Genomic DNA, 144,179 nt, shown 5'->3' with positions numbered 1-144,179 from the left:
TTGAGAGGGAGCACCCTACTTGAAGGCATCAATAGAATCTTCGATGGGACCCTTCAAGCAACTAAATCTTCAAAATGGCCCAACAGTGGTAGAAAGCAAATCATAGCCCAAGAGGTAGTGGGGGACTGGCCATTCTGAGAGGAAGGGAAGAAAATAATCAGTCTTCGTCAAGCTCTAGTAAACAAGTTGCACCTCTTATCTCTTTGCCAACCCTACCACAACTGAAGAGGTTGTCTCCCCTTGATTCCAAGCTCTTCCTCTATCAATTCAATCCCCCATTCGTTCTGGACTCAGCCTCCAATCCCAAAATGTAGGCCATATATATATATATATATATAGAGAGAGAGAGAGAGGAGTGTGTGTGTGTGTGTGTTAGTAGCTGAGAAAGTACGTGTATAATAAGTGTTATGGGAGCACTAGATTGTGCTCAAGAGACTAGACTAGATGAAGATTTGCTACAAGAATTTTGATTATAAAATAATCCCACGTAGGGGCACAAGGTACAATGATAACTTAACGAGATATGGAAAATCTCACAACTCAGGACTGAAAGTATAGACAACATGACTCGATAGGATATGAAGGATCCCACAACTTGAGACTATAGGTATGGATACAAGATATCAAAATTACAAGATCTCCCATGATGGGGATGAACAAGATATAAGATAGTACTAGACAAGATCTCGTATTATGAGAGTACAAGGTGACAAGACAACAAGAGTATAATGGAAGACAAGACTAGACTAGATACTATGACTAGACAAGAACTAGAACCGGAACTTGAAATTACTTACTTGGAGGTCTAGACTCCTTGAGCTACCAAGACTAGCATTGGCAAGACAGAGAAGCTCTATAGCGAGCCCCTCCTTTCATAGTTGTTGGGGGGTGGCTAAAGATATTCTAGAATGTTCCATGATGACATGAATGATGATGTAGACGATGACATGGCATATTTTCGAAAAGGTTCGATGATGACATGGCAAGGGTGGGTTCACATGGTTGGCTCGAGGATGTCCTGTGAAGGGTACATTCGCATGGGGTGTGGATTCATATGGCATGAGTAGAAATTAATCCGTACACTTGATCATGGCATGTTTGTGATATCACCCTCTCCTCTAGCGACAAGTTCCATGAGGAGCGGCTTAGTGGTTTGGTCCAAGATTCCTCGGATTCCTTTTGTGAAATTATTTAACTTTGAGAGCTACTCTTTGGAGATATTTTTGCAGGTTTCCAAGTGTGACAATTGATGTCATATATTTTCTAGTAAACAAGGTATTCCAATCAACCACGAGAGATCCTCAAGTCTAAGATACACTCAACCTCAAATTGTTCACGATCTTCACTGTTGGATAGATAGTGGGGGACCTCAACTTGTTCATGATCTTCACTGTTGGATAGATGGTGGGGAATTAGATCTCTCTCCCCTTAGTGGTGAGCTTTGATATGACTCAAGCAAGGAAACATAATAGACTGGGTAGATCTTCATGGTGCTAGGGAGTTGGAATTGATAAGCAATTGGGTTGATCTGGGCTACAATATAGTGAAGGGCCTAAATCCGTGGTGGTCTAGCTTGGTGGAGGGCCTTGTTGTCTGGAGGTTATGCATGAGTAACCATACTTTATGACATCGACTTTGTATGTTGGATGTTGAAGACGATGTTGGTCCGCCTAGTGCTTGTACTAATTCCGAGCCTTTTAGATTTGTTGCTTGAGTTCTTGGTGTATATTTGCTAGTAGGCGTTGAGCTTTATCTTGGGTGGTAGGGTTCTTTACTTGATTGGAGAGATGTATATCCATCCTTGAATGCTGGCCATAGTTTGCAAAGAAAGGAGTTTGCTTTGGTAGATGCATTGATACTATTATTATAAGCAAATTGTGCGAAGGGCAAGAGCTCAAACCAATCATTCTAATGATAGTTGATGGTGCATCTAGTCTAGTCTCTCGAGCACAATCTAGTGCTCCCATAACAATTTGGCAAGACTCAGGAGCTCTATAGCGAGCCCCTCCTTTTATAGGTGTTGGAGGGCGGCTAAAGATTTTCTAGAATGTTCCACGATGACATCATTGATGATGATACAGACAATGACATGGCATATCTTTTAAAAGGTTCGATGATGACATGGCAAGGGTGGGTTCACATGGTTGGCTCGAGGATGTCTTGTTAATGGTGCAATTGCATGGGGGGTGTGGATTCATATGGCATGAGCAGAAATTAATCCATACACTTTATCATGGCATGTTTGTAACAATAAGAGCCATGACACTCCTAATTCTATGGACTTGCGCTTGTTGACCTATCAAGTATAGGTATTGCACACACGCGTAAGTCTACAAATTAAGCCCAGCGAGGAGAGACAAGCTAAATTGAGGAGCCAAAAGAGAGAGCTAGTAGTAAAAAATGAAGAGAGAAACCTGACTATTACCAACAGCAGGTGCCACATCTATCGACTACTACTGATAGCCGATGGAGTACCTCCATTTTTGGAGGTATTCCATCGACTCCGCATTAATCGCGTTGGCAATGGGCCCTGCCCTGTAAGTCCTCCAAGTGGAAATTATCACGAACACGCATATAAAACTACCTGCTCAGCGAACTTGCTTGAGTCGACAAACGTAGGTGTGTCACGCCTCTAATTCCGGAAAGGAGTTGGAGCTCAACAAAGTTGGAACTTGGAGCTGTTGAGCTGTTCGTTCTTAGCTATCGGTAGCTGGATATGCGGGGGTTGGTGGTAGGCCTACTGGGGCGGAGGTGAAAACGATGAAAAGGCCAGTTTTTCACCTTATCGCCATCAACGAGGCCCCCTCTTCCACGTCGTTGACAAAAGTAGAGTGCCCATACTAATATGTATCCCGAGGCACTCATGGCTACAACTGGCACATGACTGCCGCACTTGCCTAGTGTATGAGGGAGCAAGCGTCACACATGATGTGCAGGAGGAGATAGCTAGGGCATGAGGCAATGGTAGCACATGACTGCCGGCCTTTACAGTGGTGCACGATAGGGGGGGACATCTGGCACACAACTGCAGCAACACACGATAGCAATATCTCCCTGGTGTACAACGGCGGCAACAAGTGTGCTATCCTAGCGCATGACACGGCACCAGTGCAGGAGGCGCTAGTGATGAGGCTCAAGCGTGCCAAGCGCAATGGCACCATGTGCACCCTCCTCTTCTACATGACGGGTTGACAGCAAATAGCGCGACGGCCACAGCCGCCTAACAGGCGCACAAGGCAGCCAGCCTACACAGGGCGCCGACGGCGGGCTCTTGCAGTGCATGCACGAGTGCAATAACCAAGCTGCAGCACTGGCGGACTGCACACGTTGACGACGCCAGCACGAGGACGGGAGCTAGAATATGGGGCGGCGTGCAACAGTACACAACGGAATCCGAACGACTGGATTATTGCCTACTTTTGGATCTAAGCGAAGAGATGCGATTCAACGGCACACCACTCGATGGTTAAAACTTGAAAGGACCTCCGCATCTTGCACTCTTGCGTCCGACACACCACAAAATGAAGCATCACGCAACCAATCGTAGTACTGTTCCAGAAAGGCAGCTACACAGCCCATCAAAGACATGTAACCAGCTACTTAATTCACAAGAAGGGCTGCGGAAGGTTAACGCAGTGTACCATTCGCAACAAGCCGTTTGCACAGGTTGGAACGCCCTTGCGGCCCAAGAAATCACAATGAAGATCAACCTGCTCAGAGAGCCATTTGAGCAAGACAAGGAGTAGCCAATGAGAGCGTACACCCACCTAAAGGTTGTCATCTTCTTCCTTCACTCTCACTCTAATGCACCTCACCTTTACCTTCACTTATGCGTCACCAATTTCTTCTCTCCAACCCTTCGTCTTCTTCTCCTCACCTCTCCTAATGTCTGAACCCAGCTTCCCCACACTGTGTTTTCAAACTGCTATTATTGTGTTTTCCAATCCATTCTCACCTCACGTACGCACAAGCGAATTTGCACGATGAACTCCATGCAACATCAATCACACCAATCAGTAAAGCATAGAGGATTTGAGCGTAGCGTTTTTGCATTTTGTGATTCTTGTGTTTTTCAGTTTTTTTAAAAACTTGTGGGTTGTGTTTTTGAGTTTTTTTTCTTTATTATTGTGTTCCTTGTATTTTTCCTTCTAAGTTTCAATGTTTTCTCATAGTTATTCTTCACTTTTCCAAAACCTTCCTAACCTAACCGCATGCATTTTGGAGTACACGAGATGTGAGTGCAATTGATTAATCCCCCACACCGATCCAACTACGCTTGAAAGCAAGCATCTTAGTCCATCACATTGTAGGAGTGTGAGAACCTCAACGATTGCACCATCTGAGGTCTCGAAAATAGAATCAAAATGTGAAGCTAAATGTACATTGCACCATCTTAGATCCTGAAAATAGAACCAAAATGTTGGGTTAAATGCATATAAGCAATCCGAACATAGGATGGACTTCTATGTTTCAAAAGTTGCAACTCAGCTCAGTGACAATCTCTTACCTTATCTTCCCAACACTCTACTCTAACTAACCATGCATCCATCTTTCCAACTCAAGAAAGCAAGAACGCAATACTAATTTTGCAATGTAGCGAACTCACCTATCTTATATTACCACTTTGTAGTCCAAAAGCTTCAAGACTTGAAGATGGTTCTATAACTTAAGCAATACAATTCAATGCCATCACTTCTTTGTATCTACCACTAAGTACACCAATGAATAGATAAGCTAATATAGAAGAAGATGAAGAGCAAGAAGACGACATAAAGCTTCACCTTCCCTTAGTCTCTCACTCAAACATACCTCTCACTCACTCACTCACTCACTCAACAATGGAGGCAAGTTGATAGAATAGAAGAAGTGAATAGACACTTCAATGGTTGCATTAATAGAACTTATGCAAGATGGATACACCAAAAGGGTCAATATAATTGAGACCTCCCTTCCTTATACAAACCAAGATTAGGATTTAGCATTAGGTCCCGTCTCTAAGGTGGCACCCCATTTGCATTTACAATTTTCAAATCTATGAATTAGGATTTTCACTCTTTTTATAGCATCCTATCTACTTTCTATCGATCCTTGAAGCATGCTTGTACCTTAGCCCATTTAGGCCTAGCCTATGCTATTGCAATTACATTTCCATGTATATAACCCATGCAATCAAAAAGTAATATGTTGATCTCTTTCAATGCACCTCATCACCCAATCTAATAGCTTGATATAGATAGAATGTTGATCTTCCTCCTCTTTCCACCGAGCTTCTATGAAAGTAAGTGGGTCAACATATTCTCTAAATGGGTCGTTATTAAATTGCCTTCTTTGGCAAGCCACTTACAGTGCCAATCAGATTAATATTACTTTTGTATTAAAAAGAAACTCAAACTTATTTGTCATCTTTAGAATATTAGAGAAGATTTGAGGTCGTTTTTTGGTCATGTAAGAAATTGAGGAGAGAAAGTGTGGTGCAATTTTAAAAATATCTTGGGAAATCAAATTACAATTTGGGGGAATGTTCGCCCATTTCTACTTGGTACTTTCATTATCAATCATTGGCATAGCAAAAGAGTGTTACATGCATATGTCATCTTCAATGCTCGTTGCTCTGAATCTTCCCTTTAGTGACTCTCTTAAACTCTTCCCTCTTCATTTTCAACTTTTTATTTTGGTGGAATCTCCATATTGTAAGCATGGATTACTTCTTGTACCTCTATTGCAAGCATGGATGACTATAAACAATGTCTATACCATCTCCATATTGATTTGGAAGATGAGGATAAACCTATTTGTGAAGAAACAAGGGTACCGTGAATACACTAAGTACAATGGAAGTACTGAGGTTTGAGGGTTGCAAGAATATTGATTTATGGACTAATAACAAGTTATATCCTATTGATCATACAACAAGAAGTACCCCTTCATTCTGTAATTGTTCTTTGTTGTTGCTGCTAAGGTTTGTTGGAGATGGATGTCAAGAGCTTCCAGCTTAAACACAAAATCTAGTAGCCCATTCAAACATTTTAAAGCTAGAGAGCAAGTGGTTCCATCAAGAAAGATATATAATGAGGAAACGATTAGAGAAGAAGTACCAAAAGTTGTAGTGTGCCAAAGATAAGGAAAAATAAGGGGCCTCCAAATCCAAAACTCATACCTATATTGTTGTTGTAACTGTTAGGGCCCTTCTCCATCCAAACCTAGCAAAGAGGGACATAGAGAGAGCATCACAAGCCTATAGCATCATTGCAATTGTGAAAATATAACTACAAGAGATAATACAATGTGCACGGGAGTAGTGAGCCCATTTCTCATAAAATAGTACACTCATGATAATAATGTGTCCATGATATTAAAAAATAACACAAGTACCTAACAATAATATGCTGAAGCTCCAAAAAATAATATCCTTTCATCTCCGAAAATAATTCCTGATACTTGCAGTTTGATTATCAATGACTTCCCTTGACTCTGCCTTTGATTGTAGCCTTCCACATTTACTACTAAATAACATATGTATAGATGTATGTACACAATGTATATACATGCATGTGGGTATATAATCATGTACATACTATGTAATTTACGTATGTATATATACAAATATTACTACAAGGGAATGGGGCAATAGCAACAGCCATTTACGACGCAAAAAAGCGGTGTCACTAAAAGCGTCGCTAATTCTATTAGCAACGCTAATATAAACACTAATAGCGATGCATATAGCGATTCCGGTCTGAGGAAAAAGTTTCAAAAACCCAAGTGTAACATTTGCTGAGAAAACATTTGCGAGAAAGAATGAAAGAGAGAGTGAGAGAGCTTAAAGCTTTGAGAGAGAGAGAGAGAGAGAGAGAGGAAGCTCATCACCATCGTCACCGCTGTCGCTGCTATACACGAAAAAGAAAGTGAAATGCGCAAGGGAGAAGGGAGGAAAGGTGCAAAGAGAAGGTACAAAGGGTTTCATCTTCATGCCTTTGAGGTAGGTACATTGCCTCTTCTTGCTTTATTTTTGTGTTCTCTTGTTTTCTTTTTTTGTTTTTCTTTGCAAAGAGATACATGGAAAGAGAGGGAGGGAGGAAGGGATGGAGAAGAATGAAGGGAGAGGAAGAGAGAAAGAGGGAGAGAAAGGAAACAAAGAGAAAGAGGAAGAGAGAAATGAGAGATGAAGGGAGGAAGAGAGGAGGATGAGTGAGAGAAACAACGAGAGAGAGAGAGGGGGAAAAACAAAGAGAGAGGAAACAAAGAAAGGGAAATAGAGAGAGAAAGAGAGGGGGAGAGAAATAGAGAGAGGGAGAGGGAGGGAAGAGAGGAGGAGGAGGTAGAAAAGAAGGGTGAGGTAGAGAGAGGAAGGAGAGTGAAAAGAAGAGAGAGGGAGAAAGAGAGATAGAGAGAAAAAATAGAGAGTGAGAGAGAGGGAGGAAACAATGAGAGAATGAGAGAGAAGGTTAAGAAAGAAAAGTAAAGGGAGAGGGGGGAGAGAGAGATAAAGAGAGGTGGGGTGACATTTCTTTCAATATCTTTGTTTCTTAAGCTTTTTATTTTCTATCTTTGATTGTCTTTGCAATGAGATGAGTTGAGTGAGAGTGGGGAGGGAATGAGGGAGAGAAATAAAGAGAAGAAGGGAGGGGAAGGAAGAGAGAGATTGAGAGAAATAAAAAATGGGAGAGAGAGGGGCTTCATAAAAAAGTGTCAAAACCCGAGCATGGCATTTTACAGGTTTGTAAATAAGCAAGAGAGAGAGAGAGAGAGGCCGCCACCACTACCGCCATCCACGAAGAGGGAGGAGACAAGTGTAAAGGGGAAGGAAGGAACTCCCGAAGGAGAAAAAAAATGAGAGAAGTACGAAGGGATTCTTCTTCAAGCTTTGAGGTAAGTGCATTATCTCTTCTCTCTTTGTTTTTCTATTTTCTTTACTTCTCTCTTTCTTTTTGTTGATGAAGAGTGTATAGAGAGAAGAAGTGAGAGAGATCAACATGCGCAAGGGAGATTGAGAGAGAGAGAGAGAGAGAAAGAGAGGTCACTGCCACCGCCAATCCACCAAAAAAAGAGAGGGGACAACTGCAAAGAAGAAGGACGGGACCCTTGAAGGAGAAGAAGAAGAAGGAGAGAAGCTCAAAAGGATTCTTCTTCAAGCTTTGACGTAAGTGCATTATCTCTTTTCTCTTTATTTTTCTCTTTTCTTTACTTCTCTCTTTCTTTTTGTTGATAAAAAGTGTATAGAGAGAAGAAGTGAGAGAGATCAACGTGCGCAAGGGAGAGAGAGAGAGAGAGAGAGAGAGAGAGAGAGAGAGGTCGCTGCCACCGCTAATCCACCACAAAAAGAGAGGGAACAACTGCAAAGAATAAGGAGGGAATCCGTGAAGGAGAAGAAGAAGAAGGAGAGAAGCACGAAAGGATTCTTCTTCAAGCTTTGATAAAGTGCATTTTCTCTTCTCTCTTTGTTTTTCTCTTTTCTTTACTTCTCTCTTTCTTTTCGTTGATGAAGAGATGTATATAGAGAAGAAGGGAGACATATCGACACAAGGGAGATTGAGAGAGAGAGAGAGAGACTGCCACTGCCACTGCCACTACCATTGCCACCGCATCCACTAAAAGAGAGGGGACAATTACAAAGGAGGAGGGAACCCCCAACCTCTGTCTCTTCTCCATCTTACCCTCCTTGAGCTTGCATGGCAGGCACCAAGCAAGCATGTCCCCATTTCTTGGCCATGGGAAGGCCTCATGCCAAAGCTCGCCACCTGGAGCACAAGGTGGAGCCTCCTCTAGTGCAGCAACATGTGCTCCCCATAGAGCACAACGACCACCAGAGAAGAAGAGGAGATGGAAACCAAGCACTATCGTCCTTTAGGAGATAAGGAGAATGCAGTGCGGATACGAGCTTCTCATCTCGAAAAGATCTTTTCATAAGGACGTTGTTCGGGAAGTCGTGCAAGACTTGGAGCTGAAAGGGATGTAAAGATTTTGGGCATGAGTGTGGGATGGCCCACCAGTAGAAAGATAGACTGTTGCAGCTATGACGACAAAAAGAAGAGCCTACATGATGTACTACATGTACATTCTATTACCAAGAATCTATTATTGATTGGACAGATGGCAGACAGATGGCAGAACAAAATTTGCAAGAATCTACTATCGGTTGGATAGATGATTTTAACTTATACACATGGCTATACATTCGGAAGTATAAGGATGCGGTACTCGATGTCTTTAAGCAAATGGGTTTATAAAGAGAAATGCAAGTCAGATGGTTCGTTGGAAAGGTATAAAGCCCGGTTCGTTGCAAAGGGATATGCACAGCAATACGGCCTAGATTATGAGGAGACTTTTAGCTTAGCTGCCAAGATGGAAATGGTGAGAATAGTCATTGCATTAGCGGCTTCTAAGGGCTGAAAATTATGGCATATAGATGTTAAAAATGCATTCCTAAATGGTGACTTGCTTGAAGAGGTATATATGTACTAGCGTGAGGGTTATGTACACAACCTGAGATGTATATGGATGCTGGCTAGCAACCCCGTCTATCATGCTAAATCCAAACACATAGAGATTCACTACAATTTCATCAGAGAAATGAAACTTGCAGGACAGATTGATCTACTTCATGTGAAGACAGAAGACCAGGTAGCCGATATCTTTACCAAATCACTTGGTAAAGAGAAATTCATTCGTTTCAGGGATCTAATTGGAGTACAGCAACTAGTCTGAGCTCAAGAAATGGAGTTTGAGAATGGGGAGGATGAGCTTGATTCTTTTGATCTTAAAACACCTCCATCCATTGAGATTGAGGGTGAAGACAAGAAATAAGAGATAGAAGATGACTTAGACATAGGTAAAAACAAGAAGAAAGAAGTAGAGCTTAGAGACACTACCACTCCTTATATAAGTGTTTCTGGCTCCAACACCATGGTATAACTCTTACAAATGTCCAAATGCTCCCCCAAAAAGACTTGAACAAGTTTGGAATAAGTTGGAGTGAGCAAAAGATCAATGGGACTTATTCATACCTCAGGGTCCTGAGTACAATGAAAGCTTGAAGTGAAGCTCTTCTTCTTGGGCCTAACAAGTGATAAAAAAGCTCCTTGAGTAATACTTTTTTGAATTGATTATATCTAGCTTTTGCAATCACAAGCTCTTTTTCTTCTCGGACTTAAGCAAGTGATGAAAAAACTCCTTGCGAAATACCTTTTCGAATTAATTATATCTAGCTTTTGCAATCAAAGGATTCAGTTTTTTTTTGAAAATCTGATACACAATTTTTAGACATTAGATGTAGGTGACATTGGCAAATGAATTATGCAAGAATATTTAGTGCATATAGCTAGAAGGGTGGCAGGGCTACATGCCTTGCCACCTTTTTTTTTCCCTCTGTAACCGTCGCTATTTGCGTCGGAAATTTACTCTGCAACCGTCGCTATAAGCGTCACTATTTGCATCGCTAACCCAATTAGCGACACTAATAGAGACGCTAATAGCGACGAATCGATCGCGTCGCTAATAGCAACGCGAATAGCGATGTCGGGGGTAATTTTTTCCATGAATAATTCCGTCGCTTTAAACGTCGCTATTGGGTCTATATGTTGTATTGTATGGCATATTATTAGTTTGCCCATGATATTTGTACATATGTATATATCAAACCAACTCATCACACATGGTTTCAATAATAAATTTCTCAAAACCATTACTTTTCTTCTTCTTGAATATATTAGTGATGCCCTAGTAGTTGAAATATAGTGTTCTTATATATTAATGCATGAATTGAAGCTACAAAACTTGTATTTATATATCTGTGCATTCCTTCTATACAATGCTTTTATATATTAATGCATTCTTTCTATACAATGTTATTATATCTTGATACATGAATTAAAGGTACTTGATTTGTGTCTATATTGATGCATGGAATGACCCATGTTCTAGTCTTGTTTAAACACCTTTTAAGTTTAGCTACACCTTTTTGTACTCCCATTAAGCTCCAACAAAAACCTCCAACCATATCTATTCATCTAGTTCACGTTATGAAAAACACCCAAGTACCACTTCAAACCCAACCATCTTTCGATGTTAAATATTTTGGCTAAAATGAAAATTTGACTGCAACTCATTAACCATTGGGGGAAACTTAAGTGGCTATATCTTAGTTAGTTCACAAATACATTTTATCATTCTAAATCAATCATATAGTTTTCCAATAGACTTACAACCCATATCCCCACCATACATTCTAGGAATACGATTGAGACTCATATTCTTTTGATATAATTAGAAGTATTAGCCATCAAATATCTAAGCCTAAAATATAGAAGTGTTGCAATATACAAGATATATATTAGGTGTTGTGTAAGAAATTTTGGAATATCAGAATTAAACCTTGCATTACAAATGAAATTTATTCTAAGACTTCAAAGGAAAGGCTTCATATGCCAAAACCAAAATGGGTAAAGGGAGGCCAATTTTAAAACTAAAACTAAAGTTTCCTAACCAGTGTTGCTAGGTCTGAAGGAGAATGCATTTTAGAGTAGAAGTATGCTCATCTTTCATGCTCTTTCTCACTCAACCACTCTTGTGCTAATCAATGGGATTAAGATGCAAAGATAACAAATGCTATTTCACACACTTCTGCTTTCTCAAGCTCTATCTCACTCAATGATAATAACACATTCTTTCCCATCTCTCAAAATATTATCTAGCAATATTACCCAAGAGATATAAATGCACACAATTTTTCTTTGAGGCCAACTAACTAATGGCATGCTAGTTATATCTATAATAAAATTATGGTGTTGGACATCAAGGTTTCATTATGATGGAAACTCCTCTGTCAACAACTACTATAGGTTAGAGCTAGAGCTAGAGAGAGAGAGAGAGAGAGAGAGAGAGAGAGAGAGAGAGAGAGAGAGAGAGAGAGAGAGAGAGAGAGAGAGAGAGAGAGAGAGAGAGAGAGAGAGCCCACTCCACCCAACTTCCCCACAACATGCCCCCCTCCCCTTCACGTCCCCATCTCCCTCAAAAAACCCCACTCCACCCAATCTCCCCACAATATGGGGCCCTCCCCCCAGAAAAACCCCACTCCACCCAACTTCCCCACAATATGGTAAACCCCCCAAACCTAAAAACACCCCACTCCACCCAATGCCCCTAGGACATGGGACTCCCCTTCCCCAAAAAACCCCACTCCACCCAATTCTCCCACAACACGGCACACACTCCTTCCTCCTCCACCCCCTCCACATAATTCCGCTCCACCCAACTCCCCCATGATGTGGAACACTCCCCCCACCCTCTCTCTCCCCTTTCCTTAGAAAATCATGCTCCACTCAAACCCATGACGACATGGCACACTCTCCCCTCCCCCCTCCACCTAACTTCCCCATAACGTGGCACCCCTCCCCCCACCCTCTCCCCTCCCCTCAAAAAACCCCACCCCACCCAAGCCCCTCACGACATGGCACACCCCTTGCCCACAAAATCCCACTCCACCCAACTACCCCATGACATGGCACCTCCCCCCAAAAAGAACCCCACTCCACCCACGTCCCCCACATGTCACACAACCCCCATCCCCCCAGAAAGCCTGCTCCACCCAACTCCCCCATGACATGGCAAACTCCCCCTATCGTCTCTCTCCCCTCCCCTCAGAAAACCCCACTCCAACCAACCCCCTCATGACATGGCACACTCCCCCCTCGCCCCAAAAAATCCCACTCCACCCAAGTCCCTCATGACATGGCACACTCCCCCCACCCACCCTCTCCCCTCCCCTCAGAAAATCCTACTCCACCCTAAACCCCCTCATGCATGGTACTTCCCCTCCCCCCACCCCCAAAAAACCAGCTCCTCCACGACATGGCACACTCCACCTAACACCTCCACATGGCACTAACCCCCCTCAAAAACCCTACTTTTCCCAACCCCACGACATGGAACACTCCCCCTCCCCCCCAAAAAAACCTCACTCCACCCAACTCCCCCATGACATGGCACAGCCCCATCCCAACCCTTAGAAAACCCCACTCCACCCAACCCCCTCGCAACAGGACTAGTCCCTTTCCCCAAAAACCACGCTCCACCTAACTCTCCCATGATATGGCACACTCCCCTATCCCCTCTCCTCCCCCACAACATGGCACATTTCCCTCCCCTCAAAAAACCCTACTCCACCCAACTCACCCATGACATGGCACAACCCCCAGCTCTCTCTCTCTCTCCACCCAACTCCCCCATGACATGGCACAACCCCCAACTCACACACTCTCTCTCTCTCTCTCTCTCTCTCTCTCTCTCTCTCTCTCTCTCTCTCTCTCTCTCTCTCTCTCTCTCTCTCTCTCTCTCTCTCTCTCTCTCTCTCTCTCTCTCTCTCTCTCTCTCTCTCACACACACACACACATAGCACCCGTAATCTATTTCACACTTATGAAGCATGCCTCCACCCCTACTCCAATAACAACTTCCTCACCACTTTTGAACAATAGTTTTCCCAACCACCACTGTTCCTATCAACTTCTCTTTCTTCCATCAATAACTCTTCAAACTCCTCATTTGCAATACTAAGATGCTTACCATAAACAACATATGTCCACAATTCTCATAACCATCTATTATTCCTCCTTGCAATTTAATAAAGGAAGGATGAAGATGCCCCACCTCCAAGGGTAACAAAATGTGTGTGTGTGTGTGTGTGTGTGTGTGTGTGTGTGTGTGTGTGTGTGTGTGTGTGTGTTATAGGATCCTAGCCTTTACCATTTCATTGAGGAGGCAAGGATGAGGTGACATTAGTAATTCCTCCTAAAGCTATGAAAAGGTGCAATAAGGTCAAGAAACAATGTGTTGAAAAGTTCCTGCAAAGGTCTGAACAAAGAAAACATTCAAAGTACCCTAGAAAAAGTGGGAACCAATAAACAAAGCTACACAACTCTTCAAAGTCATGCAATATACATTGAAGAAGAAAAGGTTCAAGGGGTCTTTGCTTCAAAAGCCATCTTGAATTCAACAAACAAAACACAACATCAACCAAAGAGTCATGGAAGTCCTTGGTGAGCCCTTATCTACCATGCATTCCACTAGCTATCACTCCACGATGCTCAATGGATACAAGTTTATTAATATCAAAAGGTCTTATTAATTGCATGATGAATAAGAAACATGGATCTTCGTGCATAATAGAAAGTAGAAGAAACCAAAATGCACTAATAATTAGGCCTATGGAGAGGGAGATTAGAAGCATTGGGCTAGAGATGAGGCTCCTTATGTATGAAAACATGTTGCACACGCCCTTCTTTGGTTCTCTCCTTAGAGCCATTAAGCCTAAAATATGTTACTCTTCCCTTCTAGTATGATAAGAAAGGGTTGGTTGTTGAGAATCTCTTCTAATTTCTTTGATGCATGATTATCCAACTTCCCTTTGCTACGGTCAAGGGAATCCACCTATCTTGCTCACTAAGTGCATTGTAAGTGACTATGGACTCAATAGAAGCACTAGGTCTTCTAGATCAAGAAGACACCTTCAGGCATAGAAAGATGGTAAGTAAAAATGTGTGGTGGAGTGGAGGGAAAACAAAGAGAATATATGGAGTGGAGGGACGAGAGGAGGAAATAAACACTTAGAAGGTTTTTCCACCTTTTTTGCCTCAATAAGAGAAGGACATGAAAAGTAATGGGCAAACTTTACTATTGGAAAATGACAATCACCTCAACAACTCTAACAATTAATCCACTTAACTATTGAAAAATAACATTTACTCCAACCATTTCCATAGAACTAATAATTTCAAAATGTCAAGATTACTTTTTAAATATACCAAAATCATTTCTGAAAGGGATTTCATAATGGAAGCCTTCTCCTCAGCAATGGAGAGCACTATCACTCTAGATACTAAAAGCCAAAAATTGATCTTAAATTTTCTAGTATCACCCATTGAGTGACATGTAAACATGGCCTCAATTTGGAGCTTTGGTTGCTACGTACACTTCTTTTCACTTGCAACATATAAAAGATAGCAAAAATGAAAACTAGTGGGAGGGGAATGTGGGCAAACAAGGGATTCAACCTATGAATTAATTAATATTGCTAGTAACATGAGGATTTCCAAGGTGGTGCTATTCCCCCTCTCTTGTATATAACCACACATCTTGTAGGAAATGTAAATCACCTAACATTTATAAGTCAAATAGTTTGATTAATGAACAATATGACAAATTATTTGAAGATGGCATAGCACTAAATTCATTAGACTCTTGATTGGGGATGTCAATACCCTGTCGTGGTAGACTTGTTTGTATAATATGAGGCCTTTCATGTAACTTTCTTGAGTTAATGCAAATATCAATATGTTAAAAGGTAATATTCTGATTTTGAAACATGAGAGTAGATTGAAATTTACCAACTTCACATAAATCTAAAGCAAGTATTCAATATGGAGATTGAGAATAAATCTTATAAGTAACCTAAAATTTCTACATCAATATGGACTGAGAGAGATGTAAGGCCAACTTACTCAATATTGACTTGAAGAATCATAATTTCTTGTGCAAGGTGTTACTGACATTGATTATTCCTCAATATTGAGGAATAATCAATGTCAGTAACACCTTGCACAAGAAAGGAATTAAAAATGATAGATGTTGACGAAAACAATGTCAAAATGACAAGAAAATTGTATATATAGCAATGAAACTAGGCACAAGCACTTCACACACATGGAACATAGAACCATGCTAGCATGGTAGAGAGTTGGCACAATACTCTACAAGAATACGAAATTATGGGGGAGAGTGCCCTTCCCCCATTAGCAATAGTACCGTACTATAATTTTTTGTGATGTTCTTTGCTATGGCAAAAATCAAGACAAATAGCACCCAATTTACCTAGATTTTTAATGCTTGTTTGTCCATATATTGGTATCATTTGTACATTGATCTTTGTTCAAACATAAAGCTTGTTGATTTGCAACAACAATAGATTAACATCAACATGATAGTACAAAACCCATCAATATAACATTTGAAAAAAGGATAGCACAAAAAGTACAAAAAGGATAACATCGATCTTTGTTCAAACATAAAGCTTGTTGATTTGCAACAACAGTAGATTAACATCAACATGACACTTGAAAAAAGTGTAGTACAAAAGCAATCAACATAACATTTGAAAAAAGGATAGCACAAAAAGTACAAAAAGTAAGCGGCGACACTAGTAGAAGAATGATAGAGGTTAAATTAAGTTTTAAAGTATTTTCCCATTATTCTTTTCATTTTGTTATAACTACTTCACTTTCATGCAACTCAAGAATAGGGGCAAATATTACTCTCAATGCCCCAAGTAAGAGAGGAGAGAAACTAGGACATCTATTAAGCAACCAAAACTCTACTTCTTTATTATTTAAGCATATGCACATCTAGGCAACCTCCCTAAGAGGGGGCATGAAGAAATACAAGAAACTAGATAATAACCATCACCAACCATGATCAATCATACAAGCTAGAGACCAAACTAAGGGGAATATTGGTAAAACAAGAATTGGATTGAGTGGTATCATGGCATACCACCAAGCAAGGGAACAATCAACTTTGAAATTTGGCAATGTACAATATGTAATTGAACATTAACAATAACTAAAATGTGCATCACCCATGAACTTACACAAGTAGATTGTAACTAAAATCTTGATGTGTATCACAATTACTCACCTCAACAGCAACCAGTTGCCAAATGAGTTACGTTGGTGCAAGAAGAAAAAACGACAGCCAGTCGTTATACAGTCACGATATTAAAGACGGGAGTAAAGCTGTCATCTGTAGCTAGTTAGAAACATGGTCAATGAATTATTTTAAAAACCTTGCTACTCCCATCACTACAGTCACCAAATTTAACATTAAGATATGACAGCTTTTGTTTCCGGGGAGCCTTCTGGATATTGATGACAAGTCTCAACATTCAATCGTAGAGTTTACAGGCATCAAAATACATCTAAATCAAACCTGTTCACTAGACATGCTTCTATACAGTCACAAAATTTGCAGACAACTTACAGACTCATTTAAACAGATCGCCCAAAAGTGTAATGTGGATGGGGTTTAGTTGTCCTTGTATACAAATTCAGCTGTACAACACAGTTATGAAATTTTCAACTGTTTAGAAATATCCATTTAAACAGATCAAAGCTAGAACATATTCTAAAATGTGTGATGAGACTTCTGCATGAGATCCCCTATTTGCTACTACATTTGTCCCTCTGGAAGCAGTCCAATAAAAGACATTTATCTCACCTTTACAGAAGCTAAACCTTCACCTTTAACAGAAATCGTCTTCACAGTACCCATGAAAAAGTACAAGTTGCAGTGAGCTTTAAACGCCTCTGAGCTTAGTCAGTCAGTCATGCCAAACTATTGTCACAGTTGTGAAAGGCACAGTTTCAAATGCAACAGTACAATGAAATTGTATGTGCACAAGTACCATAGAAGTTGATCCTTGATCTCTGGAACAGATCAACACCAAACATCTGACTGCAATTGTCAGTTGAAAACATTTGTGAGCTTACAGGTTAACAATAAAGCAGACCTGGCATGCCAACCAGTCAATCTCCGCTAGCACAACCCCTACATCCACAATGCACACACTCAATGACCTTCTCCTCCCTCAAGTGCTTGGGTACGCGGCACACACACGTCGTCCCAAAGTTGTGATCACGTGGTTGAATGCAGCGTAAACAGCAGAGACGTTCATAGCCAGGCTGGACAAATGAGAAAAAAATAACTCATGAGAATTCATTTGCATCAGAAAACTTGCAAACTAGAAAAGAAAAAGGGGAATTTACTGAAAGGCAATACTTGTACAGAAGAGCATGCATCTCATACACAGAATGATAATATTTGGAAATTGTCAGTAGGAAACCCTTATTTTACAACCATAGGTATCATGTTATTTAGGAACAGGCAGCTCACTGTGTGCCCACTAAATAACATGCAGATCACCACGTAGCCACTCCAACCTCCACTTTTTATGATATGCTCAAGAATATCAAATTAAAGATTATTAAACTCATAACTATATGCATTACATCTGTGCCAAACATGAAGAATGTCCCAATAATGTCCTCTGTGTGTGTGTGTGTGTGTGTAATATATCATTTTACTAGGAAGAGCACGCGCTGAATACAAAGTACAAGGATATATAGTCATGTGTAGGCATGAAATAATGCATTACAAATACCCATACATCACCAACTTGACAAACAAAGAAAAGATCAGACCTTTTTCCACTTGGCAATAAGATTCCCATCCGCATAGCCTTGTTCCAAGCAAAATTCATAGAGTTCCTTCGAGATGGCCTTTCGACGGTAGTAAAGGTCATAAAGGTATCTGCTCTTTTGGTGACAAATCTTAAAAATAGGCCATAATGCCTCACATTTTCTCTTTCCTTCATGTGTCTCAGTTTCAGCTGCAAAACAAAGGACAAAAATTATTAACTCCTGCCGCATATCAACACCAAGTTTACTAGAGAGCTTTGAGTTAGGCATCCACTGACACAAGACATGTTTAGTTTGTATCCATCTGTATGTGTATCTTTACTATGACAACATCTGTGACTACCAAAGTTAAAGACAAGTTTCAAAGCACGGTTTTGTATTTTGAGTACAATGTGCTACTTGGACTACACCACCAACGTGCAAGCAAGTATTATGAGCTGCTAGGTAGGAAGTCCGCCTCATAAACCTCCTTATGAGGTAGCAAGTATTAAAAATGGCTGAGCTACCCTGATGGCTCAAAAGCTATTTTCGATGACTCAACCATTGTACTATTAGATCCTCATAGAGCGCACACATTCCAATTACTTGTCTTTGTCTTTCATATTTACAATTTGTGCATTGCCTCTTTCATGATTCCACTACGTTTTAGTGCTCTACTAACATGGTATCAGACATCTAGTTATTTTGCTATGCTGTTTTCATAACTGACCTCCTAACCTACTTGGTTCAGTTTTCTCCATTTGTTGTGCTTTGTGTTCCCATTCAACAACCCCATTGCCAATCTAGTACCGATGGTATTGGCCTATGATGGTGAGTCATTGACATACATAGTCTTTGGTGGTTATAACATGTGGACTACTTACTTGCTGTTATGGCACTCTCCTAAGATGCCAAGTGTCCTAGCCATGAAGGCTGTTCACATGCCTTGTGTCCACCTGCCTGTTTCTATTGACCAATTGTTTTAATTAGCATTTGTTGTTGTGTGATGACATGATTGCGTTATGGCTCTCTGTATCAGTTTTGCTAGTGTTACCCGTGCCAATTGAAGCTTGTTTGCTTGACTAGCTGATGGCTCTCTCTAACTGACTAGCCTATTTGCAATTTTAATCGGATTAGCCTAGAGCTTCGCACATTTTGAATGCTTTGAGCTTGCACATGTGAGTGGCAAAAGCAAATGTGCCATGGGTTCCACGCCTTTGGCCAAACTGCCAAAGTATCCCCTCCTATAAGCTTGAACTAGAAGCAAATCGCACTCTCTATCAAGAAACAACCCATCATGAACCTACATTGCAATCCCAACTCTAGGATTTCAATACTTGCTAGACTTCAATCGATGCGTAAGAGAGGCCCCTCTCCAGGTCCTTTGTACTTGTATATCTATATAGATGAGACCCGATTGCCCCACCTCACTATCCTCTCACTCCCCCTCTAGCACTCCATAGTCATGAGGGATGACTATATCACTAGCACTAGAAAATAGTAGAGGAAGGGGCAACTATGCCCTTCCCCTTCTCAATAAAAAGTGAACCCTTCCGCACCTTGGACGAAGGATTTGAATTGAAGTTGGAGGATAAGGATGGCAACTCATCAGAAGAGTCCATATCCTGCTTCTTCTTCATCTCTTTGTAATCCTTGGAGTTCCTTGCAATCCTTGCATAAGTGTCCCTTGTTCCCACAGTGATAACACTAGGCCTTCGTCGTTGTCTTCTTGTCACCCCTTCATGAAGTTGCAAAAGTCTCCTCACAGCCACCATACCAAGTGAGAGGCCTCCCTTGTAGCCTCAAAGATACCTCATGCTCAAGTAGCATGGAGAACATATGGTGAAGCTGATTGGTGTCAATGATGTCTAGGCCCGTAGAGCATTAGCTACTCCATCAAGATTCGGGAGCTTACAAAATATAGTCCCCACAAGATGAGCCTCTAAAAGGGTGAACTACATGCGCTAAAACTATGTTGGCCTACCTTATTTTGTCAGTCTGGTTGTGAGCCCTCGTCAAAGTCTAACAAGGACATTTGGAGCTTTGACTAAGTCTTTCTTCCTAGTTTTGGTGCATTTGTCAATTATGTTGTCCTAACAAATGGTTTTAAGCCCCCCAAGGTGATGACTACAATTTTTTCGAACTGCCCAAATGCCACATCCACATTTTTCTGCATTATTTTATGCTGCCAACTGACTGCATTAAATGCAGTCGGCCAGCATCAGGTCAGCCAGATTTGCTGATTCCAGCTATATCTAGCTGGTCACTTTGTTGGGGCAGTGATTCACTTTTTTTTGCCTCACAAGTGCTCCATCAAGTGGCTACAGCCTTCTCCTAAATCGTGGACAGCAGCCTGCATACTCTTTGTCTCTGCCCCCATCACCATCGAAGGTGCCATGTGTTGTCATCATTATTCAGCCTGATGCCTTGGCTGCAATTAGGGACTGATCGGTCCTCTCATTGTATTCAGCCTTCTTTGTTCAGTGCCAATCATTCTTCTCATTCTACTTTCTCTTCTTCTCTCCTTTTCTCTCTGTGTTCGTGACTCTCTTCCATTGAGCTCTCTCACATGGTATCATCACCAAAGTGAGGATATGGAGGTTCCTCCTTCGAGAGAAGACCCCCTAACTGACAATGCACATTTTCAGCAGTCTGTTCTTTGCTGAAAGGCAGATTTTCTGCAGGCAACTAGTCCGTACGAGTCAAGTGGGGCATCTACAACCTTTCCTTCACGGAGGTATAGCTGACTTCCACCATTCATGGCTGTCTACAACAAAATGCAGATTTTTGTGGGTGTTTGCAGGTGTTGAAGATGTCTTACCATAAGTTCAATGGCTTTGATGACTCAAACAAGAAGATTTCTCATCACTCCTTTGACACGCAACATGATCATCACAAAGACTGACAATCTCCAATCCCTTTTGTTCAGCCTCACCATTCAAAGCAACACTATTTAGTGTTAAGCTAAAAATGCATTAGCCTGACTTAAACAACCCCCAAACACGCTTAATTAATAAAGAAACCATCTTATTTTACGAAAAAACGTGATCCTAGAGAGCTATTGTTTCCCACATGCAAAACCCTAATTTGGGTGCCCTAAACTTTCTATAAATAGGTATGCAGCCCACAACTCTCCCTTAATCTCATTTTTGCACATTTCAAGGGCCGTGTCTTTGCTGCCCACACCCATTCACAGAGGACATCGCGGTTAGAATCTTCCATTGTTGTTTGCTACCATCTCGTGCCTGATTCCAACCTCCATCACCCACATCTAGCTATCACTTGCTGCTCCATTACTGCTAGACTTGCATTTGTGGCCACGCGTCCATTTCCAACTACTAATGTCATCATCAGGCTGCGTATACAATCATTAAGGGTCTCTGGAGCTATCGCCATGATCCAAGTGTTGTTGCCTTACCATCACTACCTGCATTTGATCCTCTCTCTCCTCCATAAGGTCATCTACATTGTAGCCTACCTCCAGACTCTTGCATTTGCCATCACTAGCTGTCGCCAATTTTCTCTCTCCTACGGGTACCTACGTTTTTAGTCTTTCTCTCTCCTATACTACTGTATGTTTCAAATCTAACCTTCCTTGGTTGCGTTTGCTAGTCTTCGACACACACGGGCCGCCGTACTACGTTTCAAGATCCGTTCGGAGTATGATACAGTCTCCAACTCATAACCTCTGCCTTAATCTAAGTGATACTAGAGTTCGAGGTTCGGTATTCACTGCATAGTGTGTTTGTTGTATGAGCATTGTATATTCAATATTCATTCACTTCATTGTTCACTATGTTCATTGTCTCTTAGTTACCCTAACCCTAACTCTGTTTTGTGTTTATCAATCTGTGTTTTGTCCTACGATTAGTTTTGTGTTTTTTGCATTTAGAGCATTTCTTCACATGGTATCAAAGCTAGGTACACTATGAGAGAACCTTGGCCTTTGATTAGAATGCTCATCCACAAAAACAAGAACAATAGAAGGATTAGATGACTTCGAACAAATTCATAACACCGCTCCAATCTCCACAACCAAACATGGACAAAAATGATCAAGAATAGGCCTCCCAGCTTGCTTCTACCCAATCTCGATGGGCGGAGAGCTTTCAGACTACCATGGAGTCCACAAACCATATCAAATTTCTGCCATTGAGCATGATCTCATCCTTATGCATAGGGCTTAACAACAAGTTGAAAGTAAACATGAGTTTTCTCCTTTAGATTCGGTGCATAGAACTAATGATCTTGCAAAACCTTTGCAATCTCCACTACGGACTGGCCATCCACAAGTGGAACCTGGCTCGGATTATACATCACTTCCTTGATACATCTTTTCTCTAATGCCACATACCAATCCTATCATTTCAAATTCTATGCCAATTGATTCTATATAGGAAGTTGAAAGAAGAACTCATAGGTATTCCATCCCTTCCTTTTTCTTCAAATGATTTTATTCCTCATGGTTAATTTGATATCTAATACATTTAATGGACAAACGGCTCAAACTCTTTGCCCCAACTACTTGAGGAACAAGTAGCATAGGCAATCCCATCCACTAGTTGCTTCTACACCACTTGAGTTGGTTCACATTGACCTTTGCGGACCTATGGGTACAGTCCCCCTTGGGAAGGCCAAGTTTCTTATGCTGATTATTGATGATTTCATCCATTATGTGCGGCCCTAATTCTTAAAGTACAAGAGCGAGGCATACTCCAACTTCTATGAGTAAAAGGTGTTTGCTTAAACACACAAGTCTTTCAAAGTTCAAGTTGCAGGAACAGACCACACCAGCAAGATTTATTTTAACGTGTTTTGTCAGTTTGGGATCACGATATTCAGATGAAACACTCCCATCCGAATACACCATCTCAAAATGGTATGGTGGAGTGTGCCAATCGAACCATGCTAGGAATGGCCCAATCAACGTTGGAGCATAGAAGTTTACATCATTCCCGTTGGGATGAGACAATAGCTAGAACAGTTCATATCCATAATAAGTCTCCTACTTCAACATTGAAGGATATGACTCTCTATAAGACTTTCTTTGGAAAGAAGTATTTTATATCCCATTGTTGCATCTTTGAGAAAAGAGGGATCAAACTTAACCTTGAGTCATAGAAGCTTATCTTCATGGGATACAACAAGACCACAAAGGGCTCTCAACTCTATGACCCAAAGAAAAGAAAGATCAAGGTGAGCAAGGATGTGATCATCAATAAGGCTGTGCGCGCCCCCCCCCTCCCCCCTCCCCGGCCTCCCAAAAACAATCAATCCCTCCCTTTCCTTCTAGGTTACCAATTTGCACCCCTTCTTCATCTGCGACTCCTCCCCCTCCTTCCTATACTACCCATCTCAACTCCTCCTCGTCCTTCCTTACCAACGAGTATTCCAACTAAAACCAGCCTTTCTTCTTGGAAAGGGCTATCAGATCTACGGCCCGAAGGAAAGAAAGATCAAGGTGAGAAAGGATGTGATCATCGATAAGGCTGTGGCTCTCCCTCCCTCCCCCCCCCTCCCCCAAACAATCAACCCCTCCCCTTCCTTCTAGGTTACCAATTTGCACCCCTTCTTTATTTGCAACTCCTCCCCCTCCTTCCTATACTACCCTATCTCAGCTCCTCCTCCTCCTTCCTTGTCATTGAGTATTCCAACTAAAACCAGCCTTCCTTCTTGGAAAGGGTGGTGATTCCCTAATTAAGCACTTAATTACAACAATCAACAAATAAACATAACTTAAAATGCACAAATTACCTTAATAATCTTGGACATTGGACACCCTATTGGCCCTTAAACTCCCGGTGCCCCTTTCGGTATTTCTTTAACTTGATTGTTAATGGAATGAGTACAAGCCAAGATTTACAATCTCTTTTGTTGTTCCCAAAGCCTCTTTCCTACAACAACAATCAGCAATCCAATTGCCCATTGATTTTTCACCTAAGACTTGCGCAAATGGAACCTCCAACAGGCTAAATGTTGCCCCAAATTACAATCAATGGACTCGCATCTAAATTCCCTGATAATTACACAAATTTCAGGTATTGAACTCAGTATACAATGCCTTCACGAGTCTTGAGGTGACTGTCAAACCCTAATTTCTGCATAAATTTAAGGTTCACAGCAGAGATCTCTTTGCTATCTATCAAATTTAGCTGAGATCTGCTTAAAAATGACTGAGAAATGCTGAGATCTCCTAAGAATGGTTTAAGAAGGTGAGAGAAAGCCAAGATGAGAGAAAAAACTGATTTTCTTTGTGAGAAAACCCTAAATTTTACCTAATGCCTGCGCTCCAACTTGCATTTAATGCAATCACCTATTGCCAGACACCTACAAAATGATGTCACCTAATCAGCAATGTTTTTGCCATCCCCTGGAAGGTCACTCCTTGCTGTCCCCTGCCCACTCAGGCCTCCAAATAGCTATCTTCTGAAGCAAACTACTGTTCTCTAGTCAGAAAATGAACCAACAGCTCTCTTTCTCTCTTCCCCAAGCTGTAAATTGATTGAACAACTGAGACCCGGTCCCCAAAAATGTTTTTTTAGTATGCATGGGAATTTTTGCAAGTGGTAGTCTCCTAAACCTATTTTTCAACATTATCCAACATTTAATTAATTTTCAAAATAAAATAATCCTAAAAACCAATTTCAACCCTTCTGACTCTACCCAAAATTAAATGTGCCCATCCATCATTAAATTGGCTAGGCCATTTGCAACCTGGAGTGGTCCCCAATCTCTATTGATCATTAGACTAGTATTAATTAATTAATTAATTAATGCTAGTCCTTAGTGTCACCACCAATACTTATTGGCCAAGTAACTGTCCTAGGGTCAAAGCTGACACCAATTGACCCCCAAAGCCCAGCTGGCATAACTTATCACAACTTTTGCCTTTGCCACCCCATTGTATCCTCGCGGTCCTTGGCCGATTACCATGAAATAACTACTCTATGCATCACATGTGCTAAATAACCTTGCGTATTGGATTAATATCTTTATTAAATATTATTAGCAAGATTAGTGCATCTCGAAATTTCACAACCTCATGATGACAGAGACCCTGTCCAAAATTAAATGTGCCCATCTATAATAAAATTGGCTAGGCCATTTGCAACCTAGAGTGGTCCCCAACCTATGTTGACCCTTAGACTAGCATTGATTAATTAATTAATGCTAGTCTCCAGTGTCACCACCAACATTTATTATCCAAATAATTATCCTGGGTCAAAACTGACATCAACTAACCCCCAAAGGCTAAGTGCCATAACTTATCACAACTTCTATCATTGACACCCACTGTATCCTCGGGGTCTTTGGCCTATAACCATGAAATAACTGCCATGTATGATGTGCATCACATGTGTTAAATAAGCTTTCACATTTAATTAGTATCTTAATCAAATGTTATCAGCAAGATTAGTTCATCTCAAAATTTCACGTCCCCGTGACAAACCTCTCCCTTGAAATACTTGCAATCGTCCTCGGTTACACTGCATTGTACCAAAAGAAAAGCATTTCGCACTAGAATTCTCCATAAGGCATCACAATCACAACAGTCACTATTGTCCAACCACACTATATGTCCCAAACCTGCTAAAAAATTTTGGCCCGCATATACATAACATAAAACTGAAAATCAGACTTAAACTATTGCTAGAAATCCATTAGATGCATCCATAACTCATGTTTCTCAATTGTTCTTACTATCAACTATAGAAAAGCATCAATTCAGTATAAACCATGGCTGAAACTAGCAATGACATTTACTAACTTGTTGTTGTCCATAGAACTAGATGTAAACCATTGAAAACTGAGCATAATCTGATCATAAACTGATCACTTGGTGATTTGAGAACTAATCACAAACTACTACAAATGTGACCCCAAACTGATCACAAACTTATTGCAAAAATTGACCAGCAATCAATGCAAAATTGATTTCAAAAGTGACCATAAACGGTTCTCAAGCTGATCAAAAACCGAGCTAAAAGGGATCAAAATTTTTGTCTCAAAATTGAGGCAAAATTTATACCAAACTGATCATAAGCTAATGCAAAAGTATAGTCCCAATGCCCGGGTGAAACTCATACTCATTTGCATATATCTTACAGCGACTAGTACACTAAGTAGTGACCTCATGGCAAATATACTGTCAACATAGTACCTTGGATGCATACTAAATACATCCAAGATCCACTACATACCAAAGCTATCCACAACTGGTGGAGTGGAAGTGCTACCTTTCCCTTGAGCATCAGGCAATACTCCGCACCCTTGCTCTGCTGAACTTTACTAAGCCTGAACCAAAGTTGGCTTTAACTGAAAGTCATCTAGCTAAAGCTGCAATAACTAAGATGGTCTGCCAAGTCATTCTCTTCCATCCATTTGGTATCCATTGGTGAATAATTATGAAATTTCACCAAGTATCTCCTGGAAACTTTATCTTTGATCTTTCTTTCTTTATGTGCCAAAATCTGCTAAGGTATCAAAATCTCATCTAGCTCCTCAACCTTCAGCTGAATTTCAACAAATATATCCTTTGGCACATCACATGAAATAGCTTTAACAAACTGACATGAAAGGCATTGTGTATCTGCCAATGTGCAGGTAATTTCAGCCAATATGCCACATCGTTGATCTTCTCCAACACCTTGAAGGGCCTATAGTATCTCATACTCAACTTATGATATAATATTTATTTTTTTTTCATCTTTTTCAACCTTTCCTTTTCAAAACGCAGTGATACATAATCGCTCTCCGTAAACTGCAAAACATGTGTATGACGATCAGCTGCCATCTTTTGCTTTTCCTGTGATCTCTGAAGTGCATACTTTATCTTTGTATAGGTTGCAGCCAAGTTTTCCACATAACGATCAACCTCAAAGATCTTACTCTTAGTTTGCAAGGCAGGTGGTACCTTCTTAACACCCTCAACTACCTCAAAAAGAGCTTTGTCAATGCAACTATGCACTGTGTTGCTGTAAGAAAACTCAACCAAGGGCAAATACTGCTCCCATTGTGTCTTGAGGTCTGAAACATTACACCTCAAAAGATCTAACATTATGAAATTTTCTTTCTCAAACCGACCATCTATATGCGTATAAAAGGATAATGAGAATTTCAATGTGGTACCCATATTCTCAAACAACCCCTTTCAAAATAAATTGTTAATCCAAGAGTCTCGATCACTAACGCTCAACTCTGGCATACCATGATACTTAAAGATGTGTTACAAAAACAATTGTGCCATATGATCAACCTTTATTTCTTCCTCACTGGAATGAAATGGGCTTATTTACTAAGCCTGCAAAAATGATAGTTCGTATCCCATCATTCTATGAAGGTATCTTACGAAGCTCAAAAATAAAGTCCTTTGCAATGCTCTACCAAGGCCTATCTAGAATAAGCAAGGGCTACAATAAACCCGTCCTCTTTTGCCTATCATGCTTTACCTTATGACATACGATACATGTCCTGACAAACTGTTCTACATCATGCCTCAAAGCTAGCCAATAAAAGAAATTCTTCACTACCTTAACCATGGTATCAATACCTCTATATCCTACATGCGGAGGAGTATGACTTTCAGTGATAACTCTAAGCCTAAACTACTTTGTGACACACAATCTTCCATGCATTATAAAAAATCCATCTCTTAGCATAAAGTATTCATGCCTCTAGCCATTGCAAAGCTGACCATAAACATTAGCAAAGTCCAAATCAACAACATAATGCTCTTTCATGGCATCAAACTCAATGTGAAACCATACTGACGGCTAAAATTTACGGCTTACGTGATAGTGCATCAACTACAACATTCTTTTTACCATCAATACGTACAATCTGAAAATGAAACAAAGAGAGAAAATTTGCCCATCTCATATGCTTCTCTAACAACTTTATATGCGTCAGAAAGTACCTCAAAGTTTGATGGTCTATTTGTACTATAAAATCGGCCCCCAACAAATAATGTTTCCACATAGATAGTACACAAATACTTTTCTGCACTGTGGAGAATTCCGCTCTCATAAGGCACAACTCAGTCGTCTTGCATACGAACAGTCCCAATGTTGTTACCATATGCATCACACTAAACTATGAATGACTTCTTTAGCTCAAGCAACAAAACCATAGGATCTGAAGCATTGTAGAGGGAGTTCCAAAAACAGGAAAAACCGGAGTTTCTAAGTTTTCAACAAATTTTGAAAGCGGAAAAACAATATTTCATATTGTATACTAAAATAAATATGTTATTATATGGATATGTAAATGTATCAATTCTACAACAATATGTATTTAAATTTTATACAAAACTTTTTAGTCTTCATGTCATATGATCGAAATCATGATTCATTACGCATGTCAAGAGTGAAGACTCGATAATTAAGACAATTTAACATAGTTAAGACACAATTTTAAAAACTTTAAACAATAAAATATATTATAATTTGTGACTCATGAACATCTAAAGATCGATATTAAGAATGGTGGAACCAAGTTGTATAATAAGTAAGTTCAAGATGCATGTAAGTGTGATATGAATAATTAGTGAGCACTGAGTATGAATAACTATTAAGTAATAACTATTAACAACAATAAACAATCATGATATCATCTTATGCATGTGACATGTGTAATGCTATTGGTGACTAGTAACTAGCAACTACAATGCTAAACTGACTCTTGACTCCTGAGATATCATGAGTCTAATCTCTAGAGTCCGTAAGTCATGATTCATCCGGATTCTAAGAATCTGTACACTATCTCCTTATCAGACTCTAAGGACCCTTATCTCCCTTGATTGGATTGATGTGCGTCTAAAACAAATGTAGCACCATGATAAGATAATGTGAAATAAGAATTTGCAAAGAAGTTCCGAAGTAAAAGAAGTTTGAAGAAAAAGAAGGAGAAGGAGGGAAAAAAATAAAAGATGGTGGAAGAACAAGAAGAACTTAGAAACAAATAAGAAAGGAGAAGCACCTAGAAGGAGGGAAGAAAAAAAAGAAGAAAACAAGGAAGGAATGAGAAGCAGGAAGAGGAGGAGGAGAAGGAGGAGGAGGAGGAGTCGAGAGCTGAAGGAGATAATGTGCTTGAGCAAGAGAAGGAAACGGTTGCACAGAAAACCAGAGCGAAGCTGAAAACCGGTTTGCCTATTTGCCGCAAGGTGTAGAAACGGCATTTCGCCGTTTTCATTTCGATCTGAAACGGTCGTTCCGTTTTAGGGCCCCCTAAATGTCTTTTCAAGATACTATGATCTGAAGTCATCTTTTTCTTCAACTTTTCAAATGCTAAGATTTTCACTATTGTCCATCTAAATGACACATCCTTTTTTTGCAAAGCATGCAATGGAGATGCAATTTTAGCAAATCCGCGTATATACTTCTTGTAGTAAGAACATAAACCTAAGAAGCCATGGATCTCATGCACATTTCTCAAAGGTGGCCATGATCATATTGCCTTAACCTTTACAGGGTCCACGCAAATACTATCACCTATATAATATGTCCCAAAAAGTGAATTTCATACTTTAAAAAATCACTTTTCTTATCATTGATAACCAGCCTAGACTCACACAATTCATTGAACACAATATCCACGTGTTTTCTATGCTCGTACCTCATTCTTTAAATAGACAATCATGTCATCAAAGAAAGTGCCTACAAATCCTCTATGTGACTTGAAGGTGCAATCCATCATCCTATTAAAAGTGGCAAGAGCATTAATAACTCCATAGGGCATAGCAAGAAACTCATACAATCCAAAAGATATCCTAAAAGTTATCTTAGGCACATCTCTTGGTCTAATGCGTATTTGATGATACCCACTTTTCAAATGTACGCGGTTGAATATGGCTACTCCCTATAATCTATCTATAACATCATCGATCTAAGGAATCGAAAAGTGATTCTTTATCGTAATCTTGTTCAGAGCACAATAATCAATGCACATATGCCAGAAACCATCATTTTTCTGCACCAAAAGCACTGGAGAACAAAGAGAAGATGAGCTTGGCTGAATCAACTCTTTTTCTAACAGCTCATTTACATGGCTCATAATCTCCTCCTATTGGGCAGCACCGACTCTATAGGGTGGCTTATTAGGTGGGCTATTCAAAGGGATAACATCTATGCCATGATCTTCTGGCCTTTCAAGCGCTAGCTACCCTAGAAGTGACTGAGAGAAGCAATCAACATACATTTTCAAAAATGACATGCCATCCTTCTCTAACTTAGACATGTTTCCAAATTCTCACTATCACCTTTATCCTTAGTAAAAACCAAGTACACTGAAAGATGATTTTTCATTGCTTTAGAAATGACAATTGCAGATACAACAAGGAAAGATTCACCTTTCAACTTTACGTCAAGTGTAAGTGTCTTTTCCTTATGCTGAATAGTGATCTTTTTTGCAAAAGAATCAATCACCACATGCATATGGTGACACCATGGCATACCAAGCAATACATCAGAACTCTCAAGTAAAGCAATGAAAAACTCTTCATTGTCCACATATCCTTGTGTATGCAACCAAAGCTTTCCAACAATAAGAAGTGTGGCGGGCTCTGCATGGCCTTTACATGCCATTCCAACTTCCCCCATGAGTCCCATCTCATTCTCTCTAATGCCTAGGCTGGCTGACATGTCTACAGAGATGAAGTTGACTCGTTCACCATTATTTTAAAAAAATCAATGCATGCTAATCGCTAATTTGGACTTATGCTCTGCACACCTCAATAGTATCATCATTGGGCTAATCACTAGTGACATCGGACACCAATCCCATTGATGTTTTAGGCTTCTTTCATTTAGAATCTCCCTGAATATTTGATTTTCCAACTTGCTACCTATTGGAACAATCCCTTGCAATGTAACACTCCTGTTTATAAATAAAACATTTATTTGCAGCCATCGATTCTCTACGTTGTGCCAATGTTTTTCAGCCATTTCTTTGCTATTTTGGTCTCTTTATAAGCTGATTTTTATATTTGCCCCTTTTCTCAACCTTAAACAACTTTTTATTCAGCTTCTTCCCATTCTCTAAGAAACTTGACCCCGTCCCACATAGCAAACCATCGGTTGTAGCAATAGTCTCTATGAGCTGAGATATGCTAGACACAGTGGATTTAATGCAAAAATCCATGATTCCTTTGGTCAGCCCACAAATAGATTTTTCCACTTGCTCATGAAGGGGTACGGTGTGATAAGTAATAGATAGCAATGCATCCCAAAATATCTTATTATATTACTCCAAATTCTTGCATTCCTTAGAATCTAGCTTATTCCGAGCTGTCATGATGTCCACCTCAACGATACTTGTCAGCCAATTCGATACAAACATTTGCTTGAATTGTATCCACGTTGCATCAAACGAGTAGACCACCACTGTAATGCATTCCCTTTCAACAAAGTGGCTGCCTTTCAAATCTTCGAGGACTCCATGAAGTTCCCCCTTGAATAGGCTGCATCAAACTACTAAATGAAAGTCAAAGCTTTCAATCTATCTTGTACACCGCTGAAGAACTCAAACTTCGCTACTTTTTCACCCTCATCATAGTCTTTTGTTGCCCCTTTGGGTGTCAAGTTTTCATACACTGGCTACTGCAAAGAGGGTGCATTTGCTGAATTTACCTCAAAACCAACGCCAAACGGAGCATTTGTATGACCAGCATTCATTCGTAGAGTCCCATAAGCATTTGGGGGTGTAGATGCAATACCAAACATGCTACTTTGTGCCCTACGCATCAAGCCAATGCTGCCATACATAGGGTGTTGCATATTTCGAACTATACCCGAACACATTGGGCCTTGCACACCATGCATTGGTTGCTGCATACCATAGGGATTTGTGCCATACATTCCCGTATACCGTCCTTGTCCAAACATAGCATGAAAAATCGTGCTTCCACCAAAATATCTTGGCTGCCCCATCATAGCATGCATGTCCGCTGTCCAAAATCCATTGGATTGGCACTTCCGTGATGGCCTTGCATTTGCATTCCTTGCCCTGTAAGTACCAACTATTTTGTTTCATTAAAATCTTTGGGAGCTTCAAATGAAGGATTTGGCATTATCTTCAGTGCATCTTGTTGTTCTGAAGGTGTAGAAGACGTCTTCTTCTTCTTGCCTTTGCTGTCCTTCTTCAGAGCATTCAAAAATCGGGTAAATTGAGGATCCTTTGCCAATTCAGCAATGAGATTTGCTACTGTCCTCATTTGATTCTTGAACTGGTCATCAAATTCCTCTGCACTTTGTTGGTCATCAGCCTCCTTATGTCCTAAAGGCCGTGCATCTTGCCCAACAGCAACATTTTCAGCTTGCTGTCCATAGTTTGAGGCATGTCCAAGGTCAAGCATTGCATTTCCTTCATTCCCTTGTGAATGTTTATACTGAGAGGTATCATCACTACTTGAGTCCATCTCACTGTATGAAGACACAATGCTGTAATTTCTCAACTGAGAGCAAAAGTCAACACTAGTACAAAGCTTTGGCTTGCACTCAAGAGCCTCGGGCCCACTAAATCAAGGGATTAAGGAATATCTCGGCAATGGAATCATGAAACAAGCCTTCCTTCTTGGAAAGGGTGGTAATTCCTTGATTAAGGACTTAATTACATCAATCAGCAAATAAACATAGCTTAAAATGCACAAATTACCTTAATAATCTCAAACATTGGATACCCTATTAGCCCAAGACTGTCGTCCCTTTTGGTATTTCTTTAACTTTGACAAACACCTCCAAAATGTTATCACCTAATCACCAATGTTGTTGCTAGGCCTTGAAAGGTGACTCCTTGCTGTCCCCTTCCTGCTAAGGCCAACAGATACAAATTGTTGTTGTCTGATCAGAAAATGCACCAGTCTCTCTCTCTCTCTCTCTCTCTCTCTCTCTCTCTCTCTCTCTCTCTCTCTCTTTTTCGTAAAAGGTAATTGTATTAATTACGAAAAAAATACAAGATTACTTGATTACAAGATACATGACGACAATCCAAGCCATCATGCGAAGAGGTGTTAAGTACTACAAGTTACAATTTCATGGCAAGGATGCGGAGGAAATTGCCATATGCCAAGGACGGAAGTCCTCCGTAGAGAGCAAATCAGAACGATGAAGAAGAGCTAACTGCCAATACAAGAGGCCCTTAAGCCTTACAATATGCCGCTGAACATTATGGGCGGAGTCAAACAGAAACGCATTCCGAATGGTCCAGTTATGCCAACAGCCCCAGTATTGAAGAAAGTGATACATGAGCTTCATATGTGGCTGTGCGGGAGTAGGGTATTTGGGCTGGCCCAAAACCCAATCAAAGGGGCGCAGTGTGATACCAACCACCCCTCGCCAAACGGCCGACAAAAATAACCAGACTTTCTTAGCGACGGGGCAAGAAATAAATCGGTGGCGGGCGGATTCCATAGTAGTGGTGCAAAAGAAACAGGTGCCATTGGAGATTCGTCGCTTGGAAAGAGCCGAAGCAAGCGGAAGACCCCCAATCATCACTCTCCAAAGAAAGACTTTGTATTTAAAGGGTGTCTTGTTGACCCAGCCCTCCATCACAGTTGCCCTCCACCATGACCGGGATTTGCGCAATCCCCATAAAGCATTCGCTTTAGTAACTAGCCATTGATTATCTTTAATCAGAAGATGATACACTTGGTTGGCAGAAGCTTTGCTCAAATGCAGCCGGCCTTGTAGGTCCCAATCCTGCCAGGGATGATCCGAAGCAAGAGCAGGAAAGGGTTGTCTGCTCTGGATCATCGTCAATAGCTGTTCCCATAAAGGCCTATATCCACGAGGGATCCTGAAAAGCCGCCTAGCAGTACGAAACGATATAAGCACATTGCGACTGGCAAGGGTGGCATCCGCAACTGAAGACAAGCCCAAACGTGCCATTCGGTTGAATTGTGGTCTAAGCTCATGTTTACCTTCCTACGAAAGTAAACGCGAGACTACCAGTAATTCCAATTGAAAAGAGTTAGTAGCCAAGTGATCCTCCGGTGGGTGCCACTGAGCCTTTTGAAGGACGTGTTTCCAAGAAGACACCAAATGAGTAAGCAGCGATGAAGAAGAACTGGAAAACCGCGAATCAGCATTCAGAACGTGCCACCAAGAACTCCGGAGTTGGGTATTGCCATGCCGAAGCCCATGGCCCTCGAGGAAATACCGGGCGATAGCGACCCACGGATGATGATCATCCGAGCACATGGCGCGGAAAAGGGACCAACGAAGTGCCTACATGTGAGTATGGGCATCTAAAATAGCTCCGCCACCCATGCGTTTGGGGGTGCACGCATGCGACCAGGAGATCCAGGAAATGCCTGCATGCAATGAGTCCTTCTTCCATAGCATAAAGCGAATAGACTGAGTGAGAGCATTCAGAGTCGTAGGAGTCCAGGGCAACAATGGCAAGAAATATGTGAGCATTGGCAACATAATGATCTGGGCTACTTTGAGGCGAACATGAAAAGGCCAGGCCTGAGACTTCCAATACATAAACTTGGCCACCATTTTCTGAGAAATCCACTGCAGAAGCTGCTTTGGGGGAACATCAACACCCAAAGGGTATCCAAGATGCCTGACAATGGAACCTCGAGGAACAACCAGACCCTGCCAGTCCAAGGACTGCAAATCCGACTCCGTGCAGCTTAGAATGGCTGATTTGAGCGCATTGATACGAAGGCCTGACGCCTGACCAAAGAGACCCCAAACATCCAATGCTTTTCGAAGGTTATCCTTGTCCGCACGCAAAATCATAAAAGTATCATCCGCCAGGGATTGGCCAATGAAGTGTTGTCCTGTAGGAAGCGACAGTCCGGCCAACTGGGAGGAGGCGGCCATATGTGATAACATGAAAAGAACTGGATGTGTCGCAAGGGCAAAGAATAAAGGGCTCAAAGGGCACCCCTGTCGGACAGAACGGGCAAGTACAAATGGCTCAGTAACACCTCCGTTCAGCATGACTCGCGAAGACGCCGCAGCACTAATGGTGTAGATCAGACGAGACATCCGAGCACCAAAGCCCATAGCAGACATAAGGTCAGCAACGAAAGACCAGTCCAGATAGTCAAAAGCCTTTTCCAGGTCCAGTTGAATCAGTACCACCTCCTGATTAGAATGCCGGGCATAATCAATGGCCAATTGGGCATTCAAAACATTGTGTAGAATATTTCGGCCCTTAATGAAACCATACTGGAGAGGGTGCACAAGGGCAGGGAGATGCTTATGGAGCCGATTCGCCATTACTTTGGAAAAGATTTTGTACATTGAACCCATCAAAGAAATGGGGCGCCACTGTGTCAACTTAGATGGCGAAGGAACTTTTGGAAGCAGTTTAATAAGTCCTTGTTTCCATGAGGGAGGCATGATCCCCGTTTCCCACACCTGCTGAAACAAGGCCTGCAATGGTTTCGCCAGTTGGGTAGCGAAAGCTTCAAAGAACTCATTGGTGAGACCATCCCAACCCGGACTTTTATCTTTGGGCAAGTGTAACAAGGCATCCATAACCTCTGCCTCACCAATATCTGACTCCAGAGTAGCTTGCATGTCCTGCGGAAGCTGATTGCGGACCAGGTCATAAAAAACCGAACGGGCCTGAGTAATTTGGGCGGAAGGTGAAGAAGCGGAACCGAGAAGGTCACGGAAATAATTCCTGCACATATGCACAATAGTCTGTGGATCCAGGATAAGGTGGCCTTGTGCATCCTCGAGTCTGGTCATATTCTCTCGAGCAGGAGAGGCATGGAGAGCTCGAAAGAACTTATGGGTCTGACATGCACTATCTTGCAAAGTCTCTGTCAGATGTTGCAATTTGGCCTGCTGATACGATTTTAACTGGAATTCTTTAATAAGATCGGCCACCCGCATGGCCAGTGCAAGCAGAAATGCATCATCCGGAGTGTCCACCAGCAGGGAGCGAACCAAAACCAGCAGGTCCTCCGCTGCCTGTCGACGGCGCCGACAAAGAGAGGCATGATAGATCCCATATTGCCGAGCAACCCGCTGCACATTAGAGAGCAATCTTTCAAATGACGCAGTGCCCTGAGAGGAAAAGTCCAAGAAGAATCTGTCAAGCAATTGCTGCATATAGCCCTGGAAAATTGTATGCTTTAAGTAGGACGAGTTGAAACGCAAAGGGAGTCTCTCCAGAAATTGCTTGAAAGGGGCAATGGGTTGTGCAAGCAACTCGAACTGCAGAGGGAAATGGTCCGACAAGACATATTGCTGCAACACTTTTATTTCGAGCATCTCAGGGAGAAAATCATCATTCTGCATGATATATATACGATCCAACCGCGACCATGTTGTGGCATACTGGGCCGAATGGAAAGTAAAGCCTGGAGAAGACGGGTGTAGCCAGGACCAAAGATCTTGCTTAAGCACAGCAAGAGCCAACTCTTGCCACATACGACTTTCCGGCGCATCCATGACCGAGTGTTCCGATGTAGACTGGGAAGAATCAACATACATATTGAAATCCCCCATGAAGAAGCCCCGTCTACCAAGTGACAAGGAAGTCTGCAAAGTCTGCCAAAGCTCCCGGCGAGATAACAAATCATTCGGAGCATAGAGGCCAAGTAACCATAGGATTTCCCCTTCGAATAAGATTTCAATCACCAAAAAGCGGCCATGAACATCATTTTTAATAAGAACAGGCTGATATTTGGCATGTACAATCATGAGCACACCCAAGTAATGCATGGCCTGTGTTCCTGCATAGAACAAACGAAAGCCATGGCAATCCACAACTTTACCGGCATCACCGTGACTCTTGTGCTCAACAGCGCACAGGACATCCCACTGATTCTCATACAATGCAGCCCACATGGCATGTTGCTTGCGACGAGAACAAATTCCTCGCACATTCCACGTGGCTATTTTCATGTGTATACAAAACACAATCAGGTACGAGGCACAGCTTGCCTCGATTTGACTTTGTCAGCGAGAATGTCCAGGACTCCCTCATCCAAGAAATCCGCCAACACCGCAAAAGAGTTCTGAGGACCAGATTTGGAAGTAGACGGCATATCTACTTGCTTGGGGTTGGAACGTGGGTAACGACGGTCCCACGGAGTAATGACGTTGCCTCTGGTATCAAAAGCCAGCTGGGCAGGTGGACCCTTTAGACGATCCGAATACATTTTCCTGGCGGGCTGATAACGGGGAGCTAAAGAAACCATAGCAGGAGCAGAGCACTCGGAAGACATCATTTCCTTCCTGCGCATATAGGTTCGCATGGAATCTTGTGAGGTAGTAGGCACAGTACTCTCCATGCCAGCACCAATCCTGTTGCCTTTTTTGGGACGAACTTCAACCCAATCAGTGGCACGGGAATCCAAACCCGAAACCTGTTGTTTGCCTTTGGCCCGAACTTGGGGCGGGGGGATAGTATCCAACGACGGAGCATCACACACCATATCTTCCATGGGCGGAGCAACATGACCCGCATCTAAAACGTGTTGTTGCTCTGGGCATTCAGCCATAAAGTGCCCCAACTGTCCACAGGAAAAGCAATGACCTGCAAAATTGGCCCATTTCAAACGAAAGTGTAACGGATGCATACCAGAGCAGTTGAGGCGTAACCACGCAGGCCGTTTCCTTGCAGTATCCCATAACATGCACAATCGGTTGCGATTCACAGCCCTGAGACTGGGAGGGACCAGAACCGTGCCCACAGCGGCCATAGCATCCTTCAATAGCGGCCAATAAACAGCCGGACAATTTTCCACTTCTACCCACACAGGGCATTCACGTTGCAGGAGGCGCTGGAAATCTGCCATCGGGCGCCAAGGAACCACATGAACCAACTGACGATCAAAAAACAAAGGCAGTTTAGACAGGAGAGCAGCACGGTGCGTCTCTGTTTTCAAGAGGACCTCAAAAAAACCTCGGGATCCAACAAAAATCTCTTCAACACATTCCCCTTGTAGCAGACTCTGCAGCCATTGGCGAATACGGGAAAGCAGCGGGATGCGACCAGTGAAGAAGAGTATCACCGCGCGATCATAAAATACCGAAAAGGAGCGTAGGACAGTTTTTGGGTCGACGGTAGCTTCCAGAACATCGTCTGGAGCAGAGTCAGAGAAGGCTTCCTGATTATGTTGAACATATTCACCAAGCAGAGTGTTGGCAAATTCCAACAGATGCTCCCAGTCCACCTCCTGAGAGTCCACAGAATCCGAAGCAACCTACGCATAGAAACGATCCTGAGTAACACCTATCTCTTCTGGGGTATGCTTCGTACGTTTACCCGCAGGCTGGATGTCAGGACCCGGGGGCAATTCTTCAGTGTACGGAACCATATCCTCCGGTTCCTCAACATCAGAATCCGGGCCAAGTGCTGCCACCGTTTGGTCTATGAAATCCAGATCCAAACCAGCCATCTCTCTCTCTCTCTCTCTCTCTCTCTCTCTCTCTCTCTCTCTCTCTCTCTCGCTGCCAAGAACTCTCTCTCTCTCTCTGCCAATCGCTGCAGGAACAGGCGGCAGGCAGCTGAGATGCAAACGGGTGGCTCACAGGTCGCAGTCCCACAGGGGTACAGGCCTCTCTCTCTCTCTCTCCCTCTCTCTCCCTCTCTCTCTCTCTCTTTCCAGCCTATGCACAGCAGCCTGCAAGAAGAAGCACAATCCCAGAGTCGGGTCCAACACTCCCCACAGTCCACAGCCCACAGTCCCTTCAACTGATTGTATAGTACGGGTCTGCACCTAGCGGATGTCAATCCCAGTCCGAAAGCTACTCTGCACGAGCAGTCATCACTGCCGCTCGTGTCTGCTACCCTGTTCTGCACGAGTCTGCCCTAATTTACCTGACAGTTGTTTGCTGACGAACTTGTCGGTCTGCAGAAAGAGTGGCACCTCTGGCTCAGTATCCTGTTGTTCGTTCAACAAGCGCGGAACCCAAGGCAGGGCAATCTTGAAACGGCTTAGGTGGGAGGTGCCAAGCTGTCGCCCATGTGCTCCCTTGCTGAGTGGCTGTCGGGCGCTGCTGCAACCCAGTCAGGCGACGAGGGGCAGAAGGACTGCGTCACCAGTCCCTCTGCGATCTGAGAGTCAACGGAGCTCCTCGCGACAGGAAAAAAGGCAACACAGAAGTCAAACGGGCGGCATTAGGGCTAGACGCACAGGCGACAGCATCTCCTCGTTTTCGTCAATATTCGCTCTCTTCACTCACTCACTCACTCACACACACTCTCTCTCTCTCTCTCTCTCTCTCTCTCTCTCTCTCTCTCTCTCTAAGCTATAAACTGATTGAATAGCTAAGACCCAACCCCCAAAAACGTTTTCTCAATTTGCATGGGCAGTTTTGCCAAGTGGTAGCCTTCTAAGCCCATTCTTCAAAATTATCCACCTATTTAATTGATTTTTAGAATTAAATAATCCTAAAAATTAATTCCGACCCTTTTGACCCTGCCCAAAATTAAATGTGACCCATCCATAATTAAATTGGTTAGGCCATTTGCAACCTGGAGTGGTCCCCAACCTCTGTTGACCCTTAAACTAGCATTAATTAATTAATTAATGCTAGTCCCTAGTGTCACCATCAACACTTACTAGCCAAACAAATGTCTTGGAGTCAAAACTGACACCAACTAACCCCCAAAGACCAATTGGCATAGCTTATCACAACTTTTGCCTTTGACACCCATTGCATCCTCAAGATCCTTGGCTTGTTACCATGACATAACTACCATATGCATCACGTGCTAAATAACCTTGCACATTTGATTAATATCTCAATCAAATTTTATTAGCAAGATTAGAGCATCTCGAAATTTCATGTCCCCATGACACCAATACCTTCCCCATCTCCTCAGTTTCTTCTAGGGGGATTGAGGCATGGGAGGGGAAGCCATTTTCATCAAATGATGGGGATTTACCTTCCCTTAGTGAGGGAGAGTCCCTTCCACAAACAAGTGCATTACAAGTACATTGTACTGGAGGCTCCTCAGTTTTCTTCACAACAGAATGAGCCTATCACCATTCCTAGATAGTATCAACAGCTCACTCAAAAGTCAAGGATTACTCATTTCCTTGAGACACCTTTTAGCCCACACTAATCAGCTAGGATTCATGCCCAATAGGATAGTTCACTCTATGTAAACTATGCCCTTGTGTTACAACCTCTTTAGGACCATGAACCTACTACAATAAATGAGGCTCTTGCACAAGAGGTTTGGTGCATATCTATGCAGGCTGAACTCAATTAAATTGAGTGGAATCAGACTTGGGAGTTGGTTCCACCAAATAGCCTACAACTAAACTCAAACTGTAGTACAATGCTGCCTACAATATATTGCTAGATTTTACAATCAAAACAGCCTACAAGATACTCTCACATTAAGCTAATCTCAGATATGATTGATATAAATATACCGACCAATAGGTCATTGCCATGTGCATGCAAACACTAGTTTTCCATACTAAAGAATTTGTCACAAGAAACATTAGTATCTCCTAAGTAGTATATTAGCAAATCACCCATCATGACATCTTTTATTACTTGAGACTTGGTCATACCACATGTTGATTCTCTGTTCTAAGCAACATGTATTCATTTTTTATATAGTTTGACATCAGTAAACCAAGTTAACTGCTTGTCTATAGTCACAATCAAATTAATCTAGGATGGAGGGGCAAAATCACAAGGATGGGAAAAGTGTTCAAGTACCTCCAGTTTCCATGCGAGTAAGTTGGGTTTTAGATAATATGAGAAGAAAAATTAATAGCTAGAGCAATACAACTTGCCCACTTCATGTTAAATTAAAAATCCTAAAAGTGTTTATATTTTGGGCAACCTGTTTTTATATATTGCTTTTGGCATGGAACTTGGATGCATACAAGGCTTTGGAATTCTTGGATTGGTAAGTTTCTTTGTGGCAAAGGACTCCAAGATAGGTATCTTATCCCAGACTCAATGAAAGATTTAAAGAAAGATTTAGAACAAGGGGGCCTACAGCTAACTGATATCCAAGAGGAATCCATCTGTGAGCGTGCACAATGAAAGAGGAACAAGAACAGAGAGAAAGGAAGAGAGAGACAACAAGAAAAGAAAGAAAGAAATCTGCACTGACTGAAAATGAATCCTGAAACCTGAAGTATGGACTGATCAGTCCCTGCATGCAGCCCGAGGCATCAGTGAGGGCACCAAATCATGCTGAGAATGATGATGGCAGCAACACTGGAGACATGAGAATGCCAGAGACGAAGTGTCCTCCAAAAACCTACAGAAGAGAATGATCTGCTAAGTGGTGGGGGGCAGCTACAAATAGATGAAAAGCCCCAAAGCTGGCCAACTGCTGTCCACGTGGCCCCAAACACTGTTTGACCTGCAATAAATGCAGTCAGCAACAATAAGCAAAATGAAAAATGCTGTCACGGCTGTCTGGGCAAAATCACAACATCCTGGAGCAAGGGTGGACCATTGGCACGCAGCACTGACAGATATCTGACTAGCAAACACAAGAAATGCACACTAAGACGTGCATAAACTGAGAAAAACACACTAAACTATTAGAGCTCCAATGTCACTGTCAGACTGTGATAGGGGATCACAACCAAGAGATGATAGACTGACAAACCCTCAAATAAGTAAGCTAACACCCCCTCTCAAATCCTAGGAGAGTCTAAATATCCAAAAACCTCATATGATGAAGCATGGAAGCCTTGGGCAAAGGCTTTGTAAAGAGATCCGCAACGTTGTCCTCCATGGGACAGTAGGCCACCGATAACTCAGAATCAACAATCCACTCTCGAACATAATGGTATTGAACCTCGATGTGCTTTGTATGAGTATGAAATAAAAGGTTCTTAGTCAAAGCTAGGGCACTTTGATTGTCCACACGTAGCTAAGTGGGTCTTGTCTAGGGAAAGCCAATCTCTGTCAACATAAGACAGAGCCACACTACCTCCATAGCAGTTGAACAAAGGGCACACTAAAGCGCCATAGTAAGTTCATTCTAACTGCTCCATGAGATAGCTCCCAATCCAAGGGAGAGCAAAACCCGTAGTGGACCATCTCGAATCCACATCACCTGCCCAATCACAATCACTCCATCTAGAAAGAGTGGCCCCCTCTCCATACATGATCCAGTAGGATCAAGCCTCCAGTAAATAGGGCAGAATGTGCAAAGCAGGTCACCAAAGAGCCTAAGTAGAAGTCTTCATGGAAAAAGACAACAATGCTACCACAAAGGAAATATCAAACCGAGTGTGAGTAAGCCAGATCAAGGAGCCAACAACGCACTTGTATCAAGTAGCATCTGAAAGGGGATCACTTGCTGCCAATAACTTAGACTCGGGGTCCTTAGGGCAAGAAATAGAATGGCACTCGACCATACCAAACTCTGAAAGTAACTCTGAGATTTACATGTGTTGGGAAATGAAGATGCCCTATGCCATCTAATAAACCTCCAAACCAATGAAAAAGTGGGGGGATCCCAAGATTCATCATGTTAAACTCCTGTCGCAAGGTCTCCCAAGTCTGATCAACCTTTTGAGAGTCACTGCATGTGATAATAAGGTCATCAACATGCAAAATGACCAACACACACCTGTCGTCCGCAACCTTGTAATAAATATTAGAGTCAATGATCCCAACGATGGAAGCCAATTTGTAAGAAGAAGCGATCAATCCTCCGGTACTAAGCTCGAGGAGCTTGCTTAGTCCATAAAGGGCCTTCCGCAACCTATAAACATGGTCCTCCTTCCCCTGCACAAGAAAACTAGGAGGCTAAGAGAGAGAAATCTCCTCCTCCAAGACCCCATTCAAAAAGGCCCATTTCACGTCCATCTAATGAGCACTTCTCCGGATGAGTGCTCTTGCCACAATGGGGACACTTAGGCTTCTTCTCAAAATCCTTTGAATCATCCTTCTTATCCTCATGTCTCTTGGCCTTGGGCTTCTCCTTCTTCCCTCCTTCCAAACCTGCTATAAAAGCCTTAGTGGAGTTGAATCCACTAGCACCTATATCTTTGAGCTGCTCATCATGCTCCAAGACTAGCGGAGCAAGGTCCTCCTGTGAGAATGCGCAATGGAAGAAGGAACACAAAGGGGGGGGGGGGGGGGGGGGGGGGGACGGAGGGGGGGGGAGGAGCAGAAAATGAAGGAAGAAATATTGCACGGACTAAAATGAATGCTGAATACAAAGCTATGGACTGATCAATCCCTGCACGCAGTCTAGAGAGTCAGTGTGGGCACCAGATCAAGCTGATGATGACGGCAGCACCGAAGACGAAGGAAGATGACAGAGTCCGAGTGTGCACCTGCCAAGGAAGCAAGGAAGATGATAATACAACTGACTGCCAAGTGGGAAATGGCTATAAATAGCCAAAAAACCCAACAATTGGCCAACCTGAAATTTGAGGCCAAACCGACCAGCATTTAATGTTGGTAAAGATGCCAGGAATACTCACGAACATCCCGAAAAGGATGGACAATGTCCGACAAGTGAGGCATGCTGAAGAATGCAGAAACTGCCCCGAGAAATGCACATAAAATCCTGACTAGAGCAAAAAATGCACTGAAATGCAATAAACTGAGTACTCTAGAATGAGCTACCTCCTCCATCAAAACAAGTGATAGACAAGTCAAAGCTCCTAAAGTCCTCGTCTAACTCAAACTGAGGCTCACAGGCAGGAGATGACAAGGCATGACAAACATGACTGCTAACACCCCCTCTCAGATCCTGGGAGTGGCAGAAGGCCAAGGGAAAAACGGATCCTAGGGTGGCAAGAGGAATGCCAATGTCGATAAAGTCCATCGATGAAGATTGCCGATGAAGAAGCTTCTCACAATCCTCGAAAACCCCCTCTAAAACACTAGGGGCCAGGAAATCCACAACCGCATCACCAAGATCGCCCCCCTCTGAAAGGGATGGGGGTTACGAGGGAACCACTGGAGGAGAGAGTGGGGGATGGGAAGAAACCTGTGGAAAAAAGGGTGCACAAGTGGGAACGGGTGTAGCAATAGACAATTGCCTTGGAGGACCTTGCATAAGAGAAGGGGAATGGAGCTTGCCAAGCCCACTCTCTTGCCAACCTATCACGATAACAACCCCTGAAGAAGGATCCTCAATACAAACGGCCTGCTCGATGAAGACAACCCAAGTACCAAGCCTAATAAGGCCATAGACTGAGAGGAGTGGAAAGCCCAAGTCCGGAACATAAAGAGCCTGGGAAAGGGAGATCGACGCACCGTCAGAAAATAAAGGCAAAGTGCCAACACCACAAATAGGCACCAAAACAATGTCACCAGCGAACCCTCTGAAGGGCATAGATCCTCCAACAAATCACCTCGTGGAGTCATATGACTAGAAGCTCCACTATCAACCAGCCAAGGCCTCTCAGAAGATGAGGCAATCTCTGAAGAAGGCTCCTCCAAGTCAACAATATGAAGGAACACTGACTCATGGGTAACCGCTAGAGTAGAGGTAGAAGGCTCGAATATTTTAGCTCCATCCTTCGCTCCCGGACCAAGGTGAGGATACTACTTCCAACATTTCTCCTCTGGATGTGTCCCCTTCCCACAGTATGGGCATATAGGCTTCTTCGAGTTGGAGTCAGAACTTGAAGAACTCTCCTGTCTTTTAGCCTGTGACTTCCCTTTCTTCTGTGTCCCCCCTCCCGAACCTGCAACAAAAGCTTTGATGGAGGTGGATCTTGAAACCAGCCTTCCTTCTTGGAATGGGTGGTGATAACCTGATTTAAGAGTTAATTACAGCAATAAATAAATGCACATAAAATGAAATACACGCTTTATCATAACATTATTGGACAGTAGACTCCCTGTTGGCCCCAAAACTAGCGCCCCTTGCAGTATTTCTTTAGCTTCATTCAATTGGAAGGAGTACAAGTTAAGATTCTTCAATCTCCTCCTGCTAACCAATTGCTCTTACTGTCATAAATGACCAGCAAGCCTTTTGGGTCATTTGCCCCTTGATTCACCCATGACTTCTTCTCCAATTTGACCCTTGGCTGGCCAAATGCTGCCCCAAATCAATTCGGGATGGGCTGGCTCCTGAAATCCCTTGATAATCTTCAATTATCAGCTGCTGATTTCAGTCCCCTGAGCCTTCAATCTTTGGCACGGATCCCAAGGCGGCTGCTAAACCCTAATTTCTGCTGTAAATTAGGGTTTACTGCAGAAATTACAGATCAGCCCACCAAAAATGGCTGAAATCTCCTCCAAATGGCTAAGAATTGCTGAGAATGACTGAGCATAGGTTGAAGGAGATGAGAGAATGCTGTAGAGAGAGAAAATTCTGAGATTTGTCACAAAGAACTTATCAAAATCAGCTGCTACCCTGCTGTACCAACCCCAAACGAATGCACCAACAACAATAGGAGCATCGGAGACTGTAATCTTCAGGAGAAAGTGCATCAACAGCAATTGCCAACTTCCCAAGGTCAAAAATATGCAATCTCCATCACCAAAATGGTCTCCAATGGCTGGGAATTGGCCCTAAAAGTTGGCAGAAACAGTCCAACATCTCTTCCCAACAACTCCAAAATGAAAAAACGAAATTTCCCTCTTCCTTCAGCCCTATTTAACCTTTCCCCCACTTGCATGGGAAAGTTTTGCCAAGTGGCAGCTTTCTTAATCCATTTTCAGCAATTTCCAGCCATTTTATTAATTTTCAGAATTAATTAATTCTGAAAATTAATTCAGCCCTTAATCCATGCCCAGAAAATTGACCTTGCCCATCCAAAAATTAATTGGCTAGGCAATTTGCAACCCAAAGTGGTCCCATGCATTAATTGACCCTTGGACAAGTATTAATCCATTAATTAATGCCTAGTCCCTAGTGTCACCACTAACACTTAATGGCCAATTAATGGTCCTAGGGACAAACTGACACTAAAATTCACCTTGAATCTAACAAGTGTAACTTGTTACAACTTTTGCCTTTGACACCCATCTTTTTCACAGTGTCCTTCGGCCTTCAACTGTGAAAAAGTAGCTTGCACCTCACATGTGCAACACATGTGCATCTTTTAATTGCACATTTGATCAATCCTTTAATCAAATGTCAATTAAACATAAGCAAAGCATCAAATTTTCACGTCCTCGTGACAGATCCACTGGCTACCTCTTTGGCACGCTTGTTACCCTCCAAAACAAGCACGGCAAGCTCCTCCCATAGAAGTTTCTCACGGGTCCTCAATGTAAGAAGACTGGTGTAGAAGACATCAAAACGGGGAGATGGCAGCTGAGTCAAAAGAATCATGGCCATATCCTCGGAAGAGATCATCCTACCAAGGGACGCAAGCTCATTTCTCATGTCCTCCAACCTCTTGAGATAATCCTTCATGGAAGAAGAATCATCAACAACGAGCATCCGTAATTTCTTCTCGAGAGTAATCTAATGGGGAAATGTCTTCTTATGGTACAAAGAAGCAAGCTTTGTCCACACTTCCGCTGCTTTCCGCAACGTACGCACATGCACTAGGACAAAATCCTATAAGCTCATAAAGAGGAAAGATCGAGCTCTCGAGTTCAACCGATCCCATAATGCCGTATGATCCATCAATGATCCAACGATGGGATCCTCCACTGAACGGGGGAACAGGATGGGTAACAAACTCCCAAAGATTGAAGGTATCAAGGATGCACTCCACCTTACACGACCAAAGCGAGTAGTTGGAACCATCAAGCCGGTCTTCTTTGGGCAAAGAAGAGAGTACGGGCACCTATATAGAGGGTGCCATGTAAGGCATATGAAGGCTAGCACAATGAGCCTTCTGTGAAACATGAAGAGAACAGGGATTAGGGGGATCTCGTACAAATGGGCTAGATGACCTCAGGTCATCGTGTGAACTAGTATGAAAGTCTCTCCGTCTCTCAGAGGAAGGAATAGAGACGATCATCCTCTGAATCAGCAAAGAACTGGTGATAAGGCATCTTCGTATATATCTACAATCACCAAACAATCTACCACCAATAGACAGTCAAGATGGAGCCGCCTATGTCAGAAAAGACCCAAAAGATGTTGTCGTCTGCAAGAGGAGAGAGAAAATGATGCCACCTGGAGAGAAAAACCGCCGCCTATCCTCTAGATGATGACGCCGCCTCCTTTGCTGATGTGGACGACCTCCTGATGGCTGTGTTTGATGCAAATGCAGGCTGCAAACACCTAGAAAATTGTCACCTACTCCTCTTGATGCTGCAAAACAGCAAAACGCTGGTATGGAAGGTTGTCTTTCAGCCTGGACAGCACTGCCAAGGGCTGGAAAGGAGGGAAGAAGGGCTGCACTTGATGGTGTTCTCCTCTGCAATGGAAGCTCTCCTCTGTGCTCTTAGTTAGGCGATAATACCATGCTCTAATACCATGTGAGAGTGCGCAATGGAAGAAGGAACACGAATATACACACACACATAGGAAGCAGAAAATGAAGGAAGAAATACTGCACTAATTGAAATAAATGCTGAATACAAAGCTGTGGACTGATCAGTCCCTACACGCAGCCTGGAACATCAGTGAGGGCACCAAATCAGGCTGATGATGACGGCAGCACCGAAGACAGAGAAAGATGATGGAGTCGGAGTGTGCATCTGCCAAGGAAGGAGGCAAGATGATAATACAACTGACTGCCAAGTGGGAAATGGCTATAAATAGCCAAAAAACCCCAAAAACTGGCCAACCTGAAATTTGAGGCCAAAAATATGTCCGACCAGCATTTAATGTTGGTAAAAATGCCAGGAATGCTCAGAAAAATCCGGAAAAGGGTGACAATGTCCAATAGGTAAGGCACGATGAAGAATGCAGAAACTGCCCTAGGAAATGCACATAAAATCCCAACTAGAGGAGAAAATGCAATGAAATGCAATAAATTGAGTACTCTAGAATGAGCTACCTCCTCCGTCAAAACAAGTGATAGACAAGTCAGAGCTCCTAAAGTCCTCATTTGACTCAGATTGAGGCTCAAAGGTATGAAGAATAAATGGGAGGTGTTGAATACATAAGCACAAACAATCTCGAGTCTCACCCACTGAAGTCTCTCCAGTGGCACTACGACTCTCTCAAAAGGCCCTAGAAAGCCTTTTTGGAGCTAGAAACGGAAACCAAAAATGGAAATGAAGAAGGAAAATTGTACTAAATGATGTGGTTTCTCAACATCTCTGTATGCAGGACACAACTATTAATACCACAATCAAGGCAGTGGAGCATTGCTTTTATTGGCTAGCTTTGAGGCATGATATAGAGCAATTTGTCAAGACATGCATCGTATGTCAAAAGGTAAAGCATGATAGGCAAAAGATGCTAGGCCTGTTGCAGCCCTTGCCTATTCAAGATAGACCTTGGTAGAGCATTGCAATGAATTTTATTTTTGAGCTTGCTAGGACACCTAAAGGAAATTATGGAAGGTGGACTATCATTTGCAAGTTTAGCAAACAAGCCCATTTCATTCTAGTGAGGAAGAAAATAAAGAGTAATTATATGGCACAATTGTTTTTACAACCAAATGACCATTCTATTTTGGAAGGGGTTGTTCGAGAATATGGGTACCACGCTTAAATTCTCATCCTCCTTCCATCTACAATAGACAAATGGGTCAATCTAAGAAAGCAAATTCCAGTTTTGGATCTTTCGAGGTACCATGTTTCAGACCATAAGACATAGTGGGAGTATTATTTGCCATTGGTTGAGTTTGCTTACAACACAGTGCATAGTTCCACTGGCAAAGATCCATTTGAGGTGGTTGAGGGTGGCAAGAAGGTACCACCTACTTTGTAGACTAAGGAAAAGATCTTTGAGGCTGATCATTATGTGGAAAACTTGGATGCAACCTATGCAAAGATACAATACACACTTCCAAGATCACAGGAAAAGCAAAAGATGACAGTTGATTGCCATAGACAGGCTTTACAATTTGCAGAGGACAATTATGTATTGGTTCGTTTTGAAAGGGCAAGGCTGAAAGGAATGAAAGGAAGAGAGAGGTTGTATCCAAAGTTGAGCATAAGATACTATGGTCCTTTCGAGTGTTCGAAAAGATCAATGATGTGGCATATCGGCTGATTTTACCTCCACATTGGCAAATACACAATGCCTTACATGTCGGTTTGTTGAGGCCCTTTTATGGTGATGTGCCAAAGGGTGTATCTGCTGAGGTTGAGAAGCTAGATGAGATCTTGATACATAAGGAAAGTTTCCAAGATATACTTCGTGAAGTTTTAGAACTATTCACAAATGGATGCAAAATGGATGGAAGAGGATGACTTGGAAGACCATCCTTGGTTGTTACAGCTTTACCTAGATGCCTTTCAATTAGAGTGGACTTCACTTCATGTCAAGTAGAGCAGGGGTCTGAAGCATTACCTGATGTCGGAGGAGGTAGCACTTTCACTCCACCAATTTTGAACAGCTCTTGTATATAGTAAATATCGGATGTATTCAGTGTGCATCCAAGGTGTTGTACTAATAGTATGTCTGCAATGATATGACTATTTTGGTGTGCTGGCCACTATGAGATATATACAGATGAGTATGGTTGTTACCCTGGCTCTGAGACTATATTTTTGCATCAATTTGGGATCAATTCATGATCAGTTGGGTATGAACTTTTGCCTTAGTTTTGAGATTAGCTCAAGTTTTGATCAGTTTGAGAACCGTTTATGGCCACTTTTGGAATCAGTTTCGCATCATTTTTTGCAATCAATCTGTAATCACTTTGGGATCACATTTGCAGCAATTTGTAATCAGTTCTCAAATCTGCAAGTGATCAGTGCATGCTCAATTTTCAATGATTTACAGCCGGTTCCATGGATAACAGCATGTTAGTGAATGCCATTCACAGTTTTAGCCATGGTTTATGCTGAGAATATGTTTTACTATTGCAATATGATGTTCCTTTCACACAGTGCAATGCAATCAAGGACAATTGCAAAGATTTCAAAGGGAGGTCTATCACGGGGACGTGAAATTTTGAGATGCTTTAATCTTGCAGATAACATTTGAATAGTTACTAATCAAATGTGCAAGGTTGTTTAGCACATATGATACACATGGAAGTTATTTCATGGTAACTAGCCAAGGACCCTAAGGATGCAATGGACATCAAAGGTAAAAGTTGTGATAAGTTATGCCAACTGGGTTTTGGTGATCAATTGGTGTCAAGTTTAGGCCTAGGACAATTGTTCGGCCAACAAATGTCAGTGGTGACACTAGGAACTAGCATTAATTAATTAATGCTAGTCTAAGGATCAACAAAGATTGCAAACCACTCCAAGTTGCAAATGGCCTAGTCAATTAATTATGGATGGGCACATTCAATTTTGGGCAAGGTCAAAATGGCTAAAATTAATTGTCACTAGACAAAAATGCCCATGCAAAGTAAGAAAACGTTTTTGGAGACTAGATCTCAACCATTCAGTCGATTTTCAACTAGTGGAAGAGGGAGAGAAGGTTGCTTATCATCTTCTAGACAGAGAAATATCAATTGGCTGCAGGTGACAACCATCTGGGACTTTCCAAGGGCAGGCGATAGCAAGGAGACACCTTCCACTGGCTAGTAACAACATTACTGATCAAGCAACAACAGCAATTTGGGGGTATCTAGCAACAGGTGACTACATTAAATGCAAGCAAATCTTAGGGTTTTTTCAGGAAGAAAATCAAACTTCTCTCCAGTCTTAGATCTCAGCTTATCTCAACCATTTGGAGCAAATCATGGTATTGACAAAGACTTCAAATGTCAAGCCATCCATTGTAACTTTGGGGTAGCATTTGGCCAGTTGGGGTCCAACTAAAGCAAGTCATGTATGAAACTCAAGGGGCAAATTGCCCAATTGTTTGCTGATTGTTGAACCAATGAGGAGCTTTTGGATCAACCAAGGAGATTGGAATCTCAATTTGTAATAAATCCATTGGCAATTGAAGATAAAGAAATACCAAAAGAGGTGCTAGTTTTGGGGCCAATAGAGTGTCCGTTGTCCAAGAATTTTGAAGGTAAAGTGTACATTTCAATTTATGTTTATTTGTTGAATGTTGTAATTTAGTATTTGATCAAGCAATTACCACCCTATCCGAGAAGGAAGGCTCGTTTCAGTTGTCCACATCCTTCATCAATCCTCTACCTTAGCCATGGATGGTATGACCTCTTTTGAGGATTATTTTGAACAAAAGTTAGATGTCTGTAATTTCACAATATTTGGATGTGATGTATATGTTTACATCTCGAAGAAGAAGAAGAGGGACAAGTTTGAGTTGGCTTTCAAGAAACAGGTGTTCGTGGGATATAGATCGCAATCCCAAGGATACAGGCTTTATTATCCCACATTTTGAGAGATATACAAGAGTCGCGATGTTCAATTTGTGGAGTTTCTAGCTACATAGGAGGGTATTGAGCATTCCGTTCTTGGGGATCCATGTAAAAGTTGGGTACATCCTCCAATGCCTTCGAAGCCTTTCCCTATTGAGGCTCCACCCTCAATGGAGGAGGAGAATGCTTCACCACTAGATTCACCCATTGAATCAGTCCTTGTCATCAGGACATGTATTTTTGAAACCTCACTTAATATGTGGATTAATTTTTAATCACATAGTTAAGTAAATATTGCACATGTGAGGTGTAACTGGGTTTAGAGTAAATTTACAATCCCAGGACTCCAAGAAATCACGTGATGTCAAAGACAAAAGTTGCTATAAGTAATGCCGCATAGGTACTTGGTGGCATCTCATGCCAGTTGTTGGCCTCGGTCATTCATTTGGCCATAAGTGTCAGTTGCGGTGACGCTAAGAAAGTGGCATTTAATGCTACTAACGCCAATTTGATGGTCAAAGATGATACAGAGACACTCAGGAATGGAAGTTGCCTAGCCAATTTAATTATTGGCCAGTCAGATTATTTTTCAAGGCACTGAAATAATTATCAACTTAATTTTCAGTATTTAAATATTGAATTAATATTTAATTATGTATAATGTTGGAAAAACCATTTGGAAAGACTGCCACTTGTCGAAAATGCCCATGCAAGATTGAAAAACGTCTTTAGAGGTTCGAGAGAGGCATTTTTAGTGTCTTCAACCTGCAAGAGAGAGAGAGGAATTGTTGTTGGTCTTATTTGCAGCCATTGGAGGACCTTCTGAGGCAACCAAGGACAGGCGAAGACCAATCAACAAAAGGTGACAGCATCTACAGGCTATTGAGACAAGGCAGCAGTAGTAAATGACTGATTTTCCTCAATTCTTTGTATCTACAAGCTCTTGAGACAAGGCAGCAACAATAAATGACAAATTTTCTTCAGTTTTTCGCAAAGAAAGCCTGAATTTTCTCTCAAACTCAACATTCTCTCTCATCTCCCAGCCTTGCTCCAAAGATTACAGTATTAAGATCACTAGAGACTCAGATTTCTTTACTATAAACCCTAATTTGAAGTAGAAATTAGGGTTAGCAACAGCCTCGAAAAGCGTGCCAAAAATTGGAAGCTCCAAGACTTGGATTCAATAGGGCTAAAGCTGTTTTTAGCCTATTCAAGTGGAGGGACCATCAAATCATTGAATTTAGGGCATTTTTCATCTCCATCAAAGCAGGTAAAGGCCAATAGATTGCCCGAATTAAGGGGCAAATCAAATTGAAGACTTGCTCGGCATTTTGGACAGCAAGGAGAGTTGGAATACCGAAAGGGATTGGGAGAATCCCATTGTATATTAACTTCCTCTTCAATTAAGTTAAATAAATATCATAAGGGGCGCTAGTTTTGGGGCCAACACGGTGTCCAATATCCAAGATTATATGGTAGAGTATGCACTTCAGTTTTGTGACTTTGGTAATTGCTGTAAATAGTGCTTAATCAAGCTATTTACCACCCTATCCGAGAAGGGAGGCTGGTTACAACCCCAGTGGATGTTTCAGATACTTCAACACATGGAGAGCAACAGGGGGAGTATCAACCTCCTCGTTGGGCTTGAAACACACTCCGCGATTTAGGGATTAAGGAAGTCCCTAAGAAGTGGCAACTGCAGGATGGTCCACAATGTTCTTGGAGAAACCAAGCACATACCACTGAGCTTGTTTGTACTAACTATTATTTGATAACACGTGCCATATAGGATAGGAAGCCCACCTTCATGAAGGAGGCTTTGTAGTCACAACATTGAAAGAAGGCTATGGAGCAAGAGCTGGATGCTATTGATCAAGATGGAACTTGGGATCTTGTGTCTAGACCCGTTCATAGCAAGGTAATTAGTATAAAATGAGTCTTTAAGACCAAATATCACAGTGATGGTACTCTATATAAGCACAAGGCGCAGCTCATTGCAAAGCGTTTTGCACAGTGGCCAGGGGTGGATTTTCATGACACCTTTGCACCTACAACACAAATGGCTAGGATTAGGGGCATTCTTGCCTTAGCCAACCATAGGACATGGCCGATTTATCAACTTGATGTGAAGTTTGCCTTCCTGAATGGTGATTTGAAGGAAGAGATCTATGTTGAGTTGCCAACAACCTCCTGGCTTTTCCTCATCATATGGACATGTATACAAGCTAAAGAAGGCCCTTTACAATCTCAAACAGGCTCCACTTGCTTGAAACGAGACGATAGACTCATTCCTCCAAGGAAAGTTAGGGTATCAACATTTCTCTTCTGATTCCCGATCGTATGTCCCCACCTCAGCTAAAGGGCACATGTTGTTCAAGCTTTATATGGATGATCTTATTTTGACAAGTGACTATACCCAGAAGGTCAAGGAGATAAAGAAAGCACGAAAGCACCAGACAAGGGATTCAAGATAAAGGATATGGGCCTTCTCCGTTTCTTTTTAGGCCATGAGATTTACCAGACTCTAAGGGGGATTTTCATCTCCCAACAGTAGTGTGTGCGGGAGCTTTGGGCCACATTTGAGATGGAGGGATGTCAAGCTATTTCTACTCCTATGGATCCAAACTAGAAGGCTATGGCCCATACTGATCCACCGACAGCGAATGCTTCCCGCTATAGGTAGCTGATTGGGTCCTTGATTTGGCTTCTTAAAACTCGAGTTGATTTGTGTTTTCCTGTGGGTTTATTGGTCTAGTTCATGAGTGAACCCAAGATGATACATCGGCAAGCTGCTATGAGGATTTTGCAATTCTTGAGAGGGAACCCTGATCTTGGTATTCATTGCCCAATGGGTACAAGAGATTCACCTTTGGTTCTTACAAGCTAGACGGATTCAGATTGGGCTGGAGATGTTGACCACCATTGGTCAATGACAAGATATTGCTTTACTTTGGGTACAGGTGTTATCTTATGGAGTAGCAAGAGACAAGTCCTACGACCCTTCATTGTGACAATGAGAGTTGCATTGCTTTGGCATGGAACCCAATGTTTCATGCTGGGCCAAAGCACATGAAGATATAGTACCGTTTCATTTAAGAGAAGATCTTGGATGAAACTATTGATGTGGTTTACTACAAGACAAAGGATAGTCTCACAAATTTGTTTACAAAGGCGCTTCCTCAAGTTGTTCTTCGACAACACTCCACATCCCTGAGCCTTATGCCACGTCCAGGATCTAAGAGGGGGTGTTAGAGATTAGTCATCCCCTAGACTAGCATTTCTCAAGACAAAGTTGGTGCAATCAATACTCTCGGAGGGACTTACGTATTTCCTATCAGTTATTTGGGCATTCTTTTCAGCAATCGCAAGTGTGTAGGCAGGTTCAGTGGGCAATTTAGTGCCACATGGGAAGGCTGGTCAGATTGCATTTACTGCAGAATTTCCAGTAGCTGTTTTAGTGGTGTTTCAGCCAGATTTGGCAGGTCGGCCAGATTTGGCTGGCCGACCTGCATTATTTTATGCATTCTTTTTGTGCTATTTATAGCACCACTTCAGCCTGCCTTCCTCGCTTGTGTTTTCAGGTCTTAATGAGAGAGATTTGGCTCAAAGAGAGACACCAACAGCCCTTATACATCCACCCTCTTCATTTCAGCATTCATTGACTGCAGATTTCTGTGTTCTTCTATCTCTTTTCTCTCTCCCTTTCTCTCTTGTTCATTGTCATTCAATCTTGTCCATATGCTTCCACATTCATTGCACTTTAACAATAGAAGACTGAAAACAGGCCATTTTTGTACAAAGGCTGCAGCAAAGAGGATAAGGCTGATCAACAATGGACAATGTGAGGATAGAAGGGCAGCAGCAGAAAACAGTACCAAGATCCGGAGGACCCGAACACAAACATGTAATACCATATCAAAAGTGGGTGCAGCGATGGAAGCATGAGAATCTGCTGTAATAGACTACAAAACACAAGAAAGAAGAGAGAGAATGGAAAAGAAAAATGAACACTGCAAAAGAACTATGAAGAAGAATGCTTCGGAAATAAAATTCATAAACAAGATGAGAGATAGATCAAATACAACAATGAGTCACCAGCTGAGTATGCACTAACACTGGCTCCCTCTCTCCAACAAGACCTACAAATGTCAAAGCCATCTTCTTAAGAAAAAGCTTACCTAACTAGTAACAACTTTGTTGCCTTCTCCTTTCCTTTGACAATGGCGGCTGGATGCATGCTCTCTTTATCCTTGGCACCACTCCTTGGCCTTCCTTTTCCACTTGTCTTACTAATCTTTGGTCTGCACCTCCTTCCTAGGGTCTTTGGACTAGTCACTAACCTTACTCAATCTAGGACTATCTTTCATTGGTTCTTGCATGTTGCACACCACAAACTCCTTATGCTCCTTTTTGGCCACTTCTTATTTTTGTGTAGGTTCCACAGCCATAGGCACATCACTCAATTGGCCTTTATTCAAACAAGCCCACACAAAATGATGACTGCTCTTCTTACACACAAAATGACCGCTCTCCTACACAAGTAGCAAGCATCCGGGAAGGTAAAGAACCAAACCTTCACACACAACTTGAATCCCTATGAGTTCGACAGTCCCAAGACTTCGTGCAGTTCATTACACTAATCCCACAGAATGCATGTACATCATTCAGCCTTGAGACTCCCCAATGGTGTTGTGACAGAAGGCACATATAAAACTCTCGTTAGTCCAGATTCTAAACTTCCCCATCCAACCATAGTAGAAGATCAACAAAAAATATCCATACTGAGCATGCATGTTGCATGCAGAATTCCTTCGAAAGAAGAGGATGAAGACCAAGGGAGCGCATGCACCAAGTTACCCTTGTATCCCACCATTGAGCTGAGAATCTAATCCCTCTCTTCTTTAGAGCCATCCAAAACCACATAGCACCCCTTACCAATGAAGTGATATTGGACCAACATTGTTCATATCTGACAGGTTGCCTCAAACCACCAATGGAACTCCTCTTCTCCAAGAGGACATCCCATGAAATAGAGAAACAGCCTTGCACTAATAAAATCAGCACAATGTTGAGCCCAATCAGGTTCAAGAATTTCAGTGTCTTCTTCTAATAAAGGAGGATTTTCATAGACAGGGTGGACAGGTAATTGGCCAGGCCATCATGCTATTGTCTCTTCTCCGCCTTCCCATCCCAATCCAACCATGGTCACTTCACAATTGCTTACATGCATGCAAGGGAAGGGAAAGGGACCAAGGGGCAGCACCTGCCATCTTGGGAATAAATGCAATTAATGGCCATGAAGACCTTTTTTAACCACTAATAGACCGTACCACACAAGAGGCCCACTCTTTCTTGAGCTCCACCACACAACTTTTTCTAGAAACAGTCTTAATAAAAGGGAATCAAGACCGCACGACAATACAACATGATGTATCAAGAACTTGTAGAAGTTATTCACATCGGATAGGGGACCCCTGCCACCTTAGTGGGTGTACTTTTGTCTTGATCTTTCTTTCAGTTATTGTGTTAGTTGCCTGCAGCACTGAGATCAGATAAGAAGTGTCTGAGTGATGAATGATGCCACGTCGGATATCCCCAGTTTGCACTGGACTTGGAATGAAGTTGCCATATGATTAGCTTAATCGTGACTTCGGTATTGGTCTTAATAGAATTACGAATTTCCAAAAAAATTGTTCGGATAGAAAACGTTGTTTGCGTACAAGAAATGACAAGAATGAGAAGAATTTGAAGAACGTGCATCAAGCCAGTTTCTGCCCAAACCCGTACTAGCCCGCCATTATACTAGCCTGTTTACCTTAGGTCATCAGAATACAGTTCACAAACATTAGACCCGACCGATGCGAGAAACAGAAAGTGGAGAAGAGAGCCCTACCTTCTCGCATTTTGTTTTGAAGGTCGCGAAGAGTTGGTTCGATAAGCTCCCATCCAGCAGGGTACTTCTTGATACGATTGGTACGCACCTTCGGCATCCTTCCTCGCTGGGTCTTCTCTATCGCCTCCTGTCCGATTATTCTTTCTTCTTCTAGAGCTCCAATCAGCAATCAGCACCCTCTCCTGACTTTCAACGGCGAACTGAGGATTGAAGAGTAGGTGGAAGAGAGGAGGGACAGCGAGCGAGCGGGAGGAGAGAGAGTGAGAGAGAGAGAGCCCAGAGGGGAAACCAAACTGTCCCGTCTTTGATTTTTATAACACCAAACTCAAACATTTTCGTGTAGTCTTCAAAAGCTAAAAGGCACAAACGCTAAAAAAAAGGACCTGAAATTTTATTCTCTTTAAAAAATCTTTAAAAATGTCTTGCGGCGCACTCCCCTCCCCTAAGGACTATCTCCTCCAAGGTCTTTATGACCCCAAGGAGATGGGATCAATGGTGGACAATGTGCCTCATTTATGCTCCTCAATTTCGACTGTTGATTCCTCAAGAAGAAAACCCATAATTTGATTGAAAAGCCAGCACGAAGATTTAAACTTCGGTACCCTGAAAATGGGCGTTCGTGGACTCCACTCCGCTGCCAACCTGGACGTGCCTTAAGTTCACATGATTGGCTAGTCTGCACTCCATTATTCTCGCCATGACATGAAGAACTGCCTGTGGGAACTGGAGTTGAGGTCCATCCCCTTTTCGCTCCATCATCTCCTCTCGCACAACCCCACCCGGCCGCTTCATAAAAGGCAAGCCTCATCTTCGTCCTGACTCAGGACCACTCACACACATCCACAATTTTGCTGCTTCACAGAAGGTGAGCCTCATCTCCGCCCCCCCCCTCACGACCGCTCACACACATCCATTGGCCGCTTCACATCCATCCCCCCCCCCTTAGGACTGCTCGTAGGATTGCTCTACGGCTCTATCGCTCCAGGCTCCGACCTCGGCCCTCCTATGTCCACTGTCCAAGCTCGAGGCTTGTCGCTCATATGCTCTCCAACGGGGAGTCTCCATCTCGCTCCTGCAAACTGCCTAATGCTTGAACGACTATCGAGCACCATTCTTGATGAGCTACCCAGGTGACAAGCCCATCCATGACACAAACTAAAGGGTGAAGGCAGAGACTATAGGCGAGTCGCAACACTGCAGTCTGCGAATCAGGGGGGGCATCTTCTTTGTTGTCCTTCATGAAGGGTCCAATATTGATCTTGTAAGCGATTGAACAAAAAATTGGATTGAGGGCCAGGTAATAGAGGTTGTTTCTCATGTGTTTTACTTATCTTCATTGAGCCTTTTTATCATACTTTTCATTTACATATTTTCCTTGTCATTGGACTAGCATGGAATTTCGTTCTAGAGTAGTGTACATATATGATGTATGTATTTAGAAAATTAAGACGGAAAGTGGAAATCAGGTGTACAAGAACATTTCCATATAATAGACTCATAAAAAACTTGTAGAAGAGTTCAGACTTATATAGAGAAAGATAACACATCCAAATGATGTGATATGTAAAGTGCATCTAAATTGCCACTTATATAGAAGAATACCCTTTATGAAAACAAGTGACTATTTTGAGGAACCCGTCAAATTTAGGCCTTGGTTGAAATCTCCATGTATACTTGTGTGAGGGCTGCATGTCGAGTTTACTTTTGGTCTCTATTCGATGATTGAGTTTATGCTGGGATTACTATAGATCGCAATTCAGTGATAATGTTGGGTTTACCTTGTAATGCATTCAACCTTATTGAATCTATATTGTCCAATATGTTTGCAAACTTCGTTAATTGGTACTCGTGCTTTGTTTATGGCAAGGGCTACATGATGGTTGTCAAGTCTAACTCCACGAGTAACTTGAGAAATCATCTTAACTTTGAAAGTATCTCTACCCAAACTGAGTTTAGGATCGCTTTAACCTAGGGAATTTTCATTCATGTCTCCATCCATTATCATCCCTTGCGTCTCTGCAATTTATAAAAAATGGCATTTGGTTATAAAGACATGTGAACAAACTTTGGAAAATATGAATGACAGCTCTAATATGTTGAGGATTGTAATTTGTTGGACATGTAAGGAAGCCCATATGTGCAAAAAAATTATTTGCCTAGGACCTAGAAGTAAACCCAAAACTGAAAGTATGCCTTCTATTGATGGTAAAGCAACCGAACATGAGTGTGTCAATGATTCTTGTTTATGATAATTTATTGGGAGTTAGCCCTGATTCTTATCTTCTTTTATGCTTGGTCTTTGGTTTTGTTGGGGTTTTAGGGCTGATCATTCACTTATTTTGTGTAACATGAATTGTGACATTTGTTCAGGTCATTGGTTGATAGGCACTTGGTTATGGCACCATGCACGAGGGGTCAGTCCTCGTAGACTCGTCGGCCCCAATGAGACCCTCTATGCACACGATCAAAGAGGACTGTAAGTTTCATTTATCTTTCAGTTTCTATTTTCAATGGATTGTATTGATTTGTAATGATTTCATGAGGGGTGCTTCCCATTGTTTTTTGTAGATGACATTATCTTCTCAGCCTAGCTATGAAAGCCACAACGAGTGGGTTGCACCCCCCCACATGATGATGGTGCCATCTTCGAGAATCACTTGGTAAGAGTTTTACTATACCATGCATTCTGTTCGATGGCATTATGGTGCTCTCTAAGATTTTGGCATTATGATATGGTGGCCAATCACTATGCATATGCTTGCTTAGGGTCAAGCACTGTCTGTGGAGATCACTCTTCCTAATGGTTCTCAAGCCCAGCAATGCCATGGTGACATTCTCTACCCAAAGAGACATGTGAACATGAAGAGGAGGGTCAGCATGGTCATCCACAAGGAATGAGCATGGCATCCACATAGATATTCCTTGATGAAAGATTGGTCGCCATATTGGTACCACTGGTGCGCAAATCGGATACTGTATGCGCACGTAATGAATGCTGGAATGTCCCCAAGAATAAAGAACTCTGCAAAAAGAGAGTTTGCACGACATGAGACAAAAAGACAAAATGGGTGCAATCTCCCCCTATGCCTTGTGTGAGCACTTCACAAGGCATGTATTTATAGATTTTTTTATCTCCAAAGTCAATAATAGGCCACTTTACAAAAAGCATGCTTTTGGCTTTTGTGTTTTCTTTTGCCTAATTATAAAGTAAAGTGTTTGGGTGTCCAAAAGTCAGGATGTGCCCAAATACAATGTTAAATAATGAAATATTAAATCGAGCGCCTATGCGCATACAAAATGATAAAAGTTTTGTCAAGTGCTATAATAAATAAGCGCGCCTAAATAAATACTAGTGCCACGCCTTTAGTGATAAGGCACACGACTATAAAAAATAGTAAATCTTCTAGGCATTTTGAATTCATGTCACCACCCGGTGCTATCCAATGCCATCGCCGCTTGCTCACACATCAACTGAAGCATTCACAATTATTAGAAAATAATAAGATAAAACCCAACAAAAGTGAATACCTAGCAGTCTTCAACTACAAATAATTAAATAGGTTGGAACTCTGTCCTAACCTTAATTTAATTCGAGTGCACACTCTAAACTTAAATGTCCATTAATTCGATATATATTTTACAAAATCACCCGTTGTGGAATAACTCACATGCACATTAAATTAATCTAATGCCCGAAAAGAATAGGCATCCCCGTCAACTTCTTGCACAAGGAATCCACCTTGTATACGAGCCCGACAAATAAATGTAGTTTTACGGAATCCACCGAAAAACCTCATGGAATCCACCGTGGAATATGCCTCCTGGCATCATATCCCTGGGGTGGGATAGCAATTGTCCTCAATTGTTATTAGCTCAATGTGGAGCAAGCAGTTTGAGGGGTAAGCACTTAGGTCACAAGCGTGCATCCATTGGGCCTCTTCAACATGATGATTTTCAAACTTAACCAAATATCTAGAATATCTAAGGCCGGTTCTAGTAGTCATAAAGTCAGTGTCTAGAATAGTTTCAAGTTCAAGAATTTCAGTTTCTTCTTCTAACAAAGGAGAGTTGTCATAGACAGGGTGGACATGTAATTGGCCAATAAAAGGTCGTAGTAAACTGATATGAAAAGAATTATGGATATTCTAATGTTTGGGTAGTTCTAATTTAAATGCATGGTCATTGATCTTGTGAATTATTTTGAAAGCTCCATAAAACCTAAGTGCTAGTTTAATAAGAGGATGTTTCTCAACACTTTATAATCTTCTCTTTTCAATGTGTAACCATACATAATCATCAACATTGAAACTCATGGCTTTTCTTTTTTTATTGGCTTGTTTAGTGTATGGTTGCCGGGCTTTGGCAATCATGTCCTTAACTTGAGCAAAAATAGTAGCATGTGTATTGGCAATATCATCAGCAGCTTCAACTTTATTCGACAATGATGTAATAGGTGTAGGCAATCTATGTCCATAAATTATTTTAAAATGTGCTTTTTGAGTTACATGTGTGTGGTGTATTATTGTATGTAAATTGAAGTAGATGCAAATGTGTATCCCATGTTTGTGGTTTTGAAATTGTGTATACACATAAAAGATCTAGAATTGTACTATTAGTAGCTTTTGTTTGCCCATTGGTTTTAGGATGGAATGCAGATGAGAAATCAATTTTAGTATCCATATTAGCAAACAAAGTAGTCTAAAAATTATTGCAAAATCTAGAATCTCGATCAAAAATAATAACTTTTGGCAAATCATGATTAGCGAAAACAATCTTCAAAAATAATTGTGCAGCTTGAGATGCAGTTAATGTTTTCTTGCATGGTAGAAATATATGCTTGTTTGCTAAATTGATTTACTATAGTCTAAGTTATAACATGATTAGCTTGTGTATTATGCAAACCAGTTATAAAATCCATTGAAATATGTTTCCATGGACATTCATGAATTGGTAAAGGCATTAACAAATCGTATTGCTCATCATGGTGTCGCTTGACTCTTTGGCAAATTAAACACTTTGAAACAAAGTTAAAAACATTAGATTCCATTTGCAGCCATTAAAATCTTCAACCAATGTTCTTAAAGTGGGAATAATACCTCTACGTCCTTGATATGGAGGACAATGAATTTCATGCAACACAAATGATCTAAATTGAACAATGACACACAATCTTTTCTCATAAAACATAAATCCATCAGAATAAGACAAATAATCAATTGGAATCCAGTTATTAGCAACTAATTTGTTCCAATCAACTTGAAAATTTGATTCATGGTCATAGGTATCCTTCATAGGAATAAGGGAATCAAAATATAGAATGGAAATATTATGGATACTTGGTCTTCTACTCAAGGCATCGGCAACAACATTCTCTCTACCTGGTTGATATTGGATAAGTGAATGAAAACTTTAAATGAAAGCAACCCATTTAATGTGACAGTCAGAAATTTGTGGCTGACTAAGGAGATATTTGATACTTTATTGGTAAGTTTTAATCACAATTTTGGATCCCATTAGATAGTATTTGCATTGACATAAGGCTTAAACTACAACTAACAATTCTTTATCATAGGTGAAATGCTTCAATTCAGAAGGTTTAAGTTTGCAACTAGAATAGGCTATGGGATGTGAATCTTGCATGAGAACAACTCCTATTCCTGATCCACTAGCATCAGTGACTACTAGAAAGAATGGTCAATTTGTAGGGGAGCTTCAAGCTCTACCCTGAGACCTACGGACCACTTATTGCTCAAGTGTTTCGAACCGAGCGGCCATGGCTACCTCTCACATAGCTGACGCGCGATGCCTACCTTACGGGTGTAGTGAGCTTACCTTGATGCTCGATCGAGTACCCTCCTCTTTCTTGCACATCGGTAGCTCCACGATCCTTGAGGCAAGCTCAAGCAACCTCAATCCCTCTCCCATGAGCTTCATCCTCCATAGCCACGCACGAGACAAGAGAAGAGAAGAGAGGAGGAGAAGATGAAGAGAGAAGATGGAGAGCTTCTTCTCCAAGATCCCTCACTCTCACACAATCACTCCCTCACACTCTCTCAATCCCTCTCTCAAGCACAAGCAAGAAGTCAAGAAACAAGAGAAGAAGAAGCTTTAGCCACACACAAGAATGAGCTTCCCATTCACTTTTCAACTTTATATACATGCACTATTTTCCATGGGCGGTCATCCCCCTTTTTTACATGGCCGGCCATTAGCCTAGGTCCCTTTTCTCATTGTCCTTCTATCTTCCTAGCTTTCTTTCCACCGCCTGTCTACATTTACAAATTGCACGGGTGAGAGCCCGACGCTCTTTTACAAGATTTCAGGGTGCGCCTTTTTATTTTAAAATGCGCCTTTCCTCCTTTTAAAATGTGCATTTCCCCCTTTGCATTTGCCTTGAACTTTTAAGGTTGCCCTTGCGCTTTTGGCATTTTCTCCTCTTCTTTCTTCAGTCGGGCTACCTTTTTTCCGCCTTTGCCCTGCATATTTTCCACTTCCTTATTCTTTCTTCGTGTTGGGGTTAACACAAATAAAATCAGGTAATTGCAAGACATGTGCATGTGTTAAAACATGTTTCAACAAATCAAAAGAGTTTTGATGGTTGTCAGACCAATGATACACAATACCTTTCTTTAACAATTTCATCAAAGGCAATGCCAGCAATGAAAAAATTCTCATAAATTTTCAATAAAAGCTGGCAAGGCCTAAGAAAGGACGTAACTCATGCACATTTTTAGGGATTGACTAATTCAAATTTTCTTAATTCAAATTTTAGGGATTGCCGTTTGGGGTGGGGATATTCCCCTACCTTGGCACTCCCTAGCTCTACTGTCTTAGGAGCCGAGGTCTCTGCCTCTGCGTCTGTGACCTTCTTTCCTGTTACCAGCGTAGTCGTTTCCTCAGTTTTAAGGGTTATCTTCGCATCGGTTCTCTTTTTCCGTCTCCTCTGACTTTTCTTCCCTATTGAGGTTGCATCAATGTTACTTGGCCCTGGCAAGGAGATGCCTGCTTGTTTCGTCTGAGCTCGTGTCATAGCATGTAGTGGGATGGGCATATCCTCACTACCAAAAGTTTCAACTCCAAAGAGCCCCAAAGGCACCGATGGCATGTTGGCAGTGCTTGTCGATGGCTTCCGCCTAGGACAGTTAGGAAACAGATGTGTGATTTCACACTCTATGCATCGGAGATCCGCTTTGTCTTTGTTAGCTTGTTCTTGCTCCGGGCAGCATGATAAAATGTGGCCTGGGTGGCCGCAAGTCCAGCATGTGACTGGATCCTGGCTAGGCTCTCCAAAGCCTCTGCCCCGTCCTCTTCCTAAAGCCATCACCGGCACTGGCCGATAGTCCATCAGGACTGGGTTGCCCTCCTCGTCATAGGATACATACGGATTGACATATGCCTCTTTCTCATTAGGCTTCTCCACAAAGTGAACAGGAGCATCGCTAGGTGGGTGAGTCATAAAAGGCCCTGGTGGCCTGGGTATACCAGTTAGGTTCATCTCCAGCCTAGGCACGACAAGTCTTGAGTCATTTGGTGCTGGAAGAGCTAACTGGGTTCTCCTGCCAAAGAAATTAGGTGGCCTATTATGTAAGTATGGAGGGTTGTACTGCTGTGTGTATGGGAATCTCCTCGGCATTCTGCAATGCACTGCATCATGTCCGAATCTACCACAATTTGAGAACGACCGAGATCTAGGATCTTGGCACTCCACTGGGAGGTGATTGCCGCCGCAGTACACACATTGTACATGTGATCTCACAGGCTTTCTAACGAGCTCTTGCAACCGCGCAATCTCCATTCTCATCTCTGCCATCCCTTGGTCATGGTCTACACTCTTTCCCTTGTCCTACATGCTAGCAGTTGCTTTTTCCCCTAAGGTGGTTGATCTCTCAGGGTCCCTCTGGCTTGCACTATCTCGGTTGGTAGTCCTCATGATACGTTCCCTAAGTTGATCATCTACGCGTATTGCCTCCTCGAAGACTCGAGCTAGCATGTCTCGTTGTAAGGTGGAGTTACTGGCCAAAGCCTTGTAGAGCTCCTCACTACGAATCCCGTTCATGAACACTGTAGATACTTCCCTCTCGGTAGATCGCTCATTGGCAGGGATTCTCTTGTAGAGACTGCGCACCTGAGTAACGTGATCCCTAATGTCCTCCTTCTCTCTTTGACTGATATTCATTAACCTAACTATGAGGTTATCCGAATACCCTGCCTCCGAAAACCTCTTGATGAAGAGGCCCTTAAGGCGAGCGAAGTTTGTACGTTCTGCGTCATCCAGACTAGAGTACCAGGTCCTCCCCTTGTCGCCTAAGCACAAGCCGAAAGCTTGAGCTCGTTGCGCAGGGTCAGTAAGACCATTCGCCTCACAGACTTGCTCGAACTACTCCATGAAGCTGTACGGGTCACTGCTAGATTCGTATCGAGCTAGTTGTTTTGCTACTATGGGGATTCTAGCTTGCCCTTTAGTCCCTTGCGTGACTCCCAATCCTGACAGTAGCGTAGTGGCTAGGGTAGTAGCACTCTGTTCCACGGATGTATTGTCCATGAGTCGCTTTGCCACCAGTTCACTCAACGTCATGCCAACCTCTGCTACCCGTTCCCTCTCTATGTTCGGTCCAGACTTGGCTGCCCCAGCTAGGTCTAGTACTCATCTAGCCTCGTACATGTCCATGTCTTGCTGCAGCCTCCTAGCCCTTTGCTCATGGTTGTAGGCAATTATGCCTTCCAATGCTCTCTTGATAGCTCTTCTCTCTTCTTCCAGGTTAGCCACTACTTCCTCTCCAGGTCTACCTTGGATCACGGTCCTGGTGAGTAGATCATAGTCGTGGACCAGTTCCTGGACTGAGATTGGAAATTTTCCTAAGTCTAATTGGTCTTTCCCTTGGTCGCCTCTTGATCCCGACATTGTTTCTGCTTCCAGCTCCACGAGATTGTCAATGAATCCAATCAGCTCCGGCAGCTTCCACTCCTCTATCTTGTTGCTTCCCGTGTCTTCGTGTTTTCTCCAGGTACTACTAGTAGGGCGCTCAGGCGCCTGTCTAAGTCTTGGGGTCTCCTCCTACTAGTGGGTTCCTTAATGTTATTAGGTATCCAGATGTATTCCTTGTTATTTGAAAGCAGCGGCGATCCTTACTCACATGTTGTGCTTGGTGCGCTCGTGGTGCTTGGTGCGAAAACATGCTTTTCTCTTTTCTTGCTGTGCAGGTTTAGTGAAGCACAAAAGTGAAATGCCGATGCAGAAAGCGTTTAATGTAAACTCCACCTTGTTTCTACCCACATTCTTAGCCTAATTTGAGTTTTCAACTCGGTTCCCGGCTATTCTATGGTCTTTCCGCACCCTAAGTTCGATTAATCTCTGAGGTTCTAGTGGCCAAACTCGGTCCTAGGGGTGTTCAGGGTTGCGTCCTAGGGTCAGGTCTGTGGCAAGGTCAGCAAAAGATCCTTATCTTTTTGTTCTGGCAAGATGGTCCGATTCTAGGAATCGGACAGGGATGGTCCGACTCTGGGAGTCGGACGGTCTGATTCTGGCAATCGGACCGGTCTGGTCCGACTCTAACAGTCGGACCGGGTTGGTCCGATTCTGGGAATCGGACCAGGAGGATGGTCCTACTTTTGAAGTGGTTCGACTATGTCCGAGTCCGGCTCCAATGGTTCGACTCCGATGGTCCGATTCTAATTGTCAGTCCGAGTGCCACGTGGCACGTCCGATCGGCTTGGTCCGATTCTGGGAGTCGGACGGTCCAATTCTGGGAGTCGGACGGTCCGACTCCAGAACTCGGGTGGTCCGATTCTGGGGATCGGACCACTGCGGGTTGGTCCGACTGCGTCGGCGGGCGGGCGTGATTTCGGCGCGTTTGAATCCTTCCTAATGCCTGCTGCACTCAATCATCGCAAACTTCCCATAACCGATTAGAGCGCTAATGGAACACACTGGACTCACCTGAAGCAGCACGAATCGAATACGCCTAGAATCGGGGTCGCATTTCCTCGTCCTGTGAACCAGAAACTCTCTCTCTCTCTCTCTCTCACGCAAGGTCAACTAAAGAAATGAGGTCTGTCCTGGCTTCCCAAGCCTCTTAAGGTCCTTTCCCAGCACTGCAAAACCTTACAGCCAGTTCCCTGTCCCTGTTTCACCCAAAAACTTGAATTTGGTCCCCTGTTTTCCTGTTTCCAGCAGCAGAATGCCAAAACATCTGTTTTCTCTTTTCTTACCCTAATCTAACCTTAATCTAGTGCAGGCAATATGAAAAACAGAAATGCAGAATAGTAGTCCTAATCTAATGCTTCCAACAAACCCAAATACTTACATGTTCCACGGATTAAAACCTCCTAAATCTCCTAGTTATCTCGAGCACTGGTTCAGGTTGCAAACCCTATTTCCATGCTCGATATGATGTGCGCGGCGCTCAAGGCTCGATTCTGTCGGTCCCGGCAATGGAACCAAAATGTAGGGGAGCTTCAAGCTCTATCCCAAGACCTACGGACCACTTATTGCTCAAGTGTTTCAAACCGAGCGGCCATGGCTACCTCTCACATAGCTGACGCGCGATGCCTACCTTACGGGTGTAGTGAGCTTACCTTGATGCTCGATCGAGTACCCTCCTCTTTCTTGCACACCGGTAGCTCCACGATCCTTGAGGCAAGCTCAAGCAACCTCAATCCCTCTCCCATGAGCTTCATCCTCCATAGCCACGGGTGAGACAAGAGAAGAGAAGAGAGGAGGAGAAGATGAAGAGAGAAGATGGAGAGCTTCTTCTCCAAGATCCCTCACTCTCACACAATCACTCCCTCACACTCTCTCAATCCCTCTCTCAAGCACAAGCAAGAAGTCAAGAAACAAGAGAAGAAGAAGAAGAAGCTTTAGCCACACACAAGAATGAGCTTCCCATTCACTTTTCAACTTCATATACATGCCCTATTTTCCATGGGCGGTCATCTCCCTTTTTTACATGGCCGGCCATTAGCCTAGGCCCCTTTTCTCATTGTCCTTCTATCTTCCTAGCTTCCTTTCCACCGCTTGTCTACATTTACAAATTGCACGGGTGAGAGCCCCCGACGCTCTTTTACAAGATTTCAGGGTGCGCCTTTTTATTTTAAAATGCGCATTTCCCCCTTTGCATTTGCCTTGGACTTTTAAGGTTGCCCTTGCGCTTTTGGCCTTTTCTCCTCTTCTTTCTTCAGTCGGCCTACCTTTTTTCCGCCTTTGCCCTGCATCTTTTCCACTTCCTTTTGCTTTCTTCGTGTTGGGGTTAACACAATTAAAATCAGATAATTGCAAGACATGTGCATGTGTTAAAGCATGTTTCAACAAATCAAAAGAGTTTTGATGGTTGTCAGACCAATGATACACAATATCTTTCTTTAACAATTTCATCAAAGGCAATGCAAGCAATGAAAAATTTCTCATAAATTTTCTATAAAAGCTAGCAAGGCCTAAGAAAGGACGTAACTCATGCACATTTTTAGGGATTGACTAATTCAAATTTTCTTCTATCTTTTTAGGATCAACACAAATACCATCAAAAGAAACAATGTGACCTAAGTATTCAATTTGGGGTTGGAAAATTTTACTCTTGTCAAGGTTAGCATATAATTGATTCTCTTTCAACAATTTGAAAACCAAAGATAGATGTTCACAATGCTCATTCTCATTCTTACCGAATACCAAAATATCATCAACAAAAACAATCACACAATTCTGATACTTCAAAAATATATGATTCATCATACGACTGAATATAGCTGGTGCATTGGTCAAACCAAAAGGCATAACAAGAAATTCATAATGACCAAGCTGAGTTCTAAATTCAGTATTAAACATGTCAAGTGTATCCAATCGTATTTGATGATATCTAGATTTGAGATATAGCTTGCTAAAAATAGTGGCCCCTTGTAGTTTATCCATGAGGTCGTCTACCCTAGGGATCCGATATCTATTCTTAACAATGATTTTTTTTAGGGCATGATAGTTAACGCACATCCTATAGGTATTATTTTTCTTCTTGACTAATAGGACATGTGCACCAAAAGGAGAACTATTGGGCCTAATGAATCCTTGATTCAACAATTCTTCAACTTGTGCTTGGATTTCTTTCTGTTCAATCTGATTGTTCTATAAGGTGCTTTACATGGTGGTTGAGAACCTGGAATTAAATCTATTTTATGGTCTTCAAGACATGTAGATGGTAAACCAGATGGTAGATCGGCAACAAACCAATCTTTAAATTGTCAAAGAAATTGTGCATGCCTAGGATGCATATGATTTTTCTTAGCTTCAATTTAGATCACCCATACTAAATATGATTTACTACCTTTTCTCAATGCTCGTTTAGCCTGTGTATGACTAAGCAGTGAAAAATTATCAAAGGTGTGTAATCCATGCAATGTGATTTGGTTCCCTTTAAAATGAAATTTCATGGAATGTGTGGAATAATCTATGTCAAGGTTATATTTGTGACACCAAGGCATTTCTAAAATAATATCACTAGCTTGCAAAGCCACAACCAAGAATTTTTTGCGCTCAATATAATCACAAATTTTAATCTCTAAATCATGAACTTCTTGTGTACCATTGTATCTAGTGCCTAAGAATGTAGCCTTTATGCGATAATGAGTTGGAACAATAGGTGAATTCGATTCTTTTGCCAACTTTGTGGAAATAAAATCATGTGTATTTCTATCATCATGCAAAGCAATCTTTTCTTGACCCTGCACAAAGCATTTCATTTGTTAATAATGAACGAGGATTTGACATACCTGGTAAAGTATATGAAGTATCACCGATATCATCGTCATCTTCAATGAAGTCTGGCATATCTTCATGGTCTTCGTCTTCAGTTGCTCCGAAGTGATTGATTTGAACAGCTTGCTTCTTGGATTGACAGTTCACTGCTAAGTGTCCAGGTTGATGACACTTGTAGCAAACCTTAAGTTTTGCTTTGGAGACATTATTGGTAAGGGCTGGAAGTTTGGGTATATTGGGATTCGGCTAGAGAGAAGGCTTAGGGTTTGAATTAACAGTTGATGGTAAAGCAGGAGATCGAGTCCAGGGTTTACGAAAAGAAGAAGAAACAAAGCGATTTTGATTGAATCTTCGGAAGTTAGAATTGAATTGCTTTGAACCAAAGTTACCATTAATCAAAAATTATTGCGATCGCTTTTCTCGTCCACGAATTTTATCGTCAGGATCATGCGCTAAAGAAATTGCATCCTCCAAAGTCTTTGGCTTGAACATATTCACTTTCACATAGAAGTGACTAAGCAAATCGGATATATACTTGCGCTTGTGGATCACCTCAGGAACATCTTCAAGCATTCAAAATTGAAGTAAGGCACTCAAAAAATGCTTAGTGTATTGCGGGATGGATTCACAATCTCCTTGTTACAGGAGATCCCACTGTTTGATAGCTTTTTCATGGAATTGAGGTGGAAGGAAATTTTGCAAAATTTTCTTTTGAAAGGCTTTCAAAGTAGAGGGACACTCAACACTCTTGCAGACAACAATCCACCATAATGATGCTTTGTCTGCTAGATGGTTAGTGACACATTTAAGTTTATATTTTTTCGCATATTGCTCTTCCTGAAAATAGTCGTCAAATTGACTAATGAAAGCAAAAACAAAATTTCCATCAAGTTGCCCATTAAAAGTACAGAATTTGAAATTTCTTTTACTTATCTTGGCTTCTTTCCTGAGAGTCTGTGCATCGAGTGTCGCATCAATTGTACGTCGAATAACATCTTTAGATTCCGTCTTGATCGACAGTGGATTGTTGAAGTATAGCTAGTTGTGCGAGCAAATTTTGACGTGCCCTTTGCTCTTCTTGAAGTTGTATCATGATTAGGTTCAATTTTTGCTCCACAATCGGCTCTGGCAAGTCAACTTCGCCCATAAAATCATCCATTGCGATGATCGGACATCCTGCAAAAATCTCAAATAACCTCACACACTCAAAATCTCGTTAGAAGGATGAGCGTAGCTCAAATTTGGGTTTACAAGGCCTTTTTTAAAATTAAAAATTATGGCTTTTGCTTTTATAATCTTGCTTTTTCCTCAGGTATGGCAATTGATAATGCGGTCTTCTTCCAAGCGAAAAAGTCTTCCACATAAACTGCCTATGTGACAGCTTGCTTGCTGTGAATCAGCTCTGCCAAGTTGTAGATGGAAACAGAGGCTTGCTCGAGTTTCGAAACTTGTTCAGGAGTACCACCATGTGAACATCCGCTATGGAAGAGATTGAAAATTGAAGTTTAAGATTTAGAAAAGCTTTAGAACTCTAAACTTTTAAAAAGCTTAAGGAATTTTGGAATTTGTTGCAAGACGGCAATATGTTTTTGTTGACGTAGATGTTGTTCAGTTCATGCTGCCGCCGTAGGTCGTTGAATTGTGGGGATTAAGCCTTTCTTAAGCTTTTTTAAAGCTTATGAAGTTAAACTTCATAAACTTCTTCTCTGCTTCTGTGTAACAAAAAACGACTTACAAAGGATCTTCAGAAGTGGTCCTCCACCTCCTAGGAGAGGTCCTTTGTGATCTGAGAGTACAGTAGGGGGTTCTTCACCGCTAAGAACATGCATGTATTGACGGTTCATTGTGAGACAGCCCGTAGAGCCCGTTCATTCCAACAGCTTCGCCTTTGCACAAGATGGTAAGCGATTGGAAGCTCTTGATCTCAGCTTTGCTCTAATACCAATGGTGTGCAAATCGGATGTTGTATGCGCATGTAATGAATACCAGAAGGTCCCTAAGAGCATAGAACTCTACAAAACCTTCATAAAAACAAAAATAGAGTTTGCATGACATGAGACAAAAAGACAAATTGGGTGCAATCTCCCCCCATGCCTTATGTGAGTGCTTCACAAAGCATATATTTATAGATTTATTTATCTCCAAGTTTAATAATAGCCCACTTTACAAATAACATGCTTTTGGCTTTTGTGTTTTGCTTTTGCTCAATTATAAAGTAAAGTATTTGGGCGTCCAAAAGTTGGGATGTGTAAAAAATAAAAAATAAAATATAAAAGTTGATAAAATATTGGTGCCACTTAGTGATAAAATACACAAGTTGATTAAAGCACAAGTGCCCATGCGTATATTAAAGCACTTGATAAAATATTGGTGCCACTTAGTGATAAGGTGCATGCCCATAAAAAATAGTAAATCTTGTAGGCATTTTGAATTCATGCCACTGCCCGGTGCTACCCAATGCCATCGTCATCTACTCTACACATCAACTGAAGCATTTACAATTGTTAGAAAATAATAAGATAAAACCCAACAAAAGTGAATACATAGCAGTCTTCAGCTACAAATAATTAAATAGGTTGGAACTCTGTCCAAACCTTAATTTAATTCAAGTGCGCACTCTAAACTCATAAATGTCCATTAATTTGATATGTATTTTGCGGAATCACCCACATGCACATTAAATTAATCTGATGCCCGAAAAGGATAGGTATCCTTGTCAACTTCTTGCATAAGGAATCCACCTTTGCACGAGCCTCGACAAATAAATATAGTTTTACGGTATCCACTGTGGAATATGCCTTCTAGCATCAACCACACACACTCGTGTTGTTGTTGATGCATGGCTTGACCAGGCTAAGACTCGGTTTGGAAACTTGGAGAGAAAATTAGAGCTAGCCCGCAAGAAGTATGAGAGAGGGCAATATGCAAGAGCAAGACACTTATGGGACTTTGCTAGAGGAGGAGGAGTGTACCATGACACAAGAGGAGTTTGTAGTAGTTGCTTTTGTGAGAAGGGTCATGGACCAATACGATTCAAAGAAAGAGCATTGCATCCAGCACACACAAAAGTGTATTTTTGAGGGATATGATAAGCATGTGAGTATCTAATTCTTTATTCTCTTATGAGCAATGCAATATTTTGGTTTAATTATCGCACATTTATTTTAACACATGTTTAAAAATGACTTGGGTGTGACTTAGAGACGACCCCACACTAGAGAGCCTGAGGGATTGACGGATGGTGATGTTGATGGGGCCACTTGTGGTGAGGGCGATGCCATTGACCATCACCGTGAGTCGGAAGTAAAGGAGCAAAACTTCCAAATGGAACTAGATGGCTTGTTGTAGCGTGGTCCTGCTACTGATGGTGAGGACATGGCTCCCCAGGTTAGTGTTTATTATTGATGCTTGTGGAGATTTTTGCGAAATACATGGCTTGTGAGACTTGGATTATGGACTGCTGACTTATGTTGCCCCTAAACATTGCGATTGCAGGTTGATAGAATGAAGTTATTCATGTCCCCTCTTCTCTCACCTAAATCACTTGCACCCATCCCCATCCCCATCTCCTCCCCTCATGGGATTATTAGCCCCGCATCACATTGTGTGTATACGATTGGCAGTAGCACGATAAATGTTATGAAGAATGGGTCTCCTATCAAGACGAGGTGGTAAAAAAATATTGCATCAAGGTACGTCCATATCACTTGGTTTGGTTGTCATTGCGTATGTTGGTTCTATGTGAAAGCATAATGGAGGATTTGCATTTCAGGTTGGAGAGTTGTGTGCACATCGGGTTCGTGGCATCATCTATTTTTCATGTAAGTAGTACATAGTGCAATATGTGGTGTTGAGGGTTTAGGGCAATATCATAGTCCACATTACTAATGATAATTTTGGATCTAAATGGATGGAGCATGTGCTTCTGAGACAGCACACACATGATGTGTGCTTTGTCAATAGTTTGTGGTATCAATAATTGTCCATGGTCGAGGACCATGACACCATGGCATTGAAGAATTACTTTGACGGCACCAATCCCACGAGAGCCACTTTTATTTTCTTTCGAGTGGTTTTGAGGTTTGTATGGCATGTGGCCAAATTGTTATTTGCAAGGAACTTCCTCTTGATCTTGATGACGTGACATGCATTTCTGCTTTGTTGTAGGTCACATTGGAGCATGTTCATTGTCTACAACCCTAGACTCAAAAGGGTCGAGAAATTACCTGATGATTGAGGCGCCATCTTATACCTTGATTCATTGGGGTGCATCGATCCCATGGAATGCTTGCCCCTTGTATATAGGTATACTGAACTTGGCCAACCCCATATGCATGTGTGGATTGTGATATTGTTCCATGTATTATTTTTTGATTACTCATGTGTATGTACTCCAAGGCTGTGTATGCATCATCTAGGTGTTGCATATACGCAAAATGTGCCAACATGTTGTCAAAAGTGGATCAAATGAAGCTTGTGCACATAAAGGTTGTACTTTATGAATGTCGCATAAGGGCCGCTCATGGTTTAGGGATTAGGGTTAAAGGCCCATCTAACCTTCTTATTGTGTTTTGCTATAACTAGGGCCCTCAACAAACAAATGCAGTGGACTGCAGGTTCTACATGATGGCTTATATAAGCATCATCGAGGGTGGGGTGATTAGAAAGCCACTAAAGTACCAGGTAATAAATTTTCAAGTTAAGTAAAAATGAGTTTTGGTTTTTTTGGCATTTCTAAGGATTGTGGGTTGCCTTTTGCAGTTGAGGAGAAGACGGTTCGATGTTGAGTATGTGCAATCGACCAAGGAAGACCTTCACAAGTGGACTATTACTATGTTGGAGTGTTTTGAGTAGTAGTACACATTGTGGGTAGTGGACTCTCTATGGATACTATCTTGGTTCAGGTATGCAAAGTAGCTGGTAGTTGAGTAGAAGCTCATGTAACTTTGGTATTATGTGCATTTTTGGTTGAAAAGATAGTCTTTAATTATAGTCATGTTTTGCAAACTTAGTTATCACATTCTATTTGTGCAAGCTTACTTGGGTATGTGCTTTGAAGTGATAGAACATTAGTTTAGAAAATCTAAAGTAATGAAAACTTTAAATTAATGTGAAGACTTCTTATGAGTTATGAGTATCAAATTGTAGTATAAAATGAAAGGTATCAAATTGTCTAGTTCTCTCAACAATTGATCCATAAAGACATGATTGGTTGGATTTTATCTAGTGTCTTGGTAGGTAAAACCATGATAGTTGGACTTTTACTAGTGTCTTGTTTGAGAAAAACATGATTGATTAAACTTTGAAGTAGTGTCTTGATGGGTAAAACCATGATAATTGGACTTTTACTAGTGTCTTGTTTGATAAAAGCATGATTGATTGAACTTTGAAGTAGTGTCTTGATGGGTAAAAATCATGATAATTGGACTTTTAATTGTGTCTTGTTTGAAAGATCCTTGGTTGATTAATTATGGTCACCATGATTGATTGATTGTAGTCACCACCATGATTGGATTCTAAACTAGTTGGATGGAGTTAAGGGCAAAATCAAGATTTTGGAAAGCAAAGTGAAAGATAAACATATTAGAGAATGGCTTTTAGGTATTAAGATTCTAGTGTTTTTGAGTCTCGAGTATACGAACTAGGCCTACGATGAGTTGGCAATATAGTGGCCACATTCAATGTATTACACGTATCCATTTGCCTATACAAAGAGAGACCAAGTAATGCATTGCTTTGCTAAAAGGTCCTAATGTTAATGTTAAAGAGCAACCATTTGAACTTCTCTAACACTTTCTCTAAAGCATGAAATTCTCTCTAGTCTTTATCATTATTGCTTCGATAGCTAGCACAGTGGCTTCATCATTAAAACTCAAAGAAGTTTCATATATTTGACTTTTCAAGTGCTTATTTAGTCTTAATCTCTTATTAGTAAAACCCAATGATCCATATCACGAAGAGTTATAAACATCAATCAAGAAAGCTAAATCTTAGCTTTGAGCTCTATTGTGTGAAGTTTCTTCTTGTTCACAACTTAGCTTGTGCTTAGTGCATATGTCCACCTAATTAAGTGATTTACCGATATCATTATTATTAAGTCATTGTTTGCAACAAATAAATGACTTGATCAATCAAAGTCATTGATTAAGTGAAATAATGATATCGTTATTATTAAGTCATTGTTTGCAACAAATAAATGACTTGATCAGTCAAAGTCATTGATTAAGTTCAAAATTGAGCATCTTGAGTTAGAAAGAGACTCTCATTAACTCATTCTAAGGAGATATACATTATGGATGCTTATATAAGTTGACCTCTTGATTAAACATTATTGCAATTGCACATGTAATTGACAGATTTAAAGGATCTTGATTTTATACAAAGATTATGTATCTACTTATATGAAAGAGCCTATGGGGATATGGTTGTCATCAAAAGAGATGTGATAACAAGCTTACGAGACCACTATGACTAAAACAACGAGACCACTATGACTAATACATTGCTATGCTAAAAGGTCCAATGTTGATGATAAAGAGGTGTCGTTTGATCAACTTCTCTCACAGTTTCTCTAAAAAGGTCATAGCATAAGATTCCCTCTAGTCTTTATTATTAGTGCTCCAATAGCAGGCATAGTGGCTTCATCATTAAAGCTCAAAATTTTTTCACGTATTTGACTTTTCAAGTGCTTATTTAGTCTTAATTTCTTATCAATAAATCCCAATGATCCATATCATGAAGAGTTATAATCATCAAGATTAAGTGATTTACTGATATCGTTACTAAGTCATTGTTTGCAACAAATAAATGATTTGATCAATCAAGGTCATTGATTAACTCATTCTAAGGAGATATACACCGTGGGTGCTCATATAAGTTGGCCTCTTTATTAAACAAGCAATGCTCAAATATACAATAGCAACATCTTGCATCTAGATGCCAACACGGGGGTGATTACCTGCCCATCGTGAGACGTGAGGGAGAAATGTCGCTCCTCATAAGGATCCACGTAAATACAATTCGAAATAGTGAGAGTGCCACTACATGCCTCATCATAGATTCGCACCAATCTACTTACCAAGATCAATGCCACATCATGTGGAGCATGCCGTAAGGTGAGAGGGAGCAAAGCATGGCACATATGGCATGAAAAAATGACCATAGGGTTGACCAAAATTGTTTTCATGCAACAGTGAGTGCAATATATGTGAGGTTTGGTACTGAACCTCACTCAGCCCCTTCCTCTTCGATGCTTGCACTTTAGCACACCTGTGAGACAAAAGGATGCATGGGTTGCATGGAAGAACCCAACTTCTCATTCGAGTGAGGGTGAGATTTCCTGCCATGACCTAGGTGTGTCTATGTCATGTTTGCTTGGATTTGATGGACCCCACCTTCGCCGGCATACCAATCTCCGTAGGGGCAAACATGTGATCAAGAGAGCTCTTGACACTTTGTAGTTGCCACAAGCAAGCCTCTCTTTATGATGAGTTGTATAAAGGAACCTTGTCCTCAATCCTCTTGAGAAGTTATGAGCATGAGCGGAAGAGATAGAGTGAAATGCACCTTGATGCAAAGGCCATCGTGGGAGAAATGCAAAGATTTCCACTTCTCGAGCAAATGTGTTGTTGTAGTATGGGTCTTATATCTTAACATGAGTCGTTCCCTCAACAGGCCTTGCCCGCATGGTATTTTTACTGGTTATACCGAGAGAAGAAAGGGTGCTCACAGTCCTCGATTGAATTTGCACACTTCGCAAGCCGGGTTTATTTTGTTTTTTGGGTTTACTTCAAAAGTTGGGTTTACTTTTGGTCAGGGTCAAAATCCATGGTTTTGAGAGGGACACCCCAATTGCCAACACCATTCAATGGCAATGTGGACCCACGAAGTTTTAGATGTGGCGTGATAGGGTTTGGTGGATTCCATGCAGTTATTTCATGTGGAATAGCGGTCGTTCCACAAAGCCCAGGTCACCGACTAGTTGGGTTTACTATCCCGAAATCACGGTGTAACTCTCAAAAATCCACTCTTTTTGAAGTGCTAGGTTTACTTAGCGGGTTGGGATTACTGTACTTTATGGGTTTACTTCCTAGGGAATCAATGGCCGAGATCGAGAAGCATGACCAAGGTGCATTGTCCATCATTGATCCCATCTCCCCGGGGTCATAAAGACCTCGTGGGAGATAGTCTTGAGCCCCCCTCCCCATAATAATAATAATAATAATAATAATAATAATAATAATAATAATAATAATAAAGGGTCAATGTCGCCTAACCACTCTCCAGTGCCTCAACACTCTCTTGCACATGAAGTACTACTAGCTACTCAAATAGATCACTATAGTAAGCACTCACTCTAGTCGGCCTAACCATGGGGAGGTTCCACCATTCCCTAATTTAATTGGGACACATGGTTGGCATAAGGAGGATGCTTTATACTCCTTTCTTTTGGAAAATAGATGACATTGCAGTTGCCTCATGCACCAAACTTGAAAATAGATGACATTGCAGTTGCCTCACATGCACCAAACTTGAAAAGAGTGCACCTTGTTTTCACTCATTGTTAAACTACCTTAGCTTGCTTAGTACCTCATGTGCAGAGGGTATCATATAGGCCTCCCTACCCCTGAGCCCTTTTTTCTTAACATGTGCAACATAATACCATTTTTCCCTAAATGTTTTCTCCTTTTTTGGAACTATGATTTTTAAAAATCGAAGATATTAAAGTTAAGAGTTTAATAAGACACTTTGTTGCACATGTAGCTTACATATTTTTAAGATAGAAAATTTCTACTTAGTCTTTTCCCTTTTTACTAAATCGTTCAACCAAGTCTTTCCTTTTTTTATTTGGAATTTTCAACTAAGTCTTTTCTTTTTTAAAATTTGAAAAAGAAAAGCAAATGAAACAATTGTTTTCTCCCCCATCTCCCTTCAGGCAATGGCCATGATAGTTTGGGGCCCTCCCCTCCCCTCTTTTTTAAAGAGTTTTTAAAAAATATGTTAAAATACTATTTTTAAAGAATATCCCCCTCTCCATGAGGTCCCTTCTCCCCTTTTCCCACTTTTGGGGCTTTATAGCTGTGCCTTGGAATTGGAGCCACGTACACTTATACAAGCAACAATCGTGACTCAGTATAGCTTGGTGTGCACTCTACACGTGATTCCTTATATTCAATGGTGAACCTCACATGTATGGCATCATGAGGGTGTAGTCCTGAGGCATGTCTAAGTTGTACCTTTCTTTCTTTTGAGTCATACAAGAGCATACCTTATTCTCACATCTCGTTTGTTTTTTCTATGCCATGTTGAGTGGGTGTGGAGCATTCATAGGGCTAGTAGTCTATTGAGTTTAAAAAATGGACTGGCTCCAGTCAAAAAGTAGCTAAATACACCAAAATGCCCATGTTCATTGCATGGAAGTTATTGATGGTGAATAAGATCCTATGTTTATTGTAGCAGTTGCCTCATTTAGCAAGTCAAAATGTGATAAACTAATGTTGGGGGTAAAGGCACCTCCGCCTAACCGCCCGTGTATTACTACACTGACAGTCACTGCCACTGCACAGTGCAGGTGGCGGGCACCCGTCACCGTCACTTTATTCTTTATTCTTTTAGTGACAGTTTGAATAAAGGAAGGCCCGAGCACACATTGTGACTGTTGGAGTTTCCATTTCTTGTCTCTCTCTTTCTTGCTCTTGCTCTCCTGCCATAGCTCTCGAGTGCAAGCTTCGATCCTTCTCACCTTTCAACTGGTATCAGAGCATGGCTTCCCGACTCTTGAACTTGGCTCATGGCATTCTCAGCTTCCCATTGACTCCCCACTCGCATTGGTTCTCCTTCCTGGCAGCCATAGCTCATTCTCTTGAGCTCCCGTCACTCCTCGGCTTCCCGAGCTTCTTCCCGGCCTATTGAGGTACCATCAGGGCATTGACATTGAGGTATTGCTTCATTATTTCAGAGTTTTATTTTAGTCCACAGGTCTAGGAAAACATGGCAGCCACCATTGAAGCTTCCAACCTTCATATCTCTTTGCCCCCGGTTGTGGGCTGCTAGAGGCTTGTTCCCAGGCCCCTTTGGCTCATGTTTGAGCCCTCCAACCACTCCAGAGTTGCCACGTGGACCAGCAAGAGCAGCAACAACATCACGCAATCTGCGCTTGTTTTTTGGGCAGCCACACAGTCAGCCACTTCAGCTCCAGCTCCAGCTTGGCATTGATCACTTGTTTGGGCTCCATTTTAGGCCTTTTTGCACATGTATTGTACTTGGCATTGATCCTTTGAGATTAGGCATTGGTTGGTGGCTAAAAATAGTATTTCAGGACTGTTATAAACAGTCCACAGACATTTGATGCTAGTGCTACATTCACAGTTTATGCCTATGCTTGTTTGGGCATGACTACATAACCGGTTCGATGCCTATTGCATCCCGATCGATTGGGGGATTGAAGCTACATGTAATGCTATGATTTTGGCCTGATTGTAGGGTTAGAAATACTCAATTTATAACAATAAATGCATGCTGAATACTAATGAGCTGAAGCTATCTTTCATGCTTTGGCATATGCCTATTGGTTTCGGGTGTATGTCTTGGGTTATGCTATGATGTATTGATCATCGAGGGACGACTTTGAGCTTGTCATTGGATCTGGATGCTTTTGGAAGCTTGAGCTTATTTCAGCTCGCACTTATTGACATCGGTTTATGCTTGACAGTGGTCAGTGCTGTGACAGTTATATGCTCTTTGGGTACATGCTTACCCGACGCCTATGGCTTGATGCATTTGTCTTGGCACAGTGTACCATGTATTTGTTGAGCTTTAAAAGACTTGGCTTGGATTCTCATTTGCTATTTCAGAAGTCAGAGATATTTATTGGGATGTATGTCTTGCTCATGGATGCTACCTATAGTTGCTTTGTAGCCATCATGCTCTTGGAATGCTATTGAGGCATTGTCTTGGTTACCTGTCTTTGGTACTCTGACTTGGTTTGATTGAGCTGTTGAGCTCATCTATCTGCCTTTTGTGCCAGTGGGAGCATCTTGTATGCTTGACCGACATTGAGCAGGAGGTTTATGCTATTTTGAGCATTTGCAAATACTTGAGACTTTGGGATCTCTTACACTTAAATGTTGCATGGTTCATGCACTGATATCTTGGAGTTGCTTTTGACCTGAGCTTGGGCTTTGCACTCTTGTGAGCATACACCTATTGGTGTCAAGTCTTGCCAGTGTTATGTATACTTTGCCCTATTGTCTAGGGGGTATGCCTACTCACTGATGGATGCTTTGGTGACATGTTTGGGTGTTTGCTCAAGGTCTTGATGACTATTTGGTGCTGATTTATGCCTGTTTATGGTTGGTCATGTCTTGGCCATCATTTCTTGACTTGGTGCAGTGATTTGGTTAGCCTCTCACAGTACCCTGCTGTCATTTATTACAACCCAGATTCGGGTCGTTTTCCGCCACGCTAAAGCTCCAAGCATATAACTCTAGACTGACATGGATTTTTCATGCTGAAATATTATCAAATGATGTACTTTCACTAGTACTTGGTGGGCAGCAGCTTTGGTTACACTTTTCTCGCCATTTTCTCTAACACCATATTGAGGAATATGGAAATTTCCCATAAGTTTGGGACACGTGGTCAAATCTTTGGATTTGTCATAACTTGAACACTATAACTCCAAATCAAGCACTTTATAGCTCAATAGATTTCATTTTTCAAGCGCTTTCCAATGATAGGTCACATCATATGCTTTTGAGAAACTTATAGGCATGTTATTCGGGTGCCACCTTTTTAGTATTCAAAAATGGGAATTGGGAGATTCCCAAACTCACTAATATTGTGTTATCTCTATTTTGGTGATTTTTTTGTCGTTTTCTGTAGTAAACAGCAAGTATTTTTGAACTATCTGTAGTCTTCCAGCCTACATTATGGCAAGTTTTTCCACTGATCATGCTATTTTCAACATCACTAAGCTTGATGGTACGAACTACTCTTATTGGAAGAGCCGGATTTGGCAGATATTGGTGTAGAAATCACAGATCAAACCATTGAGGTTCAGCAGGGCAGCCGCCTGGAACTATGCCAGATGAGGAATGGTTTGAGCTTGATGAGTTATGCAAGTCCACTATTGTATTATCTCTCACAGAACAGGTTCATTACATTGTATTTGAGGAAGAATAGAGTGCATGGCAGTTGTGGGATAAAATCAAGAATCTCTATGACAAGAAAAGTCTAGCGAGTCAGATGTATTGACTGAAGCAGCTTATGGATCTGCGCATAAAGGAGAATGTGACCATGTCTGCTCACTTGAGCTAGTTCCATGCTATACTCAAGAACTTGACTTCGCAGGACATCACTTTTGCAGAGGATGTCACTCCTCTTTTCTTGCTTGGTACTCTTAATGAGTCAAGGGATGTATTTCGCACTGCATTATGTGCCTTTGCTACTACCTTGAAATTATCTGATGTTGAGAGTGCTCTTCTGCAGGAAGAGGTTAACGGTAAGAATTTGGATGCCTCTCGTGTGTCGCATGCTATGATAGTTAGAGGCAGGAATGATGGATATGGAAAGCATGGTAGTGGCAGTGGCCGCGTGGATGGGATTCTCAGAAATCTAGGTCCAAGTCTCATGGGAAGTCACGTAGCAAATCCCGTGGTAGGAATGTAGATGTTACTTGTCACCATTGTGGGAAAAAGGGCCATATTAGGCCACAATGCCATGAACTGCGCAATGAAAGGTGCAAAGATAAGGGGAAAGACAAAGTGCAAGATAAGTCTTCTGATTACAGCATAGTGCCTGCAAAGTCCAGTGTTAAAATTTAAGAGATTAATGTTATGCAGCCTGAGGATATTGGTGATAATAATTATATCATTGCAGCTTCTTCTAGTGCTTCGCAGGTGACAAAGATACACTCTATGTATGCACAATGTTGGCTCTTGGACTCAGGTGCATCCTTTCATGTGACACCTTGATGAGAGTGGTTTCATTCATATCATACTGTTTTGGGTTCCCTGCGCTTGGATGATGACAACTCTCTTAATATTGTGGGCATTGGTGATATTAGACTGCAGTTTTCTTGTGGTAGCAGTTTTGTTATGCAGGATGTACGTCATGTACTTGCTTTGACACGCAGTCTCATGTCAGCTGGACATCTTGATGATGCAGGTTATCATGTATCTTTTGGAGACTCTACATGGAAGATCACTCGTGGCAGACTTGTGATTGTGAGAGGTGCCAAGGTTGGCAGCCTCTATCCCTTGATTCTATCTGCTTCTTCCCTTGATCATGTTTTGTCTGTGGGTACTATCCCACATGTATCTCTTTGGCATGCCCATTTGGGCCATATGTCTTTGAAGGGAATGAAAATGCTTTTTGGTTTGCAGTACTTACCGCCCTTTGATTATGCATGTTTTGATTCATGTGAGCATTGTCTTTATGGCAGGCAGACTAGGTCTACGCATAAGAAGTCTGGTAGGCCACGCATGAGTGAGCCCTTGGCGTTGATACATTCAGATGTCTGTGGGCCCTTGCCTTGTCAGTCTATGGGTGGTGCAAAGTATTTTGTTACTTTCATAGATGATATTTCATGGAAAGTTTGGGCTTATCCCATTAAGCTGAAATCCGATGTGTCTTGGCTGTGTTTGAGAGATGGCTTGCATTGGTTGAGAACCAGTCTGGGTATCGGCTAAAATACCTAAGGACAGATAATGGGGGTGAGTACGTCTCACATGCTTTTGAGCTGTTATGTGATGAGAGGGGTATTAAGCGTCAGTTGACTGCCCCCTACACCCCTCTCCCAAGAATGGTTTGGCTGAGCAGATGAATAGAACCATCCAGGAGCATGTACGCAGTATGCTTAGCCATGCAGGCCTACCATAGAGCTTTTGGGCTGAGGCAGTTAGTACAATTGTGCATGTCATAAACAGATCACCTTCTAATGGTTTGGATTTCCAGGTTGTAGAGGAGGTATGGACTAGAAAACCTCCCTCTTATGTGCATCTTCGTGTCTTTGGATGTGAGGCATTTTGCCATGTGCCTAGGGACAAGAGAAGTAAGATAGATCCTAAGAGTGTCAAATGCATTTTCCTTGGTTATGGGGATGCAGGCGAGATGGATTACCCTCTCTGGGATCCGCAGGCGCAAAAAGTTATCCGCAGTCATGATGTAGTCTTCCATGAAGACAAGATGCATAGGCAGCCTGAGAGAGTTGTTGAGATCCGCAGGGTGATATTTCAAGAGGAGTCGAGGGCTCCCGCATAGCCAGTTGGACAGCCTACAGCTGCAGCAGCAGATGCTCATGGTCAGGGTGTTGAACAGGCAGCTGGGCAGGTAGCAGAGCCTGCCGTGAGACAGTCTACTAGAGACAGATGTCCACCTGATAGATTTCAGTCCTCAATGCATTATGTCTTGGTTACAGATGCAGGAGAGCCTTTCACCTATGATGAGGCTATGCGTAGGGGTGACAATTACTCATGGGAGAGGGCTATGCAGTCTGAGATAGACTCCTTGCATAAGAATGAGACTTGGGATTTAGTTTCCTTGCCTGAGGGCAAGAAGGATTTGCTATGCAAGTGGGTGTACAAGCTGAAAAGTACCCCCTGGATACCCCAAGCCAGCATACAAGGCTAGACTAGTAGCAAAGGGTTTTAAGCAGGATCATGGTGTGGACTTTGATGAGGTCTTTTCTCCTGTGGTTAAGATGACCACCCTGTACTTAGTCTTGGCTTTGGTTGCTCAGCTTGACTTGGATTTATGCCAGATGGATGTCAAGACGGCTTTCGTACGTGGGGACTTGCATGATGATATTTATATGGAGTAGTCTAAGGGCTTTGCAGAACCTGGCAGGGAGCACCTAGTATGCAAATTGAAGAAAAGTCTTTATGGCTTGAAGCAGGCACCTAGGGAGTGGTATCATAAGTTTGATGCCTTTATGCAGTCACAGGGCTATAGCAGGAGTGCTATGGATCCGTGTCTTTACATGAAGAAAGCCCGTGATGGTTCTTTATTGATTTTGGTACTCTATGTGGATGATATGCTGATAGCAGGAAAAGCTCATGATGAGCTAGATGCTCTTAAGGATCAGCTCAAGAAGAGCTTTGAGATGAAAGATCTGGGGCAGGCCGCTCACATACTTGGTATGCGCATTAGACGCGACAGGCATCAAGGACTCCTCTACTTGTCACAGAGGGAGTACATTCATAAAGTCCTTAAACGCTTCCGCATGTAGGACATAAAGCCTATTGGCTGTCCATTGCCTTCTTATGTGAAGGTATCACATGCTAATTCAGATGAGCAAAGGGCCGAGATGGCCAAGATTGCCTATGCATCCACAGTGGGCAGTCTTATGTATGCCATGATAGCCACTCGTCCAGATTTGCCTTTGCAGTTGGTGTTGTGGCACGCTATATGGCTACACCTGGCAAGAAGCATTGGGATGTCGTGAAGGGTATCATGAGGTACCTGAAGGGCACTGTAGATATGTGTATATGCTATGGCAGCCAGGATACAGGAGTTGTGGGGTACACTAACTCTGATTATGTAGGACATGCAGATAGTAGGAAGTCTACTTCCGACTATGTCTTCATCTATGCTGGAGGTGCTGTTTCTTAGATGTCCAGGGTGCAGAAATGCACGTCCCTTTCTATTACAGAGGCCGAGTATGTTGCAGCCACTGAGGCTTGCAAGGAGGCCATTTGGTTGGGTCGTTTGGTTGCTGACCTTGGTATTGATGCTATCCCTACACTGCATTCGGATTCTATGAGTGCTATTCAGTTAGCCAAGAATCTGGTCTTCCATGCGAAGACAAAACACATTGAGGTGAGGTATCACTTCATGCGTGGGGTCGTTGAGGACAAGTCTATTGATCTTGTCAAGATCTCGACTGACCAGAATCCTACAAATCTGCTCACGAAAAGCCTCTCTATAGAGCGCTTTGCCTTCCTCAGGAGGTTGATGGGCGTGGGATGAGATGACGTCTTTCCTCATCTTGTTGTACATGTGTACACGTTGTACTGTCTTTTTTTCCTTTTCTTTTCACTCCTCACTAGGGCAGATTCGCCTTTAAGTGGGAGGTTGATTGGGGGTTAAGGCACCTCCACCTAGCCGCCCATGTATTACTACACTGACAGTCACCGCCACTGCACACTGCAGGTGGCTCTTGCTCTCCCGCCATAGCTCTCGAGTGCAAGCTTTGATCCTTCTCACCTTTTAACTAAAACTACCGAGATCCTTCTTATGGAATTTTGGCTAGGATAGAAAATGGCATTTAAAAGCATGGGACACTTTATAGAGACTTTGAATAATGGTGGTTTAGGACTTAAGAAAGTCTATGGATAGAGCTAAAAGGCTATCCTTCAAGTTGCTAATGACATTGGAGGAGAAAAAATTCATGGATTACTATTAGCAAAGCTACTATTTGCAATAGTTATTTAGGTGAAAGGAAGTGGGAGATGTTAACTTGGGATGATATGTTGCTAGCATCGACCATCAAAGGATACCTCTAGAGGATATGAGATGTTCAAGAGGCTTATGAAGGGTTGGAAGGAAGTAATAAAGGGCCTAAAATGAAGAAATGAAGACCCAAGGAAGGGAGATTCAGCACTGTTGCAATACTTATGGACTTTTCCACAAGCTTTCATGGACAAGACTCTACCCATCAACACTAATCCCAAGCTAGCAAGTATGCTAGCTAATAAAGGGATTTTTCAATGGATTGATGTTTGGGATAAAGATAGGGCAAAAATCAATCCAATCCAAGCGAACAATGCTAGTCACTAGCTCGAGGAGCATGAAGCCAATGGCTAGAGGAAACATTGCAAGGGAAATACAAACTTTGGTCACTCTCCTTTAAGATTGGGCCAATCCAAGTCAACCCAAATTATACCTTGTGTGCCACACAAAAGGAGATAGTCAAACACCTATTCTAGTCATGCAAAGAAGCTATGACACTGTGGAAGAAGCTCAAGGATTGGTTCAAAGTTGTAGGCTTGAATGATATGGTCATATGGTCAGAATGAGGACATCACTTTTGGGGGACTAAGGAAGACTCGATGAGGAGTCTTGGAAGTTGCGGAATGTAGCTCATGCCTTGGCAATCAAACACATATGGAGTAATAAAAATAAGGTACTGATGAGGAAGCAAAATAAAAGTCTAGATATTGAAGTTGTTCAGGTTGTTAGGTACGATAGTCAAACTATATTTAGATTTTTGAAATGGTGAGTACACATGTTCAAAGTGGCCCATAAGTTGTTGGTTGGATGTTAGATGTTTTTAAGCCTTATGACCTACGGGCTCTAAAGTTTTGGGGCCTTTAGCTTGTGGATGTAAATAAACTCATATTTGTTAGATTATTTCCTTAATATAATGACCACACTACAAAAAACAATGCTTGTTTGTGTGTTGAATATGTCTTTCCTTCATCTACCTCTAAGAATGTGGATCCCTTTCATATTTGTTGCATGTACATAGCCAAATACCAAAGAAAGTACGACCCTTTTGAAATATTTCTCATAGGCACCAAATCCATTTTGATGAGAGCAATACAACCTACAACACTCAAGCAAGGGTCCACCACAATAGTACCATTTTGATGGGCTAGATACTTCAAGGAAGTATTTCTATGAAGGAGGTAAGCACCACAATCATTTTGAACATGCAAAGAAGCATATGCCTCTCTCGAAGAAGTTAGATGGGACTTTAACTCATGACATGGGCCCAACCAAGCCTAGAAAGTAATGTTATCTAATGTTCTATCAAGCAAATAAGGCATCCCCAATCAAGCCTGTAATGACTGTATTTTATTAATTGAAATTTTGCAAGTTACAATTGGTAGTATTAATGTTGAGAACTTCTTGTCCTATTAAGTGCTAGGGAAATTGAACCATAAATTGATAGCTAATATACTAACGTAATTGCTCACAAAAGTAATAGAGAGACAAAATGCAAAAAGAGAGACAACACAACAACAATTGGGTACCATCTTTCCCCATGCATTGAGAGGGCTCTTTCATTAAACGTGTGCCCAATAATAGGATGTTGCATCCACACTTTTGCTCCTTCCATGAATAACCTTTCTTTTCCTAATATATAAATAATATCTATGTTAAGCAATATCCTTGAACTTAAATAAATATGCCCAACCTTAGGTCTATAAAATAGAGGTATGCAATGCATTAAGTACACAAATGATGCATCCCAAAAATATCAAAAAATATTATTTGCTCCAAACACATTAAATCCCCTATTAGTCACCTAGCGCAATGCAACTAGTGCTACATATTTGTACATGGAGCAAGTCATGATCATGCGATATATAGTCTATTGCATGGTTTTAAAGGGCCATATCTTTAATTGGAGTGCCTACCTATGTGTGAAAATGGATCATCATTTCAACAAGTTCACCCATTGTACCCTCACTAATGTGATCTATGGCTCCTCATCCAAACACGATGGACCATATATGAAAATCTTATCTATTGACTTTATAGTCTACTAGAGCCACCATTGATGTTCAAGAGAGGCAGATTCATGATATTCAACAAACAGCTAGCTCAATCTGCACAACAAGATTTGTAGCCAAGTCTAAGTGTTCCCCATGGGTTCATCCTTACCATCTATGAACCTAGTTGATGAGACATGTGTCTTTATGTTGACTCTTTTAGGCTAAGTTTAAGTATCTTAAGGCACATAGGTGGAACTTATTTTCTCAATATTTTAGTACTTGTCGAAATTAGTGCCACACCTAACCATTTCTTTTGGGTCCATTATCATCAACAATGGTTAACTTTTTGTTTTTATTTATCTACCATGGATATTTCTCCACCCTCTTTGTTCACTGAGGTCACGAAATTGGTGTTTGAAGAATCTATTGATCATGATCCTTTCTTTTATGCATATTCGTAGGGATCTCATTATTCCTAAAATAATGAGGATTTAGCTTGGTATGTAGGGATGCGGTCTTACAAGTAGCTTTCTATGTCCATACTTTTGAGTTGAAGATCATTGATTCTTTTCGGACATACTCTCCCAAGGTGGAATGGTGCTCTATTGTATCTTGGCATTCTCCTTTGGAGTCTATGATATTGAATCGACATCAATCAAAGGCTCTAGCTTGATAGCACCAATTAAGGATGGACCTTTTCCCATATGTCTCACAAAATCTAACTTTCAAGTCTATGTCTTTTGAGGCCTTTTCTTATCACTTATCTTTAGGCATAGCCCTTCCTTACCCATTGATCTACAAACAAATTGCACATCAATTTGCTACCTATCTCTCTTTGTTACAAACTTGGCTCCAAATTATTTCACCTTTTTTATTTCAACCCTCTTTCGAGCCGCATATTCCTATCTTTACTCAGTGTCTCTATATAGTTGATTGTCCTCCAACCCCCTATTCAATCTACTTTTCCAGCTTATTCTCTTACTCCCTTCCTCTTAACTTCCACCTCCATTCTAGAATCTCTTTCTTTATTTTGTCCCTTTTTTATGATTTTTTATATCCTCTTCTCCAAAGAAAAATTACAATTTCACGTGTTGCCTCATCCGGCGCATTTGCACGTCACCAAGATCAAATCCACCTATAGCTAGCATTTTTAGGTGTCCCAAGTAGAACTTGGGCCATACAGGGGACCAAGTAGTTCTTAGGTGCGTAAAGGATTTACTAGCCAGAGCCCCCCTGGCACCTTAACCACCTCCTACTTAATATGATCCCTGCTACTAGGAGATCTCTCGCCATCGGAGTCGGTCCATGCTTCTGCGGCAGTAAAAACATCCCCACTTGGTGTGAAGATTCAGCACCTATCCCTAGGGGAGGTATAGGGCTTCTCAATTTAAATATGTTCCAATACTTAATTCAATCATGATCTAATCTAGAAAATCACAAACAAGATTGATGTCTTCAAGCAGTTAGGACTTCAATCAATCATGCAACTTTCAAGTGACGATTAATCTAGTAGCAATCGATACTTGAATTTCACATAATGAACTCTTCTCCTTGGAATTCAACTAAGGGCATCTAGAGTTTGGGGTCTCTAACCTCTTAGCTTAAGGGTTATAATGACATTCTTGTAACCAAGTTTCTTGGCCTTAAGTCCGTTTCTTCAACTTAGAGGTATTTCCGGTCTTAAAATCTTCTATCAAAGCTTCTAGATTAAATTGTATCCTTGACTAATTTCTTCGAGGTTCATTCTTAATAAATCAGTCTTGAAAAATTCCTCATGATTTCTCTTGAGTTCTAGAATTTTGTAGTTTCTCTAATAGTTTCTAGCCTATAAGATGTTCTAATAATTACCAAGTGAATACTCTAAGATTGCAGTATTTCTTAAGAGACTTATCTTTTTTCTATTGAATTTGGATATAAATTTTTAGAAAACTTGTGGTATCGAAATTGGTAAAGGGTTGTTATCCATGCCTATGACTCCGTTAGTGACTCCCGTCCTCACAATTCCAATTGTTGCTTCCACGTTAGTAGGGTCATTCACGATTTTTGCTTTTGAACTCTTTTTCTTTGGGGCCATGACGACGGAAATATGATTCATAGAAGAAGAAGAACACGACAGTAATACCGGTTGTCAAGGGTGTAAGACTCTCGATGATGATGATGGTTATTGTGGGATTTAATGATTAGTTCTGGCGGATGGTTCTTCTTGCCTCATGGAGAGCAATACTTCTCTCTCTCTAGTAGACGAAATAGGGATGAGAGTAGAGGTATGACTTCTAACTAGATTGATAGAATAAAATAAAGTTCTTCAGTGTCTTCTCTTCTTGGATTAGAGTAGAAGAGGATGAGAGACCTTTTGGATATCCCCTTCCTTGGGTTGAATGGAATGATGTCTCTTCATCTCACGGAATAGAGTCTCCTCCTTCTCGATCAGCATCTCATCCTCGTCAAGATTGCTCTTGTCCCCCCCCCCCCCCCCTCTTGGTCATCCCCAAGCTCTCAATTTATAGTTTTTTCGGGGGGGGGGGGGGGGTTAAAAGAGAGGATGCTTGCTTTTTAGCATTTTTTTATGACATCACTGATGACAAAGAGAGAACGCTTTCTTTTAGTGCTTCTAACAACATCATTGATGACGTCAAAGAGGGAGCTCCATTTTTGTAGAGCAAAGATAAAAATTTATGAATATATGGGCGAGCATCGTGTGGCGCGTCGTCGGGCGGCCGTCACTCCAAGGCGGCGACCAAGGCATAGACCTTGGCATCTTGGCCTTGGCATACTTGGCAACGGGCTATGAAGGCTTCATTGGCGCCATTGGCTGCACGCGAGAAGCTCCCACTAGCTTGTAGGAAAATCTTCCCAGGAGGTCACCCATCCCGGCAATGTCATCACCCAAGTGCAGTTAACTACCAAGTGACTATTCACTAGACTAGTTCTTTTTGTTGTTCTATATTACAAACATAGTTTTAATAAGCTAGTCTTGGGAGGGTCTCCCAAGTCTTTCTTCCATGAACTAGCATATAATATCTCATTAATAATAATTATTATCTTCATAATGAGAGTCAATTTCATAATTAGAGCTAGTGCTTTTTTAAATGTGCAACATAAATCAATTTTCTTTGGAATGTATACGCACATTAAAATAAAGTAAGTAATGGTGACATTACATCACCTCTCGGGTCAAATGGAAATAGAGAATCAACCTCATGATCCCTCAGCTAAATGGAAACAAAAATGCATCATATTCTTCCATAGATTATTGTGTATCTTGATTTATTGCCCAAATTATAGCATCAATCCTCTCATTATCTACATTAGTAAACTCATGATTTGCATAAGCCTCTTCCATATATTGATGTATATCTTCTTGAGTGGAAATTACTTTGGCTGAAAGTACATTGTCTTCATTAGGCCCATCATACTCATCCATCATATGCATCCAAATCAGAATTCCCATGATCAATCAATTGGAATGAAACATCCAAAGAAGTATGTAACTCTTCTCTAGGTTATTGCATGTCTTGGTGTTGATGCATATGATCCATATGCTTATAGGAAGATGCCCAAAATCTTCAATACACTCATATTCAATTATTATGTCATTTGCTTGGTTATCTTCCTCTTGATTGTCCTCTTCATCAAACTTTTTTCTCTTCCTTATCCACTACTTCGTCATGTGAATGCTCTGGAATGATTGACACCTTAGCATTCTTTGCCCGACATGTATATTTATGATGAGGTGACCATTGCATGCTAAATTTGCAACATATCCCTCTTGAATGCATGTCCTTCAATGTGTCATTAAAGGTGGATATCTCTTATGAGTAGGAACTCTTTCATTTTGTATTTCCTCATACATCAACCCATAGTTGTGTTGGTTGGAATAATGCTCCACATCACCTATTGTTGATTGAAAAGCATCATTGCAATGGAAATAATCTCCATATGATTGTTGCCCATAAGAAGAATATCCATAAAATCTGTCATCATGCATTGGCAATTGAGAATAATGATTAAGAGAAGAACAATCAAAATATGACTACTGACCAAAACCATTCCTATCTCCATCATATATGTAAGATGAATATGCTTTATGATGGATTTTGAATAGGTTAAGTCATATGCAATCTACCATTCAATTTTTGAACATCTCCTTTAGTTCTACCATTTGAGAAGCCCATTTAGAATCCCTATTATACATTTTGAGTGTAGTAGAATTGGATTGTTAGTCAGAGAACACGGAATATCTTAGTGAATATTTCTCCAACCCGTGTGATATATGGCTTCAAATAAAGTTGAGTGAATGGGAAAAAGCTAGATTTGATAACCACTTGATTTTGAAATATGCAACTCATTCAACTGATATGAAACAATGTACCCTATAAAGCTATCCATAGTGATCACAATAGGTATATAATTGTCAATAAATTTTGATTTAGGTGTTGGTTTGAGGTGGTTTTTGGCAAGGTCTTTTTTTAGTTAGAATCATGTTTGCCTATTCTGGAACCAATTTTTGTAACTTGTCCGAAATCTTGTTAAACTTTGTTCACACATGTAAAATGACATGTAAGTGTTCCTTCCTTGGGAAAACCTTGTGAAACACTACTATGTACCTATAAGTAGCATGTACTTCCTATACTATGCGTCCAATGAAGAAAATAATACCTTAAAATACTTATTTAGACCTATAATACCTTGTGGTCTATTTGAAAATGTCATGTTTTGACCTTGTTAGACTAAAATCATATGTAAAACCTATGGTAAACTTAGGGAAACCTCAATACTCAAAACTCTATTCTCACTTTCGATTCCCATTGCCCACCACCTAGTATTTCATTTCCAAAAGTTCTATGGATCTTCCAATGAGGGTATGGATGGCTTTGTCCATTAGTTTGATGTGGCATACACGGGCAACTTCCCTAGTCAAGTCAACTAGCCTCATGAGGTTGATGTATTTGAATCATCAATGCAAAAAAAGGCAGCAGAACATGCCTGGCCAACATGGAACGATGCATTCATTGCATTTTGTATTTGATTCCAACGTGACAAAATGGATGTGCAGAAGCTTAAAAGGCTTTGCAATCTTAAGCAAGGAGATCGATTAGTCTAGGCATATACCTCTAAGTTTACTATTCTCAACAATAGAATTGACCCAAATGCTCAACCAAAAGATGAAATGTTAAATACATTGTATATTCAAGGCTTCAATAAACCTATTCAAAAAGCATTTGCTTTTGATGTCTTGTCGAGTAATAACATAGACCCATTCTATAAGAAAGCCCTTAGATTGGAGCAATTTTTGTCCAAAGAAAAGTCAAGAAAAGAAAGGAAATCCAATAAGCCAACTCAAAAGCATCACACAGTAGTGATTCTGATTTTGATTTTGACCTGGAGATTGAATCTAGCAGTGAAGAATCTGACTTCAAAGAGGAGGAGAAAAATCCAACCAAGAGTAAGAAGAAGGACAAGGGTAAGAAGAGATCAAAAAACACTACGAAAAATGAGGCAAAAAATTTGTGGCACACACAGTGCAATAATCCCAAACATGTTTAGAATGAATGCAGGCTAAACTAGAGATGGTGTAGTATTTGCAACATGGCCACTCGTAACACCAAGTATTAGGAGTACAATGGCAGGTACAAGATAGCTGTCCAAGAGGATGGCAAGGTACTAGAGTATCCCCCTCCAGCCACAACTGAATCACCATTTCGGCCAATCAAGCTCCTACATCGGCTATCACTTATGCAAATCAATAGTACCAACGACTTGGGCGGTTGCCATGGTATGCGTGGTAGAGGAGGAAGAGATTGAGGAAATTTTTGTCCATTCTCTAAACATTGTTTTCTCTACATGAAAAAAGGACATTGGAGATCAAAGTGTCTGGAAGCTCAAGCATATGATGCTCAAGAAAGGGAAGGATAAGGCATGGCACAAATGCCTAGAGCTAACATGGTGGAAATCAAGGAACTGAAAGAAACGAACGTTCATGTGATAACCCAATCAAGTAAAACATACAAGGAAGCTGCATTATGACCTACAAGAGCTTCATGGGCAAAGCAAGAGAAAGTCCACCATCAAGTGGTAGGATGGTCATCAAGGGAGCCGAGGATGATGAAATATATGACCTTGAGCTCTAATTTGAAGGTTGGGATCTAGAAATTGGTTTGGTAGCTCATGCGCAGGGAAGGATCCGCAGTCTACTACCCCCACTAGCTCAGGGAATGCAACAAGGTGCGAAGATAAATCCACATCCAAGTCAGAGTCACTTAAACTCCAACTTGGCCATAGGCATGAGTCATGGAAGTCAAAATTGTAGCAAGAATCTATACGGGAAGCAACAATCCCAAAACAAGAGAAAAACAAGCAAGTTGTGAGAGAGGATTTGCAACCCAGTGGAGTTGAAAATCTAGGTGGTCACCCTAGGATTCATAAAGGGAAGCAGCCAAAAGTTTATCTTGGCAAGTAGAAATGCCAATCACTAGATGATAACCTCGGTCAGGACACAGACAAAGTAAAATCCTGGATGTAATCTTGGAGGAAGTAGAAGCCAACAAACTAATGCTAAGCCCACAACAATGGAAGGGAATATGCCAAGCATTTCGACTATTTGGGAGTCATCCAAAGTATCAACTGGATGAGGACCAATGAAAATTACTATCCCAATAGGTGACCTCTTGAATCTTATACAAGCTTTCAAGGATCACCTATAGACGATTCAGCCAAAGTGCCTAGTATTACCAGAACCAAAAGTAGTGGCTATGATTGCTAACCCTTTGAACATGATAGTTCGTAAAATCTAGTAAGAGCTAGTGCCAATAGCAGCCCCTCTATCTAATCCAACCATTTTGGTTATTCTTGTTCAATGCAAGGACCTAATAATCCAGAACATTCTAGTTGACAATGGATCCGGTGTCAATATCATCACATTGGCAACTTGCCAAAAATTGGGATTCATAGATTGGGAACTAGCCCCATTCTTGATAAAAACGGCCAATCAGTGATGGGTAAGACCTCTTGGTATCATACACTCTATATATCTGGACATTGCTATAATTCAATTCTTGGTCTCTTTGGTTATGTTAAATATGGAGCATGTTGGTGAAGTTATTGCCTATTGTTAGGAAGACCTTGGCTACACCAAGCAAGAGTCAACCATAATTGGGATAAAGACAAACTTACAATTTGCAAGAATCAATATAAAGTGTTTGTGTTCTTGACCAATATTATCCCACCTGCACCACATTGCCAACCAACTGTTTGCTGAAACAATCAATATGGTAGAAGGCTTAAGTAATGATGAGGAAGAGGAATTCCTAAAGGATAATGCATATTTACATCCTTGGTGTCTCATTAATGTGTTACAGATTAGTGAAGAATACATGTAGCCATAAAGTATGCAGCCCAAAACCTCGGAGAAGAAGGAGGAGGACCTCACTCTAGACAGTCGAATTGTGGACGGAAAATGCTAATGTTGATTACATTACTGAAGCATAAATAAAGAAAATACCAAGATAAGAGCGCGAGTTTGAGGTGCAAATGTAGGAGGTCATATGGATGAAGGAAGATGAATTAGACACAGTGTTTCTTGGTCCTGAAAGAATCAGTAAAGATCAGTGCCGAGACTTTCGATAGCAACTCATTGATGTTTGCCAATTGAGTTTAAAGATGTTTTTGCTTGGGAATAATTAGAGATGAAAGGACTGGTGGATCCTTGATTCTATCAGCACTGAATTCTTTTGAAATTGGATGCTCTTCTAGTCGAGATGCAATGCTACAAGATGAGTCCTTACATGACCAAACAAGTCGATCGACTATTGTGAGTTGGGTATATTGCTCTAGTAGATTGAGCGGATTGGATTTTGCTGATTGTTATAGTCCCTAAAAAGAACAAGAATCTATGAATATGTGTGGACTACAGAAAGCTCAATGTAACCACAATCCCAGATTCATTCCCCATTCCCTATTTGGATACTATCTTAGATGAAGTGGGTAGCCACAAGATATACTATTTTCTCAATGGTTTTAATGGATACAATCAAGTTCAACTTACCCTAGAAAATCAATCTAAAACAACTCTCATCATAGTATGGGGAGTGTATGTCTATAGGATGATGTGGTTTGGCCTTAAGACTGCTCTAGCCTCTTTTTAGAGAGACATGCAGGAGATATTTGGGCTTTATTTTATTGATTTTATGAGAGTCTTTTTGGATGATTTTAGTATCTTTGGAAAAGCAATGCTTCATTTAATGCACCTTTTGTTAAAAATGTCAGATCTAAGCTAGTTGGCTATGGTGGACGCAAATCATAGAACCGATACATGATAGAGAGAAGAGATTGTAACTCAAGTGAATTAGGTTCCAAGATAGATTAGCTTGGACTCATAAACACAATCTTGAGTGACTCAAATTGAAAGTTCCATTCTCCTTAAAATGAGTGTCAACCAAGTACATGCCTTTATAGCTTTTTGGATAGTACCACTGTACCTCACTATGCATATGGGATTTTGGACATCTCTTTCTAGAGCTTCTAGAGCATACATCTTTGTCATATCTCTCATACAAAGCCACTTATGGGCAAGCCTCTTTTGGGCACACATTTAGCCTCTATGGGCATACATCATTTGATTTCTCAACACCTTTGGCTCTACCTCACACGTTGCTGAAATGTAAGTTTAAGTTTAAATTCTCTAAAATGTGTGTTTGTTGTTAGAGGAGGCATTTTACTAGGCCACATTATTTCTCAACATGACATTGGTGTCTACTGGATCAAGATGGTAGCAAGCATGCAAGCCACAATACTGGATTCACCATTCGTACTACTCAAATTCTTGAGCTAAATTTGGTGGCATGGCTGCCACTTGTGACTTTTAGCGCACTTGGCTATCCCCTTGAATAAATTGGTGTATGTGGCCAAACCTATCTATTAATGGAATGAAGAGGTCGACTTAGCATTTCATTGCCTTAGGCTATTACTTTCTAGAGACTCAATCGTGATTCCGCCAGATTGGGTGAAAACTTTTCATGTATTTGCGGATGCCTATGATGTGGCTATAGGCAGTATGCTCATACAGGAAGATACTAAACGATGGTTCCATTTAGTGTTTCATGCAAGTAGAAGATTTTCCAATACATAAAGAAATTATTGAATCATGGAAAGAGAATGCCTTGGCATGATCTATTCCATCAAGAAGTTTTGACATTATTTGCTTGAGCACACTTTTGTTTTTCATGTGGGTCATTCATCTTTAGTCTATTTGGTTAGATAGCAAAATGTCAAAGGTGGGCGACTCACCAAATGGATTCTTATGCTACAAGAGTTTGAGTACACAATAATACATCGCCTTGGAACCTATCATGTCATTGCACTGACATTCTATTCCACTTTGATTGAAGAGAACCTCCAACTGGTGCTGAAGATGAATTCTCAAATGCACAATTATTTGTAGTACCAATGGATGCACTAGAGTTTGAGCCACCAAACCCTCTGTAGTCATGGTATGAAGAAATTATGGCCTTCCTAGAGACCGGAGTGCCTTTGCCTCATCTCCAAAAGGATCAACATAAATGACTAGCTCTTTAGAGCTAGGAATTTGGGACCATTATGGGCCAATTGTATTACCACACCCTCTTTGGAGTGCTACAAAGAGTAATACTTCCAATGGAGCAGTGTGTCATCCTGGAGGAAGCTGATCAAGGGATTTTTTATGAACACTATCTTCAATGATTGCAACTAGATGTGGACATGAAAAGGATTCTATAACAGCACCAAAAGCTTTCTCTGATAATAATGTAGGAGAGCCAGTTGACCATATCTATGAAATGTAAATATACTTAGGAAAATATGAAAATAGCCACGATCAAAGCAACCATAGCTAATGGTTGGATTTCACATGAATGATTACAATGGAGTTGTGGAATGGATAATTGGCAAGATACTCATGTATTTGCCATGGTGGGATTAGAAACTCACCTCTAATCTAGGTGCGAGGTCCACAAGTTGGGAGTCCTAAAGATGAACTAAGGCTAATTATCCCTACACTATATCTTTGTTGCAAACTCTCAAGGTCTAGGCCTCTCACCTCTTTGAGTGATGTGAGTTGCTCAGCCACCCACTTCCTTTCTTCCCCATATGAGCACAAATAAGATTTGAACAATGCTTCAACATTTGGCCAACATGCCTTTGAGAAAGGGAAGATAATACCAATGAATGTGTCATGATATGACAATATTATTTACCACAACTAGCCTCCCTGTTATTCTCCATGTTTGTCTCTTCCACCCCATCGTATTTTTGACCTTTTCTAAAAGGCACTCAAAATCTCTTTGTGTCATGGAGACCCCCAATTTCATTAGGCATCCAAGGTAGCATATCATTGATCTTGCCTAAATGGTATTGAAAGAGTTCCACTACTCAAGTAGGAATTTGATCAAAGGAGAGGAATATTAATTCCGTCTTACTCTACAAAATCACATATCAAAGCAATCAAACATTCCTCATAGACCTGCAAGAGCCTCTTATCATTTCTTTCTTCAACTTTTATTACATTCTTGTTATCATATATGAACATTTGGCTTATGAAGCACCTACATCTAGGCATTGCAAAATCTATGAGAATTCCATCTTTTGCCTTCCCTTCAATTGCCCTCAATAAGACTTTAGTGGCTATTGCAAAAAGTGGTGAGGTGAGAGGGCAACCATGCCTCATTGACCTTTGTAGCTTAAAGCTACCTGAGAGAAAGCCATTGATGTTGACTTTTATAATAGCATTGTAAAAGAGTGCTTGAATCATTTTGCAAGCTTAGAGACCAAAGCTTAATTGTAGCGAGAACTTTTAGCAGGAATTGCCAATAAACTTTGCTGTAGGATTTTTGAAGTCCATGTATATTTGTTCATACTTTATAAAGCAAAATCAATTAGGGTAGATAGGTTTAATATAGCACCTTGAAATTTCTACTGCATGTAGATAAGAAGTTTGGTTAAAATAAATATGATTTTGAATGCTAGAGTCTTTTCGCTAGCTTTATAGGCTATGATAAGCATAGTTGAGGGCCACCAATCATTAGGCTTCAACCTTGCAATAGACATTGAGATGACCTTAACAAGGTCCCTGTTGACAAACTTTGAAACACCATCACATCTTCTATAGTGATTAAGAACTCTACAAAGATCAATAATACATACATCCTAGAAGAACTAGTAGCTTTCGTACATCAATTGTGCCACTTCCTCTATGCATTTGATGTCTCTCAAAATTTTGTCGTTCCCACCCCAAATTGTGCCCCATTTTCCTCATCCTACCTCTTTTGGGTACAATTAATATAGCATCACACAATTACGGAAATTCTGGTTAACTAGTTACTTCTACCTTTCACGAAACCCTTCTAATCGTCTCTTACACCCCCGCTCATAATGGTGAACACGCGTAATGGTGGATCTAACCTTCATTCTAAACATTAATGCAGTGTTATGTACATGGTTAACAATGAACCAGTCCTCTAAGCATATTGTTAGCATTTTGTTGTCAGAAGTTCCTATCCCCGTTATCACCTCCAACCTTGCGAGGAGAATGGTGATGCATGGAGCCTCGTATCCACAGAAGCTCCAGGTGGACCTGCTTCATGGAAGGCCTGTTGCAGCCGGGCATCTGCACGCAGGCAGCTGCAAGCTTTGCCGTTCTGTAGATGGACTTCAACCGTCCTTCGACCGACTCTTCTACCTCGAGCAACCGGGGATCGATGAGGTCCGCAAAATGGCCATTCTCCAAGCTCGACACACAGAGTGCAGTGATGGGGACAGCTGCCAGCGGTGATATTGGCTTCATCGCTTGCTTAATCTCGTCATCAAGCCCAATGGGATGCTTAATTCCAGTGTTAATCACATTATGAGACCTGATGGGGTGCCTAATCATATCACTATGACCATCATCATCGTGATCTCCACCATCATAATCATCGTTATCAGCAGCAGCCGCAACAGCGGTCTTGTCTGATGTCGGCATGCCTTCTGCCCATAGCCTGTCAGGATCCATGTTGGGGCTGAGACATGTTATGAGCTCCATCAGAAACACACCAAAGCTGTAGACGTCACTCTTGTCAGTCAGCCGCGAGGTTTTGAGATACTCAGGATCCAAGTAGCCAAGGGTTCCTTGGAACAGGGTGGAGATATGCGTCTTGTTGCGTGGCACCAGGCGGGAGATGCCAAAGTCGGCTATCTTGGGCGTGAATGTCCTGTCGAGGAGAATGTTGGAGGACTTGATATCTCGGTGGAAGATGGGGGTTGACAGAGAGGAATGCAGGTAAGCGAGTGCATCTGCGCATTCCACTGCTAGGGTCAACCGGCTTTCCCAGTTGAAAATCTGGGCTGCACAACGAGCAACCATGGATGCATCTGCAAAACTGGCTTGATCTGAACCTTTGGCTCTGGCGGCTTCTTGATCATCTGGGTCATAGGTACTGTGGAGCAGCTCATACAGTGTACCATTGCAGACATACTCATAGACAAGGAGAGGCGTCTGAGTCTCCAAGCAACAGCCCAATACTTGTACTATGTTTCTATGGTTGATTTGAGAAAGAATAATAACCTCATTGACAAACTGCTCTTTCAAGTCTTCACCATATTGCAAATTGAAGGATTTCTTGATGGCCACCTCTGTGCCATCCTTCAGCCGGCCTCTGAACACAGTTCCATGTCCACCTGCTCCTATTTTGCGATGTGACGCAAAGTCTTCTGTTGCCGTTTTCAGTTCATTCTCTGAAAAGAGCTTGGGTGCACGGAAGTTTTGGCCCACACCTACAGCAGCTGCAGCTTTGGAGATGTATTCCTGCAGCTTCATTCCACCATTGATTTTAAAATAAGCTGCCTTCTGTTCCTTAGCCTTCCACTTCAACCACAGCCATCTTAAGAGAAGACCCATGAGGACCAATCCGCCAGCACATGTGAAGGCACCTGTGGCTGTGAACATCAAACAAACAGCAATCTTCATTACCATGATGGTGATAGGTTAAACCTGCAGTGAAAGCTAAAAACTTGGGATCCACATTTGTACTCTCTCAGCTCGGTGCGGATGAGGATGATAAATCGTGGAAAAGGAGTTTAAACACTGGTTTGAAGACAAGAAAGTTTATTTTAGGATCTGTCCGCTCACCTGTTAAGATCTGGTTGTTGGATGTTCTTGTTGACGTTGTTGCTACTATTGCCTTCAGTATGCAGCCAGTTCCCAAAGGGCTGTGCATGTCGATGCCATTGCCTTCAGCACCATTTAAACATCCACAAACAAAGCTTCCAGGTGTGTTGGTGCAGTTCCGATAGAGTGGATCCTTTACACAGTTGTCCAGACCTTCAGAGCACTCATCGATATCTGGAAATTCATAGGAAACCAAGCATCAGCTCAAACATGTTTCACAGTATTCTGGGGTTATGGGAAAAGCAACTTCCTCCTTTTTCAGTCAGGTGGGATTCTGCTGCTCTAACTGGGGATGATCGGTGAGCTTGACAGTGAGCTCCCAGGAGAGCTTTTATTCAGAAATCCCACCCAACACAAAGATAGGAAGCTGTCCAGTTTTCCCCTTCACCGGAAGTGGCCTTTTACATGACACCTACCTTGGCATTGTTTTCCATTCCTGTACCCATCGCCACGGTATCCTTTGGTGCAGTTGCAGACGTACCCACCTGTTGTGGCGTCATTATCAGGTGCCAGGACAATGTTTGGGACATCGAGACATTGCGAGTTGGGGGCACAAGCATAGTCAAGTTTGGTCTCAAGATTGCTGCAATTGTAGGTAGAATTGTAAGGCAACTGCAAGCCGAAGGAGATTTTCAGCTTGTAGCTGAATTCATCACTGGAGTTGATACCCTGATGCTTATAGAGGTCATGGTCATTTAGGATGGTGGAAAAACCACAGGGTGTGTTACCAGCTGACACGTTGAAGTTGATCTGCTTGGCCCCAATTTTGGGCATCTGAACTGTGCAAAAGACACCAGGGTCCAAGTAACATGGATTGTTGCAGCTTCCATAGAACTTCCCAACAATGTAAACAGCTGGAGAAGTACCAAATGCACCAGAAAGGCCACAACCAGAGACGAGAAAGATGTTATCTGGTGAAACAGACATGCCAGATTGAGACACGAGAGAGATCTGTTTCGTGGTATCTTCTCCACAGGAATTTGCTTTCAGGAGAGTTGAGCTTAAGATGAGGTGATCGGAAGAGAAGGAGAGCACTTGAAGGTCAATGTAGTCTGTCTTGACGTAGGGAATATTGTTGATGCAAGTGATGCGATAGTCGGCAAGACCACATTCAGGGGTCATGCCGAAAGGGTAAGGGATGGAGAGGTTGCCACAAATCTGGGCTGTGTAGTTGCAAGAGCTGGAGGTAGGAGCAACATTAGCCATGGCTGGTGTCGATGGTGGATAGTGAAGCAATTGTTTGGACAATGGAGATGCCAGTGTGAAAAACCTAGAGGAAATACAAGATGAGAGGAGGAAGAAGGCGAGGAAGGAGCTCAACAAGGAGCTCTCTTCCCTCTCGTCGATCCCAATTAAGGATGGAAGGCTGGGCAGATCCATGTCTATGCCTACTTCTACTATGTGCCTACTACTATTGGTAGAGAGACCAGATAATCAATATAAGCTGCCGAAGGGAGTCGAATGGATTCCCGAATCCCATGGCTTTGCAACGGCGTCGTCCCATATGCATTGAGAGCGGTCCTTCTGAATTATTAAAGTCGAACCATGGCGTGAATTTTTGTCCCGCATGGTTGTATGGGCTTTCAATGGAATCGGACGGAGGATTCTTCGTTATTACTTGTATCGGATCGAAAAGGGGACTCATACTTAAATAGGAAGGAACGATCCATTCATTCACGGCCTGCCACCAAGTTTGACACGAGTTATAACAACGTCTCCAAACAAAGTCTTAATACAGTTTGCGCGCGCGAGAGAGAGAGAGGCATTAGTTGGCTCCCGAGTCCCGATGCATGCGTATTCATCTCGTCCTCCCTAGTACCTACTAGAGTCCAAGGGGGTGTCTAAGGACCATGCCATCGTTCAAAACGCGACTTATAGAGTATTTGAATGACACAATTGCTTTTGACGATTGATGGCAATAAAAACTCATCGAGATTTTTAATTTGGGGGACAAATAAGTTCCTTAAGTTGTATGTATATATATATATATATATATATAGGTTTGAAAAGCCTTGAACTTATAAGGGCATCTCGAATCTATCCTATTTCCAAACCTTTTTTTTAATTAAAGTTTTTTTTCTCACATTTAATAGATCCCTCTCTCTCTCTCTCTCTCTTTCCCCTCCCATTTTTAATTAAACCCCCTTTTTCTCTCATGTGTAGGCTTTTTCTCTCTTTTCCCTCTCCTTAGTTTAATTAAATCAATCTTTTTCACATGCGTTTCTTTGTCCTCCTTTTTAAGACTAAAGTTTCTCTTTCTCTTCTTCTCCTCTTTTAATTACATTAAACTTTTTAACTTATTTTTAAATTTTTAAATTGAGCGCTTTTAAAAATCATACTTTGAGAGAGAGAGGGGGGAAGAGAGAGGAGGAGGAGAAAGGCGGGGGGAGGTGAAGAGAGAATTATAGAGGAAAGATAAAATTTGAAAGAGAATAAAAAAAGGAAAATAAGAAGAGAGAAGGGGAAAAGAGAGGAGAGAGGGGACAGAAGAAAAGGGGAGAGAAAACAAGCACAGAGAGAGAGAGAGAGAGAGAGGGAATATAAAATTTAAAAGAAAAAAAGGTAAAAAAATTAAAGAGAGAACGAAGAGGGAGAGAGAAGAAGAGAGAGGGGGGAACATAGAGGAAAAAAAGGAAAAAAGAAACGAGAGAGAAGGAAAAGAGCGAAGAGGGGGAGAATAAAAGGGAAGAGAGAACAAAAGCAGCGAGAGAACAAAAAGGAGATATAGAGAGAATAAGAAGATAGAGTATGAACAAAGAGAGAATTATATAGAGGGGGTGATAAAATTTAAAAAAGAGAAAGAGAAAAGAAAAGAAATCCAAAGATAACTCTCTCTCTTCCCCCTCCCCTTCTTAATTAAACTCCCCTCTCTCACACACAAGTAGGCTCTCTCTCTCTCTCTCTCTCTCTCTCTCTTCCCCCTCTTTTAATTAAATCAATTTTTTTCTAAATATTTTTTCTTTTTAAATCAAAAGTTTCTCTCTCTCTCCATCTTTTAGTTAGATTAAACTTTTTTCTCATCTTTTAATTACTTTTTTACTTTAAAAAAATAAGTGTTATTGAAAGCCATACTTTGAGAGAGAGAGAGAGGATTTTAGTGAGGAAAGATAAAATTAGAGAGAGAGAGAGAGAGAGAGAGAGAGAGAGAGAGAGAGAAGGGAAGAGAGGAAAAGCACGGAGAAAAACGGAGAGAGAATTAGAGAGAGAAAATATAAAATTTAAAAAGAGAAATTAAAAAAAAAGATAATGAAGGGGGAGAGACAGAGATAAAATAAGAGAGAGAAGAAAAAAAGGACAAAAGAGAAGAGAGAGAAGAAAAAGAGCGAAGAGAGGGGGAGAAGAAGAGAGAGAGAGAGAGAGAGAGAGAGAGAGAGAGAGAGAGAGAGAGAGAGAGAGAGAGAGAGAATATGGACAAAGAGAGAATTATAGAGGGAGTGATAAAGTTTAAGAGAGAGAGAGAGAGAGAAGAAACAAATTTAAAGATAACTCTCTCTTTTTTCCCTCTCCCCTTTTTAATTAACCCCTCTCCTCTCATGTATAGGCTCACTCACTCTCTCTTCCCTCTCCCTTTTTTAATTAAATCAAACTTTTCACAAACATTTTTTTCTCCCCCTCTTTTGGTTAGATTACAATCTTTAATATAAAATTATTTTTAAATTAAAAAAGTTATTTTTTAAATTAAAATTTTTTAAAAGCCGTACTTTGAGAGAGAGAGAGAAAGAAAGAAGGGAGAGAGAAAAAGGAGAGAAAGAGAGAGAGGGAAAGAAGGGAGAGAGAAGAAGAAGAGAGAGAGAGAGAGAGAGAGAGAGAGAGAGAGAGAGAGAGAGAATTTAAAAGAGAATAAAAAAAGAAAAAAAGAGGCGAGTAAAAAGAGAGAGAGAGAGGGGGGCAAAAGAAAAGGGGGAGAAAAAAAGTGTAGATAGAAGAAAAGTAGAGAGAGATAAGAGAGAATTATAGATGAAATATCAAATTTAAAAGAGATAAAAAAGAAAAAATTAAAGAGAGTGAAGAGAGAGAGAGAGAGAGAGAATATGAACAAAGAGAGAGAATTGTATAAAGAGAGGGAGTGATAAAATTAAAAAGAGAGAGACAAAGAAGAAAAAAATTAAAGAGAGAATGAAGAGAGGAGAGAAGAAAATAGGAAAAAAAGAAGAGAGAAGGAAAAGAGAGGAAAGAGGGGGGAGAAGGAAAGGGGGGAGAGAGAGAGAGAGAAGAAGAAGAAGAAGAAAAGCAAAGGAGAAAGAGGGAGAGAAGAAAATGAGAGGGGGGAGAGAGAGAGATAAGAGAAAATAAACTAAAATAAAAGGCAGAGAAAGAGAGAGAGAGAGAGAGAGAGAGAGAGAGAGAGAGAGAGAAGAGAGAGGAAAAAAAGTAGAAACAAAGGGGGAAAAGAAGGGAGAGAAAGAGAAAAAATAAATTGTCAAGCGAAGTGCATAGTAACTTTGCTTGCCACTTCAAAGTTGTTGTAAAGTAGCCTAGCATTCCATGCATGCCATGCTAGTACTAATTACAGAAATCCATGAGTGTTTAGCTACACAAAGCCACTGACAAAATCTCAACTCGATGTTCATCGATTATTGCATTGGTTAGCAATCTTTGCTACAAATCTTGCCTTAAGGTTACCATGCCACCTCATTTATCATCCCTAATTGGGATGGATTTGTTGGATCTAGACCCGAATGTGTTTCTACTAGCATAACCTTACTTTTGTACATGGATCGACATTATTAGACTAAAGATTGGTAGAAGCCAAATCAAGGATGGTGATGCAACAAGCATAAGGGATAGTTACTTCATGATCTTGAATGTAGTTGGTTGCAACAACATTCTAAAACCTATAGGTTGAGATGTTAATCAGAGAAAAGAATGACTTTGAAGGAGAAGTAAGGGGCTAAAGGAACTAGCCTTCCAAAAGCAAAACCTAATTTGATATTGGATATATGAACTCAAATACTTATGATGCCTATGTCTAGGACACAGATTGATTCACAAGTGGTTTTGTAGACTCTCGTCTAATCTAAAAGCCAAATATATTGAGAAAGCAATTATTCTTTTCTCTAAAGCATGTCCACAAAGCTTCTCTTGGTTTGTGTATTGCAATTTTGTTCTAGATGCTAGGATTTTGCAATAAGACCCTCTATGTACTTCATGTGGCAACCCCTACCCAAGATGAGTTTCCTAAATGGTTTGGAGCAACATATCAAGCAAGATGTGATCTTGTGCATTTCAGGTCTATTGGAACATGTGTTTTATCAAAATACTTACTAGTAATGGGATTGTTACTCAATTGGTTTGAAAGAAAATCTTATACACTCTATGTGATCTCAAATTCTCTCCTAATGAGATAATGCTCCCAAAGTGCTATGTTTATGCCCCTTTCCAATGCTTGCATTCACTATCAAATGCAAATCCATTGCCATTACCCTTGGTAAGGATTTATTTGTCCATCCATTGCCCACAAGATCATAAAGTATGCAAACTCTAGAACTTGCATAGTTGAGCCATTAAAGGTATTGAAAAATGACAATAGGGGATTTAATCTACAATTGTATATATTTGGAACTCCCAAGATATGCAATGTGTCTCTGCATATCTATGAGAGGATGTCCACCTACACATGAATTATATTCTCTCTCTCTCTCTCTCTCTCTCTCTCTCTCTCTCTCTCTCTCTCTCTCTCTTTGTGAGAAGTTTTGATAGTTGAGGAGTTTTATTAGGCCACAAGGCCTAACAACATTGTTGCAACTCAATTATACGATGTGGATCTCAAAACAATTGTGGCCTATTAGAAACCCCCTCCCCCTTCTAGATGTTAATCAAGATTTCTTATTTATGGTCCAAATATGTTCGTTAAGCTATAAGTACTAGAGAGGGTCATAATACCAATTACAAGGATCCATCATTGTTTAGCTACACAAAGCAACTTACAAAATCTCAATTGAATGTTAATCGATTATTGCACCAATTAGTAACCTTTTCTACAAGCCTTACCTTAAGGTTACGATGTTAACTCATTTATCATCCCTAATTGGGATGAATTTGTTAGTTATAGACCCAAATGTGTTTATACTAGCATAACTTGGCTTCTGCACATGGATCGACATTATAAGACTATACATTGGTAGACATAAAATCAGGGATGGTGATGCGACAACCATAAGGAGCAGTTACTCCATCAAATTGAATGTGGTTGGTAGTAATTGCATTTTCAAACCTATAGGTTGAGATGTTTATCCGAGAAAAGGATGACTTTGAAGGAAAAGCAAGGGGCTAAAGGAAGTTGCCTTCCAAAAGCAAAACCTAATTTGATATTGGATATATGATCTTAAATACTTATGATGCACATGTCTAGCACAAGCAGATTGATTCACAAGCTATTTTATTGGCTCTCATTTCATGTAGAAGCCAAATGTATTGAGAAAAGAAGCACTCTTTTCTCCTTAGCATGTCTAGAAAGCTTCTCTTGGTTTGCATGTTAAAATTTTATTCTAGATGCTAGGATTTGCAATAGGGCCCTCTATGTACTTCATGTGGCACCCCCTACCCAAGATGAATCTCGGAGCCCCAAGAGGAACACCAAGAAAAAATGGGGAATCTACTGCAAGAAAATCTATATTGTATCATTAACAAGCATGTTCTTCATATTTCATGTGTCCACAACAAGAAAAAGAACACCAAGAACAATAAATCTTCACAAATCTTCATATAAACAATTCTCCCACAGCTTTAACTTGAACAAAATTGATTATGCTCTTTATATTCTTCATAGAATTCATCAAGAGACCACAAAAAACACAAGAGAATACACCACTCTACATGGAAATCATCACGTAGTATTCTTCTTCAAAGGTTCTATGGCTTTCTCTCACAATCTCTCACTCATAGATACATTGTTTTGCATAGATTTTGCTATTTCACACACACACACACACTCTCTCTCTCTCTCTCATACATACTCTCTCTCAAATGTACAATGGGATAATCAAGAATAATTATTCATAACCCTTCTTTGGTCGTGGATACCCCTCCCAAGAGGTATGTTTGATATGAAAGGTCGCCAAAGCCACTATAATGTCCCTTCGTAGCTTAACTGTGTCACTGTCACTTCAGTCTTTGCTTTGAGTCTTCATTAGCTACCTCTTCCACTTCTTCAAGCCAATTTGAACTTATATTCATTTCTTTCCAAGATTGGAAAAATTCCCCAAGCTACAAATTCATCCATAATCACACTTACAAAGGCATACAGAACAAAACAAAGCAGAGACGGAGGCTTTATAGAAGCTCAACATTGGGTCTATAGAAAACATGCTAGAAGGTTATCAAAAAGCCTTTAGCTAAACTTCAATAATTCAAAACCATAAAGAATAAATAAATAAGCTTCCAAACACTCTTAAGCTCCATCAATCATTATTCCAACCCCTTACACAAAAGGAAAACAAAGCAAAATAGAAGCTCAACAGACTCAATCATAACCAATTAGACACTAATAGAACATGTCAAAACATCTCTTCACTTTAAAACATCATGAGCTTCTCAAACCTAATCCACCTCATCCAAAACACTCCCAAACACTTCTAAAACAATTAATCAACACACAAAATCCATAGAAAATCAACCATTCAATCCTTAAAGCCAACAAAAATCAACCAAAAAATCAAGTCCTTTCAACCCTCAACAATTTCCCAAATGGTTTGTTGCAATATATGAAGCTCACTAGAACATGCATTTTATCAAAGTCCTTATTGGTAATGGGATTGTTGCTCAATTGGTTACAAAGGAAATATTGTACACACTATGTGATCTAAAAATCTCTGCTAATGACATAATGCTCTCAAAGTGCCATGTTTGGTGCACCTTTTCCATGTTTGCATTCACTATCAAATGCAAATCCACTGCCATTATTTTCAGTAAGGATTTATTTGCCCATCCATTGCCTACAAGATCATAAAGCATGCATACTCTAGATCTTTGCATAGTTGAGCCATTAGAGGTATTGAAGAATGACAATAAGGGATTTAATATACCATTGTATATATTTGGAACTTCCAAGATGTGCAATGTAGCTCTACATATGTTTGAGAGGGTATCCCCTTACATATGAATTACATTCTCTCTCTCTCTCTCTCTCTCTCTCTCTCTCTCTCTCTCTCTCTCTCTCTCTCTCTCTCTCTCTCTCTCTCTCTCTATGAGTAGTTTGATATGGTAGAGGAGTCTTATTGGGCCACAAGGCCCAACAACATGGTTGTGACTTGATTTACTAATGTGCATCTCAAAACAATTATGGCCTATTACGAACCCCCTCCCCCCTTCCAAATGGCACAAAAAAACTCATCAAGATTTCTAATTTGGATTATGAATAAGTTTATTAAGCTATAAGTATTGGAGAAGATCATAATACCAATTACAAGAATCGATCAATGTTTAGCTACATGAAGCAACTTACAAAATCTCAACTTAATGTTCATCAATTATTGCATTGGTTAGTAATCTTTTCTATGAGCCTTACCTTAAGGTCACCATGTCACCTCATTTAACATCCCTAATTGAGATCAATTTGTTGGATCTAGACCCAAATGTGTTTATATTACCATAAATTGGCTTATGCACTTGGATCGACATTATAAGACTATACAATGTTAGAGCCAATTCAAGGATGGTGAATAGTTACTCCATCATATTGAATGTGGTTGGTTGTAAATGCATTCTAAAACCTATAGGTTGAATTGTTTATTTGAGAAAAGAATGACTTTGAAGGAGAAGCAAGGGGCTAAAGGAAGTAGCCTTCCAAAAGCAAAACTCAATTTGATATTGGATATATGAACTTAAATACTTATGATGCCCATGTCTAGAACAAGTAGATTGATTCACAAGTAGTTTTGTAGGTCCTCATCTCATGGAGAAGACAAATGTATTGAGAAAGCAAGTACTATTTTCTCTTAAGTGTGTTCACAAAGCTTCTCTTGGTTTGCATGTTGAAATTTTGCTCTAGATGCTAGGATTTTGCAATAGGACCTTGTATGTTCATGTGGCACCCCTTACCTAAGATGACTTCCCGAAATGGTTTGGAGTAACATATCAAGCTAAATGTGATGTTGTGCATTTCAAGTTCATTGGAACACGTGTTTTATCCAAGTCCTTATTTGGTAATGGGATTGTTACTCAATATGTTACAAAGAAAATCTTATACACACTATGCAATCTCAAATCCTCTCCTAATGACATAATGCTCTCAGAGTGCCATGCTTGTGCACCTTTCCCATGCTTGCATTCACCATCAAATGCAAATCCATTGCCATTACCCTTGGTAAGGATTTATTTGTCCATCCATTGCCTACAAGGATGACTTCTCGAAATGGTTTGGAGTAACATATCAAGCTGAATGTGATCTTGTGCATTTCAAGTTCATTGGAACACGTGTTTTATCAAAGTCCTTATTTGGTAATGGGATTGTTGCTCAATTGGTTACAAAGAAAATCTTGTACACACTATGCAATCTCCAATCCTCTCCTCCTAATGACATAATGCTCTCATAGTCCTTGCATTGTCAACATATCATCTACTCTTCTTTGTCTATATAACATAACTTATGTATCCATAGTAAAAATTGCACCAATACCCCTTGTTTTCTGTGCCTCCATAAATTTGTGCCCCAAAAAAACCTTAAAATGTTTTATTTTAAAAATCTTTTAAAATGAGACAAACGACTTCAAATTTGAAAAAACCCCATTTTTAATGTAAATGTAGCTCTCCCTCTATTGGTTGAGAGGCTTTCCTTCTCCTACAGCTAAAAGGTCCAAACTTTAGTCCAAATCTCCCCTAATGAGATGATTATGTGAGCACTAGATCCTTGATGTGCTCTAAGAAGCACATATAGGTATAGCAAGAAGACACTTCAATAGGAATACTGCAACCCAAAAGGTGACACCAAGCCCAATTGTGATGGAACACATTGTTCAAAGACACAACTTGACATTAAACACTATGATAAGTATCAACAAACAAATGTACTAATTCAAAATGATAAAATGGCAATAACCTCAACTTGAGCTAGTGAACCCTTTGAAAAGTGGAAAATTGACTTTCTTGGAATATATAAGTCCTACAATTTAATACTCTCAAGCTAAATCTATTAAAGTCCCTATTACTAATTTGATCAAATGGGGTTAATCTATTTTTTAGAGAGCAAAGTTAAAGCATAAAAGAAGTGCCAAATGTTCAAAGATCAATTTTATGGGCATATGTGATAGGGTCTTCGTGTAACTTTCAAAAAGGTATTATGTTTTAATGATATTATCCAAGAGCCGAGCTCACTCCTATGCAAATTGTATCACTTCTTAATTATGAGAGAGTCCAAGATTAAGCCCAAAAACGTACATATGTAATACAAGAACTTGTCAAGATTCCAAGAAGGGAATGGGGTGCCCAGCTTTTGGGAGAAAATCCTAAAATGTAAGACTATGTACAAAAGGTTGAAAATTGAATAGAAGAGGCTTCTCTTGTGTGCAAACCTTTGAGAGCTCTTCTTCTTGCTTCTATCTTATCCAATGGAGCATCTTGAGAGAGAGAGAGAGAGAGAGAGAGAGAGAGAGAGAGAGAGAGAGAGAGAGAGAGAGAGAGAGAGAGAGAGAGAGAGAGAGAGAGAGAGAGAGAGAGAGAGAGAGAGAGAGAGAGAGAGAGAGAGTGTGTGTGTGTGTGTGTGTGTGTGTGTGTGTGTACAAATGTGAGGGAGTGTAAGGGACAATTGGGAAAGCTCTTCTCCACCTCTTGCACCATCTCCATCTTCTTCTCTTGACTTACAATCACTTGTATCACACATGGATCGAGTTAGAGCTATAAAGTAGAAGACCAAAAGGCAACACTTGGATCATGGAGCCACTTGCAAGCCCATTAAGAGTGATGAGGATGACAACACAATATGTAAGTGGGTGAGCTCTCTACAACTCAAATCTAATAATGCATTTGTCTTCTTTGTGATTGATGAATGCTTGATTGGATGGAGAAAGAGTGTTCTAGCTAGGTTGAGACATAGTGTAGCCAACACATCCAAAGTTCTTGAGTCAATAAGTTTTTCATTGTATTGTTGAGCAAAAAGCCAACAAATGGGCTAAGGTTAAGACCACAAGAGGATGATGCACATACAATGATAAAGTTCTTGTGGGAGCAAGTCAACTCTAGATTTGGCCATCCCATTGAAATACTGAGAGTGACTAGGAAATCCACTTCCTCAATAAAATGATTAATCGTCTCTTGTCAACATTTATGGTCATTCACAAGAAGTTCTCTCTATGAGGTGCCTCCTCTATAGCCCTAAAAGAGTCCTTTTATAGTTAATAAAAATCATAATATATACATGCAAAACCATTCAATCTTCTCTCGCTAGAAATAGTAGACTTAGTTGGGCATGGTAGTTATGGTTGTACTTCCTAGGGAAAGAATAGAATAGTCACCTATCAGTTGAACACTTATCTTAGAAGGGTCACTTCATAACCAGTTAAAGGCCAAAGTGGGCTAACACCACACTTGGGTCCCCAGAGAGTGGAATTGTCTTTTTTAACTTCCACATGTATTAAGACCAACACTCAGCCACACAACACACATTCCATAGAGAATGGTGCTATCTTTTAAACTTCCAGATATACTAGGACTAGTACTCAACCACACTCCATTCCCTTAAAATGGTATCAAGTTGGTTCTCACTAATAAAAAAAGAGAGTAATGTCCTAGTAGCTCTTTCTAGTGTAGAAAAGCTACTCAATTTGTTAGGTCCACCCAAACATAGATACTCAAATATCGAGGCATTGAAATCTACTTTCCTTGACAAGTTTGTTTTAGTTATCTAATTGGCAAATCATATGAGCACCTTGTGAGAATATATAGAAGTAGCTTTCTTTTATTGACATAGGGCCCTTTGACATAGCCATTCAACAAAGTAAAAACACTTTGGAAATCAATGATATATTAACCAAATAGGTTGTTACAAAACCTTCACTCTTGCAAGAGCGACCAACATTGTCTGACCTAGGATGGGATTTTCCAACCCCGCAAGGTTAGGCTATATATGATCACATTCCTTCTAATTTCACATGATATTTATGAACTTAAAGCCTCCTTAAGCTCTCATATGCCTCCAAATACATCCTACATCAAGGGGGTAGTAATATTTGATCCTTTTCCCTAACAAGTACTTGAGGAGTGACAAAAAAGCAAACACCCATCACCTTGTAAGGTGTGGGACCCTCATCTCACAAGATAAGCTTTTCAATATCGCACAAGATGCTCAAAACTCGTTTGTCTAGTGATGCTAAAAGTCCTTATCATAATGTCCTCTTTTTCATCTAGCTATCATAAGCATAGATTTAGGTTAAATTAACCAAATTTACAACTAAAGGCAAGTAGAATTTATCAATTACTTATTAATAGACCATGTAATACATGATGAACCTAACTTACTTTTTCTCATTTTATCATTCTTAAAAAAGTAGAGCACTTCTAAAGTTAATTTCTTGGTTTTTTGGGGTTTATTTTGATTGATGCTCAATTGTTAGTATTTTTAAAGATAGATTTATTTTTAGAGAAATTTTCTAGAACTATCAAAATCACTTTGTATGATCATTTAATTTGTGTATGCATCAACAACCATCTATATGGAATTGTTGCTATCTCAAATTTATACGTGATTGTTGCAACTTTGCATTGTAGAACTTCCATAGCCTCCTCATGTTGCGTTTCCACTTCAAGTTGTGCTATAGCATCAGCCCCCCATGCTTGTTGTTGATGGTTTCACATATCCTATTTTTTCATTACTTTGGAGCCATGAAAACTAGTATCTTCAAATGCCTTTTACATGTGTTCAAGCATACTACTTTGAAACACTATTTGGCCATTTCCGTAGCTTAAACAAGTCTTCAAAGCACACTGGATTCTCAAGAGATCAAATCGTCTTCATTTACTAATCATGATAGCCTCTTGAAGTTCTTGTACAAAATTTGTGGCTAGAGTAAGTGTAGAGGAGATAGTTGAGTGTGAATACGCTTTGTTTGAAGTGATATGAAAAGTTCAGTGAGATGTTAGAAGGAAATGGGCACCAACATCATGTCTTGAATCATGGCAATCATTTGATTCAAGACCATTTGTAATATCTCCGCACAATACAAGTTAGTTGGTTAGTTAGAAAGTTAGCTAGTCAACTAATAAGTTAGTAAGATTACTAACTAAAGACTAACTAAGGTAGAAACTAACTAACATTAATTATTAATAATTTTTATTTAATTTAAAATACTTTATTTAGAAAATCGAGAGTCATAAATCAGATATTTTTCTTGGATTGAAAAGGACCATAGCCACCCTTCACGTAAATTACAACGTGAACGAGACTTATGAGTTATATTAATCACTAGGTTAATGTGTATAGTTTGGATGGTCCAAGAATATTAGATTTTGGGCAAAACTAGTATATTTTAGATATTTTAGATATTATCCTAAAAAATAGACATGGAGATTTTTAGAACTGAATGACATTTAAAAGAAAAGACAAGTGATATTTTAGTTAGTTTGGAGATTTTAGAAAAAGAAAAAAATAAAGAGAGGATTTGCAAAATCGCGCACGCCGCGATTGCAGTACACAGGTAGTGGACAGCACTTTGAACAGAGAAAAGAAGAAGGAGTGAACTAAGAGCTTTCTAAACAAGTGTCTTGAAGTTTTACCCCCCTTTTGGAGCCGATGGAACCATCAGATTTATGATCTGAGCATCAGATCACTTATCTTTCCAAGATCCCCCTCCACAAAGAGCTCCACTTCTCAACCACAAGCCCTCTTCTCTAATTCACTATAAATATGAGGCATGGGAGAGGCATAAGAAAGCATAAGGAAACCTCGAGAGGCCGCAAGAGAGAGGTAGAGAGAAGGATACCCCTCCAAGTGATTGTGAGGAAGAGTTTGAAAGAGAGCTTGAGAGAGAGAGAGAGGGAAGAGTCACCTCGAGAGGCTGCAAGGAAGAGAATTAGCTCAATTCCCTCTATCTCGATCCTCGACTTAATCATCTTCTCTTACGCTCTCCCATCTTGAATCTATTCTACCTTCTTAATCTCTTGAGTCTACTTGCGGACGATGGCCTCCAAGCGAAGAATGTCGCGTGCGGATGACAATCCTGCAACCAGCAACAAGGCTTCGTGCAAAGGCATCACTATCAATCCAATTGCGGTTCCGGTCGTAAGTAATGTATTTTAAATTGATAGATGCTTGCTTTGATTCTCGTATGAGATACATTAGACCCCATACTACAATGCATGAGTATAGATCATGGAAAAGGATAAATTTTATCTCACCTACTCGGAAGATGGAGTTTGTGAAGTGTATATATGAAGGGAAGATAATTGCACCTAGTTACATATGACTTATTTGCTAGTAGAGCAATTACAAGGAAGAATTAGTCAAGCGTTATGAATGGCATAGTCATCAAAAGAATGACATTAAAAGATTGTGCATAAAAGTGCTAGATTGAAGTATAGTCAAGGGTTACAAATAGCATAATTACTAAAAGAATACGACATTGAGAATCATGAATAGAAAGTACTAGTTTAAAGTTTAGATACTTCAAAAGTACTTAGCCTAAGAGCCCAAATATTAAGAAAAACTAGATTCTAGCTCAATGCAAGGCCTGTTGGAGTCTAATTACTTGAGATCATCTCGCACTTATCTTATTAAGTATTCACACGTTATGCCTATAACATGTTTGATATATAAGGACAATTTTCTAGTTGCCTCATGACTTGCCTAAAGCTAGTACAAGAAATTAATCATAAGGGTTAAAACTAAGATGTCTTGGGATCCGTCGGATAACGATGACTTTTGCCAATCCAAATTCAGGGTTGGGTTATCAATCAAGGTAAGTGACCTATAAAACTTACATCATGAAAAGTGTTTAAACCCTTAACATATGCCCTAGCCAAAGGAAGGAAGTGTTAAGAAACATTTTTGCATAGTATTGCTCTTCGATCCCAAGGGGGAGAGCAAATATACGATGGAAATGTTATATCCTCTATTCTTGCATTGGTTGGAAAGAATGCAATTGGTTTTATTGATTGATCGAATAACATCCTAAATGCTTTTATATTCAACTGGTTGTTAGTTGTTGTTTGGATGATTATTCTAAGTGCTTGTGATTTATGGTAAATGCATGGCAAGGGTATGTGATGATAAGTTGCCATGGGAATAAATGAATGTTTTCTTGGAAAATGATATTAGGGCTGAATGCCTTGTTTGTGCTTGATTCTTAAAGGATTTAATTAAGGAAGGATATATTGCACGGGTGGATCACCTCCATGATCGCACCGCGGATTAACCCGAGAGGGCACTACTCGCTTCATGGGCCGAAGGTCGAGTGGTGAAAAGACCAACCACGGGAATGATGTTTCACTCCTAGACAACTTGCGGGTCAGTTGGAGCTCTGGACACCCCTTGCTAGGTCTAGAATGGAGTTGAAGACCTCCGTGGCCCCCAACATCTGGGCATGTTGGGAGATCCTATTCTAGATAAAGGATTGAGTTTGTGGTGCCATGTGAATTGGACCAGTTACTTCTACATGGCAGAAGGGATACTTCTGTTGGATAGAAGCGATACATAATTTCTCCTGTATGGGCGGGAGACAAAGATTAACTTGAAGATAAGTTAAGGAACTTATTTGAACTTGTTTGTCAATAGATTGCTTTGCTCTGTTTTCATGTCTATGCTATAAGTTATACGAACGAACCCTGTTCCCTAAAAGGCTTAATTAATGAAGCTAACTTTAAGTGTCACACATAAATGTGGTAGGACCTAATTAGAAAACTAAAGCTGTTAAAGGAAGCGAGTGGGTGGAACCCCCGACGGGTCCGTTCTACGGCAGGGTAGTCCCAGAGAACTGAGAGGCTTCTAACAAGTTTTTTTATCATCATTCGACCTTTAGGTATTGATAAGTTAGAACCCGATTCATGCCGTTTTAGGGGATCGGAATGGGACTATGCCCTATGGGCAGAGAGGTTGAGCAGCGCATCCCTCTCGTTTCCCATTCTCTTTGAACCAAGTGCGGCATGGGTCTGCTTCGGATTGGGTATCTCTGTGTGAAGTAGGATGTCTAAGATCCGACGCTAGAATGTTGTTAGGAGACCTTGGCCATTAAGAGCCCAAATTTCAGGTCGATCCTAGTGGGTTCGGTCGTAAACGTTCCATTGTGAGGCGGATTCAGGAAATCCTAGGCAACAAAACCCGGAATATTCCATGGGAGTGTTGGCAGCGACACTTAGATTCGTTTCTTGATAGACCACTAAATGCGTGCCTAGATAGCCGATGGGCAGGCGGCCACCTCACAGTTGGTATCAGAGCCGAAACTTTGTATTGATACGTGATTGATTAATGTATGGTTTGTAGACATATCCTAAACAAAATAATCTAAGCAGTATGGCTTGATTGTTAGGCACCTTCTGCACCCACGAATGTTGACATGCAAGAGAAGAAATTCCTTCTCAAGCAAATTAAGGCACCTGAGTTTGATGGAGAAGGGATAGACATTGCAACAGAGGCAGAGATATGGATTGAGTTGATGGATGACTATTTCCTTGCTTTGGGAACTGCCTCTACCAATGAAGCAATGATAGCCAAACTTAAGTTAGTTGGCCAGGCTCGATTATGGTGGAAGCAATGGTGCAAAGATGAAGGTGTTTTTGAAGCTACTTGGGTTCAGCTGAAAGATGCTGTACGCAGACGATACCTTCCGCCAACCTACCAGACTTTGAAGATAAATGAAGTCTTCAAGCTAAAGCAACTAAAATTAACTTTGGAAGCTTACTACTCAAAGTTTGTAATCCTGCTAAAATACCCACCACCTATGGATATTGCGCAGCAAGTATCCAAGTTTTGCCATGGCCTAAACACTCCGCTGAACCACCATCTTGAAGCAATGCGTCCAACGGACTTGCAAGACGCATTACTCCAAGCGAATCCAATCGTCCAAGAATTTAAATCGAAAAATTGTAGTAAAGATGACTTTCGAGATCTGGGTAAGAGATGCCATACATGTGGAGAGACAGGGCACATCCGTAGGAGATGTCCCTACCATCAATGTTTCCATTGCAATGAACTAGGACATGTCCAAGCAGACTGCCCTGACTTAAGTCCAAAAGATACGGAGCCTCCAAGAAAACGAAGCTACACAAGTGCAATCTTCGGATATATAGAGGAATCAGATGAAGACGAAAACTTAGAACCTACTATACCACTTCAGGATTATTAGAAATCCTAGAAATTTTATCGACATGGAATACAACTTGTATTGGAATAAACTTTACTCTTGAAACTACAGTTAACTTGAGTATTATGAGTTGCATTTATTTTGAGCCTAGAACTTGCAAATGATTAGAGATACTCTGGCAAGGAATGATAGTTATAATGTGCAATGAATTTCTCTTAAGCCATTTCTTCTCAACTAATATAGATTGGGTCTTACCAGAATGTCGAAGCTTGGAAGTATTCTTTAGTATTACAAGCAAAGCCAATTTTCCATGGAGCTCAGTCCCGAACTAAGGACATGACAATCTGGGAATGTAGTTTTCAAGATAAAGGACCACTCCAATTTGCTAAAAGAATCCTAGGACAATTTGGTCTAAAGAAGAAAATCCTACCAAGGACAACCAAGAATCTTGTGACCATAAGTGATAAAGCTCCGCGATGTTTCTATTGCAGGGAGTTAGGTCATTTCAAAAGGGAATGTCCAAAGCACCGTAAACATCGATGCTCCGAGTGCCACAACATTGGACATAACTATATCAATTGTCCCAACGGAACTCGAAGAGAACTTGAGCTTACAAGAAATAAAGTTGTACAAGCTCCAGTGATCTAGAATATACCAAGTGCTTAGGAAAAACCTAGAAGATATCCATGAGATGTAACTACAATAAATTTTCTATTATACCCAAGACTCGGATATATCAAATACCATAGATTGTTGTTTCAAAAGACCGCATGCCTGTGAGTGATCAGAGTAGCGCAGTGAAAGCATGGTGGTCCATACCCCATAGGTTCCAAGATGATACCCCCGTTTCTCTCGAGATGAGGACATCTCGATTTCTCTAAGGGGAGGAGGATGTAATATCTACGCACAATAAAAGTTAGTTGGTTGGTTCGAAAGTTAGCTAGTCAACTAATAAGTTAGTAAGATTACTAACTAAAGACTAACTAAGGTAAAAACTAACTAACATTAATTATTAATAATTTTTATTTAATTTAAAATATTTTATTTAGAAAAATCAAGAGTCATAAATCTGATATTTTTCTCGGATTGAAAAGGACCGTAGCCACCCTTCACGTAAATTACAATGTGAACGAGACTTATGAGTTATATTAATCACTAGGTTAATGTGTATAGTTTGGATGGTCCAAGAATATTAGATTTTGGGCAAAACTAGTATATTTTAGATATTTTAGATATTATCCTAAAAAATAGACATGGAGATTTTTAGAACTGAATGACATTTAAAAGAAAAGACAAGTGATATTTTAGTTAGTTTGGAGATTTTAGAACAAGAAAAAAATAAAGAGAGGATTTGCGAAATCGCGCGCGCCGCGATCGCAGTACACAGGCAGTGGACAACACTTTGAACAGAGAAAAGAAGAAGGAGTGAACTAAGAGCTTTCTAAACAAGTGTCTTGGAGTTTTACTCCCCATTTGGAGCCAATGGAACCATCAGATTTATGATCTGAGCATCAGATCACTTATCTTTCCAAGATTCCCCTCCACAAATAGCTCCACTTCTCAACCACAAGCCCTCTTCTCTAATTCACTATAAATATGAGGCATGGGAGAGGCATAAGAAAGCATAAGGAGACCCTGAGAGGCTGCAAGAGAGAGGTAAAGAGAAGGATACCCCTCCAAGTGATTGTGAGGAAGAGTTTGAAAGAGAGCTTGAGAGAGAGAGAGAGGGAAGAGTCACCTCGAGAGGCTGCAAGGAAGAGAATTAGCTCAATTCCCTCTATCTCGATCCTCGACTTAACCATCTTCTCTTATGCTCTCCCATCTTGAATCTATTCTACCTTCTTAATCTCTTGAGTCTACTTGCGGACGATGGCCTCCAAGCGAAGAATGTCGCGTGCGGATGACAATCCTGCAACCAGCAACAAGGCTTCGTGCAAAGGCATCACTATCAATCCAATTGCGGTTCCGATCGTAAGTAATGTATTTTAAATTGATAGATGCTTGCTTTGATTCTCGTATGAGATACATTAGACCCCATACTATGATGCACGAGTATAGGTCATGGAAAATGATAAATTTTATCTCACCTACTCGGAAGATGGAGTTTGTGAAGTGTATATATGAAGGGAAGATAATTGCACCTAGTTACATATGACTTATTTGCTAGTAGAGCAATTACAAGGAAGAATTAGTCAAGCGTTATGAATGGCATAGTCATCAAAAGAATGACATTAAAAGATTGTGCATAAAAGTGCTAGATTGAAGTATAGTCAAGGGTTACAAATAGCATAATTACTAAAAGAATACGACATTGAGAATCATGAATAGAAAGTACTAGTTTAAAGTTTAGATACTTCAAAAGTACTTAGCCTAAGAGCCCAAATATTAAGAAAAACTAGATTCTAGCTCAATGTAAGGCCTGTTGGAGTCTAATTACTTGAGATCATCTCGCACTTATCTTATTAAGTATTCACATGTTATGCCTATAACATGTTTGATATATAAGGACAATTTTCTAGTTGCCTCATGACTTGCCTAAAGCTAGTACAAGAAATTAATCATTAGGGTTAAAACTAAGATGTCTTGAGATCCATCGGATAACGATTACTTTTGCCAATCCAAATTCAGGGTTGGGTTATCAATCAAGGTAAGTGACCTATAGAACTTACATCATGAAAAGTGTTTGAACCCTTAACATATGCCCTAGCCGAAGGAAGGAAGTGTTAAGAAACATTTTTGCATAGTATTGCTCTTAGATCCCAAGGGGGAGAGCAAATATACGATGGAAATGTTATATCGTCTATTCTTGCATTGGTTGGAAAGAATACAATTGGTTTTGTTGATTGATTGAACAACATCCTAAATGCTTTTATATTCAACTGGTTGTTAGTTGTTGTTTGGATGATTATTCCAAGTGCTTGTGATTTATGGTAAATGCATGGCAAGGGTCTGTGATGACAAGTTGCCATGGAAATAAATGAATGTTTTCTTGGAAAATGATATTAGGACTGAATGCCTTGTTTGTGCTTGATTCTTAAAGGATTTAATTGAAGAAGGATATATTGCACGGGTGGATCACCTCCATGATTGCACCGCAGATTAACCCGAGAGGGCACTGCTCGATTCATGGGCCAAAGGTCGAGTGGTGAAAAGGCCAATCGCGGGAATGATGTTTCGCTCCTAGACAACTTGCGGGTTAGTTGGAGCTCTGGACACCCCTTTCTAGGTCTAGAATGGAGTTGAAGACCTCCGTGGCCCCCAACATCTGGGCATGTTGGGAGATCCTATTCTAGATAAAGGATTGAGTTTGTGGTGCCATGTGAATCGGACCAGTTACTTCTGCAGGGCAGAAGTGATACCTCTGTTTGACATAAGCGATACATAATTTCTCCTGTATGGGCGGGAGACAAAGATTAACTTGAAGATAAGTTAAGGAACTTATTTAAACTTGTTTGTCAATAGATTGCTTTGCTCTGTTTTCGTGTCTGTGCTATAAGTTATGCGAACGAACCCTGTTCCCTAAAAGGCTTAATTAATGAAGTTGAGTTTAAGTGTCACACATAAATGTGGTAGGACCTAATTAGAAAACTAAAGCTATTAAGGGAAGCGGGTGGGCGGAACCCCCGACGGGTCCGTCCTACGGCAGGGTGGTCCCAGAGAACTGGGAGGCTTCTCACAAGTTTTTTTATCGTCATTCGACCTTTAGGTATTGATAGGTTAGAACCCAATTCATGCCATTTTAGGGGATCGGAATGGGACTATGCCCTATGGGCAGAGAGGTTGAGCAGCGCATCCCTCTCGTTTCCCATTCTCTTTGAACCAAGTGCGGCATGGGTTTGCTTCGGTTTGGGTATCTCTGCGTGAAGTAGGATGTCCAAGATCCGACGTTAGAATGTTGTTAGGAGACCTTGGCCATTAGGAGCCAAAATTTCAGGTCAATCCTAGTGGGTTCGGCCATAAACGTTCCGTTGTGAGGCGGATTTAGAAAACCCTAGGCAACAAAACCCGAAATATTCCATGGGAGTGTCGGGCAGCGACGCTTAGATTCGTTTCTTGATAGACCGCTAAATGTGTGCCTAGATAGCCGATGGGTGGGCACCTCACAATTGATGAGCTCCTTTCCTCTTCCTCTCCACCTCAAGGATGCATAATAGCAAGGGCACGGGCTAATTCACTCTCTACCAAAACTTACCTAATGGGATAAGTTTACATGGAGAAGAGAGAGCACAACATGTTTTCCCAACAAATCACATTCTTTGCCCAAAATAAAAAACTAATTTGAATTTAGACCTTTATATGTAGTGCACACAAAAAATAATTATATTTTTTACACTTCTCCTTATTTTCTCAAAAGCTAATTGTATTTTTACCCTTGACTCTTTTTTCTCAAAACCTCACAATATTTAACTTTAGAAAGAGTGTATCATGTATTCCACTAAGATGCTCTCAGTATTGGATTAGTGAGTTGTAAAATTGTAGAGTGTGGTATTTGTTGAGGTGAATGCATCTACATAAACAATTCTTCTTGATTCCAATGTTAAATGCCTTGTTTTTACTTATTGAGTTTTCTCATGTTTTAAATGGTTGACTTAAATTCTATTGCTTATGCTAGCTTTTAGAAATGCATAGCCTATTTACCCATATCTTACATGTTTCTCACAAAAATGTTAAGGATATTCTCTAATAGTATAATAAGTGGTTTTGCAAAACTATTGACTTAAGGATTTAAAAAAAAGCTCATTCAAGCTATCATCCCATAAATCTTTTTTGTACAAAACTCTTTAGGATCCATATTATCATGACTCAAAGGTTTCTCCTAGGTATTGAAAGCAACATATTTCTTAGGCACTTTCAAGTGTCCTTGACGTCTAGCTCCAAAGATAGTATTCCTTGGAACAATACCCACTCTTTCTTTTGCTACTATCTATGCCACTTACTCTGATAGACCAACAACTTCATGGGCGCTAGTCCATTGTCAATGCAAAGCAACCATTCCTCATGTGAAGCATATGGATGATAGAGATTGATTATCTTCAACTTTTTTGTACAATGGACTCTCCATACATCATATTGGAGATGGTTGATCTAGCTTTCCTATGAAATTCATATGGAATATAGAAGGAATATGAAGAAAGACTATGAAGGGCCCATGAATAAACAATAAAAAACACAAGGAAAGGTAAGGAGAGAGCACTTGAGAGGATATTTTAGACCTTCTATAAGCCCAGATAGTAGTGGTAAAGCATGTAGATGAGAATGTCTCATGTAGAATGCCTAAAAAAGAGATCCATAGAGGATACTACATTAGTCTCAACAACCCAAAAACTAACTAAAACAAACACTGACAAGGTGCCCCACTAAGGTGCCAAGACCAAACACCTTTACTACCATTCTCGATGAACTTTATCAAGAGCTATAAGAGGACAAGGACAAAGTGGCAAGGGTAAGGCAGGAGGCACAAAGGTTGCTAGATGAGAAAGAGCTTTATACCAAATAAATAGATAGAAGGCAACCCAAATGTTCATTGAGGCAACTTTGTTTTTCTCTATCAAATAGGTTGTTGGATGCTTGATTTATGTACACATTATGAGGCCTAACATCTAGTTTGTAGTCTAATAAATGAGAAGGTTTATGTATAGACAAAAAAACAATGAAAACAAGTGTGGTAGTCATCACTCTTGTGTGATCTTCATGAAATTTACCACCATCACAAAACCATCCATCTTCATGTTATAAAATTTGTAGTTGTCAACAAATCAACATTTGATAACTCACATGCATGCAATTGTCAACTCCACATCATTTGATAGTCAAGCACACTCCCCATAAACCTACAACATCTTTAAAAAAAGCAGAAAAAGGAACACAAACAAGAAAAGCGGCAACACAACCAACAGTGAAGGCATATACACGAGAAACACAAACTTCGCAACTAGTACAAATTCCTTTCTTTAAAAAATCCCATCCGCATCTAGAGTCCACCTTTGGGATCATAGGTTAAAAGAAGTTGGATCATTTCTTCCTTTGTTGGTTTTAGGGGCAATCTTGTGCATTGCCTCCCATGGTCAACCATCTTCACTCCAGAAGATGTTCTAAAATTTGAGTGTCCTATTGGTCACTTTTCCCCCAATATGCATGTAGTTTTTTTATAATGAGGTTAGGGGCCATTGCCTCAACTCTAGGAAAGTTTTGTATATCCTCCCACTTCCTGCTAACCCCAAGGGGGAGAGGGGTTCTTACATTTTGTGGGACCACTCTAGATCTAATCGAAATACATAACAAGCAGGGAATGGATTTTGTCAATGAGGTTCAATTCTCCAACATCCTCGATGTGTGCTATGTGTGCCATCAATCTAGCCATTTTACCAATTATTGCATGCAAAAGGATAGTAATGTTGATTAATAACATCCTTAGGAAAAGTAGGTGCAAAGCCAGTCAATTCAGCAAGGGGACAAGAAGATGGAGAATAAGTCTAATAATGCTCTAGTGGCTAATACTACATCAACCCAAATGATTCTAAGGGGTGTCCCCCCACTACATTTGCTAGTAGTGGTAGCAATGAAGCTTCACATGATGGCAAGGTTCTTTAGATTCTAGATCCTAGCAAGGAGAGACAAAGTAGATCTGAAAGGGTAGGGGCCAAAGAGAATCCAAATATTGACAATTTTATTGAAGTCAAGCACAAGGGCTCCATTTCTAAGGTATCCATCCAGAAACTTGCCAAAGGACAACTGACCCTTACTTCTCTTGCTAATGCTGATCCCCCTCAATGAAGTCTTCATGGATAGGAGGGTATCTCACAAACAACCTGACATTACTAGGGTCCAAGAGGTTAAGCTTGATAGCTCTAATGATGCAGCTATCAACATACTTGGGTACTCTTGCTTTCCTAATGTATGTGAAAGAGGAAAAGGGGAGCTCTTGATGTTTGTTAGGTAGAGTTTTCAAGTTGATGTATTTGCCAATGATGAAAGGGGAAATGTTCTTGGGATCAAAATCCTTGTCTCAAGTGAAATGCTTGATTGTGTCTCAGTGTATGCACCAAATGTCTCTAGGTAAAGGGCTGGCATGTGGATGTGGCTCAAATCACATGTATCCAATAAGAATGTGGTCCTTTTTGATGATTGGAACATGACTACATGCCCTAAAGATCACTCACATGGTTCAAGGAATATGGTTGATGAGAGAGGTCTAACATCATCTCTCTGAATGGTTAATGCCATACTAGACGATCCTTTCTCATTGAGCACTTTGCTTGGAATTTATAAGTTCTCTTACCTCTCTAGCTCCAAGGTTAGTAGTGAGAAATCTAAGTTCCTATTATTGTCTTGGTGGGATAGCCCTCAATGGCTAGCTTAGTTTGGGATTAGGGAAGTTACCAAAGGGGAAATTATAAGGTACCTTGGAGTTCCTATTGGAGTAGACATCTCCCTTAGAAGCTAGTTTGAATGGTTCTTTAACAAGACACAGGCCACGATAGCATTGACCATCCTCTCATAGCAGGCTTTGCTGGTAGGCTGGTGCTTTTAAAGAGTATCTTATCTCCCATGATGGTATTTGTGACCGACCTCTATAAACCCCCTTTGCTAAAGTCAATTGGGATAGGATTGAAGCCCTTAATAAGGAATGCGTTGTGGTCATTTGGAGAAGCAAAGGGATGGTCAGGGAGCAAGTAACTTCATCGGTGAACGAGGGCGGGCTTAGTTTGGAGCCTCTCAAAGGAGAAAGTGCAAAGGTTCTCTATTACCCTCCTTAAGAGGATTCAAGATGGCCAACCCTAGGCTATCTTGATTACTAGCTAGATATTTGGTGCTCTGGTATGTGGCAAAGTTTGGAAAGACTTGAAATTGTATGATGTTGTCTTTGGTAGCCCCTACATGACATTGCGGCACTCTAATGGCAGTCAACAATTAGTGATTGCTTAGAGAGCCCCATGTGGTTCATTTTATTGGGAAAATGCAATAGCAAGAAGGGAGGATGGCTAGTGTAAAGGACTTGATTGTTGCTGGTATGATGTTTGGGGTCATGTTTCTTCTTCCTTTCTCTTGTATGAGTAGGTGTGGTCACCCATTTTGGGTTAAATAGGAAAAAAGCCAAATAGCTACAAGAGGTTATATCCAAAGTGAAGGAGGTGTGGTATGTGAAGAAATACCCTAATGCAAAAACATAAATGAAAATGTATGGCAAAGCATAAACTCAAAAGAACACTCATTAACGGCATGTTTCGTTGATGAGGATGAAGAACCATGAGGTGTCAGATAACTGGAATAGGAAGGAGGTGCTAGAGGGGGATAAGTAGGAGGGGAAGTGGGTAGGCAGAAATATGTTGATAATGTCCAATGGATGCCAATTGATGCAGAGGAATTGGAACATGAATGTTTCCATAAAGTGCTGGTGGAGGTGGATGCATTGGGACACATAAGCCTTGGCTGGGGCACAACAAAATGACCATAAGGCCCATTAGGTAATGCCATGAAGACAAACTATGATACATTGATTCACACTCGGTAGTGGCTAGGTGGCATTCCCAAGCTGTGAAAAATCCAAAAGTGTGGGGATGGGAGGATGAACCTCCATCATGGAGACATCACCTAGTTGGGGGAAAGACGAGGCCCTAAAAGGCATGCCTAAGGGTGAGGGACCCCCGATATGATGTGTGACTACATGTATGGTGCACTTTATGGAGGTTGAAAGGAAGGTGTAGTGGAACTAGTGGGTTGGATGTGTGGGAGACTAAATGGATTTGTCATTTGAGTTGTTGTGGGAAATGTGTTAGGTTCCTTTTGTTCATTAAATGCAAATGAAGAAATAAATGAATCTCCAAAATCATATTGACCATGAGATGTAAACACATGAAGAAAAAATGAAGAAGGAGCACTCACCATAGATTCTTCCAATTTTTGCTTACCTTTTCTTGAGTTCAAAAAGAAAAATCTATCCTCTTCAGGGCTTATGAACCAATAGTTGGTATGAGGAGTTCCTTCATCTTGAGCATCACCAATGTCTTGCGGAAAGGAGAAAGTAAAATCATAAGATTAAGAACTAATAGCATGCCTATTTGACATAGGAGTGAATGAGGGTGGAGAAATATATGCAAAAGATGAAAGAGGCAAGGATGGAGATGATGGTTGTAAATATGAAAATGGTTTGTACTCTATGCTAGTTTCCACATCATGGTAATTAGTCCTTTGTGGAGCTTTCGTCCTTCTTGCAAAATCATTAGAGAGGTGCACCAAATCTAAAGGGGACAACTGAAATTTACCTTCAATTTGCTATTGAGCTCGATACATAAGAATGAGATCATATTTGGCTTGTGAGATCTCATATGGTTTGTGGACTCCATAATAGTCCCAAGATTCTCCAACCATGTTGAATTGAGGAGTAAGTTATGAAGCCCACTCTATCACATGTCTTGAAGTATGAGGCTTGAGCCACGGTGATGTTTTGAAGATGTGCTTGAAGCCATCTTGCCCTCATGTTGTTCTTGCTTATTGTGAAGCGCTTTTAGATCAAAGGCCGAGGTTTCATGGAAGAGAACCTTGCACTGATACCATGTGAGGAAATATGCTAACATAGAAACATAAATGAAAGTGGATGACAAAACATAAACTCAAAAGAACATAGTTAGGTTTAGTATAACAATGAACACACTAGAATCTGAATGAATGATTGAAAATTGAATATACAATGTCCATGCAACAAACAAATAATGCAATAATGAAAATTGTACCCTGAACTCTCATGTTTTGAGGACCGAGGCAGGGCTGCTAAGCGGGAGAGTGTGTTGTACTCTTGACAGATCCCAAAACATAGCAAAGGCAGCTTCCTAGAGTTGAACACTAGCAAACAAAGCTATGGAAGCTGGATTTGATGTAGATAGGCAACGAAGGAGAGAGAAATACTAAAAACACAAGTACATGAGGAGAGAGAAAAATTGGGCGACAATAGAGGAGTGCAAACACAGTCACATCAGGAGCTAGGTGACAAGCAGTGGAGAGAGCAAACACCAAATGCGGCCAAAAAATGATGAAGCGACAATGTAGGAGTGATGGCAACAACCTCCTGTGCCCCTGGATAGTGTAATGCAACACAATAGTGGTGGTCACCTCCAGTCTACTAGGGATGAACACCTAGCAACAAATGGAGGAGATGGAGGCTGGAATCAAGTGCGAGATGGTAGTAGTTAACATATGATAGCTCCTGAAACCTATAAAAAACGAGATTGAGGCTAAATGGAGGGCATCTTGCCTATTTATAGAAAGTTTCGGGACCTCCTACTGTGCACCGTTTTAAAACTTTCTCAAACCACACACCAATTTAGGGTTTGATTAATTAGGCATTTTTTTGGAATATTTAAGTGGCTAATTCACACGTTAGCTCAATTGGTCTACTTCTCCACATATGAACATCCACTTGTTTCTAAAATATTTGACCAACTCCCATGATAAATCCCTACTTGCTACTAAGGGAAGTATTGACTTTTGTGAGCCTAATGCTAGGCGGCTCCTTAGGACTATGGAATCCAGTCACAAAGCTGAGCTAGGAGGGGTCTTTAGGACCTAGAAGAAGTGTCTAAAGAAGGAGTGGAGAGGCACATCAATCTCCAAGTTTATGCATGTGCCTCCCATGTGTATCTTTTGTAGGAAGAACGAGGAAACTGTAAAGCATGTCTTCTAGGACTACCAAGAGGTTCAAGCTCTTTGGAGGAGTATCATGAAAGCTATGGAGAGATCCCACTTGCATCATGTGGTGGGCTAGAAGCAGGTTCTTTTAGTTGATTAAGGGCATCTCAACAAGGCTTGTGAAAAGATGTGGAATGTTGTTAGGGGCAGCGCCGGCCTTGTTGCACCTTTGCTATTGTCATAACAACATTGCGTTAGGCAGGCTCAGAACCTCACATGTCTCTCCTAGTAGCTTGTGTAACAACCTTTTTTTATTGAGGCTCATCTTTCGCTTATTAAGATGGCTAAGAAGGATGAGGCCATTAAGCGAGTCGCCAAGCTCTTTAAAGGCCTGTTACGATGTCTTTAGCCCTCCATCTTTGGTGGTGATGTAAAGGTAACACCCTTCTAAATATAAATCTACTTTCGCATAAAAAAAAAGCGGCATCCTTTGCAGGCGGAGGCCCTGATGAGATGCACTTGTAGCATATCGCCTAAAAATAATCCACTCGCGGGGGTGCTTGTCCTGAACTCTCAGGTTTGTTTTCAGGAAAGGACCACCAGAGATATGAAGTTCGTAACGATTCGTCTGTCTCTATGCGTTTGTCGATCTGCGAGGATGGAGGGGGAGGAATAAATCAGCATCGCAAGCATCACCTTGGAGATTCTTTCTTTCTCGCTGGCTGGGAAATTTCTTCTCCCAATGTAGTTACATCATCCCTTCTGTGGTGATACCTTCTGTATCGATGCTGGACATAGCCAGCGATCAGGAATGATTCAGGACATAGCTAGGTCGCTTGGTCAGATCAAATCAGATTTTGTATCGACGCACGACATAGCTAGTGTTGATCAAACTGATCCAAAACAGTGAGGGCATAGCCAGGTGACTTGGTCAGTTCGAACTTGATTTTGGCTCACTGCTAGGTCATGATCATTAGCTCCTTCTTGCTCGTATTATTCTTGATGGGGGATGCCAGCTCGGAAGCCTTGATGCCCTCTTACGCATGCAATTACGCAGCGCAGATCTGTGGTGGCATCACTATACCCTACCCCTTTGGTATGACAGATGAATGTGGGCTTCCCAACTACCGCATCTCTTGCATGAACAGCTCTGCCGGGCTGTCTTCTCCATACATTCTCGCAGATTATGACGTCTATGTACAGGTCCTGAGCTTCTCAACAGATTATCTTATCGTCAACTCTACAGGTTTTAGAAGCACCATATGTGGCAATCCTGTCAATGGCAGTTATGTTGAGGATGGCGCAGTCTTGGGATTGAGCTCGTCCAAGGGTATTGCCATCTCACCTGACAACGCTTTCCTGGTGGTTGGGTGTGGTATTGCTGGGACCTTTGAAATGTCACCGCCTCTGTATGTCAATAATATGCAATCAGCAAAGCTCTCTGGCAGCTGCTCAGAAACATGCAGCTATAATGGCATGTATGAGCTCCAGAACGACACCAGCTGCAAAGTGGAGTTCCCAAGTGTCGGTGCTAAAACCATATATTTTGAATCATTCTTTGCAAGGTGGGTAACAAGCTACATGGCAAATGAGACTATATGCGGTTATTCGACAATTTATCATGAAGGTTCTGTGTATGCAGTGCCATCACCATCTTTAGCGGCATCTTCACTTGAACAAAACTATGTTCTGAAGCTCTCTTGGGGCCTCACAATTGATACTCCTGGCTACAAGTGTAGCAATCTTCCTGCATATCATGGTTATGCCTGTGCAGAGCACTCAAATTGTGTCAATGTGCCCAACATTGAGCTAACAGGGGACACACATCCTCAACTCACTGATGGCTATGTTTGTGAATGTGCTAAAGGATACCATGGAGACGGCTACAGAAATGGAACCCAGTGTCAAGGTGTGTTCAATAACCCTGGTACAACATGAAGACACATCCAGTCTGGATGTTATTGTGAGCTTTGGGACTTTTAAGTTTTCCTTCATAGATACTCAGCTGAATGAGTGATTTTTGTAGATATAGATGAATGCTTGGAAGGCCTAGATAACTGCATCAAAGATCCACGGTTTCGTGTCTGCATCAACACACCAGGAAGCTTTGTTTGTGGCTGCTTGGCTGGTGCTGAAGGCAACGGTGTGGACGTTCACAGTCCATCTGGTACGGGTTGCACACTTAAGCTTCCAAGGAAGTTGACAACAATCGTGTACATCTTAACAGGTAAACATTCTACATTATTAGAAGAGTTTTCCACCGAGCATTTCAGAGGGTTGTTTAGCAGCATCTGCATTAAAGGGTGGCTTTCGAGATGCCTCCTGTAACACAACCGAGCAACTAGCAAAAAATGTGTGTGACCAGAAGCAAATGTCTTTGATTTCTCACATAGTCAAGATGTCTTGTTTATGCAGGTGCTTTAGGATCTGCGTTTGGGGTGGCTTCCCTTTGCTTCCTTGTTAGTTGGTGTTGGGTGTCCTATAAATCTAACCAGAAAAAAGCCATGTACTTCAAAATGAATGGGGGCTTGAGGCTGCAGGAGTACATAGTCTCTTCCTCTACGTCAAAGAGGAACGTACCAAAGCTGTTCCCAGAGGATGAGCTCAGAAAAGCCACCCAAAACTATGCACCCCAGCTGAAATTAGGTGGTGGTGGTCATGGCACTGTATATAAAGGTCATCTGAAGGATGGCACAATAGCAGCTATCAAAAAGCCTTTCCTCTACAATCAAGATTCAGCTTATCAGTTCATCAACGAGATCATTATCCTTTCCCAAGTCAATCATAGGAACATTGTCCGTGTGCTGGGCTGTTGTTTGGAGACGCAAACACCCCTCTTAGTGTACGAGTATGTGTCCAATGGCACCCTGTATGAGCATTTGCACCATAGCATCCAGCAAAATGGTATACAGCTACCCATTAAGCAGCCACCCCAGAGTAAATTTATATGTTTGGGGTGGGAGAGTAGGCTAACAATAGCTGTGGAATGTGCAGAAGCACTAGCGTATCTCCACTCATCTCTTTCTACCCCAGTTTTACACCGAGACATCAAGTCTTCGAACGTTCTATTAGATAGAACCCTTACCCCAAAGATATGTGATTTTGGCATTTCTCGTGTGATCCCGGGCAATCAGACTCATGTGTCTACCCTCTTCCAAGGAACCTTAGGTTATCTTGACCCTGAGTATTTTAAGACACAACGCCTCAATGACAAGAGTGATGTCTACAGCTTTGGGGTGCTCTTGCTGGAGTTAGTTACAGCTCGAAAGCCTATCTTCTCAGAGGCTCAGCAAATTGGCGAGTGTCATTACTCACTAATGAAAGCAACTGAGCAATCACCACATCTGGACTTGAGCACCCTCTGCATCAGTGCGATGCAGTCAGGTGAGCTGTCCAAAGTTGTAGATCATAGATTGAAAGCCTATGAGAACTCCTCTGTCATGTTGTCGATCTGCCAGGTCACAAGTCTAGCAGCCTCTTGTGTCCAGGCAGAAGGATGCAACCGGCCAACAATGAGGGAAGTCCTCCAGAGTCTGAGATGGATCAATGCCTCGTGGCATCAACATATGTGTGGACATGTGGAATCCATCCATAATGATGCTACCCATTGTAACACTAAAATAACTTCATGTCAAAACACCATGATTATGATTGAGGAATCCTAAATTGCAGCATAAGTTCCATTTATTTCTGATTTTTTGACATGGTAGAGAGGCCATGAAACATGGCCCCTAACTTGTGTTGAATGTGAAATGGTCCCAACATAGACAGGTTAGGAGTTATTATATGGTAGTAGCTTTGAACTTACTAACCATTTCGATTTTTCTCTCTTTGCAAATTGTTTCCCCCTATTCTAGGTTATTAACGAGGTATAAGATATCAACCACCAAAGTAACCTTTGGGGCTTTGGTTGAGCAAATCAAGTGGAAGCCAGGGTATGATAAGAGGGTAAGGAGAGCACATTACCCAATCTAGCAAAGGTTCTCTCTTTGTGTAGTGCATTTTGAGGGTATTAGTTTAAAGGCTCTTGCTTTTGAGTTCAACAAAATGGTTTTCCGCTGTTGTAGTATATCGCTATGATTCCAATGAGACATTAGTTGCAAATATGTGAGTCCAATGGTTTTAAAACAAAGTGAAGGACCACATACATAGAGATGTACATAAATGTGTGTGTGTGGCCTTGATATGTCACTCCTTTCTCCCCTTATTTATCCTATAAGTGACTTGAGTGGTATAAAGCAATTAGAAGGATGACACAACTAATTTTAACTCTTGCGATGTGTTTGGCATTGTGACAAGTTGGGGTGTGTCCAAAACCAAAGCCACATGGTCCGAGATGATTGGGACTACATAGTTGGAAAGGGGTAAAATTACTTTATATTCAAACTATCAAAGGGTAAAGAGACTTTGAAGAATGTCAAGCTACAAAGACAGGTTGATACCACAAATTTAGGTGAAGATGTTCCCACTTCAATGAATCAAGTTTCTATAGTGGTTGGTGAATTGTGGTGAGAAGCTAAGAGAATTGATAGTATTAAACTAAGTGAAAGGCATAATATTTTGCAAGACAGAGACATAATACTAGCATTGTTTGTAGTGTAGAACAAGAAGCCAATGAGCTAGAGTGCACATAAGGCATTTAGGAAATAACTTATGGGAAAAAGTTAGAAAAGGAGGTAACCTTGATATGGATATAAACTGAATTGAAAGGCATGATGTGTTCCATTATGTAAATAGTGTTAGGGGTATGCATGCTAGAGGAGGAAAGCCAATGACCTAAAGCCCATACATGGCATTTAGAAATTACTTGACTTAAATGTGCAAGGCATAAGATGGGTGGGAAAGTGTTATTATACAAGCTTTCTACAAGTGAATGCTTAAAGCGTGGAGCTTGAGTAGCATTGTACATTAATTGTGAGTCATTAATAAATAGTTTTACAAAAAAATTATTTAGTAAAGCATATTTTCATTTTTGTATGCAAATGCAACATCTTTTAGATGATAATGGATCTTACTCCACAAAGGGAGCCTTGCTTGGTTTACTCAAGGTATGGAGATTTATCATTAACAAGAATGTTATGGTTATTGGAGGGTGATGCCTCATGGTGGTAGAGTTAATCGTGTAAATCATATGCAAACATTATTATTGTGATATTATAGTAAGATAGCAACTTGATACAATGAACATGGAGCCTCTTGCAACTCAATCAAAGGAAATATAAAAGTACCACTTGAGAAAAGTTTGCTTACTTGTCTTGTAAAGGATATGTTGAAAATGCAAGTGGTTAGACAAGACTATCGGCAATGGTTTATGAGTAATACATGGAAAAAATTGTAGAATGCAAAATAAAAACTTATGTCATTAGAACAACTTGAGTAGCTTTTACTAGACCAAGAAAATTTGGATTTAAATCAAGATGATTTCATAACCAATGAAATTGGGTGAATACCTTTAATGAGACTCATAAAGATGTAGAGCTTTAAAAATGTTTGTTTTTAGAATTATAATGTTAAAGTTCTCTCAATAATAAAGTAGCAAAAGCAAAGCTTGTAAGATAGTGTAAACACGTTAATATAAAGAAAAAATTATAGTTAAAGCAAAATAAACTACAAATGGATAATGTACAGATTATCTAGAGTACAATGTTGTCTTACATTGTCTATATAAAAGGTTTGCCATTCTAGTTAATTATATACAAAGAAAAATGATTGAATATCTCAAGCTTGCCAACCATCAACACTAGGTGCTTCATCATTTTCATCTAGTTTTGTTGGTGATACCATTGGTGTTGATGTTGACCTTGTATTGATATCCAAATGATTTCATTGAGCATTGATATCCAACATGCCAAATCTTGATTATATGCTAAGCTCTCTATTGACTATTATGAACATATGATGTCATGCAAGCATACAAGTTTGTACTTAACTTGTTGCACATCTTATGCTTTAAAAGTCCCATGATGTTCAACATTCTTTTCATTCTCAATTAATCCTAGAGTAGTTGTTTTAGCCATGTCAGCTTTACTTTCTTTTCATTCTCCACTAATCTTGGAGAACTTTACTTATGCTCAACTTATCTCATAATTAGGTAATAGCACTTGATTTTGTAGGCTCTATAAGTTCTATGAATTGGTGTCACAGAGTCTCTCCAAAGCATTGTGATTGTTGTAAAAGTGTGTCCTCATTTATTATTAAGATGGTCACACTATAGTCAAGCAGTTGTATAAATCTTTCAAAGTGATCTTTAAAGACATGGACTCTTTTCTAAAACTCTACTTAAATAATATGCATGTCTTGTTTGCTATTTTTTGATTATGGATATATTATTGACATTGCCTTTGATAGTTCATCTCTTGGGAACCGTTCTCTTATTTGATGTACCAAAAACTTTATAACTTTATAACTCATGCCAAGGTAGTTTAAAACTCCTCCCCATATCATTGATAGTTTGATCATTGATAGTTTTCATGTTTACTAGTTGTTTTTTAACAAGTTGGCCTCAAACTTGCTTCGAAGAAACATAAAGTTGTACCAATCTTGAATGTAACTTGATGCATATTAAACCATTTTTATTTATTGTCAAAAGGCTCTTGCTAGGTTCCAATTCAAAGCCCAAAATTTTGTGGCAAATTTTTAATATCTCCTCATGTAGAGGATGATTCATAATTGCATAAAATGAATGTAATGCTAAGCATTTCATCTTTCAGATATTTTTATATTTAGCCATATACCTTATGCACTTTTGAGCAAGCTTCACAAGGACATTAAGCTTTGTAAGTAGAGGGATGATTTTTGCCAAAAAAATCAAAATTAGAAAGAAAATAGTATAAATAATATGTTTATATGTTGACTTGAAGAAAATTGAAATACCTATTAATGTGAGAAATGTCTCCAAATTGGTCAAAGTTGTTACTAAAGATAGATGTCTTTGCATTCATATACTTCTATAGGACAAGTTGAGTTTTCTTCTTATGTTACTCTTTTGTAGTTGAAGAATGCAAACACCTATTACTCAAGTCATATATTTGGATATCAATGTCATTGTTAAGGTATTTGGTGCCTTGGTGAGTCCAAATGGCATTATCGCAAAGTCATGATGGGTATGCTCAACTATGAAGGCTTTGTGTATATGTGCCTTGAAGATGTACACTTGGTGATATCTTTTTTCTAAGTTTCCTTGGAAAGTACTTTTTTATAGATTGCATTCTTCATGAAATAATACAACATAGTTCTTCATGAGCAAAGGAATGGGAGACTAGATGTAAATCTTATAGGCAAATAAGAGTTGGGGTACATGAAAGAGTTATTTAAAAAATCAACTTTTGGTAGTAGAGAAGACTAAGATAAATCAAGAAAGGAGAAATGCTATTACATTTTTGTCACTATTGTGTATGGTTTCCCTTAGTCCTAAGTCAATATCTAGAATCTTAAACACCATATTTGTATTTGCATGCATAACATATTTCCAATGTTTATTTAAATAACTAATGAATATACAACAATGTATAAGTCTAAAATTGCAAGCTATAATCAACGATGTCCCTTAGTTTGATCCCATAAAGATGTGAGGCATGACAAAGCAAAGGATATGTAATTCTTAAGTTACATGCTACAACAAAAATGGAAAACAATACAATTACACTAAACATGGTACCCCTTGGTGCTAGGTCATTAAGAAATGGGACATGGACACCATGTTGTGTGCATGCATAAGGTAATCTTTGTGTTTGTTTTTACTGAGTAAAGCTTAAGACATATATACCAAGTGCAATATTAGAAATTCTCAAGTTACAAGCAATGACAATATGGGCAAAAGTTTGACTACAAAAAGCGTGATATCCCTTATTGCCTAGCTATAAAGACATGGGACCTAGATACCATGTTGTATACATGCAATCTTTGTGTTTGTTTGTACCAAGTGAGAATTGGGACATAGACACAAAGCAAAATATCAATTATTCTCAACTTACAAGCTATAACAACATGGGAAATAATGTGCATACACGAGACATGGTATCCCTTAATGACAAGCCATAACAACATGGGACCTAGACACCATGTTGTGTGTAGGCATAGGCAATCTTTGTGTTTGTTTAGACCAAGTGAAATGTAGGATATGAAGACAAAGCAAGCTATCAATAGTTATCAAGTTACACAAGCTAGAACAATATGGGGAATAATGCAACTACAATAAACACGATATCCCTTGGTGCTAAGCCATTAAGATGTGGGACCTAGACACCATATCAAGTGCACACATTAGGTAATCTTTGGGTTTGTTTATGCCAATTGTGGCTTGGGACATGGACGCAAAGAGAAGTATTAATAATTTCCAAGTTATAAACTATAAGAAATATGGGCAATAATAGGACTACACTAAATATGCTATCCTTTGATGCCAAGGCATAAAGACATGGGACCTAAATGCCATGTTGTGTGTAGGCATAAGGTCATCTTGATAGCTCTTTGTGCCAAGTGAGGATTGATACATCACAAAGCATAGTGGAAATGAGTCTTAAATTACAAGCCATGCCAACCATAAATAATATCGTGTTTACACCTAGCATAATGTCCTTTAGTGCCAAGCCATATGGACATGGGACCTAAATACAATACTTAGCAAATATCACTTTATATTTGTGTATCATTTTCTCTCTCTTTAACACTCTTAAAGAACAAAAACACAAGAGGAGATCAAGATCTTCCTAAAATCACATTCTATGAAGAGACTTAAGGCATATCAATTCTTCATATAAACCTTGCTATGTTTCAAACTATTTGTATAGAATATAGTAAAACCAAGTGTCTCTTCTTGAAGATGTACATAAAAGTTGAGGATTACTAGGAAAAACACATACCATTGCAATATAATTTCTAGGATAGATATAATAGATTTTTAAAAAATCCATGGAGGGTGATTATGATATAGTAGATATTAGTGTTTGTTCCTAATTTTTCCATATCCATTTCCATATGATGAAAAGAATGTTAGCATGATAGTGTATGTATAGGTAACACACAAGCAATTCATGAACTAGCTACATAATCATCATACGAAATACATAACTCATCTTATAAAAGCCATAATTATAGTCAATTGGATTCATAAATTAGTTATGTAGCCATTATCTGTGAAAGCCATCATCTTACATCATTTCAAGGAAAGCACACTCACTTGTTGTTTTTGTCTACCTTGAGATATGATGAGGTTAGGAGCCTAGTTTTGAAATGACATTATGGGACACAACAACTATCTTGAACAAGCTTGATCCCTCTTACATTGTCCACATTTTCGTGACTATCCCATTGAAAAGAAAGACAATGCTATGTTTGCCTCAAACCTAGCAGTTTGGAATTTAAGCTCTATCATATTAAAGTTAGAAAATAATTATTGCACCCAAAAGTAGATACAATTTAGTCAAAACACATACAATGTTAAAATTATTTAGGTGCAAGTTCGGATATTGCTCTTATTTTTCACTAGGGCTATCTATATTTTTGCAATAGAACCTTGTCAATTCAAGTCTATAAGATCTTGATCTAAGAGTCCTTGTGAGTGGTTTGATAAAAATGACATTTATACCCTTGGATGGCTTGATAGGCAGGCATCATTTGATTCAACCTTTTGAAAGCACCCAACCCAAAGTAATGATAAATGTTGGCTTATTAGGTGAAGTAGAAGCAGGGGTGTGCCCAAGGCTCGATCCACTTGTTTCCCCTCATCTAGGTGTGTGAGCTATGAGCACACGAGTTTCAATTTTGGAGAATAGGGATGGATGAAGAGAATTGAAGAACATGTTTAAAATGAAAAGAGAAGTAGAGAAGGAAAGGGGTAAACAAAAGTGAAAAAAGAAATTAGGAGAAATTTTTTTGGTCATTGTCATTATCTTTCTCTCTTTCTCTTTCTCTCTCTATCTCTCTCTCTTTTGTAATCTACCCTAATGGTAAGCTGCTTATTTTATTAGCCCACTAACTTGGTTTCAGATCTTCCTTTTTCCATACCTATACTAAAATGATTGAGTAGAATGTAGTAGTTAAACCCAATACCTTCTTGATTACCATGCATTCAACTTATGCATACATACATATATATATATCCCCTCCCATGCCCCCTAGCTTGGCAGGGTGACAAGTATAAGGTTGATGACTCATATGTGGTTCAAAAAGTTCCTAAGGTGCCATGTTAAACATGCTTATTTAGTTGTATCTTGGACAAAATTTTGGGCCATGTGGAGTATTAGGATAACATGAAAACTCTCTACACTTGATGATAATACTTTGTGTCCTTTCCTTTTTTAGGTATGTTGTTGGAGCTAGTACTCAATTTGATCTCCCATGATAAAACAAATGACATGTTTTCTAAATGCTTTTGAGTTTTAATACAATGTTTGTGATATTATCATACTTAATCATACATTGTACATGAGCTCCATACAAACATTGATTTCATAAGAAGCATGCATATACACATTCAAGAAGTACAAATACTTTTTGAAATTGAAGCAAAACTTATATATATATATATATATATATATACATATATAGATACATATATATATATACATATATATATACATATATATATACATATATATATACATACATACATACATACATACATACATACATACATACATACATACATACATACATACATACATACATACATACATACATACATACATACATACATACATATATATATATATATATATATATATATATATATATATATATATATATATATATATAGAGAGAGAGAGAGAGAGAGAGAGAGAGAGAGAGAGAGAGAGAGAGAGAGAGAGAGCATGCATATACACATTCAAGAAGTACAAATACTTTTTGAAATTGAAGCAAAACTTTTATATATATATATATATATATATATATATAGAGAGAGAGAGAGAGAGAGAGAGAGAGAGAGAGAGAGAGAGAGAGAGAGAGAGAGAGAGAGAGAGAGAGAGAGAGAGAGAGAGAGAGAGAGAGAGAGAGAGAGAGCAAGAGCAAGAGCAAGAGCAAGACTAAGAAGAAGATTTTACTAGGGTAAGGAACCATTAGAATTTCACCAAAGCTAGATTTAAATGACCTCTTGCATAGCCAAGGTGTTCCCTTGGGGACACCCCAAATTAATTGGTACTTAGTAGTAGAAACTTTGAGTACAATAGGGTACTTAGTAACATAGATGAAGAGAAGGAAGGCGTAGCAAGGTACTTAGTACGCAAGGTGCTTTAGTAGCATGAATGGGATAAGGTAGACTTGTTAGGCACATGAGACATGGCAGATAAAAGAAAATGCTTGTAAAAGGGCAAACTTATTGGTTCCGTGGATAGGAAGAACAAAGCAATGTTGACTTGTCTCAAAGCAAAGTAATATTGAAGAGTACATAACCAACATGACAATAGTAGTACTGAGGAAGGAGATGGCCTGAACTAGTAGCAAAATAGTTTAGAGGAAGGATATTAAAGGAGATTGGCTAGGTATTGAGGAAGGAGATGACAACATAGCTCATTGTGACTACTATAAAGGCAAGGATTTCATAGGCATGGGATGGGAATGAGAAGATTATTGCACCCGCTAAGATTTTATGAAGTTTGTTTTTGAATTCAAATTTGATTATGATTAAGGGTATTAAAGGTGATATATTTGCAACTCTTATAAAAAAATTGCTTGGGTGGGAGAACGTTGTTGGATGAGTGTGTGTTGTGTGCATGATGGGGAAGAAGACATATGTGAATAAATAGAGGTGGCTATGGAGGACTAGAAGAAGCATAGGCTAAAAGGGTGTAACTTTTTAGGGAATTGATGGATGACATGTGACTCTTCTAGCATGTGTCCTATTTCTTTTCATGTGCCGTACTTGTTTCTTTATCAGAGATCCACTTTTATGTAGTCGCTTCAACTAAGCTCTAACACTCATGCTTTTTTGAGGCCGTTACCTTTTTAGTCCCCTTGAACCTGCTTAACTAAAACTATGACAAAAAAGAAATATTATATACACATCATATCCTTTTTCCAAAGAGAACTACTATATCATCATCATCATCAATATATGAACATTGTATTTCATTATTCAAAAGGCAGTAATTATGTTAAAGGAATAGACATATGAAGGTAGTAATTGTACGAATGCCCCTATCAAGGTGCTTTTGATGACCTCACCTATGAAGTACTTTGATAGAAGTTCTCATAACATCTAAAGTTAAATAGATTTTCATTTGCTATGTCTTGCACAACCTTGTGTATCACTTGAGTACACAATGTACACCCAAAATCCTCCAAATCCATGCACCAACCTCATCGTCACAATAGAGGGAACCACTATATCACCAAGAAAAGAAATGCAATGTGCATTATAACCATAAGGTCTCCTCTTCCTTTTCTTAGAGGAGGGCCTCTTTTCTTCATAGGGAATGCAATTTTTTACTTCACCTTTTCCCTCTTTAGTTTATATACCGAGTAAAATATTTGTCTGACATTTAGGAAAAAGTAGCCCAACCTTGATGACTTGTCACAATTTCCTATACTTTTGAAGGTGGGACAATGATCTTGCCATACATGGACCCTCTCGTAATGTTGCCATACATTTTCAATGTATGGCAAGATAAAATGTTTCCATACATTTTTGTGTTTGTAATCTTGGTATACACAAGGCAAGTAGTACATAAGCCTTTTACTCAATAGGTGGAATGCTCAATGTGCTTGATTATCACATAGTGGAAGCATTGCAATATATGAAAATTCAAATGATGTTTCAAGAATACATAAAACATGCAATACAATGTATGCACCGTGCACCAAAGAAAGGATATTAACCACTGAAATGTAAATAATCAGAAAAATAAAATTATTTTAGGACAAAACAAGTGATATACACTAGCCACATTGGCATGGGTATACAAGATGCAAGAGACTTCTTTTAAAAACTATTTGACAATAATAAAAGTCTCTTTCATCCTCAAGCTTTCTTGCATAGATTTTATGGCTTCCCTCACCTTCTTTCTCTTATTATTGTCTTTCTCTCTCTTCTTCTAATATTCTCTCTCCTCTTTCTCTCTATTCTATGTATTAGAGCACATGTTTGGATCCACTTTTCCTTCATCTCTCTCATGTGGCATTTCATTTTTATTATAAAAAATCCAAGTACAGTTCAGATACAATAGATATAAGTGCATAGATGTAGCATTATACTAGTTAATGATCTACCATCCTAGGCAATACACAACCATACTTCAAGGCTTTGATAGGAGCTTTGAAATATTTAGTGGCATAAATAACATGCCATGTATCAATTTCAAGCCATTTTGATAGGCATTTTGTTGAAGAAGAGCTTTATTGGAGTTGGAAGGGAAACTAGTGATAACTACTTTTGACAAGAGTCTTCTTCTTCAAATTTACTGGACTCCTTTCAAGTGCTTACATGGAACATGCAACATGAGATCTTTATTTCTCTTCTTGATCTTCATCTTCCATCGTCAATGGACCATAGCAAGAGCTTCTAGAGATCATTTAGAGTGTGTATATAATGATTGTTAAGTGTGTATGTTGATATTTGAGGCCTCAAGAACAACATGAAAAATGCAGTGCATTTTTAGGGGGTCACAACTGCTTCATATCCCCTACGACTCACCTATAGATCATGTATCATAGCTTCATTCTTCACTTTGGCAATCATTATCCATCAATATTGAGCTCCTATTCTTCATCTTCTTCGTATTTCTTCCCTTTGAAACACTAATTGACAGTTCTCAACCATTAAATCACAACATCAAGCTTTCAAAACTTGAAAGAAGGCTTCATCTAGCAGCTTCTTTGGCCAATATACAACAAGAATCTTGAAGCAAGCATCAAGATTGTGAACATTGAAGACATTCCTGCAATTGGCATTACTTATGGAGTAAAGATTTGGGGTAAAGCTCAATTTGTAATGTCTCAAGCTCTATGCTCAAAGGTTAAACAAGTAATAACAAAGAAAGAAAACATTTTAAAACTTAAAAACATTGATCATGCCTGACCATTTATCGATCTTCGTCCAATGCTAGGGTGGTGTCAGTTATTAACAAAGAGATTTCCCATAAGAATAGTTAAATTAAGACCTTTTGGGAAGAGGCAAATGCTCTAAATTGACATTTTTGGTGCACAAATCGGATGCCGTATGCGTACGTAGCGAGGCCCGGAAGGTCCCCAAGAACAAAGAACTCTACTTTTTGCTCAAAATCCAAGAGAATAGACTTGCACGACATGAAGCAAGAAGACCAATTGGGTACAATCTCCCCCCATGACTTGTGTGAGCGCTCCACAAAGCATGTATTTAATATTTTATTCATCTCCAAGCTAAAAAATAACCCAAATTTATAATTAGCATGCTTTAGCTTTTGTGTTTGCTTTTGTCCAAATAAAGAATAAAGCGGTTGGGCACCCTAAGGGTCGGGCTGTACCCAAATATAATGACCAATAATGAATATTTAAATTGTGCACCCATGCGCATACAAAATAATAAATATATGTCAAGCGCTTCAATAAATAAGTGTGTCAAAATAAATATTGACGCCACGCCTAAGACACGTGCCCATAAAAAATGATAATTTCTTCTAAATAACTTGAATACACG

At 40.5% G+C, this 144,179-nt stretch overlaps 3 protein-coding genes across 4 annotated transcripts; 1 reads left to right on the top strand and 2 right to left on the bottom strand.

Annotated features, from left to right (window-relative positions):
• Positions 1-17,053: 17,053 nt before the first annotated feature.
• Positions 17,054-57,674, bottom strand: LOC148038123 (protein BUD31 homolog 1). Its single transcript, XM_087669184.1, has 3 exons — positions 57,362-57,674; positions 18,249-18,436; positions 17,054-17,729 (listed from the first exon to the last, which is right to left on the bottom strand). Exons 1-3 carry the CDS (start codon positions 57,456-57,458, stop codon positions 17,574-17,576), a joined length of 441 nt encoding a protein of 146 aa, XP_087525310.1. The 5' UTR covers positions 57,459-57,674; the 3' UTR covers positions 17,054-17,573.
• Positions 57,675-99,501: 41,827 nt separating this feature from the next.
• Positions 99,502-103,208, bottom strand: LOC148038122 (wall-associated receptor kinase-like 6). The gene is made up of 3 exons (XM_087669179.1): positions 102,137-103,208; positions 101,682-101,894; positions 99,502-101,488 (listed from the first exon to the last, which is right to left on the bottom strand). Exons 1-3 carry the CDS (start codon positions 103,098-103,100, stop codon positions 100,059-100,061), a joined length of 2,607 nt encoding a protein of 868 aa, XP_087525305.1. The 5' UTR covers positions 103,101-103,208; the 3' UTR covers positions 99,502-100,058.
• Positions 103,209-130,080: 26,872 nt separating this feature from the next.
• LOC148038121 (wall-associated receptor kinase 3-like) lies at positions 130,081-133,271 on the top strand. Of its 2 annotated transcripts, none has more exons than XM_087669174.1 (3): positions 130,081-131,477; positions 131,601-131,795; positions 131,984-133,271. In XM_087669174.1, exons 1-3 carry the CDS (start codon positions 130,535-130,537, stop codon positions 133,231-133,233), a joined length of 2,388 nt encoding a protein of 795 aa, XP_087525300.1. In that variant the 5' UTR covers positions 130,081-130,534; the 3' UTR covers positions 133,234-133,271. The 2 variants fall into 2 exon arrangements, with proteins under 2 accessions (XP_087525300.1, XP_087525297.1); XM_087669171.1 differs by having other exon boundaries at positions 131,595-131,795.
• The last annotated feature ends 10,908 nt before the right edge of the window (positions 133,272-144,179 follow it).

This window comes from Lygodium microphyllum, chromosome 3 (assembly GCF_053477565.2).
Source record: "Lygodium microphyllum isolate KBCC chromosome 3, Lygodium_microphyllum_v1.1.10, whole genome shotgun sequence".
NCBI classification, from domain to species: Eukaryota; Viridiplantae; Streptophyta; class Polypodiopsida; order Schizaeales; family Lygodiaceae; genus Lygodium; species Lygodium microphyllum.
This window is presented reverse-complemented; position numbering and strand designations above follow the sequence as displayed.

What these genes read in the sequence shown, in the direction of transcription:
- LOC148038123 (XM_087669184.1), bottom strand. Translation starts at nt 57,458, where the DNA reads ATGCCGAAGGTGCGTACCAATCGTATCAAGAAGTACCCTGCTGGATGG. An exon ending in TCAAAACAAAATGCGAGAAG is followed by an intron (nt 18,437 to 57,361) that starts GTAGGGCTCTCT and finishes TTTGTTTTGCAG; the next exon opens with CTGAAACTGAGACACATGAA. An exon ending in TTATTGCCAAGTGGAAAAAG is followed by an intron (nt 17,730 to 18,248) that starts GTCTGATCTTTT and finishes TCATTTGTCCAG; the next exon opens with CCTGGCTATGAACGTCTCTG.
- LOC148038122 (XM_087669179.1), bottom strand. Translation starts at nt 103,100, where the DNA reads ATGGATCTGCCCAGCCTTCCATCCTTAATTGGGATCGACGAGAGGGAA. An exon ending in GAATGGAAAACAATGCCAAG is followed by an intron (nt 101,895 to 102,136) that starts GTAGGTGTCATG and finishes ATGAATTTCCAG; the next exon opens with ATATCGATGAGTGCTCTGAA. An exon ending in CAACAACCAGATCTTAACAG is followed by an intron (nt 101,489 to 101,681) that starts GTGAGCGGACAG and finishes TGATGTTCACAG; the next exon opens with CCACAGGTGCCTTCACATGT.
- LOC148038121 (XM_087669171.1), top strand. Translation starts at nt 130,535, where the DNA reads ATGATCATTAGCTCCTTCTTGCTCGTATTATTCTTGATGGGGGATGCC. An exon ending in AAATGGAACCCAGTGTCAAG is followed by an intron (nt 131,478 to 131,594) that starts GTGTGTTCAATA and finishes TGATTTTTGTAG; the next exon opens with ATATAGATGAATGCTTGGAA. An exon ending in AATCGTGTACATCTTAACAG is followed by an intron (nt 131,796 to 131,983) that starts GTAAACATTCTA and finishes TTGTTTATGCAG; the next exon opens with GTGCTTTAGGATCTGCGTTT.